The sequence below is a fragment of the Cnephaeus nilssonii genome, assembly GCF_951640355.1.
Source record: "Cnephaeus nilssonii genome assembly, chromosome: 15".
In the NCBI taxonomy this organism is placed as follows: Eukaryota; Metazoa; Chordata; class Mammalia; order Chiroptera; family Vespertilionidae; genus Cnephaeus; species Cnephaeus nilssonii.
The window spans coordinates 25,313,825-25,423,317 of NC_137086.1; the positions used below are offsets into that span (position 1 = coordinate 25,313,825).

The 109,493-nt window shown below is 41.2% G+C and overlaps 2 protein-coding genes and 2 pseudogenes across 4 annotated transcripts; 2 read left to right on the forward strand and 2 right to left on the reverse strand.

The window, feature by feature from the left end:
- Nucleotides 1-14,738: 14,738 nt before the first annotated feature.
- On the reverse strand, nt 14,739-15,483 carry LOC307111620 (small ribosomal subunit protein eS8-like; annotated as a pseudogene). The gene has a single exon. The product of its transcript is annotated as a small ribosomal subunit protein eS8-like (transcript).
- A 12,430-nt stretch (nt 15,484-27,913) lies between these two features.
- On the forward strand, nt 27,914-42,478 carry EPCAM (epithelial cell adhesion molecule). The gene is made up of 9 exons (XM_079791683.1): nt 27,914-28,165; nt 30,458-30,565; nt 30,868-31,108; nt 32,367-32,432; nt 34,091-34,154; nt 36,573-36,674; nt 38,086-38,286; nt 40,576-40,620; nt 42,016-42,478. The coding sequence occupies exons 1-9, from the start codon at nt 28,096-28,098 to the stop codon at nt 42,055-42,057; spliced, it is 939 nt and encodes a 312-aa protein (XP_079647809.1). The 5' UTR covers nt 27,914-28,095; the 3' UTR covers nt 42,058-42,478.
- Nucleotides 42,479-46,957: 4,479 nt separating this feature from the next.
- Nucleotides 46,958-104,730, forward strand: MSH2 (mutS homolog 2). Its single transcript, XM_079791688.1, has 16 exons — nt 46,958-47,234; nt 58,195-58,349; nt 60,857-61,135; nt 62,570-62,716; nt 68,476-68,625; nt 69,842-69,975; nt 77,618-77,817; nt 80,532-80,641; nt 90,329-90,452; nt 92,072-92,222; nt 92,360-92,457; nt 96,313-96,558; nt 97,457-97,661; nt 98,866-99,113; nt 100,924-101,099; nt 104,362-104,730. Exons 1-16 carry the CDS (start codon nt 47,024-47,026, stop codon nt 104,530-104,532), a joined length of 2,805 nt encoding a protein of 934 aa, XP_079647814.1. The 5' UTR covers nt 46,958-47,023; the 3' UTR covers nt 104,533-104,730.
- LOC307111704 (small ribosomal subunit protein eS26-like) lies at nt 47,245-50,087 on the reverse strand (annotated as a pseudogene). Its single transcript has one exon. The product of its transcript is annotated as a small ribosomal subunit protein eS26-like (transcript).
- Nucleotides 104,731-109,493: the final 4,763 nt, after the last annotated feature.

Consider the following 109,493-nt stretch of genomic DNA (forward strand, 5'->3'; position numbering starts at 1 on the left):
CAAATCTCTGCCCGGCCCCTTTTTCTAGGCCTGCACAAAAACTGGCACCAGCAAAAAAATAAATCACCACCAAACTGGCACCAGCAGGACTGGCAACTGTGGCAGAGCCCAGAGTCAGCATTGTGGTCAGAAGGTTCCTTCAAAGGGCTCTTAGGCCAAGAGCCATTATAGGGCCAGGAACCAGCAAGAAGAGCATGGCGGACTCTCCCCGGGGCCCACAGCCCCAGGCCACACGCCTCCACCCCGATAACACCGCAGTCTCTGAGGGAGGCTGTGGGAGGGGCCAGCTCGGAGCCAGTGTTCTTTGCACATTTATGCCAACGTGACCTAATTTGTTAAGCACGGGCTGGAGAGGCCAGATATACCTGTTTAAATTCAAAGCCAGATACTAGTGGGTGTTTTCTGAGGGGGCGAGATAGCTGGAAAATCAATCGTGCCATATTGGATTTGTCTCCCGCCCTCACGCTGAGAGTCAATGCCTCCATTGTTCCCAGTTGTGGGAGAAGGCCTGGGCGCTATACCACACTGTCACCAGCAGAGGGCAGGATTGCATTTCAGAGGGGCAGTTTGAGACCTTGGATTTAGATAAAGAATTTGAACCCCCCTCATCACACTCCACCCCCTTGGAAAATTATAAAGCCATTCTGAAATCATTGTGTTGCTTTTGTGAGGGGGGGGGGGAGGGCGGATTTCCTCATTGGAATGGTCTTGAGCAAAATTATACTATCCTGGACACATGCCCCTTTCCCACCAAGGCCGAGGAGTCTCAGGTATAAATATTCCCCTCACTCCTCTCTCTCCCCCTCCCCCCTCCATGGTCACTTTAGGCTTGCTCTTTAGTAATGCAGGGCTTTGCTCCCCATTAAAAGGAATGTCAGGCCTCAGTGAGCAGGTTGGGGAAAACATGTTGGAGGTAGCGCGCCTTCCCAGCATACCTGACATCAACTGTACCTTGAAGGCAGGTCCCGGCAGTCCTCAGGGTCTGAATCTGGTCTCTGAAACACCAGAGGCTCTAACTTGAGTTCTGCCTCCTGAGTCTGGACCCCGCTCTCCAAGGTAGTGACAGTCATGGCTTCCAAACTCTGCTAATCGTGCCAGTAACTAAGCCCAATATAAATTTGCCTCATGGGTGCAGGGGAATGTCCTCTGGGGGGCATGTCTTCCTTCACCCCATCCCAATCCACAATTAGCCAAATCTTGGCCTAAGCCACCTGCTGGTGTTTGGCTGTGAGACACCCCCTCCCCCCCTTGTCCCTTTCTCTGCCTCCTGGGCCCCTTCTGGGCACCAGGGCCCTTTCACAGGCTCAGACAGAGTGGAAAGGTGTGTTTCACCCCCGTGGGCCTTCCTCAGATGTCACCTCTGCGTCTCTCACCTGGAAGGGTGTGGGTATCCATCAGAAGCCGGACTAGGAGAAAGAAAACATCATTCTTGACAAGGTGCTTACATTTTAGCAAGGGGAAACAGCCCAAAGGAATGGAACTCTGCAGTGGGACTCCTAGCTTTGGAGGGAGACCTGTTGAAGTGGAGGAGACTAGACCACCACATAGGTAGCTGCCTCTTCCCCCCACACTAAGCAGATAGTACAGGGCCAGACACACCCAGCCAGGCTTGGTAAGCAACCAGCTCTGCCCAGCATTGTTTCTGTCACTGAGCCCAGGTGATCTCATCGCAGAGGCTGCCTTCTCTGTCATCTGTTCCAAGCACAGAATCGCCTCCACAGAGTAACCTTTGCAGGTGGTAATCAGCCACCCTTTTTAACATACAGCCCTAGCAGATCTGGCTCAGTGGATAGAGCCTCGGTCTGCGGACTGAAGGGTCCCAGGTTCGATTCTGGTCAAGGGCACATACTTGGGTTGCAGGATCGATCCCCGGTCCTGTATGTCTCTCTCACACTGATGTTTCTCTCTCCTCCTCCTCCTCCTCCTCCTCCTCCTCCTCCTCCTCCTCCTCCTCCTCCTCCTCCTTCTCCTCCTTCTCCTCCTCACTTCCACTCTCTCTTAAAATCAATGGGAAAATATCATCAGGTGAGGATTAAAGAAAAATAAAATAAGAAATATATATCTTTCGCCGAAACCGGTTTGGCTCAGTGGATAGAGCGTCAGCCTGTGGACTGAGGGGTCTCGGGTTCGATTCCGGTCAAGGGCATGTACCTTGGTTGCGGGCACATCCCCAGTAGGGGGTGTGCAGGAGGCAGCTGATCGATGTTTCTCTCTCGTCGATGTTTCTAACTCTTTATCTCTCTCCCTTCCTTTCTGTAAAAAATCAATAAAATATATTTTTTTTAAAAAAAGAAACATATCTTTCATTTCTCTTCTCACTGTGTTCATGGAATATGAGTATTCCATACTAGTCTAGGCTCTGAAAAGGATGCAGTCGAAGAGCCCGTGACCCCTCAAGGTGTCTTCCACCCCCCTCCTCCCAGGGGCTAGCTTTCCTCCCCACATTTTTCTCATGGGCTTTTAATGGGCCATTTCAATAGCCCCACTCCATTGAGCAACATTGCATGCTTAGAATGGTGACATCAGACTTTAGGCACACTCCCATGGCAAACTTCGGCATGTCCTATTTACCTAGGCACTGGCTCTCACCAAGGAACTCAAAGCCATTTATGGGCCCTGTTTCCTTAGCTCCCACGGGAGCCCTGAAGGTGAAGGAGAAGCTGTGGGGCTTTTCATCCTATCTGGGAACAAACAGACGGGAAGAAACTTCCAGGTCTTTTCTGGTATAAGAAAAGAGTCTCCAATGTTAGTCATGGCCACCAATCTTTATAGACAACATTTTGGATTGATAATCCTAGCGCGGTTTTGTGAAACTTACGTTGCAGCATGAGATAATACTCAAGAGCCAGGGTTTTGTTTGTGTTTTTTTTTACAGGGGAGAGCGCGGACGCAGTCCCCCACTACCACAAATCATGCAGTCGAGTTTCCCACATTTGGGGAAATCGCAGGGGTCAGCACATCTGGAGGACAATGATAAGCCTCACCCTGGGAAAACCACCTTCGTGATCATGGTAACTCCCCTGCCAGGTAAGTATAAGAGCCAGTGTTTTCCTATCAAGCGAATAAGGCAGATTAAACTATTGTGAATTCCATGGCAGGGAGCTGGCATAAGGACCGAGGCTTAAGAGCCAGCCTGGATGGCTTGGCAGGCCCCAGGGGATCAGCATATGGTCTCAGGTTAAAAACAGAACTGAGAAGAACCTGGACATTTTTATTACAATGACAATTTGTGATCACACAGAAACATGAAGAAAGGCCGGAACCTAGACGTGTGGCAGCAAATTTGGGGAAATGACAACGGGACGTGAGCGGTCAGGAGACCGAGGGCAAGTGCAGGGCGAGAAGCAGCTGGAGCATCGGGTGGGGCCCACACACTCAACCCAAGGACTATAACACGATTTTCAGACTTGGTTCTAACGGTTCTCTGAAGAGTTTAAGCAGGAAAGAGACCTGATTAGATTTGCTCTTTGAAATAGGAGAGGACAGAGTGGGTGCAGGGGCTCCTGCAGAAGTCCAGGCAGGGACAGTCCCCTGCACTAGAAGGGAGGCAGCGGAGGCAAAGAAAGTTAACGGACCTGAGAGCTATTCAAGAGAGAAAATCCGGAGCAGGGTATGGAGAGAAAGGACTCAATACTAGAACTGGGTTTTCCAATATAAACTTTGGCATCTATTACAATGCGATATCTTTTGAGCTGTCAGCTAAGAGGGAGGGCAATGGAGTAAAGAGGGAGTCCAACATTTTAATTCTCAAATTCCTACTATGAGCCAGGTACTGCCTCAAGCTCGTATAACCCATAGGTCAATGTGGGCTTTGGAATAAAGATCTGCATTTATCAGACATTTAATTAACTCATCCTTAATGCCTTGGCAGGGCCAGACCAAATGATTTCTCGGATTTATACAGCCCTCGGGCCAGACTTTCCCCACCCCTGCTACACCAAGGTTAGGGGTTCAATCTCTGGTCAGGGCACCAATGAATGCATAAATAAATGGCACAACAAATCAATGTTTCTCTCTTCCCCACACACAATCTCTAAAATCAATAATAATAATAACAAAAAAAGAACAGAGCCTCAGTGATCTGTGGGACAATATCAAGTGATGTAACATAATCAGAACCCCCCTTCCCCCCAAAAAAAATTGAGGGCATGAAGGAAAAATATTTGAAAAAGCCCTAGCTGGTTTGGCTCAGTGGCTAGAGCATTGGACTGCGGAGTGGAAGGTCCCGGGTTCGATTCTGGTCAAGGACACATGCTCCGGTTGCGGGCTCGATTCCCAGTTAGGGGGCGTGCAGGAGGCAGCCGATCAATGATACTCTCTCATCATTGATGTTTCTCTCTCTCTCCTTCTCCCTTCCTCTCTGAAATCAATAAAAATATAAAAAAAAGAAAAATATTTTAAGAAGTAGTAGCCAAAATTTCCCCAAATTTGATACTGTTTACAATGTAAAATAATAGCAATGTATTGTGTAAAATAATAACAGAGGTAGAAGTAAAATATGTGATCACTGTAGTCCAAAGGATGGGAGAGAAGGAATGGAAATATATTGTTGTCGGGTACTTAAGTTTTATGTGAAGAGGTATACAGACATGTGAAGGTGTTCTAGATACATAGTTTATCCAAGGCTGCACATTTGGTAGAACTGGGATTCAACCCAACATTTCAGATTGCAAAGCCTTCCATAGAGAGATATAATGGGAGGACAGGTTCACACAACGCTAAAGTCATCCATGCTCAAGACAGAGTTGTACCAAAGGCTGTGGGGATGAAGCTCTTTCAACCCATAGTGGGTAGATTTGTGTCCCCTCAAAAGATATGTCCTAACTCCCTGTACCTGTGAATGTGACCTTATTTGGAAAGAGGGTCTTTACAGACATAATCAGGTTAAGGTGAGGTCATACTGGATTAGGTGGGCCTTAACCTGACATGTTCATACAAAGAAAGGGAAATTAGGACACAGAGAAAGAAGACACACAGGAACATGCCATGTGACAATGGTGGCAGGAATTGGCGTGATGTCGCTATAAGCCACGGCACACCAAGGATTGCCACAACCACCAGAAGATGGAAGAGGCAAGAAAGGCCTCGCCAAGGTCCTCAGAGGGACCATGGCCCGGCCAATACCTTGATTTTTGAAACTCTGGCTTTTAGAACAGTGAGAGAATAAAATTCTATTATTTTAAGTCACCAAGTTTGTAGTACGTTGTTACAGCAACCCTAGGAAATTAATGCAACTTTAAAAAAATTACTTTTCCCTAATGTCTCCAGTCTTTACAAGGTTAAAAATATAAATAAAGGCTCTGAGGGCCCAGGTGCAAAGTGAAAGTTAAAAGCAGGGCTGGAAGTTGACAAAATAAACCAGCCTCAGGGGCTAAGAGCCATGAAGGAAGAAGCTGGTTGGACTGGTTTTTGCATAAAACTCCATGACTTCAATCCCAACCAGGAGGAATTTTAAAGTTGAATGATTCCGTGAGTAAGCCTGAACAGCTGCCTGGGGTGTGTGTGTGTGTGTGTGTGTGTGTGTGTGTGTGTGTCTGTCCCTGTGCTAGGCCTACTGGGGAAAGCCAGATGAGTCAGAGGCCCCTGCCTTTGGAGAGCTTTCTCATGGGACATGCCTCAGTGCCAGGTGTAATGGAATAGGTAAGTGATTAGTTAAGGTGTGAGTAATAGGCTGTAGGGGCTCAAAATCAAGAGAGTGATTCATTCCACCTAGAAGACAGCCGGACCCAGACGGTTTCATGGAGGAGGAGGAGGAGGAGGAGGAGGAGGAGGAGGAGGAGGAGGAGGAGGAGGAGGAGATATTCACCAAATAATGTCTGACTGTCAAGTCTGCAGCCCAGAGGAGAGGATGGTCTTCTGTGTTCCCAGGAACGCTGGTGTTTTTCTGGGACGTGTTTCCCACCAATAATAAGTAGTGCTCCCTGCTCAGTGGAGAGTATAAAGCTGTGTGGCTCCTGCTGGACCAGAGCCTCTCTAGAGGGCTCTTAGAATCTCTTCTTTTTTCCTTCTGGTTCTCCACTTGGAGCCAGTGATCACCACCTTCTGCAGATGCTGGGGAAGGTGGAGAAGGTCAGAGAGGATAGGAACTGCTAATGATCTCTTATCAACCACATTTTGTTAGCTCTCTCTCTCTCTCTCTCTCTTCCTCTCTCTCTCTCTCTCTCTCTCTCTCTCTCTCTCTCTCTCTCTCTCTCAAATAAATTTTAAAAACAAAAACATGAGGTGATACTGAGTCGTTTGGCTTTGTTCTGGTCCCTTGATGAACTAATACCAATTGTCACGATAGCCTAGTGAAGAATTTCATGGAAGGGACCTTGTCTAAGGCAGTGGTTCTCAACTGGGGGGCGATTTTGCCTTCGAGGAATGTCTGTCATTGTCTGGAGACATCTAATGGATATAGAATGTTGCAAGATGTTCTACCATGCTGTCCTACAGGACAGTCCCCGCAACAAACAATGATCCAGCCCCAAATATCAATAGTGCGAGGTTTAGTGGTAAGTGAATCCTTAAGGATATTTGAGCATGTGCATTTGGACTTGCCTGCTGCAAAATGCCGAGCCTAGAAAGTATAAAGATCACAAGCAGTCAGGGCTCCTAGAGAAAAGCCAGAGTGACTGCTTCCGGCGCGGCGGGGGGGGGGGGGGGGGGGGGGGGAGGGGGGGGAGGATATGGTTCAGTATTAGCAGAAAAATAACTTGATGACGAACTTGGGACTGTACTCTCTGCCTCAACAAATGGACTTGGGGCCCAGCAATTGGCCATGCCAAGCTCCCCCAAGACCAATCATCCCTGAACCATCCATCCCTTTTCCTTGCACAACTTGACTGCCCACCACTCCCACCAACCCTATGTCTTTAGTCTTCACAGGGCAGCTCTCCATTCAGTGAAATCTTCAAGGCTTAAACTCATCATCTGAGTTTCTTTGCAGCTGAATACCATGCCTCACAGGGTCTGCTTTTCTTTTCAGGCTACACACCTCAGGACACAGACAGAATTTGGACTTGTCTGTGTGGGCAACTGAGCAACCAGTACCATCTCCCCAGAACAGCCAGGAGTCTGGGAGGGATGCTTTGGGCAACATTTTACCAAATGTTTCTGGCCCTCTCTCAGAGCAGGAAGTGTGGTGATCAGGACGTTGTAAACACCAACTCCCCTCTACCCCTTTCCCAGGCTCATGACAAATACTGCAATCACTTCATTCTTTTAGACATAAAATAACCAGTAATTGTGTCCACTCTGAGTCTGTGAGTGAGAATAGCTATTTACCTGTATAATATTCCCCGGGCTGACTCCAAGATTTTAACATCTCAGTCAGGAAAGGGAGAAACGTGTTAATGAAATATTTACCATTCAGTTTCACCAAAGTAAAAACAATGTCCCGGGAAATAATTATTTATATTTCTATACGTCAATTATTTGGGAGGTCTGTGAAGGAGACTTTAAGAAGGTGATACCAGCCCTAGCTGGTTTGGCTCAGTGGATATGGAGCATCGGCCTGCGGACTGAAAGGTCCCAGGTTCGATTCCAGTCAAGGGCATGTACCTTGGTTGCAGGCACATCCCCAGTAGGAGGTGTGCAGGAGGCAGCTGATCGATGTTTCTCTCTCATCGATGTTTCTAGCTCTCTATCCTTCTCCCTTCCTCTCTGTAAAAAATCAATAAAATATATATTAAAAAAAAAAAAAAGAAGAAGAAGGTGATACCATCAGAGAAAGGGAAGGATTCTAAGTGACTGGTTGTTTTAAAAAGCCAGATGGAAAAACAACAACAAACAAAAATTTAATAAAGAAAAGAAAAAGGCAGATGTGAAGGGGTTGGAGTGAAAAAGGTGAAGGAATTAAGAAGTACAAATTGGCCCAGCTGGTGTAGCTCAGTGGACCTATGAACAAGAGGTCCTAGTTCGATTCCCTCTCACTATTGATGTTTCTATCTCTCTCTCCCTCTCCCTGCCTCTCTCTGAAATTAATAAAAATATATCTTTTTTAAAAGTACAAATTGGTAGTTATAGAATAGTTACAGGAATGCAAAGTACAGCACAGAGAATATTGTCAATAATATTGTAATGACTATGTATGGTGTCAAGCGAATAGATCTATCAGTGTGATCACTTGGTACGTTATATAATGTCTAATCACTGGGTTGTACACCTGAAACTAACATAATATTGTGTGCCAACCTTAATTGAAAAATAAAATTTTATTTAAAGTAAAAAAAAAAAAAAGCATATCTTTCAAGATCTGAGACGTATTCCTGAGCATCAGTTTTAGGGAGAAATAGAATCAAGTTTGCTCTCTGCAGTAAGAATCTATCAGCTTAATGTCGCTTTTTAAAAGTTTCCACTGACCTTAAAAAATACTGAAACCTAAGACATTGGATTTTGGAGTTTGAGGCCGGGGGAATCCCAGGGTTGTGGACACACAGACACATGCGCAACAGAAACACAAAGGGAAGAAAAAATGGGACAGCCACCTGAGCTACTAGGAATCCTGGTCCAGCAGGGAGCCCAGGGGACTGCCTGGAACACAGCCCCATTGGTGCCACGTGACCATCCTCTCACCTTCCCCTTGGAGACAAAGGAGCGGGGAGGAGACTTGGGGACAAAGAATGGGAGCTTTAGAAACGAGCCGTGGGGTGAGGATGCGCTGTTACTGGGTCTGAGTTCCTGCCTTTGTTTTTTAATCTCACCCCAGGGAAGTTAAAAATTTACCCGAGCTTGTAAAAGGACTCCTCAGTAATGAGACCTGTGAGGGCCTTTAAGGGAACCTGCTCGTCCAGTCTTCTCGCCCCACTGAGACCAAAGAGCAGAGGGAAAGGCTTTTGTTACAGGTACAAGGTTCATGCGCCCGATGCTTGAAAGGAAAGGCCATTATTCAACAGACCAGAGTTTTGGAGTAAGGGAAGGTTTAAGGATGGAGAAGAACTAGCGTGAGAAGATCACTCTCAAATCCATCTAAAGAGAGTTCAACATTCAGGCTTATATTATAAATCAGGGGAAGGGAATGGGTGAGGTGACAAGGTGGGTGGGGACTGTACTTAGCTCAGTGAAGAAAAGGGGTCCTAGGAAAAGTGGGAAATTTCTAAACTCCCTAGTTCCTGGTCGACCCCCACTGACCCAAGTCTGGTTCTGGAGTCATTCCTTTGTGCGTATTCCAGGTGGTTGGCAAACTCTTTAGTCAACAGAGCCAAATATCAACAGTACAACGATTGAAATTTCCTTTGAGAGCCAAATTTTTTAAACTTAAACTTCTTCTAACGCCACTTCTTCAAAACAGACTCTCCCAGGCCGTGGTATTTTGTGGAAGAGCCACACTCAAGGGGCCCAAGAGCCGCATGTGGCTCGAGAACCACTGTTTGCCGACCACAGCCCCAACTCATCAATGACAAGGGGCTTCTCAATCCTCCAGCTGAACTCTAGTTAATTAGCATATACATTGCAGGAGCTATTAGCCTGAAGGCCACCGGAGAGAGGAAACATTTCACCACCAGTTCTTCGAACTAGCCCCTCCTTTCAGGTCTCTCCTTCCTTTCTGGGTCTTTCCCCCACCCCACCCCCATTCTTATCCCACCCCCAGAGAGTCAGGTCCCTGCAAGGCCATGGAATCCATTTCCTCTGAGTACAATGAAACTAGACCCTATAGCTTCACATTTATGATTTCCATTATTTGGAATGTTTGTGACTATGTGTGTGTGTGTGAGAGAGAGAGGGGGTGGTGGGGAGAGAGCTAGGTGCAGTTTAGAAATCACATCTCTGTGGAACAATTTAAATGTTCGAGAAAAGGAATAAAAATCTCCATTCTATAATTCAATGTTGAGTTGATCTCCCTAGTCTTATTAGTAGTTTTGGCTTGGCCCTAACCTGCTTCTGTTCTCCAATTTCTGATGTGGCTGAAGGAGGGACATCTTGGAGTTGCAGGCTCTTCTGATTCTTTTCCAGTCTTTGAGTGAGGATGAGCATTGATGAGGCCAGTCTCCTGAAAGTGGCCCGGTAGGCAAATACAAGGAAACACAATATGTGATCCTTGATTGTCTGTTAGTCTGTCATTAGCTCTAAGGATACCATTTTTATTTTTTAAATTGAGATATAATTTATATACAATAAAACCCACAGATCTTAAAGTTATGGTTCAGGGAGTTTTGACAAAAGACTTCTCTTAAAAAAAAAAAGACTTCTCTAACTCACACTTCTATCAAAATAAAGAACATTTCCATTACAGTCCCCTCCCACCAATTTCCTCGTGCCTTTTCCCAGTCACTCCCTTCCCAACCCTACCCCTGTCCCAGGCAATCTTATTTCTATCCCTTTGGACTAGTGCTGCCTGTTCTAGAATTCCGTACAAAGGATTCAGACAGTATGCACTTTTTATCTAGCTTTTATTGCTGAGCATAATGTTCTTGGAGATTCATCTGGGTAGTTGCAGGTATCTTGGTTTCTTTTAAAGATTCTATTGATAACAAAACCCTACAATTTATCGGGCACAGTGCTTGATGTTGAGCGCTTGTGATGGCTTTGTTCTGTGCCAGCGTAGCTGAGCTGGAACTATGTTTCCCAGAATTCCCTTCCCTGTATATTTCAGGTAAGTCTTGGCTTCAAGAGAAATTAGCGTGGCATTTGGAAGCTATAAGTGGAGCAGCAGCCATGATTTTAATGCTCCAGGCACTGAGGCAGCTCACACACTCTGCTAGTTCACAGGCTGAGATGGCACCTGGACCTGCAGCTCTTCCAGCTCCTACCAGAACAACTTTGGCTTCTCCACAGTCTGGGTCAAGTCCAGTCTGGGTCAAGTGCAGTCTGGGTCATGTGCAGTCTGGGTCAAGTGTGTGTGGCTCCAGATGAAGGGTGCAGCACCTCCTGCAGGGCACCCATAGCAACAAGGTTGGAAGTGGTGAAAATCAGGCCTAGGTTTTAGTTTGTCCTCATGAGGTGCTGTTAGTCCTGCCTCTCACTCAAGCCCAGCTTTCTTTTCTGATTGCCGGTATGTTGACCTCTGGTGATTGAAGGCTAAACACTAGATACAGAGGCAACAGCCTTGTTATCTGCTACCAGGTCCCACAATTGTGTAATTCTATATAATCCCTGTGATAAATCCTTTATTCTATGTCCTTCATAAAGTTTCTGCTTCTCTGGTCAAATCCTGATTAATTCAGGAAGGACTAGAAGTCAAAATCCATGTGGATCGGCATCCCGCATGAAACCAAGCCTCCTAGCTCCTTAGGTTTGGAGCCCAGCAGTCCTCTTCGGCAGTCCTCAGTTGTGGCTACACCCTGGACTCTGAGAATGTGTGGAATTCCTCTCCCTCTATCTCTCAGCATAACTTCTTTTTTTCTATATGTATTTTTATTGATTTCAGAGAGGAAGGGAGAGATAGAAACATCAATGATGAGAGAGAATCATTGGCTGCCTCCTGCATACCCCCGACTGGGGATGGAGCCAGCAACTTGGGCATGTGCCCTGACCGGGGAATTGAACTGTGACCCCCCCCCCCCCCCCCCTGAACAACTTTGGCTTCTCCACAGTCTGGGTCAAGTACAGTCATAGGTCAATGCTCAACCACTGAGCCCCACCAGCTTGGCCTCCCAGTACAAATTCTTGTTCTTCATATCTTCTTACTCCTTTTCCCTGGCTTGAATTGCTCTTGGACCATAGCTAGACTGCCTGCCCTTGACGGCTCCCTTTTATCTCAATCCATCACCTCCTGGCTTCCTTTTACCTCTTCCACAGTCTATGCCTCATAGAATATCACTTGCCAGCAGTTTCGGTGTTGTTAAGGAAAATTATTCAAACTTGGAAACAAAGCAAGAGAACGACTACCTCTCCTTTCCATGTGTAGCATGGCTTAACAGGCTCACCAAAGAGTATATCATTATCTAGAAGAAAGAATTCAAGTTTGACTTTGCTATTTGCTATTCATTACAGCTCAGGCACTTGTTAGCTTAAAGACTTTTGTCCAGTGGGAAAGATAAATTATGACTTTGTTGCCCTGTAGAACATCATCCAGTTTTGTATCTAACTTAATAAATATATTCTAACATTCCTTTTTTTTTTTTCCCTTTCTGATAATTATGCAGTTTTTCAATGCTCTTTGGAAAAGCTTTACCATCTTACTGGTTCACTTATTAATTGATGAATCTTTCACACATGTTCATTTTATATTTGCATCAGAATCATTTTTAAATTTTCGAAAATTATACCTTCACTTCCTGGTCCATTTGGAGCATCAGCTCTATAAACCACCAAGCCTGTATGTATCCAGTCATTTTCACCAACCTGTTCTGTGATGTGGTTTCCTCCAACAGTATCCAGCAAGGCCAGATGTGGGTAAGGCTAATTATGTTTGCTCGGCAGAAGCTTAATCCATCTCTCTTTCCTATATCTTCACCTTCTTCCTTGACTCCTTCCACTCAACCCCCAAGTATGCTCAAATTTTGCCCATCATGAAAACATATCACATTTGTTTCTTTTTTTTTAAAATATATTTTATTGATTTTTACAGAGAGGAAGGGAGAGGGATAGAGAGGTAGAAACATCGATGAGAGAGAAACATCGATCAGCTGCCTCCTGCACACCCCTTACTGGGGATGTGCCCGCAATCAAGGTATATGCCCCTGACTGGAATTGAACCTGGGACCCTTCAGTCCGCAGGCCGACGCTCTATCCACTGAGCCAAACCAGTCAGGGCCATATCACATTTGACCTGAGAATATCCAGGCATAGGGGCAAACATCATAGTTACTGTTTGGGTTATCACACTTTTTCTACCCTCACCCAAGGATATGTTTATTGATTTTAGAGAGAGAGGAAGGAGAGAGAGAGAGAGAGAGAGAGAGAGAGAGAGAGAGAGAGAGAAACATTGATTGGTTGTCTCCCCAGTATGAGCCCTGACCGGGGTCGAACCAAAACCTAGGTATGTGCCCTGACTTGACTTGGAATCAAACCCGCAACTTTTTTGGTGTATGGGGTGATATTCCAACCAACTGAACCCCCTGGCCAGGGCTGGGTTATCACACTCTTGAATCACTGGCCTTTACTCTCTGGAATGGGAAGAGCCAAGATTTAGGTAAGAAATTAGGGGACAGGAAGGAAAGGCAGGTCTTCTTTGGTTCTTGACTTTAGGTCACTCCTACCCCAAGCAAAAGTAATTCCTCATATTTTCTGTCTTTGTTGTCTGTATCCTCCTAGAACCTGAGTTTTAAGGCCAAAGTCTCACTTATAACATTATATTCCTTTTTTAGCCATACACCTCTGTGAATGTATTTCTTATCAGGACCTTCATTCATTCCATCATTTATTTATACATAACATATTTATTTCTCATAAACCATGCATTGCGTTAATTGCTGAAGATATAATGGAAAACAAAGACCTGCTCCTTGCTTCACAGAACTTAGTAGGATGTGAGGGATGGACATTATTCAAATAATCCATAAGTTACATATGTAAAAAGTACCACAAAAAAGAGCTATTTGGGACTCTAGGAGGATCTGACCTGCCCAGTAGAGTCAGTAAAAATATCTTTGAAGAAATAATGGTTCCCCTGCTGTAGAGCCTAAGACCATCGGAAAACACAGATATTTATATTACGATTCATAACAGTACTAAATTACAGTTATGAAGTAGCAATGAAAATAATTTTATGGGTGGGGGTCACCACAACATGAGGAACTGTATTAAAGGGTCACGGCATTAGAAAGGTCTAGTGCCTCTATCTGTCCCTTAAGTATTGGTATTCCCAGAGATCCAGTCTCAGCTTTCTTTCCTTCTTTTCCTAGATGATTAATTCATACATTCTTACAATTTCAATTATGACTTTAGATACTGATGACTCTAATATCTATCCATATAGCCATCTGAAACTTTTTTCTTAGCTTCAGACATGTGTTTTTTCTTAGCTTTAGACATGTGGTTTTTTTCTTAGCTTTAGACATGTACTAAAATATCTGTACCTAAGCACCTCAGACTCAAATATGAACTTATTCTCTTACTAGAATCTACTGCCTAACCTGCTTCCTCTCTTCATGCCTTGTCTCTGTAAATGGTACAACCATTTACCCTGTCACCATGCCCAGAAAACTAGAGTCCTCCTAAATTGCTCCCTTTTCTTTTTCTTTTTAAAATTTTTATTGATTTGAGAGGGGAGAGGGAGAGAGCGGGCAAATGAGAGGAGAGAGAAAAAGAGAGAGAGAGAGAGAAAGACATCAATTTGTTGTTCCGCTTATTTATGCATTCACTGGTTGATTCTTATAGATGCTCTGCCTGGGGATTGATCCCACAACCTTGGTATATTGAGACAATGCTGTAACCAAGCTCTCAGGCCAGGGCTTGCTCCCTTTTCTTATCTCCTACATCCTGTTGACTCTACCTCTCATGCATCTCCTAGGTCTGTGTCCTCTTTTCCAGAACCTCCTCCCCACCAACGTCTGTTCGGGCTCTTGATTGCTCTCTCCCTTCACATGGTCTCCCTGTCTCAGCCCTCTACCCCTCCAATCAGTCCTCTGTATCACAACCAAAGGAAATTTTCCACACACCTGACCACATCACTCCCTGGATTAGTCATCACTTAGATAAAATGCAAACACCCTTATCATCTGCCCTTTACCTTCAGCCTCATTGCCCATCATTTCCCCCTATGTGCCCTATAATCTCACTATATTCAACCACTTTTGGTTCCCAGACTTGTCACACAGTTTCCCTATTTTTGTTGTTGTTGTTTCTTAGAACAATAAACACCTTTATTACATGAGCTAAGGTGAGAGGGAGGAGGATTTATTTGCCTTGACTTTCCTCAGCTAGAATCCAGCCCTTTGCCCTCCAGCACACAGCCATCTGCTTGGCCACTCTGGCCTGGTCTCAAGCGATGCATGCAAGGAGCTTGCCCCCTGGAACTGCTCCTCTGGAAGACTGCTGACTTGGGCATTCTTTTCCCTTTCATCATATTGCTTCTGAATTTTCTTTCATCATTTTTTTGTTTAAAAATCTCATCCTCCTCAGGAGTCAGCTTGGCCCCCTTCTTGTGGCCCAGGGGCAGTGCCCAGTGGGACTCGTGCTGCGTGCTGGCAATGAGCACGATGCAGTTCTTTACTAGGGTCTCGGTGGGTGCCAACCATTCAGTCATTGGATGCATTGTAGACATCATCAATCATCTTGGTTTTGCCAGTACAATACTCTGAGCCCCAGGAGAAGTTGCCCTTATCCAGCCTCAAGGCACAGTATATCTTGCCACCTTCCCGCATGAGGACCATGTAGATGTGGTGGGAGCCAATCTTAGGGTGTGCAGCAGGGTGTCCCAGTCATATTTTCGCTTCTTGTGGTAGGGCTTCTCTTCCCCCCTGTCTTGCAGTGCTTGTGCCTACTGTCCTGAGAGATGCCTATGGTTTGGTGTCGCTGAAAAGAGCTCCCTGTTTTTATAAGCTGTATAAGCTGTTCTCTGCTGCAAATCCTCTCCCTCCATCTCTTCCCACCCCATTGGCTTGACAAATCCCTGTTCATCTTCAGGACAATTTGAGCAGTCCTTCCTCCTAGCACCTTGACTGCACCACTTACCTTCCACTGTAGTCCTCTCACCTGCTTAAGTCCTGGACTAGAAATTCCTTGAGCAGATTGACCCTGTCTTGTTTATCTATAGAATATCATCAACATTATAACAAAATGACATTATTTGAGGACCTGGTGTACTGGTAGAAGCATCTTTTGGAATCAAATCTGAAGTCAGTAAGTGCCAGAGTTAGCTGATACACAAGTAATATTTCTCTCAGTTTTCATGACTCAGATGTAAACTTGAGGGTTGATAACTGCATTCAATGAGCTAAAGCTAGCTATGAAGTCACAAATTATTGAACTGTAGCTTGAGATCTAAGTTGTTATAATTTGTTAAACTGGACTTGGATGAGAAATTAAAATATAATAATGATGATGCTTTATTAGTAGCCAAAGTGCTCTCTCTCAGCTGAAATGCTTACTCATTGGTCTACCATGAATGTGTTTCAATAATAATCACTCTCTTTGCCCGGCTGGCGTGGTTCAGTGGTTGAGTGTCGACCTAGGAACCAGGAGGTCATGGTTCGATTTCCGGTCAGGGCATATACTCAGGTTGCGGGCTCTATCCCCAGTGTGGGGCATGAAGGTGGCAGCCAATCAACAATTCTCTCTCATCATTGATGTTTCTATCTCTCTCTCCCTCTCCCCTCCTCTCTGAAATCAATAAAAAATATACATTTTAAAAAAATCACTCTCTCGCCCTAGCTGGTTTGGCTTGGTGGATGGAGCGTCGGCCTGCGGACTCAGGGGTCCCGGGTTCGATTCCAGTCGGGGGCATGTACCTTGGTTGTGGGCACATCCCCAGTGGGGAGTGTGCAGGAGGCAGCTGATTGATATTTCTCTCCCATCGATGTTTCTGGCTCTCTATCCCTCTCCCTTCCTCTCTGTAAAAAATCAATAAAATATTTTTTTTAAAAAAATCACTCTCTTTGGTGTTGAGGAGATCGGTAGCCAGACTGAACTTTGGAGCCCTGAAATAAAAGCAATTAAGTTCCCCTGAAATGTTCTCCTGGAGATTCGTTTATGGACGCCTCGGACGCCAGTCTCATGGTGGATTTGGGTACCATGATGCATCTTTCTTCTAAAAAGCTCAATATTGTTCCCTAGTATTATTGTCTGATGTTAATATGTAGCTCTTTAATTTTTTTTAAGCCTCAACCAAGGATATTTTTTACATTGATTTTTTTTTTTTTTTAAGAGAGTGGAAGGGAGGGAGAGGAGGGGAAAGAGAGAAAGAAACATAGACATGAAAGAGACACATGGATTGGTTGCCTCCCTCTCACACCCTGACCGAATACGTGCCCTTGGTCGGAAATCCAACCCGTGACCCTTCAGTCCGAGGGCTGGTTCTCTAAGTACTAAGCCAGGCCAGCCAGGGCTATAGCTCTTTAATTTTTTACTTAATGTGTCTGATCTCTCCAAATGAGCTGGGGGTTCTTAAGGGCCTATGTCTTTTACTTCCTGGCCACCACTGATGCTTAGTACAGAGTAGAGTAACTTAAGTAACTAAGTGCTTAGTGAATATGTATTAAGTAAACAAGGTAGAAATTAATCTCATGCCAGCCCTGAGCTCCAGTGGAATGATTTGCCCCTACTGCCTCAAACACATCTCTCTATGACATGCTTCTGTGCCTAAGATTCCCACCATCACTTGGCTCTTTTGGATAAAACATTGTCTCCAGAAGGCCTGCATTATAACGTAAACATCTCATCTGGGAGGTGTCCCTCACTAGCAGATGCTCTTTAATAGTTCCCTAGCAGAGAGCTTGAGCCTAGGATTGTGTCCAGGGAAAGAGCCAGAGAACCTAGGGTCCCACTTTGGGGTGTGGATTAGGTAGAGCACCCCAACGATAGCTGTGACAGATGAGGGGTGGAGCATGGAGCCAAAGTCCACTGGGCTGGGCACCTGTGGGGTGGAGTAGAGGAATGCCTAACTGGGTTAGCGTGCATCTCAGTACAACCAGAATTGATCTGTCACATAGAGCCTTCACAAACTAACCCAACGCTGTTGGGTATGAATGAATTCCCATCTGGCCAAGGCTACAACTGAGAGCATTATCTGAGTGGTGACTAAGAGATAATCCAGTGCTCTTTGCAGTCTGTTCTACATTCAGAAATAACTACGAATCTCATTGCAATTGCAAGGAGGACCAAAGTAGGGGAGCAAAGAGAAACCACTTCTGAAATAAGTAGTACTGGTAGAGGGCTTTATTACCTCAACTTTTCATCTGGAATCAGCCCCCCACTAAATCATGGGGGCATGGGTTGATGTGGTGTGGCCCTTGACTCACAACCAATACAGCTTCTGAATTCTGAGTGATCTGTACGTAAACATACCTATGCCCGCATGTGATATACCTATGCCCAGTGCCTCTGTGTATATAATTCCAGGCTTTGTTTCTATAAATTGCTTGCTAGTGTGATGGGTAAGAATCAGAAATCAGCAGCAAACCAAAGCAAGTGGGGAGTTCATGGCCACCAGGCGGGGTTCTCTGCCCTCCACCAGCCCCCAGCAGGAAGCAGGCAGGGAAGGTCCCTGAGGTTACAAGGGCTTGGCTACTTTATTACTCTCATTCTTATGGGCGTTTTTTATAAGAAGCGAGCAAAGTACGAAACATTTTATAGCCTTTCAGATAGGAAGTATGACACCATATTTCAAAGAATAAAGGCCCCCGTAAAGATGAGTACCTCATTACAAGTTCCTGTGGGAACCAATGGGAAGTTATTAAAGTGCCAGAGCTCATCTGATACACAAATAAACACCTCTCTAAGTTTAGACTGTTAAGACATAAAATTTAGAGATGATAGCCCTGCAGCTACACAGTGTGGGGAAAGAATTTAGGTTTTGAAGTCGAACATACCTTAGTACCTCCATTCACCAGTGGGATCTAGGACCTTGCCTAACTTTGCCTAACCCAGTGATTTCCAATCTTTTTCATCTCATGGCACACATAAACTAATTATTAAAATTCCGTGGCACACCAAAACTATAGTTTTTGCCACTCTGACAAAAAAAAAAAAGGTATAAAAAATAGGTATAATTTTATCCATTCACACCAGATGGCTATTGTTGTGTTGGCTGCTATCATTTTTTTTTAAAATTTGACAGTATAAGGGAAAAGAGGTCAGTGCCCCTGACTAAATAGTCAGGTATTGCATGTTTAAAAAATTCTTTTGGCACACCAGTATGCCTCTTGCAGCACACTGGTTGAAAATCACTGGCCTAACCAGTTCCCTAATTTGTAAAATGGAAATAATACAGACTCTGTGAAGATTAAATAAGATAATGTAAAGAAAGCACCTTGTGAATGCTTACCAAGTGTTCATTTTCTCCTTTCCTTCCTTTCTAAATGATCAGCTGAATTAACTAACTACTGAGGAAGATTTCAGACCAGTAGCCCAATACGGCTCTGAAACCCCTCAAGAATAAGAAGAGTCTAAAAGTTAAGCTGCAAAAGAGAGAGCAGTCTGTTTCATTAACATTCCCAATGATCTCCAACTGGATGGGAGCCAGACCAACCCTGATTCTATTGATTCTATGGACTGGAGCTATCTATGTGAGTATCTGTCTCACTACTAAAGCTAGAAACACCTCAAGGGAATGTATGGAGATCAAGAACCCTAAGAACCCTTTCTTGTGAATGAATCTCCACAGGACTAGGGTGAAGCCTCAAAGTTTGATTTTTGATTAAAACTGGATGATTTTATCTTCTCTCCCCACCAATTAGTCCTGAAATACCATTCTCTTTAGCTAATTTTGGATCCCTTTAAGGCTTATTCATAGGCCAGCTTTTACATTTTTGCCCCCATGTTATGCCCAACAACATGCATCAAATAAATTTGCATTGGCAATAACAAAATAGTCACAGGGATGTAAGATACAGCATAGGTAACATAGTCAATAATATTGTAATTACTGCGTATGGTGCCAGGTGGAATTTTGAAAATACCGGGGGGGATCACTTTGTAAAGTCTGTGATTGTCTAATCACTATGCCTTTCACCTGAAACTAATACAAAATAATGTTTGTTAACGTAAAAAACCATTGAAACCTGTAAAGAATTTTTGTGAGTTTATTTGAGCCAAACAGTCGACATATGCCAGGAAGCAGGACCTCAATGAATTGCGATAATGCTCCAGAGAATGGCGGGTTACATGAAATCTATTGGTGATAGACTAGAGAGGCGGGAGAAAGCAAAGTATGGAAATCCCTGGGACTGGATAAAAAGTAAAATGATAGACACATACTTAGGTGGGTGCAGGAACAATTAACATGATAATGAAGGAATTTGTGGTATCTGTCCTGGCGCCCAGCACATTAGGTTGTGCCCCCAGGAGCCCAGAAAAAGGGAAGTTACAAGTTACCCAGACATTTTAAGGATATGTTATTATAGATGCAAAAAGACAGATAGGCTCAGTTAAGGTAAAGGTTGACCTTGTCAGTGAAGATACCGGCCTAGGACGTAACTGCCCACCATAACTGCTTTTAGTTAAATTTTAATTTCAGACCATCCTTTGTGGTTACTGTAGGTTTCTGAGTTTGCAAGACTGCCATGCAGGCCTCCCCTGAGCTTGTCAGGTTAGCATGTGGCCCCTTTCGTCCACATATTGAATGTCAATTGTAACTGAAAAATACAAAATTTTAAATTAGTTTATGCACAGACTGTTTCTACAGGAGTGGGCCAGTTGGGGTGAAAAGCTAAATTATGCCTGTGTCCTAATCTACGTTGACACAATTTCACTAGTTAGCTATCTCCATGCAACAGACCCTCTGTTTTCTCCTACAAAGCCTTTTGTACCTAAGGATAGAAGCAAAGTGTCCTCACGGCAAGATGGCTCACCAATCCTTCACCAATCTGAGATATTCTTTGAGCTATTTGTAGCATTTAGCTCCACATGCTATATTTTCCTTTTGGGGAGAGGGGGGAGCTGTCCTTTTGACCAAATTAGAGATAGAAACTTGGTCCCTAACAGTGCCCCAACTGTGTGATTTAACTCACGACCCATTAGCTGCTAGCAGTATTTCAGCAAGTTCTGTCAGCTGCAGGTAATGGGGAAAATGCTAACCACAGATTTGCCTTTTTATTATTATTTTAGAGAGAAAGAGAAACATTGATTTGTTGTTCCACTTATTTATACACTCATTGGTTGATTCTTGTATGTGCCATAACCAGGGATGGAACCCACAATCTCAGTGTATCAGGATGATGCTTAAATCAACTGAGCTATCGGGTCAGGGCAGATTTGCTTTCTATAGGACTTTATGTCATCATCATCATCATCATCATCACCACTACCCCCCACTATTATAATCTCCTGCTTGTTCACCTAATAAGGCCTGCACAGGAATGGAAATGTGGTCATTGCTTTATCAGTTCACAAGACTTCCCTACAGACTCCTGGAAGTTCCCCTTCAGTTTTTTACAGACAGGGAACCAACAAAGACATCCTCCCTCCCCCGTCTTCCTCAATCCACATTCTTTATTTCCTTCTTCTTTCAGTTCCTTCTACCAATTCACAGCAATCACTCTCTCTCTTATTCACTCAATCCTCAACGACTGCTGATTCTTAGTACTAGAACAGGGCACAGCCCAGACTCCCGGGAACATCATCAGGTTGGGTAGGTTCTGAGTCAATATTGTATACATTAATAAATAAATAAATAAATAAATAAATAAATATATATATATATATATATATATATACATATAGTATACATTAATGTGTGTTGTGCCTGGTTCAGCTGGACTATGCCACGATAACTCACTCATCCTAAGAGTACCAATGACATTATGTTTGTAACATTTAGTTTATTCTTATCAGACACGCTGATTTTCTAGAGACATTTCAGTCATCCCTATTGAGACACACAGATAATATAAGCACATATATTTCCTTTGTTTCTTTATCTTGCCTTGCAAGCCACCAATGCAATATTTCCCAGCCAGCAACATAACCCATGCAAACAGTCTTGTTAGACTGTGCAGTTGCCAGGAGAGGGAACTTCCTCACAGTTACATAGCCTAATTGGTTGCTTCAGAGAAGTCGTTAAGGAAGAACATGGAATACAGCTCTCAGGTTTTATCAGAGCTGTGGCATACACTGTAAATGACCCATCATAAGGACCCCACCCCTCTCTCTGATCCTGATAAGGCAAAGGTTAAGGTTCAACTCTGTCTGCCACATTCTATTTCCTTCTGTTCAAGCCAGGACACAACCTCTGGAGCCAACTGGTTCCTCTCTCGGCTGGTTCGAAGAACAATATTCTCTTTATAGTGTTGAATGGTTAAGTCATACACAAAGTAGGTGCCCAAGAAATATTAATGATCACGACTCAACTATTCAGGTGGTCATTAAGCTGTGATTGGTCACCCATAACCCCTATTTTACCATATCCTCCCAGAGAAAGCACTTCCATCCCTTTCTACAAAGTCGGCCACCGCCACTGCACTCTGCAGGAAGGGCAGTCAGCCTGGAGCTCCTGGATGAACTATTCAAAATCCACACAGCTCAGGTCCATGCTTCATCTCTCTCCAAGAGCCTGTCAGGCTAATCCTAACGTGCCTCGTATTCCCATTTACCTCGGTCACTGCCAGAAGAACAAGCCATCCAGCCCAGCTGGCGTAGCTCAGTGGTTGAACATTGACCTGTAAAACAGGATGTCACGGTTCGATTCCTGGTCAGGGCACATGCCCAGGTTGCAGGGCTTGATCCCTAGGGTGGGGCCTGGAGGAGGCAGCCAATCAATGATTCTTTTCATCATTGATGTTTCTATCTCTCTCTCCCTCTCTCTTCCTCTCTGAAATCAATGAAGATATATTTTTTAATAAAACCAAGCCATCAACATTGTATTCTCATCCCAGTACCCTTGAGTTCCTAACCTGGTCTGAAACGCCCCCTCCTCACCCTCCCCAAACTCTTCCATTGTACCCTTTGCAACTCCAAATCTGTCACTCTCAAAGGTTGTGGTAGCCCCCTCCTCTTCTCTGAACATTCCCGCCACCTACCGGAAGTAAATCAACCTGGCTGCCCCAATCACCACACCTTCTGAGCAGTCCTCTCAGGTAGAAACTGGTTCTACTTTGCCCCTCATATCCCATGCACCCCAGGGCCAGAGGGTGTAGTAAATGTCCTGCTTGCCACTTCCAAACTATTTCTTTACTTTCCTTCTTCTAAACATACAGCTCTTTTAAAGTCCTCAAGCCCTTCCCTTTTCAATCATCAAATACTAGTCCCACTGACTGCCTTCTGTTCTTCTAGCATACTTTGTGTACAGTCCATTTTTCTATCTTATCTATAGCAGTATTAAATTAGGTCAAATAATGCTGCTGAAATCAAGGTACAATATGCTATTATTTAAGGCAATAACTCTTTTATTGATTTTTAGAGGAAGAGGAAGGGATATATATCTCTATCTCTATCTATCTATCTATCTATCTATCTATCTATCTATCTATCTATCTATCTATATCTTAGATGCCCGATGCACGAAATTCGTGCAAGGGTCTCAGCCCTCACAGCCATGGCAGCTGGGCAGCTGCCTCAGCCCTTGCGGCTGCCTCGGGCCACCGCGGCCACAGTGGCTAGCATCTAAAAGGTCGTCTGGAAGGTCGTCTAGACGGTGGTTCAGCTGTTGCGCCATCTGGTCTAATTAGCATATTATGCTTTTATTATTATTATATATTTTTTTTACCTTGTTTCAATATAGTCCATTAGTACTGATAAGAATAATATTTGCTTGCTTGTCTCATTTTCGGTTCTTATAAGTGTATTTCTAATAGCACATGATCTCACTCATCTAGGGGAAATAATGAACAACATAGACTGATGAACAAGAACAGACCCAGAAACAAGGAGGCATGGATCAGACTGTCGGGCCTCGGGGGGAGGGTTGGGAAGGGTGGGGGTAAAGGGGGAGATCAACCAAAGGACTTGTGTGCAGGCATATGAGCCTAACCGGCGGTTAAGGACAACAGGGGGGTGGGGTGTGGGATGGGAATGGGGGGACGAGGACAAATATGTGATACCTTAATCAATAAAGAAAATAAAAAAAAAAAGAATAATATTTGCTTTATTGAAGCTATTTTAAAATTATAGCTATTCTTTTATTCTTTCCAGTTGAAAAGTATAAGTTCAGTAGTTTTCATTTTGGTCTTATCTTTAAAATGAAAATTTTAATAAAGCAACCAACTCATGTTAATTAAAAATATGAATAATAAAATGGCAATAAATAAATATCTATCAATAATTACTATAAATGCAAATGGAATAAATGCTCCTATTAAAGGACACAGTGGCTGAATGGATAAGAAAACAAGGCCCTTATAATTGTTGTCAACAAGACTTGATTCAGATGGAAAGACACATACAGACTAAAAGACCTTTGGATAGAAAAAGAAATTTCATGAAAACAAAAACAAACAAAAAGCTGGGGTAACAATACTTATACCAGACAAAATAGACTTAAAAACAAAGACTATAACAAGAGACAAAGAAGGACTGCAATTTCACTTCTGGGTATTTACCTGAAGAAACCCAAAACACTAAATTGAAGACATATGCATCCATATATTCATTGCAGCATTATCTATACTAATAAAAGAGTAATGTGTGTTAGATTACTGTGGGAGCGCACTACCAGGGGGCAGGCACCTGGGACCTGGGCTTCCCTCAGGCCCTGCCTTTGTCCGGAAGGACATCCAGAATGACGTTCTGTCTAATTAGCACATTACACTTTTATTATTATAGATGGGTGGACCTAGAGCAGCGATTTTCAACCTTTTTCATCTCATGGCACACATAAACTAATTAATAGAATTCTGTGGCACATCAAAAATCTTTTTTGTTGATCTGACAAAAAATAGGTATAATTTTGATGGATTTACCAAAAACAAAAAACAAACAAACAAAAATAATAGTGATTAACAACTTTTTTTTACTCCAAAGTGACATTTTTAAAAAATCAAGTACCTATAATTGTATATAAGAATTTCTGGTACCAAGAATTAACCAATCAGACACAATCTTACTATGCAACATGACCAATAAGATGCAACTCTATATGACCTATATGTTTATGACCTATATATTTATGGTTCAAGACAGCACATTTACACTAGACAACTACTGTGTTGGCTATCATCGTCTTTTTCTTTTTTTATTTGATAATATAGGGAAGAGAGGTCAGTGCCCCTGCCTGTTTTAAAGGTTTTGCAGCACACAGTTGTGAGCGGTGGCACACTGGTTGAAAACCACTGACTTGGAGCGTATTGTGATGAGTGAAATAAGTCAGACAGAGAAAGACAAATGCCATATGATTTCACTTAAATGTGGAATCTAAAAAATAAAATAAACAAGCAGAACAGAAACAGACTCATAGATACAGAGAACATTTTGACAGTCGCCAGATGGGAGAGGGGGTTGGGAAGATGGGTGAAAAGGTGAAAGGATTAAGTCCAAATTGGTAGTTACAGAATAGTCATGGGGATGTCAAGTACAGCATAGGAAATATAGTCAATAATATTGTAATAAGTATGTATAGTGTCAGATGGGTACTAGAATTATCAGGGTGATCCCTTCATAAGTTATATAAATGTCTAACCACTGGGTTGTATACTCGAAACTAACATATTGTATGGCAACTATAATTAAAAAATAAAAAATTACTTTAAAAATGCAAAAAATAGCCCTAGCTGGTTTGGCTCAGTGGATAGAGCATCGGCCTGCAGACTGAAGGGTCCCAGGTTCGATTCCTGTCAAGGGCACATGCCTGGGTTGCAGGCATGATCCTCAGAAGGGGGCGTGCAAGAGCCAGCCAATCAATGATTCTCTCTCATCATTGATGTTTCTCTCTCTCTCTTTCCCTCACCCTGCCTCTCTGAAATCAATAAAAATAAAAATTCAAAAAATATTTAGATGTAGTTTTTAATCTTATCATATTTCTTTTGTTAATCCTCACCTAAGGATATTTTTTCCCACTGATTTTTAGACAGAGTAGAAGGGAGGGAGGGGGGGAGAGAGAGAGAGAAAAAAAAAAAGAGAGAGAGCAAGATCCATGTGAGACACACCAACTGGTTGGATCCCAAACGCCCTAACTGGGGCAGGGAACAAACTTGCAACTCTGGTGCATGCCCTTGACTGGAATGGTACCGGCAACCCTCTGGTGTGTGGGGGCTGACACTCTAACCACTGAGCCCCACCGGCCAGGGCATGTCATATTTCTTTGTCAGTCAAATATTATCTGTCAATTGACTCTTGTCAAAATTAAAAAGCAACATCTATGAAATTTAATAGATATACTTGGGTTGACATCTTACAAAAATATTAAGAAATATTCTTAAATATAGCACTGTTAACTACACAAGATTCACAATCATAGCATAAAATGAGAGTACTTTGCCTGGCTGGTGTGGCTCACTAGTTGAGCATCGTCCTATGAACCAGGAGGTCATGGTTCGATTCCCGGTCAGGGCACATGCCCAGAGTGGGGTGTGCAGAAGCAGCCAATCGTTGATATTTCTCTCTCTCTCTCCTTCTCTCTTCCTCTCTGAAATCAATAAAAATATATATTTTTTTAAATGAGAGTAATTTTGAGCAGTGAATGACAAACTGAGGTGTTAATGAGCTATAAAAATAAATACCTTAGATGTATGCTCAGATATTATGAGTCAGAGCTTAGTGTGGTATTTGTCATTTATTTAATAATCATGTTTACTCAATTCACTTTACTGCAATGACCAATTTAATAAACAGCTGTCAACTTGATTGAGTAACAGATTAAGACCTGGCAATGTAACATTTTGCAAGTATAGCCACAATAACCAGTTAGATTATTCTTGTTAAAAGTACAGTATGTGTAGTTTGGAGGCTGGCTGTGGGCAACTTCCTGAAATGAAGAAGACAACAAAAATCTGGTTAACTTGTTCCTGATTTGATATACTATTCTTTTAACTTCAAGTTGTTGAACAGATCACAAAGTTCCAAAACTAGGTGTAGCAACTCAGATTTACAGATTTAAAAAGTGATAGGATTCCCTTAAGACTTCACTCATCAGGTAAACCCTGGCCAGGTAACTTAGTTGGTTAGAGAGATCTCCCAATATATACTGATACTCCAAGGTTTCAGGTTCCATCCCTGGTCAGTGTTCTTATAGGAATCAACCAATGAATGCATGAATGGGTGAAACAACAAATTCTCTCTCTCTCTCCCCCTTCCTTTCTAAGAGTCAATTTAAAAAATATTAAAAAATAAAGTAAATAGTTTATTTAATGTTCAAGTAAAATTCAAGTTATACAGCTATCTACTGCAACAATGTGATTATTTACGTTAATCAACTTTCAATAGGAGAGTACAACACACTTAAATGATCGCTCAATAAAAGCGTATTTCTTTTTACTGGATATATACGTATAAAAATTAGCTGAATCTTAAAATTGGGTTTTCACCTTTCCTCTTTTGAATTCTTATTCCAAAATTTTCTTATGCAGAAAAAAAAGCCTTTTAAAAACAGGTTAGGAAACATTTGAGATTTTGCTTTCCAACAATTGTCCAGTTTGGGCTCAAATAAAGTCTTATAAAGATTAAAAAGTAAATAAAGAAAAACAGATTACAATGATATTTCAGCTAACAAAAAAATTAAAGACCATATTTTGTTATTGAGTTACAATTATTTTAAGACTAATAATAATGCGTTGTAATTTGAAGTCACTGCAGTGCAATAAGTTATTATCCAGTGTTTCTATTTCCCCATGTTTTCAAAACACTCATCAGTATTGTTCTCTAATGTTAATCAAACCCGGAGTACTATCAGTTTCCAGCATTTGGCTCAATGGGAGCAAGTTTTCTTACACCTCCAAGGGCTAAAAAAGGGGAAAGAACATACGAAGTTGTCATCCCCCACAAGCCAGGGAGATATTTTTTTCTTCTAGATTCAAAGGAGTACAATTAAACTGATAGGTAGAACTCAACGTTTGGTGGGGTTTTGGTTTTTTTTTGTTGTTTTTGTGGTTCGACGGCTCTCCGCTTCTCCTTGTATTCATTTTAACTTCCAAGTTCCTCTTCCTAGCCGCCTCACTCTTCCAGGCCCCATTTCCTGAATGTTTCTGAGTTGTGCTCTCCGATAAAAGAAGTCGCATTATTTTCAGACTTTCTCCGTGGCCGCCAAGGGTCCCTACCCAGCCGCAGCCCATCGCCCTCCGCGCTCCTAACCAGCCACCGCAGGGAGCGCCAGGTGGGCCCGCGGGGCGGGGTGCGCACCTGGAGAGGGTGGCGCCCCAAGTCCGCGCAGCAGGTGGGGGAGGGGAGCCCGCTTCCTCCCCGCCCCCGCGCTCGGGACGGTGACTCATCGCGGAGAACCTACGGGCAGAGGTGAGCAGCCCGGCCCGGCGCCGGGAGGCGGGGCCGCCAGGTCGGGCAGGTCTGCCCCGCCCCGCCCCGCGCCGCCCCGCGCCCAGAGTGCGCAGTCCCTCGGCCAGTTCGCGTCGTCCCGGCCCCGGAGCATCCTGCGGCGGCCTCTTCGCGCCCCCGGCGACCCCCTCCTTCCGCGCCCTCCTCCTCGCGCGCAGCATGGCGCCCCCCCAGATCCTCGCGATCGGGCTTCTGCTCGCGACGGCGGCGGTGGCCGCGGCTCAGAAAGGTAGGGAGCGCAGTTGTGGGGTCGGCCTGGGCTCCGGGTGGGGTGCGCTGGCTCCCGGCACCAGAGTGGAGGTTTGGGGAAGGGGAGCGCTGCCGCGCATTGCCGTCTGGAGGCCGGAGCGCGCGGGGCGCGGTGCGGGGTGGGGACGCAGAAAGGCGCCCACTGGCGCGGGGCAGCGGGAGCAGCCTCGTTGGGCGGCTTTGCCGTCCCCTCTCGGGAGGTGGCCGGGACCGGGACCGGGACCGGGACCGGGACGGAGGGGCGGGCAGGGCATGGAGTGGCCACGTCCGGGGGTTCTTCGGACTCTGTGTGTGCGACGCACTTGGGGTTCTGGAGGGGCCGAAACCAGCTCGGCCGGGAGGGCAGTCTAGGACGGCGACCTGCCGCCCGCCCCTCCCGGAGCACCTGCGGCGGCCCCGGATGTGGGGCTCAGGAGGGGACAGGTGGGTGCGGGAGGCCACCTGCGGGGAGGTCACCCTGGCCGCTCCACACCTGCGGGCGGGAGAGGGTCCGCCTGGACCTTGACTTCAGAGCGTTGTGTTTTCTTTTCTCTAAGGATCATGTAAGTAATGCCAGCTTTAGTGTAGGGAACCCAGAAATATGGATAACCCTAAAGGGTAACCCCCCCCCCCCCCATAATCCCGCCACTTAAAGAGAATCCCATAATTAATAATTGGGTGTATATTTCTCTTTAACCTTGTTCTAAATGTTGCCTAAATCTAAACACAGTTTTATATCTTGATTTCCACCCCCCATCGGACCCCCCCCCCCCCCCCCCCACCATGCATCCAGAGTTTTACATTTTCTTTAGTGTTGGGAAACACTATTTAAATGGTGACAGAATAGTCTATATCGTGGAAGGTCACACCATTATCCAAATGTCGGGCGTGTAGTTTGACTTCAGTTTTTCTTACTCTGGGATAAACATCTTGGCTGTTACCAATTGTAAGATGGTGGGCAGAAGTACTTGGCTATTGGCCAAAGTTTTCTGGAAAGGGTTTTATACCCTCACAAACAGGGCACAGCCTAATTAATTACCCTTTCAGAGTAATGCAGTTTAAACAACTCATGGTTTTCTAGATTCTGTCTGGGGTTAAATACTGAAATCTTAAAATCCCTTTAAAGTGACGGTAGCTGCTGTAGGCCTGTGTTCAGAAAGTGTACATGATGGGTCTGTTTTAAACTTGACATTGCTTGGACATGAAAAGTGTGCTTTGAGCAGGTATAGTGCTGCATAAGATTTGAACTCTTTGAGGACAGCCACTATACTTTCTCCATTTTTTAACCCTAATATTTAGTTTCGTGCTGATAGGGTATATAGGTGGTTAGTATTGATGATACTAATTTAAACAGGGCAAAAATAAAGCCAACTTGGGACATGAAGGATCAATATTAAAATACTTTGGTTTGTCGCACTACTTTTGTTTTTAATGATTGCACTCTCTTAACCAGACAAAAGAAATTAGGTGGGCTTGCCATTTGAAGTTAAAATTTACTTTTGAGATAGTTGAGGATATAACTATTACACTGACATCAATAATCAGGATGGGAGCAAAGTTGGGTACCAGGGCCCCTGGCTGGTGTGGTTCAGTTGTTGGGAGCGTTGTCCTGTCCCATGTCCTGTCCCCTACGCCTAAAGGTGGAGAGCAACCAATTGATGTTTCTCTCTCACATCCATGTCTCTCTGCCTCCCTCCCTCCATCTCTCTCTATCTCTCTCTCTCTCTCCCCCCCCCCCCTAGGAGAAAAAAAAAGTTGGGTATGTGTTAGGAAACCCACTTATTGAGGTGCTCCCAAATTCAATTGAAAGTATATATTTTTTAAGATACAATATAGTCCAGGTGCTGAATATGTTACTATTAAATCCCAAAGCAGGAATCTCTTAATAAGAAAATCCGGGGTGGGGGGTGGGGGGGGGAAAGAAGGGAATGGAATTGTTGATTTTGGAAGAAGAGTCGGTAGCTGACAAGCAAGGGTTTATCTTAGCATGACAGAAAGGAGGGAAGGAGCTGACCCTGGGACTGTTATAAAGGCCAAGCTAAATATGAGGTTTGGAGGCTGTATTCTTGGTTTAGAAAATCAAAACAGGAATGTGTGCAAATTAGGCTATATATCTATATTACATATATAAATTATGTCTGCCACTCACAGCTGAAAAGTAAAACATTCAGGACCACCTTTAAAGGCTTTGTGTCCCTGTAACTTGGACAGTGTTATCACAATGTAATTTAGCTGGGACACCAGAGTTGATAGTTGGATTCACATTTTAAAGGGGGATTTTTTTTCTTCCTAGACTGTATCTGTGAAAACTACAAACTGACCACAAACTGCTCTGTGAGCATGGATGGTCAGTGCCGGTGTACTTCAATCGGTACACAGCATTCCGTCATTTGCTCAAAACGTGAGTAGAATATCTTCAAGGCCTTTCAACGTTATTTTGACGTATATTTCTTGGATGGGTGTGTTTTGAGTTGGGAAGCCTTTTACTGGCTCAACTCTGACTCCTGTTACTTTTGTCAGCTATCTTACTCCTGACAGCGTCTTATCTTGAGAAAGTGAGCGGGGGGAACATGCAATTCTGTAATAATCTTTGGCCCTGGGAGTTTGAAGTTAAATTAAAATTCCTTTCCCTTAAAGAATATAACCGCAGTTATTTTTCAGTATGACGTTAAGCTTTTTTTTTTTCTTTCTTTTTTTTGGTAGTGGCCACCAAATGTTTGGTGATGAAGGCAGAAATGTCTCACTCCAAGTCCGGGAGAAGACCGAAACCCGAAGACGCCATTCAGAATAACGACGGACTCTACGATCCTGACTGTGACGAGAACGGGCACTTTAAAGCCAAGCAGTGCAATGGCACCACCACGTGCTGGTGTGTGAACACTGCCGGCGTCCGAAGAACAGATAAAGACACTGAGATAACCTGCTCCGAACGAGTGAGGACCTAGTGAGTTGGGTTGCCTGTTCTGTTTGTTTTCATGCTTTTCAGATTTGTTTAATTAAGCTTACTTTTGAAGAAGTAATACAATTTCATGATTTAGAATTCAACAGATAGAAAAGGACGTACAGTGAAAAGTCTCCATCCCGTCTCAAGCCCCCAGTTACCCGGTTTAACTCCATAGAACTGATTCACCAGTTTATTCTACAGCCTTCCAGAGATGTTTTGTAAATTTACTAGCAATATTTATATTTTGTTCTTTACGGTAGCATATGGAACATAATTTCCCTTTAATATTTTTACTCAACACTGTTCAGTATTTCAAAGTTGGGTTAGTATTAAATGTATATGAATGATTTAAGCTACTTAGGTATTTGCTCACTTACAGTGGTGGTTTTGTGGTTTTGTTATTTTTTAAAATATTTTTCATTGATTTCAGAGGAGAAGGGAGAGGGGGAGAGAGATAATGATGAGAGAAAATCATTGATCTGCAACCCAGGCATGTGCCCTTGACTGGAACCAAACCTGGGACCCTTCAGTCTGCAGGCTGACACTCTGTCCATGGAGCCAAGTCAGCTAGGGCTCGCTTACAGTTTTAAAGTGAGATATGGTTGTCTTGAGGATTATGTAATGAAAAAGAACAGAAACACACTCAAGCTACCATAAGCAAAAAAGGTTTTATTGGAAAGAACTAGAAACTGAAAAGGTATCAAGACCAAGATGGTCACTCTCCATGCTTCTGTCTCCTGGAGCCTCAAGGTTACTTTTCTGTTTCTCTTGGCGTCTTTCTGTGTCTTCACTGGACCTCAGCCCAGCATGACCAGCTGAGCCTTGACTTCACACGACCAGAGGCCAGAGAGCCAGTGTTAGAAAGGGTGTTCCCTCCTGGATGAGTTCTTTTTTTTAATACAAGGAAGAGTTTATTTGGAAAATCACAGAGGTAGAAGGAGTGAGTCGTAGAAGAAGTGGGCTCAGGAAACAAGTTACAGAGGCAAGAGAAGGCCCTTGGAGCTTAGGAGAAAGAGAGAGGCAAGGGGAAAAGTGGGGGTGGCCTGGGGGAGAAGGGTGGGGAAAGGTGCTGGGGTGCTCCATAGAGAGAGCCACTGGATGAGTTCTTTATGAAAGATCTGTGAGGGCCAGGGAAAAAATTAAAGGCATATCTACTGCATAAATCCTTTTCCTGTTATCTCTACTCGGTTATTAAGAAAATAATATAATGTAAAAGTCTGAGTTGTTATATAGTTAATACTGTCTTTTTATTTTACAGCTGGATCATCATTGAACTAAGACACAAAACAAGAGAAAAACCTTACAATAGTCAAAGTTTGCAGACGTAAGTGCTATTCAATGCATTGTGTTTACATGGCCGATGCTCAGATCTTACCTCCTACATTAGAAAAACTAAAACAAGTCACAGTGCTTTTTGGTATTTCTTAAAAAGATACTATACTAGTACATACTATTTTTAATCTTACTTTGAAATAGATTTGTAAGAATAGTAAGATTTCTATAGTACCCTTCACTTAGATTCACCGGTAAACATTTGCCACACTTTTTCTTTATATGTATATGTGTGTGTGCTTTGTGTATCTATCTAAGCGTGTATATTTCCCCACAGAACCATATGAGAGCAAATTATAGACATCATGCCCCCAATGTTGTCCTTTATAACCATTTTTTATCCTCTGACCCAGGACCCAATCTAAGATTATGCATTGCATTTAGTTGTCATGACTGTTTTCTCTTCAATATGAAACACTGTTTTGGACTTTCTTTGTCTTCCATGACCTTGATAATTTTGAAGCGTGTGGGCAAGTTGTTTTTGTTTTGTTTGCAATAAATTTTTAATTTATTGATTTTAGAGAGAAACATTGCTTTGTTCCACTTATTTATGCATTCATTGATTTGCTTCTTATATGTGTGCCCTGACCAGGGATTGAAACCACAACTTTTGTGTATCAGGACAATGCTCTGACCAACTCAGCTACTCGGCCAGGGCCTGCTTTCTTAAAAAATTGATTTTCTTGGAGAGAGACAGACAGAAACAGAGGCATGGACTGGTTGCCTCCCATAACACCCCAACTGGGATCGAACCTGCAACCTGGGTATGTGCCCTGACTAGGCATCAGTATGCATTTAATACTGAGACCCACACTGGCCACGGCTAGGCAACTTGTTTTATGGAATGTCCCTCAAATTTTGTTTTTCTGATGTTTCCTCATAATTTAGTACAGGTTATACTTTTTTTCCCCCTTGGTTTATCACCAGCATCTATAAAACCAGTCCTAGAAAGGACATGATGTCACCTTGTTCTTCCTGTACTGATGGTGTTAACTGTGGTTAAGGTTGTGTCGCCAGGTTTCTCCACTGTAGAGTTACCATTGTCTTCTTTTTAATGAATAAATATAACCTGTGGGCAAGCTCTGGCTGGGTAGCTCACTCAGTTGGTTAGAGCATCCCAGTAACGCCAAGGTTGCAGGCTCCGTCCCTGGTCAGGGCACATATAAGAAGCAACCAATGAATACATAAATAAGTAGCACAACAAATTAACCCTTTGCACTCGCTTGCTTTTTTCTCGATTCCTTTATTTTAATGTTAACCGTGTCGATTCACACTCGACATCCGAGTGCAAAAGGTTAATATTTCTCTCTCCCTTCTTCTCCCTCTAAAATCAGTAAATAAAAAATTTAAAAACTAAATAAATAAGTATAATCTGTGGGCAGATACTTGATACCCTGTTTCTAATCAAAGTAGAATTCAATAGTTTAGCATCAGTGGATGATTCTAGCCTGAATCAGTTATCTTGATATTTGCAAAATGGCATAAAATTTCCAAGTTTGGTTATTGACAACTCCAGACCTTGAGCTATCTGCTTAGTTAAAAATTAGTGCTTCTTAAAAAAAAATAATGAATTAAAATTTCTAAAATATTTTTTTTAATGTTATGTAGTACAACCATTTTTTAAAAAACATGATTTTTAATTATTTACAGTGCGCTCAAGGAGATAATCACAACTCGTTATCAACTGGATTCAAAATATATTGGAAATATTCTGGTAAGTTTTGTATTTTGTTTTTTTTTAGTAAATGAGCTTTACAGAAAGTTGGTGAAGCAGTGTGGTTTGGATCTGATTTTTGGTGGTGATTAAATTGCATTTGAGTAACAGTTTCAGCTCTGGGCACTTCATAAAGCATATTCCCTGTTTTATTTTTCTTTTATCGCCTGTGAAAACCTCAATTTACCCTTAAAGCAAATGTTGTATCTCTCTTAGTATCCCAAACACACACCAGTCTTCTTACCCTGGGAAACTGCTCTCTGTGATTGCTGTTAGCACACATTTGCTTTTGGGTGTCTAGCTCCCATCTCCTCTCGTTTCAGGAGCTAGTCCTACGTTTCAGGTAGCTCTTCCTTAACTTTTTCAACTCTGGTTGAAAATGCTTTAATAGTGTGATGAAACTCTTTTAAAGAAGTATTAATTTACTTTTAAGTTCCTCTAGATTAAAATTTGTGTCATTTTTATTTTTAAAATAGATTTATTGATTTCAGAGAGGGAGAGGGAGAGAGAGAAACATCAATGATGAAAGAGAATCATTGGTCAGCTGCCTCCTGCACACCCCACACTGGGGATTGAGCCTGCAACCCAGGCATAGGCCCCAACTGGGAATTGAACCAAGACTTCCTGGTTCATAGGTCGACACTCAACCACTGAGCCACACTTGCCCGGCAAAATTTATGTCATTTAAAAAAATTTTTTTTATTGATTTCAGAGAGGGAGAGAGAGATAGAAACATCAATGGTAAGAGAGAATCATTGATCGGCACTTCCCCTACTGGGGATGGAGTCTGCAACCTGGGCATATGCCCTTGACCAGAATTGAATCTGGGACCCTTCAGTCCGCAGGCCGATGCTCTAGCCACTGAGCCAAACCGGCTAGGGTTTATGTCATTTTTAAAAAGAGACTCTATTGCTTTTAGTGGAGCCCATCCCCCAGAAGCGTACTAAAAACAGGTACGTGGAAAGTCCAATTTTGAGTCCTCGAATGCCTAAAAATACTGTTAGATTATTCTTATAATTGATTGATAATTTGACAGTATAGAATTCAAAGTTACAAATTTCCTTAGACTTTTTTTTTTTTTAATATATTTTATTGATTTTTTACAGAGAAGAAGGGAGAGAGAGATAGAGTTAGAAACATCGATGAGAGAGAAACATCGACCAGCTGCCTCCCGCACACCCCCCACTGGGGATGTGCCCGCAACCAAGGCACACGCCCTTGACCGGAATCGAACCCGGGACCCCCCAGTCCGCAGGCTGACGCTCTATCCACTGAGCCAAACCGGTTTCGGCTTCCTTAGACTTTTGAATGTATTTCTCCAATATCTTACAGCTCCAGTGTTGATATTGAAAAGTCCATTTATTTCCAATCCTTTGTTCATGATTCATCCTCACCCTCACGAATTTTCTCTTAATCTCTTATGCTGTTATTTTCTGAGTCTTGGGTTTTTTAATCCTTTCCCTTCTATTGTCAAATATTCTATATTTGAGAGCTTTCTATGTCTTTGTCTTCCAAGCCTTCTATTGCATTTTAATTTTTATCATATTTTCTATTTACAAAAGGTTCTCTCTTAGCCTCCAGTTGTTCCTCCCTATTTTTGCTTCATAGATGCAATGACTCCCCCCCCCAAACAATTTTTCTTTTCCCTTCATTTTCACTGTTCTATGCTTTCTTCCCTCTCTTTCCCCCGACCCCCCTGGTATTTTGGTCTATTTTTCATACTAAAGACTTTCTTTGAAAATAAATGACTTTTTGGAAGAAATATGCTTTTTTGCTTCCTAAAAGCAGAATGTGGTAAATACATACTGCATTTTGGATTGTGTTTCATTAACATTTTAATTTTTTAAAAAAATATATTTTATTGATTTTTTACAGAGAGGAAGGGAGAGGGATAGAGAGCCAGAAACATCGATGAGAGAGAAACATCGACCAGCTGCCTCCTGCACACCCCCCACTGGGGATGTGCCTGCAACCAATGTACATGCCCTTGACCGGAATCGAACCTGGGACCTTTCAGTCCGCAGACCGACACTCTATCCACCGAGCCAAACCGGTTTCGGCAACATTTTAATTTTAAAGTAGTTGTAGCCAAATATGGTGCTTTATTATATCTTATTCTGAAATCTTTTCAAGAGAAGAAATTTTTCTTTTGACAAGAAAACATGATTGTAATTATTATTGTTTGCATTGCTGTCTTAGTTCCCTTGGGTAGATTTAAAGACCTCCCAAAGATTTTTTATTTTTCCAAAGATTTTTAAAATTATTAGTGATAAACGTAATTATCTACTAGTGAAAAGGAGCACTGATACATGTAGATTATAGAAAATCAAATAGTAAATATTCTCATTATTGAATAATGATATATTCATGATTCTGGTTATGTTAATATTAATTTGTATTTTTCAATTTCCTCCCCAGTATGAGAATGATATTATCACTATTGATCTAGTGCAGAATTCTTCTCAGAAAACTCAGAATGACGTGGACATAGCTGATGTGGCTTATTATTTTGAAAAAGACGTGAGTATAATCTTCCTCGTCTTATTCCTTTGTATAGAAATGTAATGCTGTTTGTCATGCCTCAGCGGATTCAAGATCTTTCATCATCTGCTTCTCCACGTACAGACCAACCTTATCTCTGTTCTCCTAGTGATTCTTGTGCTGCCATTAATGTCTTCCCTGTCACTCTTATCACCTTTCTTATACACCTTTCTTGTTTGTTTGTATATTTATGCCTTTTTATCAAATTGTTCTACCTAGAATATCTTCACATAATTCTTATCTATTACCTCTCGTTGGTAGTTTGCTTGGTTTGTGTGTATAGTCTTATCCTATTATTTTCGTGAATAAGAGTTATGTGAGAAATGCTGTGTAGCTGGTATGATAAAATAGTTTGTTTAAGCTTTATATATTTTTTAAAATATTTTTTTTTATTGATTTCAGAGAGATAGATAGAAACATCAATGATGAGCCCTAACCAGTTTGGCTCAGTGGAGGGTCCCAGGTTCGATTCCAGTCAAGGGCATGTACCTTGGTTGCAGGCACATACCCAGTAGGGAGTGTGCAGGAGGCAGCTGATCGATGTTTCTAACTCTCTATCCCTCTCCCTTCCTCTCTGTAAAAAATCAATAAAATATAAATAAAATAAAAAAAAATCAATGATGAGAGAGAATCATTGATCAGCTGCATCTTGCATGCTCCCTTCCCTACCACCTCCCCAGGGATCAAGCCCGCACGCAACCTGGGCATGTGCCCTGACCGGGAATTGAACTGGCGAACTCTTGATGCATGTGTTGACACAAAACCAATGAGCCACACCAATTGGGCACTTTATATCTTATAATATGCTATTTTTTTTTTTTAATGAAATCTGGAATTTGCTTCAAAATAATTTGGTCTGAAGAAGGCGGGGGGTGGAGGGGGAAGATAGAAGGAAGAACGAGTAAAATAAGATTGACCTTGTGTTTTTATTGTTGAATCTAGTGATAGGTACATGGGACTTCATTATAGTATTCTTTCTACTTTTGTATATGTTTGAAAATTTCCCATGTTAATGATCTTTTTTAAGTTTCAGTGTATGAGACTGTTATCATTGAAACCATAAAGATTCTTGGCAACAGTTCTTTTATTTTATTGATTTTAGAGAGAGAGAGGGAAGGAGAGGGAGAGAGATATAAGATGCATTGATGAAAAAAAACATCAACATCGATTGGCTGCCTTGTGCATGCCCCCCACTGAGGATTGAGCCTGCAACCCAGGCGTGTGCCCTGACGGGATCAAACTGGTGACCTCTTGGTGCGTGGGTTGACGCTCAACCATTGAGCCACACCGGCTGGGCGGCAACAGTTTTTTTGGTTTATAATTGACATGTAATTCCACGTGGCCAGGTTTTAAAAAATACTTTAAATTGCTTTTCTCCTTCTCAATATAGGTTAAAGATGAATCCTTGTTCTATTCCAAGAGAATGGACCTGAGGATAGATGGGGAACAGCTGGATCTGGATCCTGGTCGAACTGCCATTTACTATGTTGATGAAAAACCACCTGAATTTTCAATGCAGGGTCTAAAAGCTGGCATTATTGCTGTCATCGTGGTTGTGTCAATAGCACTTATTGCTGGAATCGTCGTTCTGGTGAGTATACAACAAGTAAAGTTTTATTTAAGGTTGTATTCTTTCACGGAAAGGTGACAATATCAAAAGGCTACATCCATGTTCCAAAATGATATAAATGAAATGGAAATCTTTCTTTCTTCTTAATCATTCTCTATAGTGAGTGAATCTATTGCATTTCTGGTCCCTTTTTATTAAAAAATCACCTTATGAAGCAAGGAAGGGTACTAATCAGAAAAGCTTGTAGCTGCGCACCTCACAGGTCAGTTAGGTTGCTGTCAAGCAGCAAATGTCCTTCAGTTCTCGCTGCAAACTGTTGAACACTCCTGCCAGGATTAGTGCAATACACCTGCACTTCCAGCCCTTCAGTGAGATGAAATGACACAACACAGGTTAAGGTTAGCATAGCAAGAAGTTAAAAGTGATAAATGTGAAGCCAATGGAATTTATCAGTGCTTCAGGAGAAGGATGTGCCACGCGAAGGAGCGGGGCTTATTCTAGAAATGTACGGGTGCTTCAGCTTCAGGGAATCGTACCCACATAAAGAATTCAGAGATGGATTTGAAGGTCCATGGGAATTTACATTGTCCGTTCGATGGGATGGTCGCACTTGGCGCTCCACCTGGAAGAAAATAGAAGTTTCGTTCCAGTTTCACCCCAGCAGGGCCGACCACCTTGTCCAGCTGTGTGATTGGCAAAGCGCCTGGGAGAGGAGTCAGGCAGTGCATGTTGAAATAACCTGTGGTAAAGAAAACCAAGTAAGACAAGAAATCTGGAATCTGTGAGGGAGAAGATACATATTTGACATCATTGAAATTAACATCTGTATGGCAAAGAGACTGTAAAGTAGAAAATACCGCCCTAGCTGGTTTGGCTCAGTGGATCGAGCGTTGGCCTACAGACCGAAGGGTCCAGAGTTCAGTTCCGGTCAAGAGCACATGCCTGGGTTTTGGGCTCGGTCCCCAGTAGGGGGCATGCAGGAGGCAGCCAATCAATGATTCTCTCTCATCATTGATGTTTTTATCTCTTTCTCTCTCTCTCTGCCTTTCTGAAATCAATAAAAATATATATTAAGAGAAAATATCAATGATAGGCTGGGGGAAATATTCACCATGCATAATTAAAAAAAAGGTATTATGCATAATGTATATAGAGCTCTTACAAATTGATGAGGAAACTAAAGAAGGAATGGCAGCGGGTATGGATAGACAATTTACAGAAGAGGAATTCCAGATGGCAAAAATAAACACATGAAAGATGAGTCATAGGGTGGCGGGGGTAGGGTGCATTTAAAATAAAAAAAAAGATTAGTCATAGAAATCATTGGATTTGTCCTGTATAAATGAAAGCACGAGTACATAAGGAAGCATGGTCAGGTTATATATTGCAGTGTTGCTAGTAATGGTCAATCTGCAAACAACCTGACATTGTATATCCAGGCCATGGAATAAAGTGGCTGTGGAAAAGAATGAGTTCAATCTATAGCTTTTGATTTGGTAGGGTTCCTATGACAATACAGGCTGTGCAAAAACATTGCATGATTCCATAGTTTATGTTTGTATTAGGATGGAACAGTATGTGGAAGAATGCACATCAGGCTTTTACATTTCATTAAAGATGATTAATTTTCTTTTTTAAATATATTTTTATTGATTTCAGAGAGGAAGGGAGTAAGAGAGAGATAGAAATATCAGTGATGAGAGAGAATCGTCGATCTGCCTCCTGGACACCCCCCACTGGGGACCAAGCCCACAACCTAGGCATGTGCCCTGACCAGGAACCTAACTGTGACCTTCTGGTTCATAGGTCGACGCTCAACCACTGAGCCACATCAGTCGGGCTGTTTTTATTGATTTTTGAGAGAGAGGAAGGGAGAGAGAGACAGAAAGAAATCAATAGGTTGCCTCCCACATGCACCGCACCCTGGGCAGGTGTCCTTTCAGGCATGGGACCATGTTCAAACAACTGAGCTACACTGGTCAGTGCTTCAACCTTTTTCATCTCATGGCACACATAAACTAATGACTAAAATTCTGCAGCACACCAAAAAATACATTTTTTGCTGATCTTAAAAGATTAAAAAAAGAAGGTATAATTTTTATTCATTTTTACTGGATGGCTATTGTGTTGGCCATTGTCATTTTTTTTGTTTGACAATCTAAGGGAAAAGAGGTCAGTGCCCCTGAGTAAGTAGTCAGGTATTGTATGTTTTTAAAATTCTTGTGGCACACCGGTTAAAAACTGCTGATTTAGACCAACTTTTTGTTTGGGTAGCAGTCCTAAAATTGTAATAATTTTTCTTTCATTCAGATTATTTCCAGAAAGAAAAGAACGGCAAAGTATGAGAAGGCTGAGGTAAATGGATTACTTCATAAAAAGACCCTTGTTTAATCTTTTATTCCTAATAATCTCTGTATCTTCCTAGACACTGACAGGTTTCAGTTACACGGGAGTCCTTTTGTAATATTGTCCATAGAGTCGAAGGAGCAGTCTTACAATGCTCCCTTACCTAAATTTTCTTGCTCAAGTTTCATGGCAGATCAACTTGTAATGAGTTCTGTCTCATATAATAATGGGATAGGAAGCCTGTATTACATATATATATATATTTTTTACAAAGTGTTAACGTTTAGTGGAATCTTTTAGAAGCATACTCTCGTGGATTCATTTTAGAGAAACTCAGTATGACTAATCACCTGACTTATTGTCTTTATGCTAGTGAAATTATTAATAATCATTAAAAATGAACTTAATTTATGTCCTGCTTAATTGGTTGCATACTAACTAGTCATTAGTGTGAAATCTAAATGTGAGATTGCTAGTATGATTCAGTCACTTGGAATTTGATACGAATACACTTGTTCTTAAATCCATCAATAACGTTTTCAGTATACCCACCAATTTTTGTATATTTATGTATTTTTGTAATTGTATATGTGCTATTTACTGATATTTTACCAAATAATACAGAAATGTAAAAGAATATTGAAAAAATCTAATAATGGAACTAGAAAGTTCTACCATTTTCTTCCCATACCATAATCATGTGGCTTACCTGGTTTGGTGACCACTGGTCTAGAGGACTATCCCTAAACTGAATCATATCAGAAATTCAGAATGACAATAATAGTGTTGTGGTTAAGAACAATATAGACCTGGGTTTGACCTCTTATTAGCTGAACAAATTATTTAACTTCTTTAAGCCTCCATGTTTCCCTATGTATAAAGCGAGATAATAGTGCAGACTCATGAGGATTAAACAAAGTAATCCATGCACAATTTTGGTCTCAGGCTTGCCACAGGGCAAAATGTTTGTCAGGTGTACTTGTTGTAACCATGTCTCAGTTCTGCCTATAACTAATTGTGTAGTCTGGGACGAGCTACTTAATTCTGAACTTCAATTTCCTCACCCATAAAATAAAAGATTGATAATAGAAAATGGATTGGTTCTTCCTAGATGTAAAAATGGTATACATGTAATAAAAATCTTATCCATTCTTAACGACATTAGCTTACCTGCTACTTTCCCCCGTCACTTTGGCCATCTTCGCTCTCTAAACAGAAGTTTGAATCATGTACCCAGTGTGTGCTTCCTTGTATGATAGCTTTCTTTTTTTTTAGTTTAAATAAGTCTCATAAATGTGGAAGAGAAGCATCTTGCTTTCTCTTGGTTTTGTTTTAACTTTTCAGAAAGAACAAAAGATTGGAAAATTATTTTAATGTTGTTTTCTCTTTTTGCCTCTATTGCAGATAAAGGAGATGGGTGAGATGCATAGGGAACTCCACGGATAACTGCTGTAATTTGAAAAGTAACTCGAAGAAGGGAAATTAGCAGATGGACTCAGATTACAAATGTATGAGCGTGGGACAGAGAAATCTTTGCAGACTATTTTATTAGTTAACATATATTTGTATTTGTAATAGTGAAACCTATACTCAAAATATAAGAGCTTGAAATTGACTTTACCAATCTTAAAATTGACCACAAGTGTCATGTATATGCAGTTCTGATAGTCCCGGAACTTGGGCTGCATAGTTAAAATTATTTATACACAACAGTGAAGAGTATGCATTAAATATGCTTCCACAGTAGAGTTTGAATGACTGCTGACTCATCCATTTGTGATTGAAAGCTGCCTTCCTATTTACTTTTGAGTCTTGTACATAAAAACCTTTTTTTTATGAACTATGAAATAAACATTTTAAAACTGAATTCTAACTTTGTTTGAATCATATAGAATCAAATTTCCTAGTATATACATAAGATAATAGTTTAAGAAATGTTCTGAATGCTAACTACAAATTGGAGTTTTGCATGAGTCATGCATATCTTATATAATAAAACCCTAATATGCAAATTGACCAAACAGTGGAACAACTGGTCTCTATGATACGCACTGACCACCAGGGGGCAGACGCTCAACGCAGGAGCTGACCCCTGGTGGTCAGTGTGCTCCCACAGGGGGAGCACTGCTCAGCCAGAAGCCAGCCTCATGGCTGGTGAGCCCAGCAGTAGTGGTGGGAGCCTCTTCCGCATCCGCTGCAGGCGGATTGTAAGGAGCGAGGGGTCTAGGACTGCGAGAGGGATGTCCGACTGCCAGCTTAGGCCCGATCCCCCTAGGGATCGGGCCTAAGCCGGCAGGTGGACATCCCCCGAAGGGTTCCAGACTGTGAGAGGGCGCAGGCTGGGCTGAGGAACCCTCCCTCCCCGCCCAGTGCACAATTTTTGTGCACCAGGCCTCTAGTTCAGTATAAAATGCATAACATTATGTAACTTGACAGAAAAATCAAGTTTTATTCAGAATGAATCTAAAGATTCTGCTTTAGACAAATTGGCATTTTGGCAAATATACCTTGAGGCAGAATTGATAGAAAATGTTGTGAACCATGAATTCTATGGTTGGTCAAATTAGAAGCACCAGTTTTTCAACATGTATAATGAATAATTATGGTACAAATATACAGGATGGGGAAAAAGTAGGTTTAGTTTGTATGGAAAATAATACAAAAATTAATAAAGAATAATACAAGAATAAACTTTCACATATAACTATAAACCTACTTTTGCCCCACCCGGTATTTTATATGAAGTCAAATATTTTCCTTTTGATAGGAAAAATGTAAAAATACGATGAAAAATAACATTAAAGAAAATGTAAAAAGTATATTTAAGCATGATTTTTATCCCATCTGTAGTAGGTAGAATTCTAGATGGTCCCCAAGATTTCTTACCCTGGATGTATATGCCCTCTATACATCATTCCCAATATTAAATTACGTTATATGGCAAAGGTGAAGGGATTTTGTAGATGTAATTAAAGAACCCTAATCAGTTGACTGAATTCAAAGGGAGGTTACTGTGGGTGGGCCTGACTTAATCAGATGATCCTTTTAAAAGAATGTCTGAAGGTGAACAGCAACAGCAGAGGTGCTCTCCTGTTAGCCGTACAGCAAACTGCCATATTGTAGAGAGGGTCACCTATCAGCAAACGCCCAGCAGACTAGGGGCTGAGGCCTCAATCTCAGAGCCATAGGAACTGAATTCTGCCAAAAGCCAGTGAGCTTGGAAGAGACCCCAGCTCCAAGTGATATCATAGCCCTGGCTGACATCTTCAGCAATCTTAAGACCCCAAGAGAAGGACCCAGTTATGCTATGCCTGGACTCCTGACCCATGGAAACAGATAAATGCTTATTGTCTTAAGATGCTAAATATGGTCATTTGTTATATAGTGATAGAAATGGACATAGTAGAAAGTAACAAGAACTTTAAAGACAATAGGAATAGCAGATATAGGGAACAGCCACTACCTTAGGGCTGAGATAGTGCAGCACCCAAGGAAGAGACCTTTAACTGCCCCTAAGCCCCGTACATACCCTGGGCCCCCGAGTTCGAGGGAGAGGCAGAAAGGTTGCTGCAGTATGGCACTGGCATCACTGGAAAGTCAGTCTTGTGAAACTTGATGAAAATCTTCCCTCTAGGACAGGAGTCATCAAACTACAGCCTACAGGCTGGCCCATCACCACCAGTTTTTATACAGCCCAGAAGTTAGGATTGGTTTTTGCATTTTTAAATGGTTAGGGGAAAAATAATATATTGTGATATGTGAAAATTAGATGAAATACAAATTTCAATGTCTATAAATAAAGTTTTATTGTTTACATAAGGTGTGTGGCTTTTTCAAACTACAGTGGTAGAGCTGAGCAGTTGTGACAGAACCTATCGATGGGGTCTGTCCTTTACAGAAAAAGTTTGTTGAACCGGGCTCTAGGGTGCTGGGGAAAGCTCACTCTTTTTTTAAAAAATATATTTTATTGATTTTTTTTTTTTTTTTTTTACAGAGAGGAAGGGAGAGGGATAGAGAGAAACATCAATGAGAGAGAAAAATCAATCAGCTGCCTCCTGCACACCCTCCACTGGGTATGTGCCCACAACCAAGGTACATGCCCTTGACCAGAATCGAACCTGGGACCCTTCAGTCCACAGGCCAACACTCTATCCACTGAGCCAAACCGGTTAGGGTGGGTGCCTGGGAAAGCTCTTTATAGGGAGATGTCTCACCAGACACCAAAGCCACTCTATAAAGCTACCTTTAATATTTGGGGTGTGAGGCAGGTTCTCAGAAGCTGCTGGAGGCCCAGCATTGTGCTGGAGAAGCCACCCATGCTCTCAGAGCCAGACGAAGTCCTGGGTCTGCAGGAGCTGGGCACTGGGGAAGCCAACAGTGCTGCAAGGGGACTACACTCTCCTCTTGCAGTGTCTCTCCAGCACCCTCTGCTGACGAAGCTTCAGATCCATTTTTACAGAGCAGGCAAAAGGTGAATTTGGAGCTAAGTGGCACACTAATCCAGGGGTCCTCAAACTTTTTAAACAGGGGGCCAGTTCACTGTCCCTCAGACGGTTGGAGGGCCGGACTATAGTTTAAAAAAAACTATGAACAAATTCCTATGCACACTGCACATATCTTATTTTGAAGTAAAAAAACAAAACGGCAAAAACACCCGCATGTGGCCCTCGGGCCGTAGTTTGAGGACGCCTGCTCTAATCCAATGCCCTCTAGTTTCAGTCTGATCTCTAAAAAGCTACTCTTGCTAAGCTCAACACTGACCTGCTAATTGCCAATGGCCTTTTTACCCCCAGTGTTTCATCATTTGATCTCTCCACAGCGTATCACCATGTTGACTGCTCCATGTCCTACCCCAGTATGTTGCTTACACATTTTCTCTGGCTTCATGGACCTTAGTCTCTCGTGGTTGTTTTCCTCTTCCACTGACTCTGAAATACTGATGTTCTCAGGATTTATCTTTACTTCTATTTTTCCTCTTTTTTCTTCCTGGAGGATTTCAGCCATTCCCTTGTCTTAGATCATAGAGTTTGGGTGAGAGGAGGGAGAATGGCTGGAAGTAGCATTGCTGGATAGTCAACAGTCAAATGATCCAAACTTTGCTTCCTGCCACGAAAGGTATTTTAACATGTGGGTCAATGGTTTTTAAACTGAGTTGATTATCAGGCATACCTAGGGAGCTTTTTAAGAGATCCCAAGACCCCACCTTCAGAAATTCCAACCCATTATATGTGGGTGGGACCTGGGAATTCGTTTGAAACCCCCCCCCCCCCCCATTCTATTTGCTTAATCCGGGTTTGGGGCAGCTTCCTAGGCTTTCTTGGCAGAAGGGAAGCCAAACAGGAGCGTGTAATACTTTTCGAAGGCAGGTAACTGTGCAGGACAGGACGTCCTTCAGGTCTTTGATCAACATTTTAACAATTTCAACCCCACTTCCCCATCTTTATTTATTTATTTTTTAACTAAACGCTTATCTTCTAACATTTAGTTTATTTACTGTATTATCTAAAGCCATTCACTAGAATTAAGCGCAAAGGCACTGTTTATTTATTTTTTTTACTAGTAATCTTTAGATCCTAGAAGAGTCTGGTATATAAACATTTTCAAATTAATGAATCAACCAAGGAGTGAACTAAATGGCTAGTATGAAGCAATAAGAAGGTTGTGGAGAATAAACCTGTAATCTTTTTATTATTTATTGGTTTTAGAGAAAGTAAGGAAGAGAGAGAAACATCCATTTTTGTTCCACGTAAGTTATGCTTTCATTGGTTGCCTCTTGTATGTGCCGGGACCTTGGGGATCAAACCCTCAACCTTGGCGTATCGGGAGGACGCTCTAAACTACTGAGCTACCTATCTGGCCAGGGCTTTAGATTTGTAATCTTGATGTTGGCAGTTTACTTAAAAAGGGAAAGGGAGGCAGTTGGGGGAGAAGGGAGCAAGTTTTAAAAAAAACTACTGGGAATGGAGAAGACCAGTTTTTCCTTGTTTTCAAGTTTCTTTCTGATTCCACTTCCAAGCTTCCGGGTACGTAAAAAACGCATAGCCTGCCAGAACATCCCACCTATTGGCTCTCCCTGTCTGCCGTCCATCCCCGGGATCCCAGCCCTTAAGAGTCGGAAAAAAACCGGGGAGAACAAAATTATCTTCAGAATGGACGTCTGCAGGGCCGGCGTACGACCTGGGCTCACGCAGGCGCAGTAGGCAGTCACCTGCGTGCGCGGGAAGCTGGGCCGCGTCCGTTTGTGATTGGCTGCGGCAGCGGACTCCCACCCACCGAAACGCAGCGCCGGGTGCTGATTGGTCGGGCTGCAGAGGCCGGACGCTGCCCGGGGGGCGAGGGAGGGGAGGCGGGAAACAGCTTCGTGGGTGTGGGGTCGCGCAGTTCCCCCGCCGGGCTGTGGAGAGGTTCCGACATGGCGGTGCAGCCGAGGGAAACGCTGCAGCTGGAGAGCGTGGCCGAGTATGCCTTCGTGCGCTTCTTCCAGGGCATGCCGGAGAAGCCGAGCACCACGGTGCGCCTCTTCGACCGGGGCGACTTCTACACGGCGCACCGGGAGGATGCGCTGCTGGCCGCCCGCGAGGTGTTCAAGACGCAGGGGGTGGTCAAGTACATAGGGCCGGCAGGTGAGGACTCGACGGCCGAGGCCGCAGGGACCCTGCGGAGGGGCCTCTTCTCAGGCAGCGGGCGGCCAGCGGGCTCGGGCGAGGAGGGCCCCGGGTTGGGGGTGTGGGGGCCCCGGGTTGGGGATGTGGGGGCCCCGTGCGAAATTGCGCTTTCCCCGGCCCCCGCCTGGCCAGGTGGGGCGCCCCCGCCCGGAGCCTGTTCCTCTGCAGCCGCCCCAAAGCCGAACTTACAACGAACACGTAGGGGGCGTTTTAATGGTTCGGTTTAACAGCATTCGGGTGGGTCTGTGCCCTCCGTCCCCACCTGGGTCCTGTGACTGACTCATCATAAGCAGCGCCAAGTCTCTGTGATATAAACACCGGTGCAGACGTGAGGCGAGAGTGGAAGTGGGTTTGGGAGGCCGTTTTCTGTCGGCTTACCCCGCCGGGGCAGCGCAGGGACCCGTGAAGGGCTGTTGGGAAGCCGTGTTGCCCAGCGGTCAGGACGGTACTCGGTCTGGAGCCAGGTGACCTGGGTGAAAGTTGCCGCTCCTCCATGTGTGAGCTGTGCCCTTGGGCCTGTAATGCCGGTTTGAGCCTCAGCTCAGCATCCAGGGCCCTCTACAGCTCGGCCCCATCCATCTCCCCAGCATCATCTCTCCCCGGAAAGCCACAAACTCCCCACCCCATGTGGGCTAGGTGTTCTGTCCGTTTGATGTGGATCTCTTTCCTCCCTGGCTCCATTGTGATAGTGGAAAGAGCTTCCTGGCGGGGGCGTAAGGAGTTGTGGATTTCTCCTCTTGCTGTTGCCACATGCAAATTGGATGTTACTGACAAAAGATTCATTAGGTGGGGATTTCTTTTTTTGTTGTTTTTGTTTTTCTTTTTAAATTTCTTTATTGATTAAGGTATCACATATTTGTCCTCATCCCCCCATTCCCATCCCACACCCCTCTCCACGCATGCCCCCACCCCTCTGTTGTCCTTAACCGCTGGTTAGGCTCATATGCATGCACACAAGTCCTTTGGTTGATCTCTCCCCTTTACCCCCACCCTTCCCTACCCTCCCTCTGAGGCCCGACAGTCTGATGATCCATGCCTCCTTGTTTCTGGGTCTGTTCTTGTTCATCAGTCTATGTTGTTCATTATTTCCCCTAGATGAGTGAGATCATGTGCTATTCGAAATACACTTATAAGTAGGTGGGGATTTCTTGAGGGCTGGCGTGTCAGCCAGGGTTGTGGACACCAGGAGTACATAGATGTAAAGGCAATATCCCTGCCTTCACAGAGTTCACTCTAGTGGAGAGCAAGGCATAAATAATTAACCATGCAAGGTGAAGAACTGGGCGTTGCATGACCCATAACAAGTTGTTGAAGAGGCATAGAGGCAGGAGTACCAAAGACGAGCCATCAGAAGAGGTAGTGTCTGAGAGGCTAAATTCCACTCGAGCCTTGAAGAACAAGGAATTTGCCAGGGAGAGGGCCTGAAAAAGAGGTAGATGGGTGTTGCAGGAGCAGAAAATGATGAGCGAGGAGAGTGGCCCAGGTAGGTGGGGTCAGATGATAAAAGGCTTTTTAATGTTGTGCTGAGTGAGATGCTAGAACTGTCTGTTGTAGGTAGGCGGTGGGAGTTCTGAAGACTTAATTTAAGGTGGAAGTGGTGTGTTGGCTCATTTCCACTGTAGTGTGGAGGATGGGGCAGAAGGAGCAAGATTAGAGGTATGGGGACCAGTTGAGACCAGCCAGAGGCAGTGTTATGGTGGCTTCATAGTTAATGACGGTCTAAATTACTTTCCAGGCTTAAAGTGATGATACGATTCCTTTTATTCTAGGCTAGTACACTTTTCTTTGTTTTCTTGTGGTTTAGAATAATTTAAGCATTTAAAATGTGTAAAGTTCTAAATGTACTTCTTTGTGTAAATTGGATAACTGATTTTTCTAAGTACCTGTTAATACAAATAGTTGGTGGTTTTTTTGTTTTTGGTCTAAGTTAGATTATGAAAGGAATAATGGATGGATGCTAAGCAATACATCCATTTATTAGGCAGGAAATTTAGTATGAACATCCAGGAATCTTTAATATTGGAGTGTAGATTTTGTTTTTTTGAAGTGCAATTTCCATTTATTTTCCCCCTAGAGAACTTTTCACTCCTTAAAGATTTAGCTCCTTACATGGACTTTGGGTGGAGGTTGTGGGGCAGCACCCGAAGGTCTAAATGGGGTGGGGGTGTCCCGGGCTTCACGAGAGTGATTCCTGACTACCTTGCTGTGAATGGCACAGCTCACACAAGTAATTTAGTTTCACATACAGCTTGGGAAGCACGTAAGTGTCGAATGTCCCTAATGGCTGCAGCCTCTACTATGTTTCGAATGATAAACTTCTTAATGGCCTTGCCCTTGGGCACACGCCTGGCGCAGTTGATGCAGCAGTTGATGCAACGAATAGGCTGCACATGGCCTCGGCCTTTTTTGGCACGATCTTTATTCCTTCTTTTCTTGGTCATCTTGGAAACGAGGGCCAAAGAGAGCTAGATTTTTTTTTTAACATAATTTTTTCTTTTGTTGACCATGAAAGTTAAAATGTTGGTTTTTGCCAAGGACATTTCCAAGAATAGAATAACCTAGAAAGTCACCTTATCTTATTCCTATTGGGAATGTGGTTAAGGTGATTAGAAGTGAATGTGAGGCGCTGGCCGAGTAGCTCAGTTGGTTGGAGCTTGTCCTGATACCCCAAGGTTGTGGGTTCCATCCCTGGTCAGGGCACATACAAGAAGCAACCAATCCTCCTATATAATAAAAGCCTAATACGCAAATTGTCCAACCGGGAGTTCGACATGCGCTGACCACCAGGGGGCGGCGCAGCAGTGAAGGCACTGCCAGCCAGATGGGCCCCAGCAGGACCCCTGCAGGATGGTGGAGCAGGTAAGCGGGCGGCGTCAGGCCAAGGTGGGGGTGGGGGTGGGGGGACGGCAACCAGCAAGGGGGCGGGGGCGGCTCTGACTAAATGGAATCATACAATGTATGGTGTGTGGACTTTGTGACTGGCTTTTTTTTTTTTTTAAGTATGTGTTGATTTTTTAACTTTTTGCACTCGGATGTCTAGTGTGACTCGACACCGTTAGCATTAGAATAAAGGAATCAAGAAAAAAGCAAGTGAGTGCAAAGGGTTAATTTAAGTTTTTAGAGAGAGGAAGAGACATTTATCAGCTGCCTCCTGCATGCCCCACCAGGGATTGAGCCCAAAACCCAGGCTTGTGTCCTGACTGGGAATGGAACCCTTGATCTCTTGGTTCATGGGCCGATGCTCAATTACTGAGCCATGTTGCCAAGGCCTGGCTGCTGCTGCTTCTTTTTTTTTTTTTTTTTTAATTATTTTTATTTTATTGATTTTTTTTACAGAGAGGAAGGGAGAGGGAGAGAGAGTTAGAAACATTGATGAGAGAGAAACATCAATCAGCTGCCTCCTGCACACCCCCTACTAGTGATGTGCCCGCAACCAAGGTACATGCCCTTGACTGGAATCGAACCTGGGACCCTTGAGTCCGAAGGCTGACGCTCTATCTGCTGAGCCAAACCAGTCAGGGCGGCTTCTTTCACTTAACATTTTATGGATGTAGCGTATTTCGATCAGTTGATGGACATTTGGGTTATTACTTTTTTGTTGTTAATCCTCACCTGAGGATTTTTTTGCATTAATTTTTAGAGAGAGTGGAAAGAAAGGAGGGAGGAAGGGACAGAGGCAGGCAGGCAGAGAGAGAGAGAAACATCGACGTGAGAGAAACACATGGATTGGTTGCCTCCTCCACATTCCCCAACCTGGGTCAGGGATTGAACCTGCAACCCAGGTAGGTGCCCTTGATTGGAATCGAACCCGGGACCCTTCAGTGCATGGGTCGACAGGGCCTACATTATTATTATTTTTTTTAAATAATGTTATTATTAATTTTTATTGAGAGGAAGTAAGAGGGATAGAGAAATGGATGAGAGAGAAACATCACTGATTGGTTGCCTCCTACACACCCCCTCCTGGGGATCAAGCCCATGACACAGGCATGTGCCCTGGCAGGGGATTGAACCATGTCCCAATTATGTCTCAATTAATTGATTATCTGTCTAGACTTAGTGGGACAAATGCAGGTGACCAGGAGTCAGCAATAACGGCCTATCCCCTGGTACTTCAATGTCTAGACAGCTGAGCCGGACCAGAACACATGACACACAGACAGAATTAGTATGCAATCACACAGGGTTTATTTACCTATTCCTAGTGGGTCCTAGGCTCCAGCAAAGGCCACCCGGCGATGCACACTGAAGGACAGACGACGAAAACAGAGACAGGCAGGTGGTTCAGGCTCACACAGCAGAGCAATCAGGGGCTTGTCTCTCGGAGCGACGTGGAGTCCTCTTATCGGGCAGGAGACCTCAACTGAAGATGGTCTCCAGGTTATATAGACTGTGGTAAACAACTTGTGTCCTTATTAGTGTGGGCCAGACGGTGTTGCCTTATGCTGGAGCAGGGCGTTTACACTTTTAAGGGTGCAGAGCTTTTACATCAAGATATTGGGGTGTTCATTAATTTTGGAAGTTACAGAGTATTGGAGGTTTCCATACAGCAAACATTTCACACAATAATTATTTCATACATTAGAGGGGTTACATTATTATAACAAACCATTATCAGGACACTCAACCAGCTTGAGCCATGGCTGGGCATCCAGGTTTGCATCCACATTCTTCAAGAAAATGAATGTTGCACCATCCTGAGGGTATTCTTTCTGCTATAACCAGGTGGAGGCTGGGTAGCTTTCTCTTCCTGTTCCTCTTATTTCACAGCAGAGGGTCAGTCCTACTTTCCAGCTATTCTGACTGGAAGCATATGGTCTTAGCTCTTCACCAGAAGTAGCTGCACTTCAGGTGCTTCTTGGTAAATATGACTTAAAATGCATTGCCACCCAATGTGTCACAAAACCCCTTTGAGAGTAGTATCTTGGGAGGATAACTTGGGAGTTTGGGCAACTTAATCTGTAGGTTAGTAATGGAGGTAGAGGAGGCCTTGGGAGGGAGGGGAATCACCTTATTCATTGCCTCTTTTCCCCACCCACTGTTAAGACATTACCAAGCCTGTATTGTTCTGGATACTTCCACTCCCGGCCAGGCAGATAACATTGATATGCAAAGTAGTCAGGTATAAAAATGGGGAGTGGTGTTGCTTGTAGATCTGAGAGGGCTTGTTCATCTTGTGGTAAGTATTCAAATTCAAATGCTGGCAAATCCAACTGGACTGATTACTTAAGAGCTGTTAAAGAATTATGCCAGATCAGTGTGTTTTTTCCCCTCCCCAGAATTGGTTTTGCTGGGTTGCACTTTATATTTTGCCTTCAAAATTGAAGGATGATAGGAAAAACACTGTTTTGAAACTCACTGCCATATTTGCTAGAAGTTGCTGACTATATTCACAATGGCATTTTTAAGTGTTTCTGGGACAAATTCCTCTTTGATTTTGTATTAACTCTGGTTCAGTGCTTTTCTTGAGCAAGTTTTTTTTTTTTTTTATGTTTCATCATAGGAATAATGTTGCCTATGTGGAATTCAGCTAGATGGGCTGATAGGGTTTGCCAATCATTCTGGTTTGCCTAGGAATGAGGGGGCTTCTGGGATGCTGAACTTTCAGTACTAAAACTGGAGAAATCTTGGGCAAACCAGCATGGTCCCCCTATGTTTTAGGCAAAAACAGGGAAGAATTAAAATGGAGCCTCCCATTTCATGTTGTGGTTCTGAATCTGAGTATTAGTTGGGAGATTTGAGTCTGCTGCAACCTGGATAGGCCTTAATTCCTGCATATGCTTGTGAGAATGTGAGTACATGCCTTACTGAATGTGATTCTAGAGTAAACATAATTTTTATTTGTTAACGTAAAAACACATTGAAACCTGTAAAGAATTTTTGTGAGTTTATTTGAGCCAAACTGTTGACATATGCCTGGAAGCAGAACCTCAACGAATTGAGATAATGCTCCGTTGGAGAATGGCAGGTTACATTTGTATTTATACATTGCAATCAAAGGAGGGATGTAGGTGGGTTACATGAAATTCATTGGTGATAGATTAACGAGGTGGAATAAAGCAAAGGGGGGCGGGAATTCCTGGGATTGGATTAAAAGTAAAATGATGGGCACATACTTAGGTGGGTGCAGGAACAATTAACATGATAATGAAGGAATTTGTGGTATCTGTCCTGGCACCCACCACATTGGGTTGTGCCCCAAGGGGTCCAGAAATAGGGAAGTTACAACTTACCCAGACATTTCAAGGGTATGTTATCATAGATGCAAAAAGACAGGCTCAGTTAAGGTAAAGGTTGACCTTGTCAGTGAAGATACTGGCCTAGGATGTAACTGCCCACCATAACTGCTTTTAGTTAAAGTTTAATTTCAGACCATCCTTTGTGGTTACTGTAGGTCTCTGAGTTTGCAAGACTGCCATGCAGGCCTCCCCTGAGCTTGTCAGGTCAGCATGTGGCCCCTTTCGTCCACACATTCAACTTGATTTTTTTCTTTTTTTTTTCTAACTTGTTTTTTTCTTTTAAATATTTTTATTGCTTTCAGAGAGGAAAAAAAAGAGAGAGATAGAAACATCAGTGATGAGAGAAAATCATTGATTGGCTGCCTCCTATACTCCTCCTAGTGGGGATCAAGCTTGCAACTGGGGCATGTCCCCTGACCGGGAATCAAACCAATTGAACCATGACCTTCTGGCTCATAGGTCAATGCACAACCACTGAGCTAGGCCAGCTGGGCTCAAGCTTCTTTTTTATAATTAAAATTTTTATTTATTGATAATGAAAGAGAGATTGATTGATTTGTTGTTCCACTTATTGATGCATTTATTGGTTCACTAGAAGCCTGGTGCATGAAATTTGTGCACTTGGGGGAGGGTTCCTCAGTCTGGCCTGTACCCTCTTGCAGTCCGGAAACCCTTGTGGGATGTCTGACTGACGTGGGGAGTGGGCCTAAGCCGGCAGTCGGACATCCTTAGCACTGCCGTGGAGGCGGGAGAGGCACCCGCCACCACCACTGCACTTGCCAGCCGTGAGCCCAACTTCTGGCTGAGCAGCGCTCCTCCTATGGGAGTGCACTGACCACCCGGGGGCAGCTCCTGCATTGAGCGTTTGTCCCCTGGTGGTCAGTGCGTGTCATAGCGACCGTTCAGTTGATTTGCATATTAGCCTTTTATTATATAGGATTCTTGTGTGTACCCTGACTGGGGAGTGAGCCTGCGACCTTGGCACATCTAACCAACTGAGCTAGCCAGCCAGGGCTTCGAGCTTCTTTTTAAGAAATCTGCACAGTTGGAAACTCTGGGCAAAAATATCCCTGCACTTCAGTAGCTGCTCTCAGACCTAGTGAGTCTAGATTCCTTCTTTATCTGATGTACTTTTCTCATTTTGTCAGTTCTCACCATATCTTTGTTGTAATTCTTCCTTTAGCTTCCTTTGCTAATTTGTTACCTGCCTGATCCCTGTAGATCAAGCATGTCAAACTTTTGGCTGGTGGGCCGCGAGTTTGACATGCTTGCTGTAGATATTTGCCAGTCCTGTGTTAGATCATAAGGATTAACCTTAGGCAAGATTTGAGCCAATTTTCAGGGTGTCTGTGACAGTGGAGATTCTTGTCTGTTACGTATAACTAATATTGGAAGTATCAGCTGTGTCTCAAGTGCTGTACAAAATAAATCTTATGTCATAATCTTTTAAAAATCTTTTTTCACAGTTTATCTTTTTTATTGATTTCAGAGAGGAAGGGAGGGGGAGAGATAGATAGAAACATCAGTGATGACAGAGAATCATTGATTGGCTGCCTCCTGCACACCCCACACTGGGGATTGAGCCCACAACCTGGGTATGTGCCCTTGGCTGGAATTGAACCTGGGACCCTTCAATTTGCAGGCCGACGCTCTGTCCACTGAGCCAAACCGGCTAGGGCTGTCATAATTAATCTTTATGCTTATTTGTATTTGATATGTGTACTTGACATGATCTACTGTTAAATTTAGGTTAAATTGTTCATAAGATCTAGAATTGCTGGAATAATCTACAAGTATATTCTGTATTGCCTGTAAGTGAATAATTGGCATTACTTACATGAAAATTGAGTTTTGATTCCATTTGGTAGTGTGGGTGATTTTTGTAAATAAATTGATACTTGCAAATCACAACTAAGCTGAGCCACTATTTTCCATCTAAGATGGATTCTTAGCCTTGGCAATATTGATATTTTGGATGGAATAATTAATTTGTTGTTGTGAGGGGTTGTCCTTTGCATGTTTAACAGCATCCCTGCTTCTACTCACTAGATTCCATTAGTGTTCCCTTGCCCTAAATTGTGACAACCCAAATGTTCCCCAGACATTGCCACATGTCTGCTAGAGGAGCCAGATCACCTCTTGTTGAGGATTAGTGATCAAAGATAAATATCAGAAAGTTTGAAAACTTATGTTGACTGGATAGGGGGAAAGATTATATACATTCATACTTTATGGATGATGGTGTTAATTGGCACAGCCAATCAGGGGCATAGTCTGGCAGTATTTATCAAAATCACACATATCCTTTGATAAAATCCAATTTTAAGACTTTATCTCACAGATAGACTCACACGTTTGGAGAGTGAAGCACAGACAAGGCTGTTCATATAACATTGTTATAATAACAAAGACTAAAAACCTGTATGTCTGTGCATCAGTAAGAGACTAAATTGTAGAACATCCTTAGAGTCATTGGATTGTTTGCAGCTCCAAACTAAAAGAAGCTGATTAAGTACTGATGGAACAATCTTCAAAATATATTAAAGTTAAAAACAACATTGAGATACAGAACAGTGTGTATAATAAGCAACTATTTATGTAAAAGGAAAAAAGTAATGCTTTATTTATATTTGCTCTGTGTGCATATGCTACATTTGAGAATATCCTATATAATAAAAGGGTAATATGCAAATAGACTGAACGGTGGAACGACTGGTCGCTATGACACACACTGACCACCAGGAGGCAGACACTCAATGCAGGAGCTTCCCCCTTATGGTCAGTGTGCTCCCACAAGGGGAATGCCGCTCAGCCAGAAGCCCAGAAGCCAGGCTCATGGCTGGCGAGCAGAGTGGTGGAAGGCTCCGCAGCAGTGCTAAGGATGTTCGACTAAGTTGTCAGTCGGACATCCCCTGAGGGCTCCCAGACTGCGAGAGGGTGCAGGCTGGGCTGAGGGACATGCCCCCCCGCCAAGTGCACTAATCTCGTGCACCGGGTCTTTAGTATTTTTATAAACTGACTAGAGGCCTGGTGCACAAAATTCATGCACTCGGGGAGAGGGGGAGTCCCTCAGCCCAAATTGCGAGAGGGTGCAAGCCAGGCTGAGGGACCCTACTGGTGCATGATTGGGGCTGGGGAGGGGTGCAGGAGGTTGGCCAGCCGGTGAGGGACCGCAAGAGGGCTCTAGGGCATGTCTGGTCCATCTCACTCAGTCCCAATCAGCTGGACCCCAGGAGCAAGCTAACCTACCAGTCGGAGCATCCTCCCCCTGGTGGTCAGTGCACATCGTAGTGACTGGTCTTCCAGTCGACTGTCTGCCCCCTGGTGGTCAGTTCACGTCATAGTGAGCGATATGCTTAGCATATCATTAGCATATTATGCTTTGATTGGTTGAATGGATGACTGGACAACCGGACACTTAGCACATTAGGCTTTTATTATATAGGATTATATAGGATAACACTATGCTGGTGACCTGGATGTGTAAGGGACATTGGCGAAAATGAAACTTTGCTGCACCTTTTTGAACTTTTGAATTTTTAGCTATGTGAATATATTATCCGGGGCATTTTATAGTGCATAATTACTAATTCATTTTTATGAACCTTTTGAAAAATTAATTCCATTCCATACAAATACTGTATAGCTATTATATGGCTTGTATTCAATATTGTGAAAAACAAATTATAAGAAAGAACAAGTAAAGTTAACTGTATTTTTACTCATTCTTTTCTCTTTATATCTTGTCAGTTTTTTGTTTTTTTAAATGTATTTTTATTGATTTCAGAGAGGAAGGGAGAGGAAGAGAGAGAGAGAGAGAGAGAAACATCAGTGATAAGAGAGAATCATTGATCTGCTGCCTCCTGCACGCCCCGTACTGGGGATCGAGCCCACAACCTGGGCATGTGCCCTTGATGCGAATTGAACCTGGGACCTTTCAGCCTGCAGACTGACGCTCTATCCACTGAGCCAAACCAGCTAGGGCTCTTCTCAGTTTTTTATTTTAATTTATAGGCTTCATAGAAGCAGAAGGCTATGTCTGTTCACCGTTTTAGAGAGAGAGGGAGGGGAAGGGAGAGAAATAGATAGAAACTTCGGTGAGAAACATCATTGAGCCCTAGCCGGCTTGGCTCAGTGGATAGAGCGTCAGCCTGTGGACTGAAGAGTCCCAGGTTCGATTCCGGCCAAGGGCACATGCCTGGGTTGCGGGCTCAATCCCCAGTAGGGGTGTGCAGGAGGCAGCCGATCAATGATTCTCTCTCATCATTGATGTTTCTATCTCTCTCTCCTCCCTTCCTCTCTGAAATCAATAAAGAAATATATTTAAAAAAACAACAAACATCATTGATCAGCTGCCTCCTGCACGCCCCCTATTGGGGATCGAGCCCAAAACCCAGGCATGTGCCCTAACTGAGAATCAACCAGTGAACCTCTTGGTTCATGAGTCAATGCTCGGCCACTGAGCCACACTGGCTGGGCTCTATTCACCATTTTATACTTCTCATCTACCAAAATCCTGAGGACATATAATATTGTCCTCAGGATTTTGGTAAGCAGTTTATTGAATGAATGAATTACTGTGAGAACTGTAGTTTTGGGGGGAAATATTGGGTTAGGTACTTGGAACACATTACTTCAAATTCTCAAATCTGTAACATATTTTTAATATTTTTCTTTAGGAGCAAAGACTCTGGAGAGTGTTGTGCTTAGTAAAATGAATTTTGAGTCCTTTGTAAAAGATCTTCTTCTAGTTCGGCAGTATAGAGTTGAAGTTTATAAGAATAGAGCTGGAAATAAGGCCTCCAAGGAGAATGATTGGTATTTGGCATTTAAGGTAATTATTTAATTAATTAATTTATTTTTAAGCATAGAAAAATTAAAATCTAAGGAGATTCTTTATGTTTTAATATTTTAACCAGGTCTGATACTAAAATGCTTTGAGAAATTTTAATTTTTAGCATGTGATTTTTAAAAACTATAGTTTAAAAGTAACTCAGAAATTCAGTAAATCCTTGTAAGTATGAACACTGATCTTTGTCACTGTCCCTAAAAGATAAGTAATAAATGGCTGTTACATAAAGTTGAATGCAGCATTAAATAAGGATTTGATTTTACTGTTTGTGAAATAATTTCACACAAATTTACAGTATTCCAAATATCTCACTTATACACATTTGTAATGTGTTTGTATCTTTGTATGTGCCTTTCTCCCATTAGATGGTAAGTTTTTGTAAGTCTGGGACTTTAATGGTGATCATGTTTTGTAGCCCAGCAAACGTATGACTCTTTGTTGTTGTTGCTGAGTTCTATGAGGAATGAGATAGAAAACATCCTTTGTGGTGCCCTTAACTTTTTATTAAAATCTTTCAAGATATAGGCTAAATAAAACCTATAGGTAAAAGACCCACTTCTCTTAGTAAGCAATGGAAAATTCCCATAGTGTAGAATGCTAAATTCTCTCAGATATAATCTTCAGTAAATGTCTAGTTTTACAAATGCAGTGGGGTTGGGAGGGGTAATGAAATGAAGGTTGAAAAATATTATATTTGAAGCAGCACCAACATCAAATGTTTAAATATTACATTAAACTCCACAAGAAAAAAACTCATAGAACTTTCAGAAAAAAAATGTATCTTAAGCCTTGCCCGGTGTGGCTCAGTGGTTGAACGTCAACCTATGCATTAGGAAGTCACAGTTCAATTTCCGGTCAGGGCACATGCCTGAGTTGAGGACTCAGTCCCCCAGTAGGGGATGTGCAGGAGGCGGCTGATCAATGATTCTCATCATTGATGTTTCTACCTCTCCTCCCTTCTGAAATCAATAAAAATAATCAATAAAAATAAAGAGTCATAAGTTTAAGTGAGTACTATGGTTATCAGTTAATCACATCTCAGTCCTTTATGTCATCAGAATCTTACAAGATGAACTAAAATTTTTTTTTTAATTATTGATTTTAGGGAGAGAGAAAGAGAAACATTGATTTGTTGTTCCACTTAATTATGCATTCATTGTTTGACTCTTGCTTGTGGCCTGACCAGGGATTGAACCCCAAACGGCATATCAGGACAATGCTCTTATTAACTAAACTACCCAGTCAGGACAGGATGAATTCTTTTTACTTCTTTTTAAGGGGGAAGGGAGGATGTTTAAGTAGTATCTTCATCAGGTTAAAAAGGTGATATCTTCATCTTGACTTTTAAGAAATTCAGATCTAAAACTGCTATTTTTAGCTTATTGATTCTATTGTAAAGTATTAGTGATATTTAAAATAGTTGATCTGTGATTTTCTTTTCATGTTCTCAGTAGTTTGTATGTTCAGAGATTACCAATCATATCATTTTTCATCTTCAAGAATCCAATTTTATTAGCTACTGGTTCACTTTGAAGGGTATGTAAGGTGTGTTTCATAAGCTCTGTGTGTAAATTCAAAGCTTGTATGTGAAAATAGGACGTTTACATTTATGATTGAATCGGTGCTTTTAAAAAATAGCAGATAATTTTTCTTTTTTGATCTAGATTTTAATCAATCCATAGTTACAGGAGATTCAGAATCATACTGTGATAAAATAAATGATTATGATGCCAACCACATTTAAGAACTGTTGATGGCTACTGGTTGCTTTGACTATTACTGTGCTCATTTGAACTATTTGTGACTATCTCATGTTTTATTACCATGGTTGTCAATTGCCTCAGAATGCCTCTGGTTGAAGTTTTTAGTGTCACCCACAGACTTGTTCAGCCAAAAGCAAAGAAACTAGACACTAGTTAGTCTATGCAGTCTTAAAGAGCTATTTCTAATCTTTTTGAATTATTGAAAATAGGTCAAGGACCCTTTATTTGGAAAATCACTGATCTAGAATAATCTGCATTTTACACATAAGTATATTGATATAGAGAGACTTTTCAAGGTGAGTATTTAAGCTAATAATACTGCTCTTCTATGTGGAATAGCTACGTAGTGAAAATACTGATATGTGCAACCAGTGGGTAGTTTGGCAGAATGTAGAAATTTAAGCCTAGCAATGACAGGATGATCACTTTGGGTTCCTTAATGATTGTGTGTATATAAACTCAGTTGTCAAATTACAAATTGAAAATCACTTGATACAATTAATTTTAGATACGCCCAAATGCTCTGAAAATAACTGGAAAAGTATGGATACTTTATTGAACATTGGTGATAATTGTTGGAATATATGGTTATAAGCTTCTTTTTTTTTTTGGAAGGGGGGTAAAAATCATTTCGTTAATTCATCCAGGTTGGGTAATTCTTGTTTGCTAGTAAAATTTTCAAGTACATCCAACAGTTTCTTAAACTTTTTCTTTGTTATTGCTTAGGCTTCTCCTGGTAATCTTTCTCAGTTTGAAGATATTCTCTTCGGTAACAATGATGTGTCAACTTCAATTGGTACTGTGGGTGTTAAAATGTCTACAGTTGATGGCCAAAGACAGGTCGGAGTTGGGTATGTTGATTCCATACAAAGGAAGCTAGGACTGTGTGAGTTCCCTGATAATGATCAGTTCTCCAATCTGGAGGCTCTCATGATTCAAATTGGACCAAAGGAATGTGTTTTAGCAGGAGGAGAGACTGCTGGAGACATGGGGAAACTGAGGCAGGTAAGATAATTGGTCTAGTGACAGAGCTGAAACCAAGCCTAGGAAAGGTGCTAATTAACATACTATTGTATTTAAGGACAAGAGTAATTTAAAAGTATCTAATTTCAATAATGCTTTATTTTGAGGAATGTCTTGATTTTTATGTTTGACAAATTTTGTGCTTAATAGGACTTTAGAATAAGCTGTTTCTTATTTAAGACTTATTCTACTTCAGATCATTTCCCCTCTCGCCCTCCCTCCCTCCTTAAAGGGTAACAGAATGGGAGCCATAGAGGGTTCAAATCAACTCACAATTGATAAAGGGAATGCTTTCACAGTTCAGGGGAAAAACAAGGTGATTTAAAAAACTCCACAATTTATTATTGTATCTAGCATGGATTTATCAAATAAATATGATGCAATTCTTCAGGACTATTATTATTTTTAAATTTTATTTACATTTTTTTCCATCACCATTTATCCCCCCTATACCTCCTACTCACCCCGCCCCTTTCCCCCATAGTCACCTCACTGTCAGGATTATTATTATTAATTTTTTTAAGATTTTAAAAATTGATTTTTAGAGAGAGCGGAAGGGAGAGAGATCGATATGAGAAGGAAATAATCAATCAGCTGCCTCCTGCACACACCCCTACCAGGGATTAAGCCTGCAACTCGGGCATATGCCCCAACCGGTAATCGAACTGGCAACCTTTCAGTGCACGGGTTGACACCCAGCCGCCTGAGACATACCAGCCAGGGCAGGATTTTTTTTTTGATAGTTCAAGTGGAACTTTAGCTGATTTTTTAAACAAAATTTTGATTGTGCCATTTGTATAAGTCAGGGGTCCTCAAACTTTTTAAACGGGGCCAGTTCACTGTTCCTCAGACCGTTGGAGGGCCAGACTATAGTTTAAAAAAAACTATGAACAAATTCCTATGCACACTGCACAGGAATTTAATTATGCATTCATAATTATTTTGAAGTAAAAAAACAAAACGGCAAAAACACCTGCATGTGGCCCGCGGTCCATAATTTGAGGACGCCTGGTATAAGTGTATGGTTTATTAGATATTTCTTAAGGGATGTTGTATTGCCCTAGGGTTCTTTTATTTTTGTGGGCCTCAAATACCATAAGAACTGGGCATTTTTAGCATAGATAGTATCTAAATAATTTTCTGAGAGTATTACTCTGTTAAGATTTTTTTACCTTTGGGAATATTTTTTGAAAGCGTCATGTGAACATAATTTTAAATATCCATGAAAATTTCATTTATATATTTTTAAAATACTTGTTAATACATACATATTTTAGCAATATCTTGCATGTAGTATGAAAATTTAAGGTGGGTTAATAATTTGTTAGATATTGTCACTTTATATTTGTCAGTGTTACAGTTTTCCTTTACTTACAGCTTTTCTCAAAGTAATTTAAAATATTTCTTGTAAAATAGGTTATTCAGAGAGGAGGAATTCTGATCACAGAAAGAAAAAGAGCTGACTTTTCCACAAAAGATATTTATCAAGACCTTAACCGGTTATTGAAAGGCAAAAAGGGAGAACAGGTGAATAGTGCTGTCTTGCCAGAAATGGAGAATCAGGTATGTGAATTACAATGTGAATTTGTCCTAATTGTAATAGTGACTTTTTGAGAAGGCTAATTCTGTCACAAAAATCTTGAACCTGAACTGTGGGTCACAGATATTAAGCTTATTTTTATGATGAAGCTTGAGAAAAACTCAAGGAAATGACTAAAAAATTTTAAACATAACCTTAAACATAATTCCATAATACTTACATAACAAATGTCTCTGGGACAAGGAAGAGTTTTCTTGGTTTCATGTGAAAGAGCCTGATTACTGTCACTAAGATTGTGAGAAAGCTTATTGACTGAAGGGGAAAAAAGACCTATCAAAGCTTTACAGTTTACAAGCTGTAGAATAATTTATGAACTAGAGGCCTGGTGCACGGAATTCGTGCATGGGTGGGGGTCCCTAGGCCTGGCCAGCGATCAGGGTCAATCAGGGCTGGGCTGGAGAGGAGGCGACGGTCGCTGGGCCGGGCGCGGAAGGAATGGATGCCAGATGCTGACCCTGACATCGTCGGCACCCTGCCACCATGCTGTCCCCCCCCACCCCCCACCTTCCCTTGAGGCCACGCCGCCACCACAGTGGGCGGGTGGCAGGCGGGCAGATCAGGGGGGAAGAACAGAGCACAGAGATGGGCTGTTGGCCCCAAGGAGGGAGCCGGCTCTCAGCCCCCCTGAGAAAGGGGCTGCGTCTGCTGCCACCCATCCCTGGTTCCCCATCCCAGCCTGGGGCCTGGCCTGGGAGAGGGACTGCAGGAGGTTGTCCGGCTGCAGGAGGTTGGCTGTGGGAGCACACTGACCACCAGGGGGCAGCTTCTGTGTTGAGCGTCTGCCCCCTGATGGTCATTGCACTTCATAGTGACCCATCATTCTGGTTGCTTAGGCTTTTATATATAAAGACTAGCGTTCCCGTTGCAGGAAAAATCCTGCAATAGGGTTTCCTGCTGCACTCTACCCCACCCTGCCTGCTCTCCTCCCTTGTCCCCCGCCCCGCGATCTCCGCCAGCCCCCGTGCTTTTCTAACTTCTCCGCCAGCCCGCTCTCCTTCCTTCTTCCCTGGCCCCGCCTCCGCTCCTCCCTTCTCCCCCGGCCCGCCTTCTTTGCCAGCCCGCCTGCTTTTCCCTTCTCCCCTGGCCCCGCCTTCGCTCTTCCCTTCTCCCCCGGCCCCGCCTCCGCTCCTTCCTTCTCCCCCGCCCCGCCTTCTCCGCCAGCCCCCCTGCTTTTCTAACTTCTCCGCCAGCCCGCTCTCCTTCCTTCTCCCCTGGCCCCACCTCCGCTCCTCCCTTCTCCCCTGGCCCCGCCTCCGCTCCTCCCTTCTCCCCCGGCCCCGCCTCCACTCCTCCCTTCTCCCCCAGCCCCACCTCCACTCCTCCCTTCTCCCCCAGCCCCGCCTCCACTCCTCCCTTCTCCCCTGGCCCCGCCTCCGCTCTTCCCTTCTCCCCCGGCCCCGCCCCTTCTCCCCCGGCCCCGCCTGCTCAACTTCCTTCTCCCCCGGCCCCGCCTCCGCTCCTCCCTTCTCCTCCCCCCCACCCCCGGCTTGCTTGCTTCTCTGCAGCTTTGCTCCCTTATGCAGCTCTTGGCTTCTTTCTAGGCTGTCGCGATATGCAAATTAGCTGCCATCTTTGTTTGGATAATTTGCATATTCGTCCTGATTGGTTGGTGGGCGTGGCTTGGCTGGTGGGCGTAGTGAAGGTGCGGTCAATTTGCATATTTGTCTATTATTAGATTAGATTATTTCTGAGAGGCAGTTTCATTACATGCTAAATAAGGTTAAAAATATCTGTCTTAAGGATTATTATATAGATTAGAAAGCATAGGGGTGAAAATATATACATCACATAATAATTGCATAATAAAAGTTATATTTAAACAAATTGACTTAAAAATTGGCACTAGTTATAATGTCTTCAGTGGTAGAAATGAATATGCATAATAATGTAATTTATGGCATTTTCAGTGGTTAAAGTTTATCTTACTGTTCAACTCTTTGAGGTGGATATGGCTTGAGAGAGGTATTTTTATGGTAAAATATTGAAAGCTCTTGACAAGATATTTGTGGAGTAAAATGAAATAAAATGGAAAATTCTGTTGTGTATTTAAATAAGACAGAGCAAACTTTGTAATTTTCAAAGTAGATTTCAAACTCGAACTAACAGAGACTGTTATGACTATCATGATTTTGTAGTGATTACCAGATAATAGTTTGGTCATTATAAACTAAGTTTATCCTTTTTACTTTTTTTTGGTGAATAATCAAAAGCCAATAAGGATGAGCAATAATTCCAATATTAGAGAAACTTACCTCTGTTGAAAATATGAAGAAGCTTTTAGGGTACAAGAAACTGTTTTTATCTGTGTCTTCTGGTGACAGGAGATTCTTGTGGCAACCGTATACATTTGTTAGCGTTTGGCAAGGAAAAACATTCATTTATAATGAATCTAGTATCACGTATATTTTAATAAGTAGAATTTGTCAATTGGCTATCGTTTGCTCTGCTGAACTTCTTATTTTATGTTCAGTATCGGCATACCTTGGAGATACTACAGGTTCACTTTAAACTACCACATAAAGTGAATATGTGAAAAAGTGACTCATAAATTTTTTTGGTTTCCCAGTGCATATAAAAGTTACGTTTACACTCTAATCTATTTAGTGCAATAGCATTATATCTAAAAATAGCACATACCTTAATTAAAATATACTTTATTGCTAACAATTATTTGAGCCTGCAGGTAGTTGTAATCTTTTTGCTGGTGGAGGGTCTTGCTTTGATGTTGATGGCTGCTAACTATGGCTGTGACAATTTCTTAAAATAAAAACACAGTGAAGTTTGCCACATTGATTCACTTTTTCGTTCATTAATGATTTCTCTGTACCTTGCGATACTATTTGATAGCACTTTACTCCCAGTAGAACTTCTTTCAAAATCGGAGTCAATCCTCTTAAACTCTGCCTCTTTATTAACTAAGTTTATGTAATAGTCTAAATCCTTTGCTGTCATTTTAACAGTCTTCCCAGCATCTTCACCAGGAGTAGGTTCCATCTCAAGAAACCATTTTGTTTGTTCATGGTTAAGAAGCAATTCCTCATCTGTTAAAAGTTTTATCATGAGATTGCAGCAATTCAGTCACATCTTCAGGCTCCACTTCTAATTCTAGTTCTGTTATTTCCACCACGTCAGCAATTACTTCCTCCACTGAAGTCTTGAACTTTTAAAAGTCATCTTTGAGTTTGAGTCATCCTTCCAAACTCCCGTTAATGTTTATTTTCACCTTTTCCCATGAATTAGGAATGTTCTTAATGATATTTAGAATAGTGAGTCCTTTCCAGAAGGCTTTAAATGTACTTTGCCTAAATCCATCACAGGAATCACTATTAATGGCAGCTGTAGCCTTATGAAATGTATTTCTTAAATAATAAGACTTGAGAGTTGAAAATATTCTTTTTTTTTTCTTTTTCTTTTTTTAAATATATTTTATTGATTTTTTTTACAGAGAGAAAGGGAGAGGGATAGAAAGTTAGAAACATCGATCAGCTGCCTCCTGCACACTCCCTACTGGGTATGTGCCCGCAACCAAGGTACATGCCCTTGACCGGAATTGAACCTGGGACCCTTGAGTCCGCAGGCTGACGCTCTATCCACTGAGCCAAATCGGTTAGGGCGAAAATATTCTTAATATTCTTTAATCCGTAGGCTGCAGAATGAATGTTGTGTTAGCAGTCATGAAAACAACATCAATCTAATCAGTATACCTCCATCAGTGCTCTTGGGCAGTGGTCGGCAAACTGTGGCTCACAAGCCACATGCGGCTCTTTGGACCCTTGAGTGTGGCTCTTCCACAAAATACCACGTGCGGGCACGCACGTACAGTGCGATTGAAACTTCGTGGCCCATGCGCAGAAGTCGGTTTTCGGCCTGGGCAAGTCTATTTTGAAGAAGTGGCGTTAGAACACTCCAGGGGCCAAAGAGCCGCATGTGACTCGCGAGCCGCAGTTTTCCGACCACTGCTCTTGGGTGACCAGGTGCATTGTCGGTGAGCAGTAATTATATATATATATTTTCAGTATATTTTTATTGATTTCAAAGAGAAAGGGAGAGAGAGAGATTGATATAAGCATCAATGATGAGAGAGAATCATTGATCAGCTGCCTCCGGCATGCCCCCTACTGGGGATTGAGCCCCCAACCTGGGCATATGCCCTCAACTGGAATGGAACCTGGGACCCTTCAGTCCGCAGGATGACACTCTACCACTGAGCCAAACCGGCTAGGGCAGCAGTAATATTTTGAAAGGAATCTTTTTTCCCCTGAGCAATAAGTCCCAACAGTGAGCTTAAAATATTCAGTACAGATGTGCTGTCATCCAGGTTTTGTTGTTCATTTTTAGAGCACAGGCAGAGTAGAGTCAGCATAATTCTTAAGGGCCCTAAATTTTCAGAATGGTGAATGAGCACTGGCTTCAACTTAGTCACCAGCTGCATTAGCTCCTAAGGAGAGTCTGTCCTTTGAAGCTTTGAGGCGAGGCATTGACTTCTCTTTAGCTATGAATCCTTTTCCAATATAAGGCTGTTTCATCTACACTGAAAATGTGATGTTTATGTAGTTACCTTCGTTCATTATCTTACCTAGATCTATTGGAGAACTTGCTGTAGCTTCTACATTAGCACTTGCTGCTTCACCTTACACTTCTATTGTTATAGAGAGAGCTTCTTTCCTTAAATCTCATAAACCAACCTTCGTAGGCTTCAAGCTTCTGCAGCTTCTTCACAGAATTCAAGAGTTAGGGCCTTGCTCTGGATTAAGCTTTGACTTAAGGATGTGACTGGTTTACTCTTCTATCCGGACTACTAAAACTTTCTCCATATTGCAAAAAGTCTTTGCTTTTTTTTTTTTTAATCATTCATGTATTCACTGGAGTAGCACTTCCAATTTTCTTCAAGAACTTGTCCTTTGCATTCACTACTTGGCTTGCCTCTTTGGCACAAGAAGACTAGCTTTCGGCCTATGTTGGCTTTTGACATGCCTTCATCACTAAGCGTAATCGTTTCTAGCTTTTGATTTAAAGTGAGAGATTGGGGACCCTTCCTTTCACTGGAACACCTAGAGGCCATTGTAGGATTATTAATTGCCTTGATTTCAGTTTTGTTATGTCTCAGGAAAGAGGGAGGCCTGAGGAGAGGGAGACCAGAGGAATGGCTGGATGATGGAGCAGTCAGTATATATAATAATTTATTTAAACTTCTTATTTAAATGTACATATAGGAAAGTATATGAACTTTAGTCATTACCCCCACCCAGGGTAAGCTGGTTCTTACCTCTGACTATAGATTAGTTTGGCCTGTTTTTGTTGTTTATGTAAATGGAATCATATAGTTATACATACTCTTTGTATCTGGTTTCTTTTATTCAGTATTATGTTTGTGAGATTTATCCATATTGCATGTAGTTGCAGATTGTTTGTGCCTATATTGTGTGTAGTATTCCGTAGGGTGAACATTGAACATGCCAGACTTTAAGTTTGCTCTTAATAGGCATTTGACTATTTTCTATTTTTGGCTGTTATGAACAGTGCTACTATTACAGTATATTTTCATTTTCTAAAAATCATTTTCTAATGTTAAGATATTTATTTAAACTTTCATTTTCTTAGTTTGGATTGGGAAGAAACACCAAGAAAATGATGTGCTTGGCATTTTTTTCCCCCATTGCCTTATAAAAAATTTCTAGAATCCTAGTGATGACAATCTTTTATTTTACATTCTTAATCTTAGGTTGCAGTTGCATCATTGTCTGCAGTTATCAAGTTTTTAGAACTCTTATCAGATGATTCAAACTTTGGACAGTTTGAACTGACTACTTTTGACTTTCACCAGTACATGAAATTGGATATTGCAGCAGTCAGAGCCCTTAACCTTTTCCAGGTAAAAAAATAATACATGGATTAAAAACATTGAAAGGTATGCCCTGGCCATGAGGCTCAGTTGGTTGAGTGTCATCCCATGCGCCCAGAATTTGCAGGTTCTATTCCTGGTCAGTGCACTTGCTCGGGTTGTGGGATCGATCCCCAGTAGGGGGAGTGCAGGAGGCAGCTGATAGATGTTTCTCTCATCAATGTTTCTCTCTCTCTCTACCGTCTTTTCTTTCTAAAACTCAATAAGAATGCATATTTTAAAAGACCACATTGAATGGTAAAATTTATAGACACAGATAACAATAGTATGGTGAGTACTACAGGGAAAGGGGTGGGGAAGGTAGAAGAGGGTAAAGGAGGGTAAGTGGTGATGGAAGAAGACTTGGGGTGGTGAAAACAATATAATATACAGATGACTATTAAAAAAGAAGTCTCAAATAAAAGAAGAACCATTGGATGGTTAAAAATGTTTCCTCTGACATATCCCGAGGAATCTTTCTTTTTTGTTAATCCTTACCCCAGGATATTTTTCCATTGATTTTTAGAGAGTGGAAAGGAGGAGGAGGAGGAGAGAGAAGGAGAAAGAGAAACATCAGTGTGAGAGAGACAGATCCCTTGGTTGCCTCCCTCATGCGCCCCGACGGGCCCAGGATTGAGCCTGCAACCGAGGTGTGTGCCCTTGACCAGAATTGAACCTGCGGCTTGCGATGCTCTATTCACTGAGTCAGCCTGGCTAGGGCCTGAAGAATCTTTCTAAGGAGCTTAAATATTCTGAAATATTGTTATACTTGAATAGGTAGTTTTGAGTTAGTATACACACCTTCCCCCCCTGCCCCCTGCTCCATCCAAGCACACTGTTCCCTGACCCTGGCCTGCTCGGACCTCACCCTTGAATTACTATATTTGTCTAGTTGTAAATTATATAAACAGTATTTGCCCTGACTTTATAAATAATTTTTAATATAGTAGTTTTTAAAAATTACATCTTAATAAGTTTTATGTCTAAAACTGCAGTAAATACAAAGCGGTTTTGGTTTGGGTAATACACAGCAGAAAATACAGATTAGCGGATTAAAAATTGGACCTTAGGAAGAACTTTTGTGCAGATTTCTTATTTAATATTTGAAGAATATTAAATGTTCTTGGTTCTCAAAATTATTTTTCATGGCATAGTAAGATTTTTTCACTAATGAGAACACCATTCTTTTTCATTTTTTGTTTACTAGGGTTCTGTTGAAGATACCACTGGCTCTCAGTCTCTGGCTGCATTGCTGAATAAGTGCAAAACCCCGCAAGGACAAAGACTGGTTAACCAGTGGATTAAGCAGCCTCTCATGGATAAGAACAGAATAGAAGAGAGGTATATGACTAGCTTTGAGTGACATTCAGTTGCTCCATTTGATTATACCATTTATACTTACATGCAATTTTTTTTAGCATCCAGCTTCATGGAAACTAAATAGTAATAATAGGATGATAATTATTTAGATTGATTAAATAATGTATTTTCTTAATTACGTTTTTCTCGCTATAAAGTACAATTTTATTGGAGAGATGGTATGGATAGTGTTTCAGAGCATGAACTTGGGAGCCAGAGTACCTTGTTTTAAATTATGGCTTTGCCACTTTTCAGCTGTTATCTTGGGCAAGTTATTCAACCTCAGTGTCACAGTTTCTTCAGTTTTACTAGTAAAGTGAAGCAATAACATACCAAATTCATAGGGTTGTTGTTACGAGGATTTGGTGATTCAATATGTATAAAGTACTTTGAACAAGGTCTGGCACATAGGAAGTATTTGATTATTCTAGAAAGGACTAAGTCTAAAAATGTATTTCAGATACTTTTTTAAATTGAGGAAATAAAAGAAAATTATATAATGCTACCCTAATACAATTAGCAATTTGAGTATATTTTATTTTTCTTTTGTTTTAGATAAGTGTTTTAAAACTTTTAAATGAAGTATAATATACATAAAAGCATATGTCTTAAATGTGCTTGATGAATTTTCACAAAGTAGATACATTGGTGTAACAACACATAAGTCAAAAAACAACCTAACTAGCATCCCAGAAACTCCCCTTCTAGTTTCTACTCCGCCGTAGTCCAAGAATAATAATCACTGTTCTGGCCTCACAGTTTAATTAGTTTTGCCTATTTTTGAACTCTATGAATAGAATCATTTTATATACAGACAGTCCTCGGGTTACGTCAGACTCGACATATCTCGTTTCGAGGTTACGTCGCCATCTCCCATTTATTTATAAAAAAAAAAAGTTCCGTCATTTTGATGTCTGTACATATGTGCTTTATGTTATTTATTTATTTATTTACTGCAAGTAAAGGTCAGGAATTGTTATCTTTCTTTTAAATTTTTTTTACTGTTTCACTTCATTACTGCTGTGTATGTGCTCCATGTGAGTGAACGTAGGTGCTTATGTAGGTGGGTTCCGACTTGGGTGAAAATCGCGTTACGTCGCACCGTAGGAACGGATCTCCAATGTAACCCGAGGACCTACTGTAGTCAATTCTTGCATTAGCAGGTTTTTTTTAATTGATTGATTGATTATTTTTTTTAGAGAGACATTGATTTGTTTTTCCACTTATTAATGTATTCATTGGTTGATTCTTGTTATGTGCCCTGACCAGGGATGGAATCCGAAACCCTGGCTCATCAAGAGGCCACCCCAACCAACGGAGCCACCTGGCCAGGGCTGTTTGCTAGTCTTCTTATTTTTATTTTATATTTTTATTGATTTCAGACAGAGGAAAGGAGGGGGGGAGAGAGGTAGAAACCTCAATGATGACAGAGAATCATTGGTCAGCTGTCTCCTGCACGCCCCACACTGGGAATCAAGCCCACAGCCCAGGCCTGTGCCCTGACTGGGAATTGAACTATGACCTGGTTCATAGGTTGATGCTCAACCACGGGTTATACCGGCTGGGCTCAATTTTTAAATTTTTATGAACACTTCTTTTTATATAAAATTTAATGTGACTAATGTAGCAGTCTTAGTAGAAACATAAGCTACAAATAAAAGTATGACTCCTGTAAATTTAGAGATGGTGGTGGTGCTTATGTGATACTATATCATGTTTTTTGAGGCAGTATACTTATAGAGTCCTTAGTTTCCTACCAGGTTATATTACCCTTTTATGCAAGGATATCTTTAATTAGAATTAATATTCCATGCAAACAGAGATCTGAAGGTCATACAGTGAGTGCAGTTTCTTTGAAATAGTGAAGCACTGCTCTGGCTTCTGAAGAACAGGAGAGCTTCCAGTTCATTGCTTCCCAGCCACTGTTGTCTCCACTTCTAAATCAAGTTTAGTGGAGACTTCTGTATTCTGGTCTCTGGGCTGATCTGCTCCTTTGCATTTTATTTGCCTCCTAATCCAGCCTTCACAGCAAAGGCATTTCTTTTTCCAGGGCTTTCTTGGGGATCATAGAATTTCTTGCCCTAATGGGCCTTTGTCATACTGGCCTCTCCTTAGCTTGCTTTTTCAATTAAAAGTTGCTGGAGAAAGTCACCCAATGTTGATTGGATCCATTGTACTTTGAAGCTGTCTAGCTTTCATTGCCACCTGGTATTACCTTTATTACATGACTCAATACACTGGCCAATCCAAATTTTTTTACCTTCCCTGAAAGCCTTCAGCTGCCTCCTTCCTCTAAGTAAATAATGTCCACTTTAATCCTTCCAATCTCAAAATGTATCTGTATTTTCAGTCTTTCACTTCGTGGCTCTTTCTCAGAAGAAGAAATAACACTTTTGCTTTCCAAAGCCAAGGGCCTTTCCGCTTTACCTCTAGTTAAAATTTTGTCCTATTCCTTCTCTGCTTTGGTTGTTTTTTTCAGTGGATCCTCTGCTTTTCTTTCAAGTTTCAGCTGTTGCCTCTCTTTCCCTCCCTCCCAAGTATTTTCCCCAGAATCCTATCTCTATAAATCCCAACTGTTCAGAGTATTGGCAAATGAAATACTTCAAAATGAAGTTTCCCAGCTCTCATGGGAATTCCTTGCTTTCTTGTCCATATCACATTTCATTTCATTTTGTATATAATTGTTACTCAGCACTAACTGAAAGATGGAACATGTCCTTGTCCTCCACTAGATTGAATATTCCTTGAAAGCATTTCTCTTTTTTCTTGCCATACTGTTTTCTTTTATCTTAAGCCTAGCAGAATATTTGCTACTTAATGTATCAAATAAGTGGTTCTTCTTGCATTAAACTATGTGAAATAAAGAAGAGACTCAAAACTTACCATTGCTATTTTTTAAAAAATATATATTTTATTGATTTTTTTACAGAGAGGAAGGGAGAGAGATAGAGAGTCAGAAACATCGATGTGAGAGAAACATCGATCAGCTGCCTCCTGCACAGATGTGCCCGCAACCAAGGTACATGCCCTTGACCGGAATCGAACCTGGGACCCTTCAGTCCGCAGGCCGAAGCTCTATCCACTGAGCCAAACCGGTTTCGGCACCATTGCTATTCTTTAGGTACCAAATTTGTTCTTAGCCATGTAAATATGCTGTCATGAACTTCCAGTCATGTTTTTACAATGAAAGATCAGAAATGCTACTTAATGAAAGGACAGTCTTGATATTCAAAATACCAAAAATTCCATGAGTTAATCTGTTGGAATTTTAGAAGTTAAGTGACCCTAAAACATTATCTTGTATTCCAGTCAATTTGAAAATTAATGTAGCGAATGGTGTACAGCTGAATAATTTTATTGAGTAGGGTTGACAGGTATATTTATGCTATGCCAACAGTCACTTTGGTACTTCTAAAATTGTGATGTGAAAATGGCATTGTCATGGAACCAGTGAGTAGAGCAATCATTAAAAAAAAAGGTCTGTTAGCCAGAACATTAACTGACACTCTAATTAATTTTGAAGTGGCATACTGAATAGACTTGTGAAACTAGCAATTTATTAGGCTTTTAATGATCCCTGAACCAAAGACTGAGGGGGCTGTGTATGTTGCCTCATGCTGTGTGCTTTAAAAGCTTTTTCTTTCCTTGAGTTTTACTTCTTAATACTCTTTAAAAAATACTTTTTTATTGATTTTTAGAGAGAGGAAGGAAGAGGGAAATTTTTCTGGAGCAGTAAGTGCCTGAATTATTCTCAATGTTTGTTTATAGCCTCAGTGACTGGTTCATAATACAAACTTGGTAGCAGATTATTTTCCCACTAATTTGGCATTTGCCACAACAAATATATCTACTGTCTAGGTACTATCTTGACTTTCTATAGAGTTTTAGTTATTTTTCTCTTTATTTTCATCTTTTAAAAAGTAAATTTTTAGTCAAGTTCCTTTAAACCAGTGGTACCTGGTGCAAATTTCCCTCTAGGGGACATTTGGCAGTTCCTAGAGACATTTTCGGTCATCACTCTGGAGACCGTATAGTGTGTAGAAGCCAGGGATGCTGTTAAACATCACAGAACAGCCCCTTACAACAGATAATGAAAATATTGATGCTGTTGAGAAATCCTGCTTTAAATATATACAATTATGTCATTCTGGGGGCAGCACAATTTTCCCTTATATACTAAAGGCCTGGTGCATGAAATTTGTGCATTGGGGGGTGGGGTCCCCTCAGCCCAGCCTGCCCCCTCTCACAGTCCAGGAGCCCTCAGGGGATGTCCTGTGCAGGAGGCAACCAGGCTGATCAGGGGAAGGCATCACCCCGCTGCTGCTGTCACTGCTGGCCGCCGCAGCCGCCAAGGTGTTTTCATCAACACGGACTCCAGTGCCTTCACCACGAAAAAAATGACAACTTTCTTCAGGCATTTTTAAGATGTCTCTTTCATAGGATATGACATTTCTTCCTTTTTTTTTTAATCCTCACATGAGGATATTTTCTCATTGATTTTTAGGGAGTGTGGAAGAGAGAGGGAAAGACAGAGTAACATCAATGTGAGAGGCATGCTTTGATTGGTTGCCTCCTGCATGAGCCCTGACCTGAGCCCTGGCCAGGGAGGAGCCTGCAACCTAGGTACATGCCCTTGATCAGAATCGCACCCGGCCCCCAGCCACGACTGTGGGGCTGGGGCTGGGGCTGGGGCTGGTGGCCGGCCCCCCTGTGGGTTTGTGTCTCTGCTGCTCCGGCCCCAGCAGCCCAGGGCTGCGGCCATGGGGCTGGGGCTGGGGGCTGGCCCCCCTATCTGTTCTCTCAGGCTCTGGGCCCGCGCCAGGCCCCTCCTCCTGAGCTGATCGTGACTGTTATAGCGTCCTGGCCTAATTTGCATATTACCTCTTTTTAGATAGATAGATAGATAGATAGATAGATAGATAGATTGGATTTACATTTTGATGATGCAGGAATTGTAAATGCTGATGGAGAGACAGTAAATAGTTAAGAGATTTAGAAAGCTAATTTGTTTCCTTACCCTCTCCTTGTGTAAGCCACTGTGGGTTAATTCACTGCTCATATAGTTTACAAATGTAAGGAAAAGGTTGCTCATCTGATAGCCTTCTGACTTTGGGTCATTTGCTGTGCCTCTGGCCATTTTCCCTACCGTTTAAAAAATATATATGTATTTTAAATTGATTTTTAAAAAGAGAGGAAGGGGAGGTGAGAGAGAGAAAAACACATTGATATGAGAGTGAAATATCGATCAGATGCCTCCTGCACACCACCCCACTGGGGATCGAACCCCAAACCCTACAACCCCTCAGTGCACAGTAGGATGTCCAGCCAACAGCCCCACTGGCCAGGGCCATTTTCCCTACCTTTGATTATTAAAATTTACCTTTCAGCTATTAACTTCAGTAACATCTACAACATTGTTTTCAAACTGCAAATTGTGACCAGTAGTGGGTTGTGAAATTAGTGTAGTGGGTGATAACCAGCATTTTTGAAAAGTCAGATGTGATAGAAAAATAACACTGCATCACATATAGTAAGTGTTGTTTTGTGACAACTATTATAATTATGTAGGGTAGTGAAATTCCTTTTTTCTGCTATCATCCTAGGTTATCTGGCTGGGGCCCTGTAGATTGGACTGACAAAAGACAGATTAACAAGAGCAAAACACAATTTTATGTTTACACATGGGAACACTCAGAGATGAATAATAATAGGGTTGGTTAGAACTTGGGCTTATATGACATTTTAGCAAAAGAACAAAAAATTTTTAAAGAAGTGATAAGATTGAGTTTCTAGGGCTATAAATTGTGGGAAGGCAACTATTTGAGAAGCTATTAGTAAAGTTTGTTAGGGAGGTTCCTCTGGTGCCATTTCTAGGCTGATAAGCGTCTAAGGTCGTCTAGGGTGATAAATTTTTGTCCTTCCTGGTACAGAAGGAAGGAGGTGAGGGGAACCTTTAGAGATTTACTAGAGGTCCGGTGCATGAAATTCATGCACTCGGGATGGTGGGGGGGCTCCCTCAGCCCAGCCTGCTCCCTCTCACAGTCTGGGAGCCCCATGATCGATCACCCTTCTCCCCCGATTGATTGCCTTGCTGACCGGTGGTGGGGGGGCCCCCCAACCAATCTCATTGCACCCGCCTTGGCTGGCCTGGCACCAGTGCGTGTCATAGCATGGTTGTCCAGATGGTCGTTCTGCTGTTTGGTCATTCGGTCGGTTTGCATATTATGCCTTTTTTTTTATTATAGATGTCCTGCTTTTATTCAAATGAGAAGACAGAGAGCTTTACTTTTTTTCTGCTTCTTAGTTGTTTTCAGCTCAAAATAGTTCTTATGCCAGAGTAGCATATTTTGAGATGACATATTCTGCTCCCTACAGAATCTATGCATACATGTGCTTGATTATGATGTGAAAACAATCCTTGCTATAGATTACAGTGAAAAAAATGGAAAGCCACTGATTCCAAAAATTTGCAAAAGCAATATGAGCTGCATGTGTTTTTTTTTTTAGTTTTTGTTGTTGTTTTTTAGAACATTTTATTGATTTTTTACAGAGAGGAAGGGAGAGGGATAGAGAGTTAGAAACATTGATGGGAGAGAAACATCAATCAGCTGTCTCTTGCACATCTCCCACTGGGGATGTGCCCTCAACCACGGTACATGCCCTTGACCGGAATCAAACCTGGGACCTTTCAGTCCACAGTTCCGATGCTCTATCCACTGAGCCAAATCAGTTAGGGCTGAGCTGCATGTTTTATAGATATTAAAACAAGCTAAGATTTTATTTATTAACTTTGGAAAGAAACAAACATTTCAGTTTTTTAATTAGAAAATTTTACCTTTGTTTTGTCAGGTAATTTTAGAATGCATTTTGAAAATTTATAAAATCTCTGATAGAATAAATATTGGATTTGGCAACCTTCTTGAATTGTAATTCTCTTTCACTTAAGATTATTGTGACCCTTTGAGAGGGCATGAAGGGATCTGGAAAGTATTAGGCTAACTGAAATAAGCCAGTCAAAGAAAGACAAGTATCACATGATCTCACTGATATGTGGAATCTAATGATTAAAATAAACCGATGAACAAAATAGATCCAGAGACATAGAAGCATGGAACAGACTGTCAAATCTCAGAGGGAAGGCAGGGACAGGTGGGTGGGAAGAGATCAACCAAAGAACTTATATGCATAACCCATGGACACAGACAGTAGGGTGGTGAAGACCTGGGGCAGGTTAGAAGAGGTCAGTGTGGGGAAAAGGGGCTATATGTAATGCTTTCAACAATAAAGATTTAACATGTGCAGTATGTGTCAGTAACAACAATATCCCAATAATGAAATTCCTCTATTTAAGAAATACCAGTTTGATGAAAGTTAAACAAATTGGGTATATTTTATTACCTTATACTATTTAACTAAACATTAATTTGGTTAACAACAAATTAGAAACTACATTACAGTGTTAACAGAGCCTTCCATCTTCCATAAAAAGCTGATATTTCAGAATAGATTCAAACTCCTCACATGGAGTTTTTTAGTTCATTTAGTTTAAAATTATATACATCGTTGACAAATCTTAATTCTGTACTAAAATATTTATAATTAATACTAATGTAATGTATTTCAGATTAAATTTAGTGGAAGCTTTTGTAGAAGATGCAGAATTGAGACAATGTTTACAAGAAGATATACTTCGTCGATTCCCAGATCTTAACCGACTTGCCAAGAAATTTCAAAGACAAGCAGCAAACTTACAAGATTGTTACCGACTTTATCAGGGTATAAATCAACTCCCTAATGTTATACAGGCTCTGGAAAACTATAAAGGTAACAAAATGATTTTGTTTTTGTTTTCCTTCACTCTTGATATACTTAGCAAATGTGTTGTCCTTATATAATGAATGTGGTTCTGGTGACTCTAAATTTTTCTAATTGCAAGTTTATATTGACCTATAGCTCATTACAGAAGTCATGAGACAACTTTGAATTTTTGCTTTTTAGAAATGAATGTTAGGGTTACTGGGTTTATTAATATGCCCACTGTACCAACAGTGGATGTTGAACAGGACACAGTTGTTAAAGAAGACACATAGGACCCAGAATCTACAGTTTGCTACAGGAAAAGGATTCAATCTAACAGTAGCACTAAAGTAAAGACATGTATTACAGCCTAAAGCCTTCATAGCAAGAGGGCCAGAGAGGTCATGTGCAGGTTCCCAGTGTCCTTGAAAAAGGTCTGTGGTGAAGTACACTTTTTTTCTCAGATCAGGTACCACTAATGTGTATAGGGACCTTAAAATGGAGTCCTGGCTGTACTTTTTAAAATACTTATTTTGTTGGTCTCATGTACATATTTCTGTCCTGCAAGTAGCTTCTCCAGCAGAGCCTCCTCTGGGGTGCTCACTGACACCAGGTGCAAGTCATCAGTCACAGTAAACAATGCTGGCAAGATGAACTGACCACCTGAATATCCTCTGAGCGATGATTACAAAACCAACACAATTAGTATGTTTCATGCCTTCACCAGGGGTTATTGCCATGAATTTGAAGAAAGCAGCACAGGCTATTTCCAGGCCTGCTGGAATTAACCTTTCTGGCACACCTATGAAAAAAAGTTGATAAAGGGTCTTCTGCTCTCAAACAGGTGAAGTCAAAGTGAAGTTAATCAGAATAAAGTGAGCAAAGTCACATGTAGTTAATAATGATAGTATTGGGTACAATCATCTTGCTCTTCTAAGAATAGTTTTTAAGTGAACATAGGTTTCTACAGCAAATCCTATATAATAAAGAGATAATATGCAAATTGACCATCACTCCAACACACAAGATGGCCACCACAAGGTGGCCAGCAGGGGAGGGCAGTTGGGGGCAACCAGGCCACCAGGGGAGGGCAGTTAGGGGCAATCAGGCAGGCAGGTGAGCGATTGGGAGCCAGCAGTCCTGGATTGTGAGAGGAGTCCCAAATTGGAGAGGGTGCAGGCTGGGCTAAGGGACACCACCTCCCCCATGTATGAATTTCCTGCACCAGGCCTCTCGTATATTAATAATTAAAGAGTCTTAATGTCTAATATATAAAGCATTTTAAGTCAGGGTTAAAAATCAACATCTCATAACTATAAACATTTCAATATTATGAGAAAGCTTTATTCTTTTGCAAATAGAATTAAAGAAACAATTTTATGATGACTGGATAAAATAAGTATAGATTTAGTGATATTTTAATGTTGTTCCTGAAAAATAAAAATTCAGAGACAGCAGGGGGCAGCAACAGTGTAGAAAGTTTGTTTGCATATGTTACAATATAACAGAACTGGCTGCATGCAGAAATAGAATATATTGGTGAGATAAACATATATATAATACTAATTGTTAGTTGCCATAATTTAACCTCTATTGTTTGGTATTACTTTAGATCAGTGATGGCGAACCTGTGACACGCGTGTTAGCACTGACACGCGTAGCCATTTCTGATGACACGCGGCCGCTGAGGCGGCCGCATGCCAAGGATGAAATATTTGCGAAATAATGTTTTTTCCTCTAAGTGACACACTACCCGAGTTATGCTCAGTTTTTTGGCGAAGTTTGACACACCAAGCTCAAAAGGTTGCCCATCACTGCTTTAGATATTACAAATTATTCACTATTCTTTGTAATTTATATTAAGCGAACATCTATTGTTATTTTAAAGTATGGGAAATAACTATGCAGAAACTTCTCTAAAAGGTTTGTGTACTTCCCTGGCATTTTGATTTTATTTTATTCTGTTGATACATTAGGGAGAGAGAGTAACATTGCTCAGCTTCCTCCTGCATGCTTCCCACCAGGAACTGAGGCCACAACATGGGCATGTGCTCTGTCTGGGGTACATGGGAGGATGCTCAACCAACTGAACCACAGCAGCCAGGGCTTGCTTAATCTCTTTTAATTGGAACACCGTAGTATTACTAATGGAAATTAGGGATATAAAGTATGTTAGAGGTATTTTATTTTAATGACTTGAGTTACTAGTTTATTAAAAAATGCAGTTTGTTAAGTTATAATGTCACATCTCTGCATCTCTATTCCTCAGGAGGGAGACAGGCAGAAGAGGCAGTGTTTTATTAGTAGGAAGCTTTGGGTGCAAGATTTCTCGCTTTCTATAAAATAAGTACTAAACACTGCCCTAGCTGGTTTGGCTAGTGGATGGAGCTTCAGCCTGCGGACTGAAGGGTCCCGGGTTCGATTCTGGTCAAGGGCACATGCCTGAGTTGAGGGCTTGATCCCCATTAGGGGATGTGCTGGAGGCAGCCAATCGGTGATTCTCTCTCATTATTGATGTTTCTATCTCTCCCTCTCCCTTCCTCTCTGAATCAATAAAGATATATTAAAATAAAAAAAGTACTAAACACATTATACTACCTAGGTAAATAGTAACTTTGGAGACCTGCTGTGCTCTTTGTGCTTTTGGATTAAATGATGTTCATTATCTCAGTCAAATTTTTATCATATGCAGTTTTGTAAAAAATAGGACTTTTGTTTATATATATTTTTATTTCTTTTAGGAAAACACCAGACATTGTTGTTGGCAGTTTTTGTGACTCCTCTTATTGATCTTCGGTCTGATTTCTCCAAGTTTCAGGAAATGATAGAAACAACTTTAGATATGGATCAGGTATGCAATATGCTCTTTAACTCAAGCAGCATAATATTTTTGAAAAGCAAAGGCATAGCTAAACTTTTCCAGATTTCTCCTTTTAGTCTTTAATTTTGACACCTTTATGAGGCTCCTTTGAGATAGTGGATGTAAGATTAAGTGATAGGAAAAGGTTTGTGAGTTTTTTTAAAAAATAATTATTTCAGTGGGCGAAAATTAAGATTAAAAGAGGAAATGAATATTGGGTAAAGGAAACCTCACAAAAAAGAGATTTCACATATGCAAGCTGAGTTTTATTTTGTTTGACTCCGAGAGAGAAGGAAAATTATAGTCATTTAGTTCTTTTTCTAGAGGTTTCTTCTATTCTTTCATTTGTGACATGTTTCTTTGTCTCCGCATTTGACTGCTTCTCTGTGTTTGTTTCTATGAGGTAGAGCTGCTTTGTCTCTGGAACTGGTAGAGTGGCCTTGTATAGTAAGGTGTCCTGTAGGGCCCAGTGGTTCAGCCTCCCCAGTCACCTGAGCTGGGCACTCTATGTACCCCTATGTGGGCTGTGTGCACAGTCTTGTAGTTGAGCTTTGATTGCTGTTGGCGTCACTGGGAGGAATTGACCTCTGGGCCAATTGGCTGTGAGGACCAGCTGCTGTGCAGGAGGCACTCCTGTGGAGCAGGACTTGCTTCAGTGGGGTTTTGGTGCTCACTGAGACTGCCCCTTAAGTGTGTCGCTCATGGATGTGTAGCATTTATAATCTGGTATGGTCTAAAGCTGTCTACCAGGTGCACTGGCTCTGAGGCCTCCCAGGAGGTGCAAAGTTAGCCACTGTCTGGGGCCACCCAGCAGGAGCTATAGAGAAATCTGCAGATGGCTGCTACTATGTTGGGCTTGCAAGTGCCCAGGTGAGTCCAAGCTGTCTTGGGCCTCTTATTGATAGATATGGGGCATGCTGATGCCAGCTGCTGCTTGTTGGAGAGATTTTAGGAAAGTCTGAAGCTTGAGCCAAGACAGGCCATTCATATGGAAAAGCCATTGCAAACATCTTGAGTGGGGCTGCAAATTGGATGGAGCGGGGTCTCAGAATCACCAGGGTAGAGCGAACTGTGTGAGCCAGGCTAATGGAAACTCAGATATGGCTGCTAGTCAACTCGGAGAGGTCTCAGCATAGGAACAGTTATCCCTGCGAGCACTCCTGTCTGGGATATAGCTGTCCCTGAGTTCTTGCTCTGATGCCAGACAATCCCATTCCTCCCCATATGTCCCTGGATCCTCCCCTGCCTCCCTAGCTGTTGCCCCAACACTAAAGCTCAGAGGGAAAGGGGGTCAGTGTAAATTCATGTGCTGGGCCCTTTAAGAGGAACTGCCTGTGTCTCCAGCAGCCTCCATGTCACTCAGCCACAATCCTCACTGGTTTTTACAGCCCGAAGTTACAGGGGCTTCTCTGCTCTGGAACACTGGGCTGGGGGTCTGGTGTGGGGCTGGGACCCCTTGCTCCTCATGGGAGGCCTCCACAGCCAAGATATCCCTCCTGATTGAAAAAATGCCACACATGGGTGTCGGACCAAGCCTGTTCCACGCCTCCACCCCTCCTACCAGTCTCCAGGTAGGACTTCCATTCAGCCAGATTTCAGGCGGTTCTGAATGATGGTGGTTCTGTATTTTTATTGTAATTTTGATGTGGTTGTGGGAGGTGGTGAGTGCCAGCCATTTTGGTTCTCCTCAGGTGTACAATTTTTAGATCAATGGAAGGCAGAAATACTGTTTCAGAGACATTTGGATGCAGACCATCACCACCCCTCTGCAGCTAAGGATGTGGCCTTATCTTTGATTGGACTGATGTGGCCTTATCTTTGATTGGATATTTGTAAACATTCCTTTAAGTGAAAGCAACTGAAGGTGTAGTTCTTGATGGTGAACAAAAATTTTGAATAAAATAGGGACGTGGGAAGATAAGAATTGAGCTTTTCACTGTCACTGCAGCTGTAGCTCACTTGAAGGATCCCAGAAGCAAGGCAAATGCTGCCCTTTGTGGCCACCTTTGTTCTTCGAGCTTGCTATCTCCTTGCCTTACTAATGTGGGTCTCAAGCTTAGCATGTATCAGAGTCACCTGATGGGCTTGTTAAAACACATGGCTGGACTCTGTCCCCAGAATCAGATTCGTATAGGTCTGGGGTGAGGCTGGAGAATTTGTATTTTCAATATGTTCCCATATGGTACTGCTTGTCTGGGGACTACACTTTGAGAACTGCTTGCTTAATAGACTAGTAGTGCAAGTGAGAATGAGTATGTGATTTTCTTCCCAGCAGTTTGTAGCCTACCTGTAATGCTGCACTCTTGGCCATCATGGGCAATATCTGGCCAAAATTAGTTAGTATAATTGAGAATGTTTAAGAGTTTCTTAAAATTTGTAGCTCCTCTATCAATGTACAGGCCCTTTATTAAAGATCCCCGTGCAAGTATCTTTATTTTTAAAAAAAATATTTTTATTGATTTCAGAGAGGAAGGAAGAGGGTGAGAGAGATAGAAACATCAATGATGAGAGAGAATCACTGATCGGCTGCCTCCTGCATGTCCCCCACTGGGGATTGAGCCTGCAACCTGGGCATGTGCCCTGACTAGGAATCGAACTGTGACCTCTTGCTTCATAGGTCGAAGCTCAACCACTGAGCCACACAGGCCAGGCTGTAGCTATCTTTTTTTTTATTTTTTAACAAGTTTTTATTGATTTCAGAGAGGAAGGGAGAGGAAAAGAGAGATAAAAACATAAATGATGAGAGAGAATCATTGATCAGCTACCTCCTGCACACCCCCTACTGGGGATCGAGTCCGCAACCCAGGCATGTGCCCTTGACTGGAATCAAACCTGGGACCCTTCAGTCCATTGGCCGACGCCCTATCCACTGAGCCAGACCAACTAGGGCTGTAGCTATCTTTTTATTCACAGCCTGCCCAAAAGATGTCCTACCTTTTAGGGCCACTCTTTTCACCCTCTCTCCCTCCCTCTTCCCCACACTTGAACAGTAAAAGCTGTATTCCTGCAATAAACCGTTTGTTTTCATTATGTGCAGTATATTAGCCACTACTGTGATAATTATAGAAGGTAGCAGGATGATAAAATCTTGAATACTTTTACTTTATATTATGCCTTTTCCTGTACTTCCTCTCTCCCTGCCTTCCTGTCATGCAGTATTTTGACTGTATAAATCCAACTGTTACCGGTGATGTTGGAACTTGTCTTGAGTTTGGCAAAGAAAGAATTGAGAGCCAGAACTCAAATTATAAGAGAAAGTTTATTTAGAAAGTTACAGAGGTAGTAGAAGTGAGCCAGCTGGAAAGCGTAGGCTTAGAAAACAAGTTACAGAAGGAGGTCCCTTGGAGCTTAGGAGAGAGAAAGGCAAAGGTAGAATAATTGGAGGGAATAATAAGGAGGGGAAAGGTGCAGGCATGCTCCTGGGAGGGAGAGTGCACTTCCAAGGCTGGAGCTTAGGGGAGGATCTCAACAGAATATCTTTAGCTTTATGCTGAAGCACCACAATGAGATTTATTCCCTTACTTCATCTGTCCGTGGGTGTGATTGCCACACGTGGCACCAATTGGATTTCTGCTGTTTCCTTGAGTAGCATGATTTAGCTATTTACCCTCTGGTTGGGGAGGAGAAGTGTAAACCATTTACTCTTAAGTGTCCTTGGTTACGGAAAATAGGATTTTGTGGTTTACTAGATGTCTGTAAACTGCTTGGCCATTTAACTATCAGGTTCATTTTCCCTATTCCACTTGTCCTGGTTTACTAGTCTCTCTCATTCCCCCTCAGAGACTTCCATCCCTGAAATCGTTCAGGAGTGATGAGGGGGGACGGTCTGTCTTTAGTAACTTTTTCCTGCTGACAAAGGCCATGTTCCCTGCCTGTATAGGGTATGGAAGTCTCTCCCTGCCTGATCTAAGGGAGATAAGGGACCCAAGGCTAGAACAGAGAGGCTGTTAGCTGATTCTTCCAAAGTATGGATAGGCTGGAATCCCTGAAGCATCGTCATCTTGCTATGGAATTCTGGTCTCCAGAACTAATTTCTTGATTTGTTTTTTCTTTTGTGATTTAATGGGTCCTCATTTGGTCCTAGGATGGCTATGTACCAGTAGCAATTTGTGCAACATTTCAAGTAAAAGCCCTGCAATACTTAGCTGGAATCCTTTAAGCAGTGATTGAGACCAGGAAAACTACTGATGATTGGCCTAAGATAAACCAGGGGTGGGGATACACGGAAGAGCACTACCCTATCAGGAAGGGGGAAGGAGGGAAACAACTGTTGTATAGGTCACCCCCTGGTGTCTGCTAAGATACTGTCCTGTAACTATAGGCTTTCATGTTTTATGATATGATACTCTCTTTTAAATGAATAAGATTCCTAGTATATAATACCTTTATTCTGTTACAAACCTTTACACTTGTCTCAGGTCATAAGTCAGTGATGGTGAACCTATGACACGCGTGTCAGCACTGACATGCGTAGCCATTTCTGATGACACGCGGCCGCTGAGGCGGCCGCATGCCGAGGATGAAACATTTGCTGCTCCTGAGGATGAAACATTTGCGAAATAATGTTTTTTCCTCAAAGTGACACACTACCCAAGTTATGCTCAGTTTTTTGGCGAAGTTTGACACACCAAGCTCAAAAGGTTGCCCATCACTGTCATAAGTGAATTCAGCCCTTCACTGTCATTGTAGATACTTGTAATGAATTTAGGCATCTAAATTAGTTGACTTAGAACTACTCTGAGAAACTCTCAAGAGGCTATCAATTGTTTCATGTATCTTTTCTGAAAGCTTCACTCATGTTTTTCAGCTGTGCACTTGAGAGTTCATGGAACAGACATTTACATGAATAGTTGGGTTAATTTTTTTTCTAGGCTTAGCTTTGTACATAATGCTTAAGGTATTTTTGTGGCTGCTTTCCATAAATCATATAGAAAGCTTTTCTATTTTTGAAGTAAATGTAGATCAAAACCATCCCAAGACATGGTTCAAAAAGAAGCAATGATTTTTCACAAAATATAAACATTTTCAATTAGATCTGATGACTCAGTGAGAGTGTTAAATTTTTAAACCTTTCTATACAGTATTTGGACCATTTTATCTTTGAATATTAGTTTTTACATACACTTATTTATTTTATCTACTGTTGGAAAAGTAGTAATTTTAGATAAGTTTTTATTGAAAATACTGGGACAGAAAAAATTAAAATAATTAAAAAAAAAACGCAATTGCATGATCCTGGTACAAGATTATTATATGAATAAGTTGTAAAGATAATGTATATAAATGCTTTAAAATGTTCTTGAGCCGAAACCGGTTTGGCTCAGTGGATAGAGCGTCGGCCTGCGGACTCAAGGGTCCCAGGTTCGATTCCGGTCAGGGGCATGTATCTTGGTTGCGGGCACATCCCCAGTGGGGGGTGTGCAAGAGGCAGCTGATCAATGTTTCTCTCTCATCGATGTTTCTAACTCTCTATCCCTCTCTCTTCCTCTCTGTAAAGAATCAATAAAATATATTTTTAAAAAAATGTTCTTGGGACAAAAAATAAATGAAAAAGGAGGAAGTATTCATATTTTCCACCTAAGATTAACTCAAAAGGTGTCAACATTTTTGCTTATAGTTATCTGTACAAATAAAACAGTGTTGTAAAATTGTTATCTATATGGTAAAGCATTCAAATAATGCCGAAAGAAAGAGAAACTTGAAGTGTCTACCACATCTATCACCCAGAAATAACTGAGTTACTATTTAGTCTGTTTTCCATTTTTTAAAAAATATATTTTTATTGATTTCAGAGAGGAAGGGTGAGGGAGAGAGAGATAGAAGCATCAATGATGAGAGAGAATCATTGATTGGCTGCCCCCTACTGGGGATTGAGCCTGCAACTTGGGCATGTGCCCTTTGCTAGAATCAAACCTGGGACCTTTCAGTTTGCAGGCCAGTGCTCTATCCACTGAGCCAAACCAGCTAGCACTAGTCTGTTTTCAAATATGGGCAGTATTGAGGGTTTTGGGGACAGGTGTTGGGAGTGTTTTAGTTCCTTACAACAAAGTATTGTCCCACTCAAAATGCCAGTAGTGCCTCCATTGAGAGACAGCTAATGATCTTTTTATGGTTATATACAGACAGATGCATAAAAGAATTCAGCTTAATGTTTTTCAGTATAACAAAAAAAAAATTATGGAAGGAATTGTTGAACTTCAAATGAATGATTTTCACAAGAGAGGAAAAATAACCTAGAAGATAGGTTAAAGAAACTAAATTAGAAAAAAAATATGAAGAGATAGATTTCTTTCAATGACATGTTTCAATTTTGGACAATATTAATGCCCTGCTGTGAAAGTTGAGCATTAACCACTGTCTTATGTGCTTCTACAAGAGCCTCATACTTAGTGGGGTTTTTTTTTGTTGTTGTTGTCTCTCTTTTTTTTTTACTTCTTGGTTTTTAATGGTTTTATTTTACATTGCCAAGTCTAAAATATGCATAATATGTCTGTAGCTAGAATTCCAATTTTCAGGGTTGTTTAATGTTTATATTTACATGTAAATGGTTTCGTGCTCACCATTAGTCCTTTTGCCATGGCTTCTTCATTTCTGGGTTTAAAATGTTTGATTTCTGCTTTGGCTGGTATGGCTCGGTTGGTTGAAGCATAATCCCAATACACCAAAAGGTGGCAGGTTCAATTTTGGTCAGGGCACATGTACAGGTTGTGGGTTCAATCTCTGGTTGGGGCACATGTGAAAGGCAACCAATGGATGTTTCTCCCTCGATGTTTCTCTTTCTCCCTCTCCCTCTCTCTAAGATAAAATAAATTTAAAAGTTTGATTTCACTTTTATTGGGCTAGATTTGTTTCTCAGGTTAGGGGTTTTGTTTTGTTTTGTTTTAAAGAAAGGTTGATGGATATTATACCAGTAGTCCTTGAATTATTATTCAATAAGAGTATGTTTTTCAGCTTTTTTCTTGAGCAAATCTTGATTCTTTTACTTACAACTTTTCTAAATTTTGAGGGTGAAACACACTGTTTTCTGGCATTCCATATTAATGAAATTGATAGTTATAATTAGCTAATTAATAACAATAGAAAAGGAGCAAAGGGAAGGCCAGACATTATAGGCATGTCATTTGGGCAGCTTCACACAAGCTGTAACTTTGCACTCCCCAGTGAACCACTGGCCTATTTTCTGCAAAACACTGGGGGAAGGGATCCAAGAAAGGGAAGATAGACACATGCCCAGTAAAACTGATTTCAGAGAGGAAGGGAGAGGGAGACTTTGTGTAAGTCTGATATAATGGTATATTGCTTCTTTTTTAAATATATTTTTATTGATTTCAGAGAGGAAGGGGGGGAGAGAGATAGAAAGAAACATCAGTGATGAGAATCATTGATCGGCTGCCTCCTGCACGCCCCCTACTGGGGATCGACCCCATAACCCGGGCATGTGCCCTTGACCAAAATTGAACCTGGGACCCCTCAGTCCGCAGGCTGATGCTCTATCCACTGAGCAAAACCAGCTAGGGCTGGTGGTATATTTCATTATCCCAGATTGTTTGGGAGTAGTGAGTTATTGCTGAAGGGCACTTAATTTGGCATATGATCCTTAGAGTATTTATTTCAGTAAGTTAGAGCCCATTTACTTTTTCCTTGTTTCACTCCCATCTCCCTAGCAGCATGTTCAAAGCAGTATTCCCCCATCCAGGGAAGGAAAATGTAAGGATACCCATTTAATTTTCTTGTCTCCAGATTTAGGATTATTAATAAGAACTCTCAAGGTTTTTTTGACTCACCATTGGGTTTCTGGAAGGTGGGGAAGAGGGTAGGAACTTGGCCTGGCTCTGCCTCACTTTTCTTAAATTCATTGGAGGAGGCAAGTTCTGTAGCAGTGTCTGTCCACCATTGTAGCATTACTTTTTCCCCCTGGAGTTATCCTTATTTCCAGATCATCTTCATTGTCTTTTAAAATAATCGTACAATATTTTATCGATGTACCATTATGCAAATACCTGATGTTTTATTATTTCTGGTGTTTGCTGTAACGAATAAATCTGCACATATTTTATTCATTCATGTATTGTTTTGCTTCTGTTTATTATTTCCTTAGTTTGAATTCCTACAAGTAGAATTGCTGTCAGAGTATAACAAAAATCTCTGAGTCTTGTTGCATTCCTTTTTTTAAGGTTATACTAACTTATATTTCCACTAGAATGAGTGCATTAATTTCACTGTATCCTCATTAGTATTTGGTGGTGGGGTCTTTTTTCCTTACAAAAAAAGCTGTAGAATAATATCTTAAGATTGCCTAAATATTTTATATTATGGCGCTTTACCATTTTCTTTTGGTTTTGTTTACTATCTATTTTCTCATCCATGAGTTGTATGTAATACTTGCCCATTTAATGACCATGCTGTTTTTCTCATATATGCAAACAAGTGCTGTTATAAAAGAAAATATTAATCTTTATACTTGTATATTTTGCAAAACTTTTATTTTAACAAATGTTTTGTCTTTAAAAGCTTTATTTAAAAAACTAAAATTTTAATGGTATATAATTAAATCTATTTTTCATTTTGTTGGTTTAAATTGAGAAAGTTATTTAATAAATGTTTTTTTATTTTTAATTGATTTTCTTTGTGTGAGAGAGAGAGAGAGAGACAGACAGACAGACATCGATTGCCTGTCTTCTGTGCATCCCCTACTGGGGGTCAAGCTGGCAATCCTGGGCATGTGCCCTGACTGGAAATTGAACCAGCAACCTCTCGGTGCATCAGACGATGCTCAACCAACTGAACCACACTAGCCAGGCCTAACTCTTATATAATGCTTTTATATATAATTCTTTTTTATAGTTATTAATGCCTATAAGGGTAGGCTTTATTTTTAAAAAATATTTTTTCATAATTTTGTCTGTTTAAATTTTAGTCATTTTGTTTTCTTTCAAAAAGATTCATATTGGACCGTTATATAGGAATGAGTAGATCTTAACATTTGATTTAGTTTTCTTTTCAGAGTTTGCCTCATTATTTATCAGTTCTTAAATCTTCCACTAGGCAGGTATCTTTATAAAAAATCCTATTAAATTAAGACTTTGTTTCTAAATATTTTGTGTTTTTACTATTTGTGAGATCTACTTTTCATCATGATTTCTTGCTAGTTATTGGTAAGAAATTAGGGAAACAAAGTACTTAAGAGGATGTTTTTAAATTATGAGATTTTGATGAACTTTCAGTTTGAAGAAATAAAATTCTATAGTTGTTTTTTTTGTTTGTTTTTTGCTTTTTAGAGCTAACGTTTTGAGATTTCTAAGATGGATCCTTGATTTGGGCAAAAACTAAATGTTCTGTTATAAGCTTAGAACATTGAGCATTCTTTAGTAATATTTAGGAAAAATATTTTGAACGTTTAAGGAAAACGTAAATAAAAATAATAGTATTGGTGACATATGCATCAACAGCACTATGTCTGTTTCACAAGGATAATTTTGTACAACTAGAACTCTAAGCTGCTAATAAACAGAACTTTATATCGCTTGATAAATAGAAGCTTCTTATAGTTGTGACTGAGTGACTTATGGGTAGTGAATTATTTAACTCAAAACATGAAATCTAATAAATAAGCAAAAGAACATTCTTTCTTTATGACTTCCATCTTTAAAATTTAACCACTCTTTGTTCTCCCTATAGGTGGAAAACCATGAATTCCTTGTAAAGCCTTCATTTGATCCTAATCTGAGTGAATTAAGAGAAATAATGGATGGTTTAGAAAAGAAGATGCAATCAACATTAGTAAGTACAGCTAGAGATCTAGGTAAGAATGGGCTGTTTGAGGTTTGAATAATTCTTTTGTCTACATAATATCCACTGGTGTCAGAATTACTTTCCTAGAAGACACAGTTGATTGTGCCAATTTCCTTGTTTAAAGTGCCAGACCCTTTTTCTACAGAATAAAATTACAAACACTTATAGTTGGCACACAGGGCACTTTACATTCAAAGCCTTGCCTGACTCATCTTCCAGACTCATTTCTTACTAACTCCCCCAAATCCCAGCATGATTCCCCATTCTTGCCAAACAAATCACCCAACAGGCCCTTGTATCATGTCTTTTAAATGTCTGCCTGCTATACTAGATTAATTCCCTAATTAGTCTCACACTATTCACAGTTTTGTTCTAAATTTGTAAACCTCTTTGTTCTGAGCATCACTCACATGTGTGCTGAATGAATAAATGAATCTTAGCATTCGAACTGTAAGACCCCCCTCAGGGTAGTAGTACTTAAAATACTTAAAACTTTTGGAGAATCTAAAAGGTATGGATCCTCTTCCCAGAAATAAGCCCATCTATCTATGTATGTATAAACGCCTAAGTGACCAGCTGACTGAACGACTGATTGACCGGTTGCTATGACTCGCACTGACCACCAGGGGGCAGACGCTCAACATAGGAGCTGCCCCCTGGTGGTCAATGTGCTCCCACAGCCAACCTCCCACAGCTGGCCAACCTCCCGTGGTCCCTCCCCCCTGGCCCTGATCACCAGCCAGGCTGAGGGACCCCACCCGTGCACGAATTTGTGCACCGGGCCTATAGTAATTTCATATTGAAAATATATGGACTGGATCCTAGAGTCAAGAATCTTTTCCTTTGAAAAATATTGAATTTTACCCCTCTCATGTCATAGTTCTCTACAGTCCTTTTGTCCCCAGTCAAGTGAGGTCTGTCTGTAGTTATTGGCTGCTAACAATATTTGATAGCCATGCTTCAGCAAATAAATTTGTAGATACTCTCTCTTCTGGTTTGTGGTCTAAAGATCACACTGATGAATGAGATTATGAGGAGAGGACAGACTTATAAAAACTCAAAAATCTTTGTTGCATGAAGTCTAGCTAATGTATCATTGCTTGTTTTGTAAAGTTTCCTACACTTAACAAAAAAATATTTGTCCTAATTTTTCTAGAATATCATCGTCAGAGTCTCCAGTTTTGTTTGGAAAGTGTATTTGTTCACTTTAATGTGCTCTGTCTCCCAGAGAAATGCTTTGGTTAATAACTAAAGAACCCTCATGCAGAACTCCTCAAGGGCAGGGTTGTATCTTACTCACCTTCATGCCCCCAGTGTCTAGAGCAGTGCGTGCTGCCCGCTGCTGGTGCTCTGCTTCCTAGGTTGGGTTTACCCAGAAAGTGCTTCCACTTCAGAAGCAGCATTTATAAGGGACTGGAAGGGTTTATAGATATCCTTAATTTGTGTAGATTTTTGTTTAAAGTGAAGTAGGACTTGTATCGTTCCTAGCTAGATAACATTAATAATTTTTAGTACCAATCATGTAATAAAACTATGCTTTTTACTCTTTAGATTTAATTATTTTAAACATCCACGTGGAAAATGGCTGTTGATATCTATAACAAACTTTTTGTTTTCCTTAACATAAAGGTTTGGAATCTGGCAAACAGATTAAACTGGATTCAAATTCACAGTTTGGATATTATTTTCGTGTAACGTGTAAAGAAGAAAAAGTCCTTCGTAACAACAAAAACTTCAGTACCGTAGATATCCAGAAGAATGGTGTTAAATTTACCAATAGGTTTGTAAGCCTGTATCATATTGTTAAGCCTTCAGTAGTACCATAGAACTAAATTATTCTCTGATGAAATGTAGTGCCCATTACTTTCAGTAGATGTTTTCATTTTTTAAAAATAATACCATTACCTTGATTTGCAGTGCATTGACTTCTCTTAATGAAGAATATACCAAAAACAAAACTGAGTACCAAGAAGCCCAGGATGCCATTGTTAAAGAAATTGTCAATATTTCTTCAGGTAATAACAGAACCAAAAGATTCTGAATTTGACCTGGTTTTTGATAATAGGATAACATCAGGATGTTTCAGGAGTGGTCTTTTAAAAAGCTATTAGACTGTTAAATTATGTTAGGCTACCTACCAAATAATGCATGCTGTATTGGGGTAGGAAAAGTAACTGAAATTACTCTGGTAAATGGGAAGATAAGCTAGTGCAGGCTGAGGAATGGGAATACCCTGAAAAACAAAGATGTGCAAAAAAAGCATAAAACTTAGCTGTAGCTGTAATAAGGGGAAGAAACACCAAGGACTATTAATAATCTATGGGCTCATGCTCTAGGCTATAGAAATAAATATCACTGAAAAATAAAAGTCATACATGAGGCAAGCAAGCCCTTTTAAGTTCTGTGTGCCATTTATAGATTTTCAGAGTCCATTCTATAGGCATTGTTTGAGGTGAATGTTTTAAAATTGAAGGGACAGAATGCCTTAACATCATGGTATTGCCCTTAGCATGAAATGAAGTATGTTTAACACAGCCGGTAGGGATATGTTAATTAAGCTGGAAGGCTTTGCCTATCATCATGTGGATATTGACTGTAACCTTAATTTTGCCTTACAAAAATATACCAAAGAAATGCTTAAGCCAAGTGATCAAAGTTGGCATCACTAGTAATGGGACAAGTGACATTATATATTTCCTGATGTGATGCAGAGGGAAGGACACAATATAACCTATGTAATCGTGACAAAACATTTAGCTTGGTTATAAATAAGAAGATAAAAAGGTAAATTTAGATTGTGGCACACGTCTTTTTAAGGCCTGAACTATTTAAAAATGTCAGTATCATGGAAGCATAAAAGAAGAATGGACAGGATCTGTTTTAGATTAAAGGAGACTTAAAGAGACAGAATAGTCAAATGCAGTGGATAAACCTTGATTGGATCAAGAATTAGTGGTTGTTGAAGAATAGTGGTAAAGTACACTATTGGGACAAATTGGCAAAGTTTAATATCTATATACACTGAGTGGCCAGATTATTATGATCTCTGAACGCATAATAATCTGGCCACTCAGAGTGTGTGTGTGTGTGTGTGTGTGTGTGTGTGTGTGTGTGTATATTAGAGGCCCGGTGCATGAATTCGTGCATGGGTGGGATCCAACCAGCCTGGCCAGGGGGAGGGGACATGGGCAGTTGGCCGACCTGCCTGCTGGTCAAACTCCTGGTCGAGGGGACAATTTGCATATTAGCCTTTTATTGCATATTCCTCTCTTATTATAAAATTGAACATTATTCTCTTGAATGTTCCTTAAAACTTTTGACATATTGATGTCTGTATGGCAGTTCTACGTGACACGTGGATCTGTGAACCCCTCCAACCTATTAAAATTTTAGAATCTATTCTGAAATCTTAACCATTATTATTGGCTAAACATGCTTTACCTAGCATGTATCGGACTTTTTCATGTACATAATAGCTTTTAAGTTTGTCCTTTTTTTCATATATTAAGATTTTATTCTCTATGGAATAAAAATAATTCTAAGGAAATACTGAGAGTTTCAACCAGACATCACTACCATAAAAAACTTAGGTCCTATCTACTTAGTGGATCTCAATTCTTTTCACCCATAAGCATAAAACAGGTCTCTCATCTGCTTTTGTTTATAATGTGAAGTTCCTTAAGCTCATCAGGTCAGATTGGTGTTCATCAAACAAGAACTGTTAAATAGAAAAGCAGAGTTTTATTTACAAGCTTTCAAGAGGCAAAATCATATTTTATGAAATGAGTATTTGAGTGAAGCCAAGAAACATATCTACTGTTACTAAGGGCCAATGATATCTTTCTATTAATCAGCTTTTAGTTTTAATGCTCTAGCAGACTAGAATCTTGTTGAAAGTATTTTAATTGACAATTATGGATCAACATTTATACTAAAATTTAATTGTGTGTGATGCTGATGGGGGAAAAATGCTGAAATAAAAGTTTGACAGGTCTTACATGCACAGGCCTTGATGGTCACATTATATCTTATACCTATTGTTTGCATGTTTCTTATAATTATGAAATGCCATTCTGGTTTCAGACTCTTAATTTTAGAAGAAAAGTGTGTCTTAAAAGTGCAGCTATGACTCAAATATTACTGCACCCTGCTCTTCTTTCTTATCAGTAAATTATGATAGCTTCTTCTTAATCTACCTCATTTCTTTTTGTGTATGGTGTAAGTTGGTGGTCTAGTTTCATTTTTTTGCATGTATCTGTCCAATTTTCCCAACACCATTTATTGAAGAGACTGTCTTGACTCCATTCTATGTTCATGCCTCCTTTGCCAAATATTAATTGAGCTTAGTGGTTTGGATCAATATCTGGCTTCTCTATTCTATTCCATTGGTCTATATGTCTGTTCTTGTGCCAGTACCAGGCTGTTTTGAGAACAGTGGCTTTGTAATACAGCTTGAAATTTGGTATTGAGATCACACCTACTTTGTTCTTCTTTCTCAGGATTGCTGTGGCTATTTGGGGTCTTTTTTTATTCCAGATGAATTTTTGGAGAGTTCTTTCTAGGTCTGTGAAATATGCTGTTGGTATTTTAATGGGGAGTGCATTGAATCTATAGATTGCTTTGGGTAGTATGGACATTTTAATGATGTTGATTCTACCAATCCATGAACATGGTATGTTCTTCCATCTGTTTACGTCTTCCTCTATCTCTTTTTTCAGTGTCCTGTAGTTTTCCTTGTATAGGTCTTTTACCTCCTTAGTTAAGTTTATTCCTAGGTATCTTAATTTTTTGGTGCGATGATAAATGGGATTGCTTTTTTAGTCTCTCTTTCTGTAAGTTCACTCTTGGTGTATAGAAATACCATAGATTTCTTGGCGTTAATTTTGTATCCTGCTACATTGCCAAATTCATTTATTAAGTCTGTTAGTTTTTTGATGGAGTCTTTCGGGTTTTTTATGTACAATATCATGTCATCTACAAATAAGAACAGCTTTACTTCTTTTCCAATTTAGATGCCTTTTATTTCTTCTTCTTGTCTAATTGCAATGGCTAATACTTCCAGTACTATGTCGAACAGGAGTGGTGAGAGTGGGCATCCCTGTCTTGTTCCTGTTCTTAGGGGAAATGGTTTTAGTTTTTGTCCATTGAGTATGATATTAGCTGTGGGTTTATCATATATGGCTTTTATTATGTTGAGGTATGATCCTTCTATTCCCACCTTGTTGAGAGTTTTTATCAAGAAAGGGTGTTGGTTAATCTACCTCATTTCTAAACAGTTGTGTGCTTTTATATTTTAACTAGAGGCCTGCTGCACTGGGGGGTGGGTGGGAGGGGGGAGTCCCCTCAGTCCACCCTGTACCCTCTCCAATCTGGGACATCCCTCTCACAATCCGGGACCGCTGGCTCCTAACTGCTTATCTGCCTGCCTGCCTGCCTGATCACCCCTAACTGCTACCCCTACTGGCCTGATCGCCCCCAACTGCCCCCGTACCGGCCTGATCGCTCCACGCAGCCTGCTGTTCAGTAGTTTGGTCATCCCTCACTCCCCTGCCGGCCTGGCCACCCCACGCAGCCTGCTGTTCGGTCGTTACTGTTACTGTGACGGCATCCTGGACAATTTGCATATTCCTCTTATTAGTATATCTGTTCATAGTGGGGGAAGATATAGTAACACATTTTAACATGTTGAGTTTTAGGTGTTAACTTTCACGTTTAGTGGCAAACTTCTATTAATTTTTAAAAAGTATATAAATTAGGAAATTAGAGTTTGAATTACCAAATGGGGAAGTTAAATTTATTCTTATAGCTGCTTATATGTATTTTTTTATTATTATTCAATGTTCCTGTGCACATTTTCTGTTTTTATATAGGCTATGTAGAACCAATGCAGACACTCAATGATGTGTTAGCTCAGCTAGATGCTGTTGTCAGCTTTGCTCATGCATCAAATGGAGCACCAGTTCCATATGTACGACCAGTCATTTTGGAGAAAGGACAAGGAAGAATTATTTTGAAAGCATCTAGACATGCTTGTGTTGAAGTTCAAGATGAAGTTGCATTTATCCCCAATGATGTTCACTTTGAAAAAGATAAACAGATGTTTCATATCATTACTGGTAAAAACAAACAAATACCTAGTTTATGGGTTATTTTGGGTAACGTTTCTTTTTTTAATGTTGGGGTGAAAATATGCTTAAAATTGATAAAGAAAATCCAAATTTTTGACATTAGAAAAAGAACATGTTATTCATATCAATGTGTAATATATTCATTCGTATTTGGATTAGGGGGAAGATTTGGAAGAGGGAGTAAAGGCTTTTGAGAAATACTGTGTTTATAAGAAACTTCTGTTTTAGGAGTTCAGGGCATTTAAAAACGAACACCCCTTCTTCCTCATGCTTACCTTTCAGTAGTGAGGTCATTGAAAATCAAGCAGAACTGGCTGCTAGAATGACCTCAGTTTAGGGTAGTGGTACTTTTATTTTTTATTTCTTAAAAAAATGTTTATTGTTGAAAGTATTACAGATGTCCCTCTTTTTTTCCCCCATTGTCCCCTTCTAGCCCACACCAGGATAGCAGTTCTTTTAAAGTCATGGCACTTAAGAGAATAATGTAGCATGTCTCAAACTAAAATGTTTTGAGAGATCTTAACCAGATTCCAAAAAACAAGTGAGGAAGTAAGGTGTCTTTGGGCAAATGTGTTCTATTTCCCCAAATGGATTTTCAAGTTGTTTATATAATCTAACCCAGATATGTAAATTGAGCATTTTCCAAAATTATAAGGTCATGTCTTAGGGCTTTAGTGTGGTTTTTAAGTGGTTGAAGGATTTAACCATACTGATCCATAATTTATTAATGAGTTACAGTGTTAAGTCAATTGGGCCTGTACTACTTCTTTGAATGTCAAAATTATTCTGCAGGCAGTTCTGTGAGCTAAGGGAAAATGTCTGTGTGATCTTTCTAGGCCATAGTCAAATTTAATAATTTTGCTTTTCAATATAATGTGTTTTATAGGCCCCAATATGGGAGGTAAATCAACATATATTCGCCAAACTGGGGTAATAGTTCTCATGGCCCAAATTGGGTGTTTTGTGCCATGTGAGTCGGCAGAGGTGTCCATCGTGGACTGTATCTTGGCTCGGGTAGGGGCTGGTGACAGTCAATTGAAAGGAGTCTCCACCTTCATGGCTGAAATGTTAGAAACTGCTTCTATTCTCAGGTGAGTGCATTTCCCAGTCCCCTGAAAATGGAAATGAATGTCCCTGTCCTATGAGAAGTACATTTGCAGATTCACCTGTAAAACATCTGAGGACTTTTATCTAGTGTAATAGTTTTTTGTGAGCTTTTTGTACTTTATATTCTCTTAAAGGGGTGATTGGTGATAGTTGTGGAAAGCTTTGATTTTTAAAGGTGTCTTAAGGTTTCTGGTCGTTGTTCACCTTATATTCCCCCACTACCATGCCTTTCCTGCACTGTTCACACCGCCTGGAATGTCCCTCCTTGCCCCTTGCCCAAGTCTTTTCCAAGCTTTACAGGCCCTAATGACAGAAATTCTACTTCTCCAATGATTCCCCCCCCCCCCCCCCCCCCCCCACACACACACACATGAACCTAAGGTCTTGGCTATTTCCTCACTGAACTCTGCCATATCTGAAATTTATTAGGTTTTTATTTTAGAGGTTACTGAAATCTCTTGTTTTTATTTCACTTTTCAGGAGCTTCTTTAAAGACATGAAGGCACTATGCCCTTTGAGTTTTGGTATCCTTAGTAAATTGTGTTGATTATAATTTTTTAAAAATTCCCCTCCTTACATTTGGTAGTATTGTAGCAGGCATACAAATTTTCTTGACCACCAGCCATGTGGCCCACTGTTCATATTATTATACCCTTGTTTCATTGTCATTTAGTGTTATATATTTTTAAAATTTTTATTTACTGATTTTAGCGTGAGAGAGAAACGTGAATTTGTTGTTCCACTTACCTATGCATTCCTTGGTTGATTCTTGTATGATCGGAGATCATACCCACAACCTTGGTGTATCGGGATGATGTTCTAACCAACCGAACTACCCAGCCAGGGCTGGAATTATTATTATTTTTAAATCTTGGCTAATTTGATGTATTCACCTTTTGTTCCTTCTACCCATTATTCATGTCCATGCCCTTTTTTTCCCCCTAAAGTTTTAGTACATTTTATTGACTTTGTTGAAAATTTTAACATTAAAATACTGAATCTGTTTTTTGTGGCTTATCTTTTCTGTTATATTATCTTAATTTTGTTTTCTTGCTATTGACTTGGTTGAAAATGTTAACATTAGAATAATGAATCTTGTTTGTGGCATATCTTTTCTGTTATATTATCTTAATTTTGTTTTCTTGCATTATTATTTTTGGGAAATTTTCCCGTAATTTTGTGTTTCAGGTCTGCAACCAAAGATTCTTTAATAATCATAGATGAATTGGGAAGAGGAACCTCTACCTACGATGGATTTGGGTTAGCGTGGGCTATATCAGAATACATTGCAACAAAAATTGGTGCTTTTTGCATGTTTGCAACCCATTTTCATGAACTTACTGCCTTGGCCAACCAGATACCAACTGTTAATAATCTACATGTCACAGCACTAACTACTGAAGAAACCTTAACTATGCTTTATCAGGTGAAGAAAGGTGAGTAGACCACTGGTATACTGAATGAGAATTCAGAGTGTGATAGTGGGAAACTTGCTTGAAATTGTCAGTAATTGCCTTATTCTAAGTTAGTATGAATTATTGACTTTTTTACAGAATACATTTATCTCTTAATTCACACTCTGGGAGTAGAGACATGGTACATCATCTCTGTTTCTGTGTCTTATAGTAGGATCACTCATTCTAAACAACCACATAAAGAATAATTTATACTCTTTAATAGCATCACAGAGGAATTTTATACTGCCTCCCATTAGCTATTAGATAGTATCAATAAGCTCTGAAGTTCCAAGGCTCTAGCTTTTACTGTTTAATAAACTATTTATTATGATAATCTCATTAGGTTATGTAATGGTATATTACATAAACAGGTTCACTTAAAGCTGGGGATTCCAGAATTCCTGAAACTGTTAGTAGTTGTCACATAAGGAATGAGTTAATTTGTTGGCATTTCATCCTTTCAGGAAAGGCTGTCATTCATGGTCTGGCAGCTAATCAGATTACTGAGTTCATGGGGTTAATGCGCTGTATCGTTTTTTATTACTTAAACATGTCACCACTCATCAGAATAACTTGTTCAGATGGCTTTCTGATTTTCCATGAACATGTTTTTCTGCATCAGTAGGTTGCACATAAGTGAGATAATTAGTTTTGGTTATTTTATCCTTTGTTATTTATGCTTCAGTAGGAATTCTTTTGAGTTATTGTGTTTGCATTATTATTATCGACATAAAATATAGATACTTTTAGTTGGTCCTGGCATTTCACATAAAGTTGAGGTTTTGCTTTTAAATTATTATATTTTGGGTGAAATAGAAATGGGTTCAGAACATTTTTAAAAACACACAGATAAAGTACAGAGAAGATAGGAATAAGTTTTTCCTTCACTGTGGATGCTTATGAACATATGCTCCTATTTTGTTTTTACTTCTTTTAGTCCCAGCTCAAGAATGCATGGGATATATATGTAGGCCCCCCAGTAATTTACAGTTGGTATATAATTGAGGCAAAAATGGAAGCCTCATAATAACTGCGAGCATCATGTGTATTAAACATTTGGAAGGAATACCTTGAGTCAGTTTATTTTCTGCAAATAGAAATGAAGATCATCTTCCTAGTCTATAAATTTACTAATGATTTGGGTCCAAAAATTCCATTGTCATTTGTTTGTAGTAGTTTAGAATCAGAAAGAGATTATATAAAATGGTAAGTAACTTTTCTAAGAAAAGTATTGTAAATATTTAAATTTCTTTCTATTATTCTTTTTAAATTTATTATCCAGCCAGTTTTCTGGAGTCACCATTTCTAGAAATTGATGTAGGCAGATTCGGAGGCTAGACCATTCACTAATACTATATTTTGAATTAAATGCTCCTCTTAATTAGTGACACTTTTACATTTATTTATTTTTCTTAGTACTTTAATTTCTCCCTTATGAAATGAGAAAACCTCAGAGAGAGAGACTTGATTAATTTTTCTCCAGTATTCAGATATTTGTCTAGGCCTTTGAGGATTATCTGTCAAGCCTTTTCTCTGCTATTTTTATTTTTCTGCTACATTTGTCAAGGATAAAATATAGCACTGTGCCAAGTCATAATCACTTTTCACTGGAGGCTTAATTAAAATGCCTCTATCTCCGTTACTACGAAACATTTGGCTAATGTGATTGAAATAATACAAAATTGAGTTTTCTGATGACAGGGTAAGAAGGATAAGTTCCATTTACATAAATTGCTGTCTCTTACTACTCTGTCCCTCTCCCCACACTCCTCTTCCCACTTTCTTGTAGGTGTCTGTGATCAAAGTTTTGGGATTCACGTTGCAGAGCTTGCTAATTTTCCTAGGCATGTAATAGAGTGTGCTAAACAGAAGGCCCTGGAACTGGAGGAGTTTCAGAATATCGGAGCATCACAAGGAAATGATGAAATGGAACCCGCAGCAAAGAGGTGCTATCTGGAAAGAGAGGTTTGTGAGATTGATTCTGCAGTTATTTAACCTCTGTATTGTTACATAGGTCAGGTCACCAAGATAAGTTACTTTTCCCCTATATGATTGTAATGTATATTTACTAATCATTCATTATTTGTGTTCACTTTTCTTCCCATCGCAAAGAATTCTCTGTATCATTTTGATTTGTGCACTGTCTAAACATCTGCATGCTCAAAAGATAACATTTAGGTACCAGATTTAAAAAGTAGGAGGACAGGACTATTAGTCTAGGTTTAAAATAAGTAATTCAAAGGAGTTAATAGATATCCAAGCAGATCTTTGAATGCTTCATAAATGAATATCAAGTCCAGATAAGTTGTATAGTTACTCAGTGCTTAGTTAAGATGACACCAACGAAATAAAAATAGTTCTTGTTCTCCAGTTGTTTACAATATAGTTGGAGAGATAAGAACAATGAATATGTCATAATCATAGAGAATAAAGTGGCATTTGACAAATATTTACTAGTGAAAGTTCTTTGTGGGCAGTATATTCGTTCACATGGGAAAAATGCTTTCTCTGAGTGATGGGTGAAATTGAGAGGCTCATACAGAAAGGTACAAGCCTAGCCCTGGCCTGTGTGGCTCAGTGGTTAGAGTGTCAGCCTGTGCACTAAAGGGTCTTAGATGTGATGCATGGTCAAGGGCACGTACCTGGGTTGCAGGTTCAATCCCTGGCCCTGGTTGGGGCACGTGCAAGAGGCAACCAATCAATGTTTCTCACATCTCCCCCCTCCCTCCCTCTCTCTTTCCCCTTCTCCCTTCCTACCACTCTTTTAAAAAAAATAATTGAAAAAAAAATAGACTTGGGTGAGGATTAACAGCCTATATAATAAAGAGGTAATATGCAAATTTACTCTCACTCCCTCACAAGATGACTGCCTACAACCAGGCTGGCGGGGGTCTGTGAGGGGTGACCAGGCCAGTGGGGGGGGGCAGTTAGGGGCCACCAGGCCGGCAGGGGGGGCAGTTAGGGGTGACCAGGCAGGCGGGGGGGGGGGGGGGGCGGGCAGTTAGGGGCGACCAGGCAGGCAGGCAGGTGAGCGATTAGGAGCCAGCGGTCCAGGATTGTGAAAGGGATGTCCTGGATTGGAGAGGGTGCAGGCTGGGCTGAGCCCGCCGCGCCCCCCCCCCTCCCCCCGGCCAAGTACACATTTTGTGCACTGGGCCTCTAATATATCTATCTATCTATCTATCTATCTATCTATCTATCTATCTATCTATATATTAGAGGCCCGGTGCATGGAATTCGTGCATGGGGGTTGTGTCCCTCAGGATCGGGCCTAAACGGGCAGTCGGACATCTCTCTCACAATCCAGGAATGCTGGCTCCCAACTGCTTTCCTGCCTGCCTTCCTGATTGCCCCTAATCGCTTCTGCCTGCCAGCCTGATCACCCCCTAACCACTCCCCTGCCAGCCTGATTGATGCCTAACTGCTCCCCTGCCAGCCTGTTTGCCCCTAACTGCCGTCCCCTGCAGGCCTGGTCAAACTAACTGCCCTCCCCTGCTGGCCTGATCGCCCATGACTGCTCTCCCTTGCAGACCTGGTCCCTCCCAACTGCCCTCCCCTGCTGGCCACCTTGTGTGTTGGAGTGATGGTCAATTTGCATATTATTCTTTTATTAGATAGGATGAAAGGAACAAGCTTGTGCCCAATGTACTTTTTAAAAATTAAAGGAATAGTAATTCTAGTTCTCTGTAACAATGGAAATAAAAGAATCTAATTCACTACTGCTGGGTTCTGGCAACATGTACTGTGGTATATACATTGTGACCACTTTTACTTGTCATGTTTTAAGCTTTTATCCAGCGAATTTTTTGTTGTTCTTACTTGAAGGATAGCTGATTAGTACCATAATTGCTGATTTATATGGTTTTTGAGCTTAAAAGGTATGATTTCATCCTTTATACCTGTAATCAGGAGAAATGTGTTATAACTTGTTAATACTGGTAGCTTTAAGTATGGAAAATTATGAAATGGTATTGGTATCAGCACCACAGCTCTGAGTGATCTGGGATTAGGTAGGTTCCTTAGGTAATCCCGGCTTCCAATTGGAACAGAAGTCATGTTCTTTGATAATAATCATTACAATGTATTGTGAACAATGTTTAAGCTAAAGGGAGACAAAAGTACACTTGTTTGTTAATAGAGAAGTATTTTTTTCCCTTACCATTTCGATATCTACCTTTCTTTCACCTTTAAGGTGCTTATTACCAACTAGCTTCCTATGTGAAAAGCAGACCTGCTTCGTATATGATAGTCAGCATTTATATAGGGCTTACCCTTTGCCAGGCTCTGCACCTTAACATATTAATTATTTAACTCTCCCAACAGCCCAGTGAGGTTGGGAGAATTTTTCTCATTTTATGGATGAGGAATGTTGGTAAAGAATTTGCCCACAGTTCACATGGCAAGTAATAAGCATTCTTTAGAATGGTAATAACTGAGCAGTAAAATAAGTTTAAAAAGAAATACCCTTTGCAATGCCTTGCTATAAAGAAATGATCAACTAAGGGTTTTGCTATACAATTCACCGTTGAACAACAGGGTTTGAATTTGTGCAGGGTACACTTTTACGTGGATTTTTTCAATAAATACTTTAAATATATTTTCTCATGACTTTATTAATAATATTTTCTTTAGCTAACTTATTTTAGACTCCAGTATATAATACACATAACATACAAAATACCAGTATATGTTCATTGACTGTTTTTGTTATCAGTAAGGCTTGCAGTCAACTAGCAGGCAGGCTATCTGTAGTTAAGTTTTGTTTGTTTTTGTTTTATTATATATTTTATTGATTTTACAGAGAGGAAGGGAGAGGGATAGAGAGTTAGAAACATTGATGAGAAACATCGATTAGCTGCCTCCTGCATGCCCCCTCCTGGGGATCGAGGCTGCAACCAAGGTATATGTCCTTGACCAGAATTGAACTCGGGACCCTTCAGTCCACAGGCTGATGCTCTATCCACTAAGTCAAACCAGCTAGGGATATAGTTAAGTTTTTGGGGAGTCAAAAGTTATACACAGATTTGCAACTGCCCAGCACTCCTAACTTCCATTTTATTCAAGGGTCAACTATATTATAGACAGTGCACACTTAAAATGTAAAGAATGTTTTTAAGTGTTGAGTGTCATGTTTATATAGAAGTCTAATGAAGCAATTTATTATTATTGAATGTGACTTTTAGAAAAGACACTTTGAAGACTAATGGAACGTTCCCATGTTTTTCAGCAAGGTGAAAAAATTATTCAAGAGTTTTTATCCAAGGTGAAGCAAATGCCTTTTATTGAAATGTCCAAAGAAAACATCACAATGAAATTGAAACAGCTGAAAGCTGAGGTGATAGCAAAGAATAATGGGTTTGTAAATGAAATCATTTCACGAATAAAGGTTACTACGTGAGAAAATCCCACTAATGGAATGAAGATAATCTTGATAAGCTGTTGTCAGTAATACTTTTATATTGTTTTATATTAATCCTTTTTCCATAGTGATGGCAATTGATGCCCATGGCATACCAACTTAATAAAATATTTAGTAATACTTTACCTGAGTACATTTTCAGAGATCTTTATTTTGAAAAGTAACTGAGGAATACTTAAAGGGACATGGGCAATAGTATACAATATGTTGAATTTTATAAATAAAATTATGTAGTTTGTGAAATTTTATGTGTATTGTATTTCTTTGTAATAGGACTTCTACGCATATTTTATTCCCAAATGATATGGAAGAAATAAATAGCACAGAGACTTTGTAAAAGTGAAGGCTCTTAAAGCAGAAGAAACCAAGGAAATCCTTTCCAGTGATTTCCCCGGAGTGTCCGTCTGTTGGCAGGAGCCAGGTTGGATGCATATACATTAGCCAGGGAACTTACTGTAAATCCAGAGTCCTGATGTGATCCCCTGCCCTGTCTGCCATTCCTCTACCCCCAGTCTGTGGAGAGACTTAAAAATCTGGATTTTAACAAAACCTTTCATATTGGGAACCCTGATTTAGTCTATCTACTCTTGTTCTACGGGAAAGGGAAGGAGAGGTTAAAAGTTAGTGACTGGCCTTGCTGAATATGGGGGAAAGGGCAGTCTTGTAATAAATTGTGAAGGGATGATGGCTTATTTATGTAGGAATAAAATGAAATTGGATCATATCTAAAAATCAACTCCAATGAATATTTGATCCAAATGTGTAAGGCAAAACTACCAAGCTTATAATGTTTAGTTTTATAAGTTCTATAGAAAGTAATGCAGGAAAATATATATATATTTTTTTAATATATTTTACTGATTTTTTACAGAGAGGAAGGGAGAGGGATAGAGAGCTAGAAACATCGATGAGAGAGAAACATCCACCAGCCGCCTGCTGCACACCTCCCACTGGGGATGTGCCCGCAACCAATGTACATGCCCTTGACTGGAATCGAACCCGGGACCCTTCAGTCCGCAGACCGACGCTCTATCCACTGAGCCAAGCCGGTTTCGGCAGGAAAATATTTTTATGACCTCGGCTTTGTGAAAGATTTAAGTCACAAACACAATCCATAAAATTTGATATACTTAGCTATATTGAAATTGAGAACTTCTTTTCATTAAAAGGTATCACAAAGTGAAAAAGACTAGATCCATAATGGGAGAACATATTAGTACTACATAAAATATCAAAGGAATTATATCCAAACTATGTAAAGTATTTCTATAAAATCACTAAGAAAATGGGCATAGAGTCTTTACAAAATTTTAAAGAGTTAATACAACTCAATAACAAAAAGACCAGTTAAAAGGCAAAGGATCTGAATAGATCCTTTTCCAAAACATATACACAAGTGGCTAATAAGCACATGAAAATATGCAGATTGTCATCAGGGAAATGCAAGTCAAAACTACAGTGAGCTATCACTTCGTACCCATTAGGTATCTAAAGTCAAAAAGTCAGAGAACAGGTATTGAGGATGTGAAGAAGGAGCTCACACACTGCTTGTGGAAATTTAAAATGTTGCAGTTGCTTTGGAAAACAGTCTGGCATTTCCTCAAACGTTACCATGATCCAGCACTTCCATTCCTAGGTGAATATCAAGAAAAACATGTCCACACAAAAACTTGCACGCAAATGTTTATAGCAGAAAAAATTGAAAATAACCCAAATGTCTACCAACAGATGTATAGATATGCAACATGTGGGATATCCATACAATGGAATATTCTAATAGGCATGAAGTACTGATACATGCTACAACTTAGATGAACCTTGGAAACATTAGTGAAGAAACCAGTCACAAGAGTTTGTATATGATTCCATCCATGTGAGAGTCCAAATAGGGAAAGTGCAGAAACAAAGTAGATGGGCAGGCTGTCGGGCAGGGGATGGCTGGCTAGGGAGATGATAGCTAAAGGGTATGGGGTTTCTTTTTGAGATGAAAATGTTCTAAAATTGCTGATGTTTGCACATATCTGTACATATACTAAAAGTCATTGAACCTTACACTTCAAATGTGTACAGTGTATATTATGTGAATTATATCTCAAAGCTTGTTTTTTAAAAAGTTTAGGCACTTTACCCAAGAGAAAATCTAAATGGTTCATACATTTAGATTTAATCACCAGTCAGAAAATGAAAACCATGCTTGTCTCCCCCTCAGGACTCTGCCCAGATTGACAATCTTTTTTTTAAAATTTAATAAATCTTTACTGTTCAGATTATTACAATTGTTCCTCTTTCCCCCCCCCCCCCCCCATAGCTCCCCTCCACCCGGTTCCCACCCCACCCTCTGCCCTTACATCCCCCCCCACTGTCCTCATCCATAGATGTACGCTTTTTGTCCAGTCTCTTCCCGCACTCCCACACCCCTTTCCCCCTGAGAATTGTCAGTCCACTCCCTTTCTATGCCTCTGATTCTATTATATTCATCAGTTTATTCTGTTCATCAGATTTTTAATTTACTTGATTTTTAGATTCACTTGTTGATAGATATGTATCTGTTGTTCATAATTTTTTATCTTTACCTTTTTCTTCTTAAAGAATACCTTTCAGCATTTCATATAATACTGGTTTGGCAGTGATGAATTCCTTTAGCTTTTTCTTATCTGTGAAGCTCTTTATCTGCCCTTCAATTCTGAGTGATAGCTTTGCTGGGTAGAGTAATCTTGGTTGTAGGTTCTTGCTATTCATCACTTTGAATATTTCTTGCCACTCCCATCTGGCCTGCATAGATTCTGTTGAGAAATCAGCTGACAATCTTTTGGGTGTTCCCTGGTAGGTAACTAACTGTTTTTCTCTTGCTGCTTTTAATATTCTCTCTTTGTCTTTTGCTCTTGGCATTTTAATTATGATGTGTCTTGGTGTGGTCCTCTTTGGATTCCTTTTGTTTGGGGTTCTGTGCGCTTCCTGGACTTGTAAGTCTATTTCTTTCACCAGGTGGGGGAAGTTTTCAGTCATTATTTCTTCAAATAGGTTTTCAGTATCTTGCTCTCTCTCTCCTTCTGGCACCCCCATAATTCTGATGGTACGCTTGAAGTTGTCCCAGTGGCTTCTTACACTATCTTCAAATTTTTGGATTCTTTTTTCTTTTTGCTTTTCTGGTTGAGTGTTTTTTGCTTCTTTGTATTTCAAATCTTTGACTTGATTCTTGTGTTCCTCTAGTCTGCTGTTGGGTCTCTGTATAATATTTTTATTTCAGTGAGTGTATGTTTAACTTCTAGTTGGTCCTTTTTCATATCCTCTAGGGTCTCGCTAAATTTATCGACCTTTTCTAGGAAATTCTTGAAAAACCTTATAACTGTGGTTTTGAACTCTATATCCAGTCGTTTGTTTTCCTCCATTTCTTTGGTTTGTGATCTGTTTCTTTGTCTCCACATTTTCGCTGCTTCCTTGAGTTGGTAGGGTAGCTTTGTGTGCTAGGTTTCCTATATGGCCCAGTGGGTCGGCCTCCCCAGTTACCTGAGGTGGACACTCTTGGTGCACCCCTTTGTGGACTGTGTGTACAGCCTTGTTGTAGTTAAGTCTCGATTGTTGTTGGTGTCACTGGGAGGAATTGACCTCCAGGCCAGTTGGCTGTGAGGATCAGTTGTGTCTATGCCAGGAGAACTTCTGTGCTGGAGACAGCCTTATGAGACAAGACTTGCAAAATTGCAAAAGCCTCTGTGCTCAGCTTGGATGGGGCGGAGTCTCAGGGCTGAGCAGACAGTCTTGGCTTCCTGTCAGCCCTGCCCTATGAGGCCCCTGGGTCTCAGTGTCCTGGGGTAATCACTGCAAGCACCTCTGAGAGAAAGTCACCCTCGAGTTTCGCCCGCTGCCAGACAGTCCAGTTTCTCCCCCAGTGAATCTGGATTCCCAGATTCTCGCCAGGAACTGTGAGTTCAGTGCAGTCGGGAGCCTCTGTTTCCCTAGAGAAAGCCAGTGGCATACTCAGCAGTCAGTCCTCTCTGCGCACACTCGCGCGCGTGCCTCCAGACTTCTGCCTTTCGCGGTTCCCCTGAGTTTCCGCCTGACAGTCCAGATTCCCCCTGTATGAGCCTGGGTCCCCAGGATCTCGCCCAGAACTGGGGTTTAGTGCAGTCGGAACTGGGGTTCAGCGCAGTTGGGAGCTTTTGTCTCCTTCCTGCTAGAGAAAGCCAGCCAGGCACTCAGCTGCCCGTCCTCCCCGCGCGTGTGTCTCCGTACCTCAGCTTTTTGCAGCTCCTCTGATTCTCCGTGTGCTTTTCTCTTTCCCTCTAGTTGTAGAATTTCCACTCAGCCAGCTTTCCTGTGGTTCTGGATGATGTCCGTTTTGTCTTTTAGTTGTAGTTTTGAAATTGTTGTGCGAGGCAGCAGTTTAGGTATTTACCTATGCCGCCATCTTGCTTTCTCCCGACAATCATTTTAAGTGTGTCTTCCAGCTGTTGGTGAGGATGTGGGACATCTCTGCTGATGGAAATAATTAGCCTATCTAATAAAAGTAATATGCAAATGGACCGAATGGAGGAACAACCAGTCGGCAGGGGCTGGGCCCGGGCAAGCAGGTGGTGCCAGGCCAGCCAAGGCGCATGCCAGCGGACAGGGAGGGAATGGCGATGGGGGTGGAGGGGCGGCGACCAGCAGCGGTGGAGTGGTGATAGGGGGTGCTGGCACCATCCCTTTATCGGCCTGTCCGGTCGCCTCCCACAGAGGGAGGCCAGGGGCAGCAGATGCAGGGTGATGGGGGTGGCACCGTGCCCTGATCCACTGTCCAGTCACCTCCCATCAGTAGGACATCCCCTGAGGACTCCCAGACTGTGAGAGGGCGCAGGCCAGGCTAAGGGACACCCCCCCACACACCCACACCCCAGTGCATGAATTTTTGTGCACTGGGCTTCTAGTCTAATAAAATTGAGAATATGCATATGACCCAGCAA

Excerpts from the sequence above, each read along its gene's own strand:
- EPCAM (XM_079791683.1), top strand. The coding sequence starts at position 28,096 with ATGGCGCCCCCCCAGATCCTCGCGATCGGGCTTCTGCTCGCGACGGCG. Across the intron at positions 34,155-36,572 it reads AATATATTGGAAATATTCTG|TATGAGAATGATATTATCAC; the intron begins GTAAGTTTTGTA and ends TTTCCTCCCCAG. Across the intron at positions 40,621-42,015 it reads CAAAGTATGAGAAGGCTGAG|ATAAAGGAGATGGGTGAGAT; the intron begins GTAAATGGATTA and ends CCTCTATTGCAG.
- MSH2 (XM_079791688.1), top strand. The coding sequence starts at position 47,024 with ATGGCGGTGCAGCCGAGGGAAACGCTGCAGCTGGAGAGCGTGGCCGAG. Across the intron at positions 92,223-92,359 it reads GGTGTTAAATTTACCAATAG|TGCATTGACTTCTCTTAATG; the intron begins GTTTGTAAGCCT and ends CTTGATTTGCAG. Across the intron at positions 99,114-100,923 it reads GCTTTATCAGGTGAAGAAAG|GTGTCTGTGATCAAAGTTTT; the intron begins GTGAGTAGACCA and ends ACTTTCTTGTAG.